The following is a 144,179-nucleotide window of genomic DNA, read 5'->3' on the forward strand; positions in this document are numbered from 1 at the left end:
GTAAATACTTCAGCTGGTAATTCTCTTAATACTTTACAATTTTTGTTCTTTTCCTTGTGATGTGAAACATGGCAAGAGTGTGGGAGGAAAAGTTCTACATGCTGCTGAAGGTATGATGTACAATACTTTTTTTATTGGTGTTGTTATACAAAAGAAAACAGAAGAGATGAAATTTGTAAAATATATTCAGATTAACTCCATGCAAATTGAAGGGAATCAAGAGATGATGGTGGAAAAAATAGCTACTGCTGTGACTGTTTGCAGGAAAATATTTGCAGGAACAACTTTGCACAAGGAGCAGAAAAGAAGCACAAGGAAACATGCAGATCAAGCCAGCTGGTGGAAAAGCAATTCTCCATGAACTCCCTATAAGCCAAGAGTCTTTGATGGTACTATTCTGGTTAAGTCACAAGTTTGGGTTAGTTTGAGTTGGTGCACATCATGGAAAATCGAATTTGTTCAGTTTGAGTTTCATTCGGATTCGGCCAGATAGACTCCGATTAAAAATCTCACAGCAATCGCATATGGGATTCGTTTTGGCTGTGTGAGTAGCCGTTGGAAAGCTCACTCCGAGATGTTTCCAAAGGATCCAACCCCATAGGAAGATTCCTTGTGTGCATGTCACAATGATCAAAACAAATATTGGTTTGTATGGAGTCCGAGTCAGCTTAAGGTATTTTTGGTCGAGTCAAAATTGTTAGGTATGTGGAGTCCGAGTTGGAGTCTTTGAGGGAGGCCTGCGTGCCCTATATCCCAGGGCTAATGCCCTTGCACGTGATCAGATCAGAGGGTTGTTTTGTCGAGAGTTTTCCTCCCTAGTAAAGAAGAGGGCGAACCCCTCTAGGTTATGTTGGTAATATGCGCAAAAATCTAATTCCAGATTCTAAACAAAGGCATATTTTACAATCTATAACAGATGAACATACTTCTAACCCTAGCAGCAAGCAACAGTACCAAAAATCCATCAGTTTCATCAAGAACTCACAGTCGGGTTGATGAAGGGATGAAGTTGACGATGTGTCGATTCGCTGCTGTGCAGATCGTAGATGAAGCAGTGTAGAGCGGTCGCGCAGGTGCGCTGCCCAGAAACCTTATTGCCGTCCCTCGTGCGGGCTTCACGACGGCAGAGGCTCGGAGATACCGCTCACCCTCCAACCTTGTGCACGGCAAGGAGAAGGGCCGGCGAGATCCAGCAGCACAGAACACAAGACAGTGATCTGGATGGGTGGTGAAAAAAATGTGGAGCAGAGAGATGTCTCCCCAAAAGCCTGGACGTCTCCAGGATTTATAGGGAAATGGCTGCCCTCTTGGAGCCATTTTCTCTCATAAAATTCCCACAATTGCAGCCTCCATAACTGACCAATAACCCTCAGAGTTAAGGCATTGATCGCGATTAAATCAGCTGATTATGGCATTGATCACAATTAAAAAGGGAGAGCAGCAAAAGGGCTTGCAATTTTGTACTGCCACGCCACGCCACGGCCGCGCGTCGCAAGTCACAAGTCACGCGGATATTCACGCAAAAAATACGCGAATACGCGCGCGCGTGTGCGTGTGAATATAGCAAAGTATACTCTCTCTTTCTCATTTTCTCTATTTCAAAGAGGCCAGAGAACTCAACTATTTAAGTTGGTCTGCATCCTCTTGCCTGACAATACGGGACTAAACCTTCTTGCTTTGCATTCTCATGAATGGGCTTTAAATGGGCCACATTCCAACAATCCCCCACCAATGCCAAAGCAAGAAAAAGAAGGAAGAAAGATCACTGTATTATAGTGCTGTTAATATACCAGTCTTTTAGTATAAGTCCCGTACGGGTTGAACTTACACCTAGAATATCAAGATTCACCTTTCCACAACTGATGAATGGACTATGCCTTGAATTCACAGTTTTGTGTGGGCAGATTTCACTTGAAATCGCAACTGATACTAGGCTGCTAAAACAACCTCGCCTAAACAGAGCGTTTATGGTCTGCTCCCATATGTTCTCATGAGCTTTCTAAGAGAATGCCCTATTCTCATGAACTGCGACCAAACAGTTAGGCTCAAGTAGGTGTTTTCCTTCAAGATATCCTGCAGGCTAATATCTTCTACAACGAAAAACATTAAGGCTTTACGCCAACCTTCCATGCAGTCAAGAGTACTTCTATTTTGAACATGTGAAATGTACTCTTTGGTTACATCATCAATTTGTTTTTCCTATTACCTAATTCACGGGATCTCCGCTCAGAAGGATAGGTTACCATTGTGATGCACTAACTTAAATGAGCCTCATTCCCATGTCCTTGGACATCACTGAAATCGCATTTCATGGTAATCCCTTTGTAAAAGGGTCTGCCAGATTTTTCTCAGTACGCACGTAGCTCACAGCTATTACTCCGGAGTTTCTCATTTTCCTGACAGATTTAAGTCTACGCTTCACATGTTTGGAGGACTTAGTATTATCCTTAGTACTCATAACCTTGGCTAGCACAGTTTGGTTATCGCAGTACATAAGGATTGGTGGTATTGGTTTCTCAACCAATGGTAAGTCCAATAGAAGCTCTCTTAGCCATTCAGCTTCAACAGTGGCTGTCTCTAGTGCAACAAGTTCTGCTTCCATGGTTGACCTCGTCAAAATGGTCTGTTTACAAGACCCTCCATGAAACTGCACCACCTCCAAGTGTGAATACATAGCCACTGGTGGCTTTGATCTCATCTGCATCTGAGATCCAATTGGAATCACTATATCCTTCTAACACAGATGGATATCCTGTGTAGTGAATCCCAAATGCTGTTGTGCCTCTCAAAAAGCGCAACACTCGCTCAAGTGCCTTCCAATGATCATCTCCTAGATTTGACGAGAACCGACTTAATTTGCTCACAGCAAAGGAAATATCAGGTCTCGTTGCACCAGCCAAATACATAAGGGATCCAATTATTTGTGAATATCTCAATTGATCTATTCCTTGTCCTTCGTTCTTTCGAAGTTTCACACTCGCATCATATGGAGTCGGAGAAACTTTACAGTCTTCAAAGCCAAATCGGCTAAGAATCTTCTCCGCATAGTGGGATTGATTTAAAGTGATCCCATCTTCACTCTTGATCAATTTAATATTCAAAATAACATCTGCCGGACCCAAATCTTTCATCTCAAAACAACGAGACAAGAAGGATTTGATTTCATCAATCACGGCAGTATTTGTTCCAAAAATTAGTATGTCATCAACATACAAGCACAAAATTACTCCTTGACCCCCACCAAAGCGATAGTATACACACTTGTCTGCCTCATTGACACTGAATCCAGCAGATGTTAATGTGTTATCAAATTTTTCATGCCATTGTTTAGGTGCTTGTTTAAGGCCATACAGGGATTTTAACAATTTGCACACCTTATTTTCCTGCCCAGAAATCTGAAAACCATCTAGTTGCTCCATATAAATTTCTTCCTCCAACTCTCCATAAAGGAAAGCTATTTTTTACATCCATTTGATGAACATGAAAACCATAGGAAGCTGCTAAAGCAAGAAGCACTCTGATGGTAGTAATTCTTGTGACAGGAGAATAAGTATCAAAGAAATCATCTCCCTCCTTTTGGGTATAACCCTTGGCCACAAGCCTAGCCTTGTACTTTTCAACAGTACCATCGGGCCTTAATTTCTTTTTAAAGATCCACTTACACCCAACTGGTTTACACCCGCTTGGAATATCAGTAATCTCCCAAGTCCCATTAGACATGATAGAGTCCATCTCGCTATGGACCGCCTCTTTCCAATACTCTGCATCAGGAGATGCAAAAGCCTCCGAAAGAGTTTTTGGCACATCATCGACAAGATATACAATAAAATCATCACCAAAGGATTTTGCAATCCTTGGTCTTTTGCTCATCCTAGGGACCTCACCAACTCTATTGTCATCCTTGTCAGATATCTCATTATTTGATTCAGGTGGTATTACGGTTTCAAGAGTATCTACATGAGTTTTATTATACTCATTATAGTTAGAACTGCATACTGCTCTCATGGGATAAATATTCTCAAAGAATGAAGCATCTCTAGACTCCATGATTGTATTAACACAAATTTCTGGAGTGTCAGATCTCACTACTAAAAATCTATAGGCCGTGCTATTTTGAGCATAACCCAAAAAAACGCAATCAACTGTTTTGGGTCCCAGCTTTCTATTTTTCGGCGTAGGTATATTGACTTTTGCTGAACAACCCCAAGAACGCAGAAAATTGACATTGGGTTTTCTCCCTTTCCATCCCTCATACGGAGTGACATCTCTATTCTTTGTCACAACTATGTTTAGGACGAAAGTGGCTGTTAAAATAGCTTCCCCCCACCATTTGTAAGGCATACCAGCACTCTCTAACATGGCGTTCACCAAGTCTGTAAGTGTCCGGTTTTTCCTCTCAGCTATCCCATTCAACTGGGGTGAATATGGTGGTGTAACTTCATGGATAATTTCATGATCAGCACAAAATTGAGAGAATTCATTTGAGATATACTCTCCTCCGCGATCATCACGTAATCGCTTAATTTTCCTCTCAAGTTGGTTCTCAACCTCGGCCTTATAAATTTTAAAGTAGTTTAGAGCTTCGTCTTTTGTTTTTAGTAAATAAACATAGCAATAGCGTGTTGCATCATCTATTAAGGTCATGAAATATCTCTTGCCTCCTTTAGTCAACAATCCATTCATCTCACACAAATCAGAATGGATAAGATCTAGAGGTGCCAAATTCCTCTTTTCCTCTAATCCTTTAAAAGGTTTTCGAGGTTGTTTAGCTTGAACACACGATTGGCACTTTGATCCTTTGACAAAATCAAATTTCGGAATTAACTCTAATCTGGACATTCGAGCAATGGTGTCAAAACCAATATGACAAAAATGAGAGTGCCAAGAGCTGGTCTCGCAAATATTATTCATGGATGCAACATTCAAATTATAATTAGACTCAATAGTACTTAGGCGGAACAAGCCTCCGCTCTCATAGCCTTTACCAACAAAGTTCCTGAATTTAGACATGACAACTTTATTGGACTCGAATACTAACTTATAACCATCCCGACGAAGCAAAGAACCACTAATAAGGTTCCTGTTTATTGTTGGAGCATGCTGCACGTTCTTCAAATGGACAATCTTCCCTGAAGTGAGCTTCAGTTTGACCGTTTCCCATCAGGACAGAGGAGGACCGCGCTCCCTGGTAAGAGGAAAATAAGGAAATATCAGAACACACATGTATATTGGCACCAGTATCAACCCACCAATCTGTTGATTGTAATACTGAAAATACAACTGGTAGATTACCATACCTAGAAGATCCGACCTCATTGCCGTTGTTGCCAATAGTAACATTCACAGCCTTCTTGTTTGGCTGTCCATCTTCTCTAGTTTTGCGGTAGCGGCAGTTCTTTGCAAAGTGCCCATCTTTGCCACACACAAAACATGCTTTGTCCTTCAATTTCTTCTCATTGTTCTTCTTTTTGAAGTTAGTGGTTTTCTTTGGCTTTCCACCATCCTGCAACTTGCCCTTGTTCTTGTTGTACAAATTTTTCTCTATGATGTTTGCATTAGCACCATTTTCTGCTGCCGCGGATGTAATCGGCATGTCCTTTGCTCTTGCCTTTTCCTCCACATCAAGGGCTATAATAAGATCCTCGGTGGAGATCTCTTCCCTCTTGTGTTTCAGGCTAGTGGCAAAATCCCTCCATGATGCAGGAAGTTTGGCAATAATACCCGCTGCCACAAACCTATCAGGCAGGACCCAAACTTGTGATCTCCCCAACTAGAAGCTGTAACTCATGCGCCTGTGCAACTATCGACTTCGCAGCATCCATGCTGTAGTCATAGAATTGCTCACAAGTATAAAGCAAGCGACCAGATTCGAAGACCGCAAATTTGCGCTCAAGTGCATCCCACAACTCTGTGGGGTTTGTGTAATTCATATACACATCGTACAACTAATCTGATAACAAGGTCAAGATGCAACCAAGTGCAGTGTCTCTTGCACTCCCAAAGTTGGTATTCTGATCAACCGTGAATGGCATCTGTGGATGGATTACCCACAACAGTCCCAACGACATGATCCAAAACTTGACTCTAGTCTGCCATCTACGGAAGTTCATGCCACCAGTAAACCTCTCAGGTTTCATTGCATCCGAAGCACCAGCCATTGCTGAATAAGAATTAGCGCAATAAGGTTTCTGGAATGTTGGTAATATGCGCAAAAATCTAATTCCAGATTCTAAACAAAGGCATATTTTACAATCTATAACAGATGAACATACTTCTAACCCTAGCAGCAAGCAACAGTACCAAAAATCCATCAGTTTCATCAAGAACTCACAGTCGAGTTGATGAAGGGATGAAGTTGACGATGTGTCGATTCGCTGCCATGCAGATCGTAGATGAAGCAGTGCAGAGCGGTCGCGCAGGTGCGCTGCCCAGAAACCTTATTGCCATCCCTCGTGCGGGCTTCACGACGGCAGAGGCTCGGAGATACCGCTCACCCTCCAACCTTGTGCACGGCAAGGAGAAGGGCCGGCGAGATCCGGCAGCACAGCACATAAGACACTGATCTGGATGGGTGGTGAAGAAAATGTGGAGCAGAGAGATGTCTCCCCAAAAGCCTGGACGTCTCCAGGATTTGTAGGGAAATGGCTGCCCTCTTGGAGCCGTTTTCTCTCATAAAATTCCCACAATTGCAGCCTCTATAACTGACCAATAACCCTCAGAGTTAAGGCATTGATCGCGATTAAATCAGCTGATTATGGCATTGATCACAATTAAAAAGGGAGAGCAGCAAAAGGGCTTGTAATTTTGTGCTGCCACGTCACAAGTCACGCGGATATTGACGCGAAAAATACGCGAATATGCGCGCGCGCGTGCGTGTGAATATAGCAAAGTATACTCTCTCTTTCTCATTTTCTCTATTTCAAAGAGGCCAGAGAACTCAAGTATTTAACTTGGTCTGCATCCCCTTGCTTGGCAATACGGGACTAAACCTTCTTGCTTTGCATTCTCATGAATGGGCTTTAAATGGGCCACATTCCAACAGGTTATCCCTGCTGAATCCATTAGGGTTTGTGGTGAGCTGTGTTGATCAGGAGACTCTTGGGTTCCTTGCTCAGTTCCGGCAGGAACTACATATTCTGATCGTGAACATTGTTCACAGGTGGAAAGGAACTAGGGTTGGGCATGTACCTATTCAGGTGCAAGTTGATCCAATCTACTGCTTCTACTTTGATCTTTGGAGGATAAAAATTGGTTTGATATATCTTGCTGGTTCCTTTGTCGAATTATCTTAGTTTGCTGCTGTCTCGAGTTACCAATCTGAGAGTTGTTTGTTTGTTTCTCAGTTCTTTTGAACTAACCGCGACCTTTATATTAATTATCTTACTGCAATTGCGGGAAGAAATTTCTAGTTGCTGCTGCTGTGTGTGTTTGCTATTTGACCGAGAGGTGGAATTAAGGTTCAGATTCTTTAACCCTGTTTTCAGTTAAATTACATGTTGCTGGACTATCCAAAATTTGACAGTAGCACCTACTGTTAGCGTCGTTATTTGTGTCTTTGCTCTCTGTGTTGATTCCTACACCTCGCAATCATAATCGAGTTTAAGAGTTGAGCATAAGTTCAGAGCTGCTACTATTTTATCTGTGTAAAAAAATCAAAAGACATATCCTCGCAGTTTAGTACCATGAAAGATCAGCAAAATTTCGGGCATTCATAAGCATGTGCTCATCAGGCGCTGTGGTGGATACGAAATAGGAACTCGTGCTTATCACCTTCCATTGAGCCAACACGGACGTATTTGCATGTTAGCCGTCCGATATTCCTGGAATCCCTAGGGTGGTGATCGTGCAAAGGCTAGTTATTCAAGCCTGATACAAAACCCATTTGGCAAAAGATCCACCGTTCGCTAATTATTGTGAAGAAGCTACCCATGAAGAATAAGCAAGCTCCTCAAGGCAGGCTTTATATGAGAGGTTAAGTTTCTCGAGTGGTTGGCCAACCCATTTATGGAGCGAAAGGCCTATAGTAAGTGGAGAATACGCGTCAACTTCTCTATCCTCAACAAGGCTGTTCCCTAAGGATCCTTTTCCACTCCCAAGGATCAAGCAGTTGGTTGACTCGATTTCTGGGTGAAAGTTGCTTAGTTTCTTAGATGAGTACTCGAGATATCACCGGATTAGCATGTGTAAGGATGTTAAGGAGAAGACCTCCTTTATCACTCTGTTCAGCTACTGCTATGTAAAGATGCCCTTTGGCTTAAAAGGTACTAGTGTTACTTTCCAACATGGTGTTCAAATTACTCTCCATGACCTAATCAGAAGAATTTTGAAGCATACATTGATGATGTGTTGGTAAAAAGTAAGCTAAGGAAGATCTTCTCCTTATCCTACATGAAACCATCAATATTCTTAGGAAGCATCGAATAATGTTGAACCCTAAGAAGTAGTATGTAAGAAACCATCAAAGGAGACACGTTATTAGTGTCAGCTCCTTAGTACGCGTTACTAGTGCACTATTAGTGACAGGTCCAATGCCAACCCGTCACTAATGTGTGGCTAAGGCTATGACCCAGCCAAGACTCGTCACTAATGAGGGTTTATTAGTAACAGTGAGCGAACGACCCGTCACTAAAGATATTAGTAACGGGTTACATTAAAGTCCATCACTAATGATTCAGTCATTAGTGACAAGTATATAGGGCACACATAACTAAATGTAGCATACCCATTAGTGACTGGTTGTTATGAGACCCGTCACTAATATTAAAATAATTAGTGATGAGTCGTAGTTGTTACCATCACTAATGACAGATCATTAGTGATGGGTGCCCTAATCACCTATCACTAATTTTTGCCACGACCACTCCTATCTGCTCGACCACTCTTATTCGCACATTTCTCTCTCTCTCTCTCTCTCTCTCTCTCTCTCTCTCTCTTGACCACTCTCATCTCTACTCACGTCCACTCGCCTCGTCCTCCCGCCGCCACCGTTCGCACCTCGCTGCTAGCACTGCCGCCACCATATCCTGAATACGCCGTCGCCCCCCACTTCCCGCTAGGGTTAGGGTGATGGATCAAGGTAGTGGTGGGGGCCATTGTCGTTTCCGTGGTGGACTTGGATGGATTTCGACATCTCCTCCATTGGCTCACGCACCAGGCGTACACTACCTTCGAGGCGTTCCCCCACCGTTGTTCCCCGACTGGCTACGATCGAGATCGGTCATAGTAACCTCTTTTCTTTTTCTCCATATTTGTTTGGCTCACAGTAACACTCATAGGACACAACTATTTAATTGAGTTTATAGTACATTAGGCTCAATTCATATCATCCTATCATATAGGTGTTGAAACCAATCCTATGGCTCAAAAAGGTAATCCCTGTGATATGTGGTATTGTACCTTTGCTGCAATCCACTCTAGATGGAAGGAATTTTGTGAATCTATCTATCTCTTTTGACATACGTTCAAGGGGAGAAGGTAGTGAGGATATCACTATTAGGGCCTGTGCAATGCATCACCGATTTCATTATGCATTCAATAAAACTGTCGTTGAAGGGTGCCTGAAAATGCTTGAGGACCATGGGTTTATTTTTGCCTGACTACAACTATTTTTCAACAAAAGTGCTTGAGGAGGGCGAAGAGGATTTGGTTTTGATCAGTGATAGGCTTGCTCAATTCGATGAATATGATATGGTATAGTAATATGTAATCCGGTTGTTTTGATATACATGATTGTTAATGTGTATTATTTTCATAATTTTATTTTCTTTGCTTGTAGGATATTTTTGGTGACACCTTTGAGGCAATTAACTTTTATGCTATCTTAGATCAAGCCATGGAGCATCTTGGGTTAAGTTTTTGTGGCCCCGGAGTGGACTTCACTCCTGAAGACAACTTCCAGGCTGATATAAGGTTTCATTTAAATGGAAAAGAATCGGCTAATAAGACATTGTTTACTATCTATGGTAAAGCATCGGGTCGTCCATGTCAAGTGAGAGTGCACTAGTTCATGCGCTAATGTATATCGATGAATTACTAGGATACATTACTGTAGATTTTAACTATGTTAAATATCAGAGGTTACGTGCTCCGACAAATGCTCAAGTGTAATGATGTATGGATATTTGGATAAGTATGTAAAGTATACATAACTATATTATATGACAGGCTTGAGTGAAATTCAAGTTTCTAGATGTATATCTGTATTCTTGGCTGTGAAGACGGCTGCCAAATCCTAACATTGCTTTACGATGTCGTCCATCAAAGTTCAGTTTTGTTCTGTTGAATGGGATCTGTTGAAGTACTCTCATTTTGCATGCACGCCTCTGTTCTAAAAGTCGATCTCTTCTTGTAAAAGTCATTAGTGATGGATCTTAGTGTTTACCCGTCGCTAATGTGTCATTAGTGACGGGTATCCTTATCATCCGTCATTAATGTTAAATAATTAGTGGGGGTGTCTTTATAACCCGTTACTAATGTTAAATCATTAGTGACTGGTGTCCTTATAACCCATCACTAAATGCAGTCTTGTTAACTCCCTGGCGGGGCCATTTATTAGTGATGGGTTGTTATAAGAGCAGTCACTAATGGCTCACTCAAAAGTGACAGTTGTCCTTATAACCCGTCACTATTGAATGATGTTTACTGTTATTCTATTCACTGAGCAGCACGACCAGACAGTGTCTATCCATCGTGGCTGTTCGACAAAGGGGTGATTTTTTTAGCAATTCTGTTGAGGCTAAATCAAATCTCGGTGATTGAAGTTGGTGTCTATTCCTGCCCTTTGAAGGTTTGCCTCCTCCCTCTCCTCCTCCTATTGCTCATATTTGCATGGTGGATTCTAGGGTTTTTAGTTGGAATCAACAAGTTTGCTCCTTCTCTCAGATCTTGATATATATGGATTGTCCCCCTTAGTGTACATGCGTAACCTACGTCTAATGTTTGGGAGTGTTTGATTATAAATATGACTTGACAACTCGTCATATTTATAAGTAGATGCTCCCGAATTGTCCATGTACTTTGGACAGTTCGAAGATATGTGGCCCAAGTAGTAGGTTTATGTGCTCTTGTATGGTTCTAGAGAGAATTTTGGTGGCATCTTCATGTTGTTGTCTAGATACATACCCTCTCAGCTCGTTGTCGAGACGTGTATTTGGAGAACAGCGGAGAGGTGCTGCCAAAATTTTCTCCAGCGTACAAGAGTATGGAAACCTACTCGGGCACACATCCTCGAATGGGATTAGGACCTATCTTTGCCTATTAGAAATTAGTTAGGATCATTCGCCATAGATAATATGTATCATATTTGAATGTTAATTGTTGTCTTAATATCACTAGAACACACATACACACTTAATTTAGTTAAATCGAGTTAGAATTTTTATACTTATTCTACCTTCTCTGTCGTTTCTATTTAGAATTAATATTTTTTCAATTGGTAGATGGTGGACTGAAGTTTTATGTACCTTGATTGCCGTACTTGTAACGAGTACATAAACGGGGTGAAGTCTTTCTTGATTGTCGCGGTGGCGGATATGGAAGGTCAGGGTAAAACGGCAATTTGGTATCCATATTGTGATTGCAAGAATGAGAAGAAGTTCCCGAAACCTGATAATGTGTACAATCACTTGTTAAGGCGTGGATTCAAAGAGAGATATCATGTTTGGAACAAACACGGTGAGAAAGGCCTTAATGAAGGGGAAATGGATCAAGTCCTTCCGAACGGTAGTACAGATCAAGGACTCCCTCTAGCCAGTGATATGGATGATTATCTCAGGAACGTAGACATATTAGGATTCAATGATGACTACGTGGATTTTGTGGAGAATGTGGGCCAAATGGTGCATGATGCTGAGGGGCACGATGAGTATAGTGATGGTGACTTTGCCAAATTCCAGGAACTGGTGCGAGACTCGAAGACACTATTTTATTCTGGCTGTAAGGAGAAATACACGTTGTTGTTTGCAGTGCTTACTTCTGCAATTGAAGCCAACCCATCATTGGTCTGATAGGAGTTTCAAAGCATTGTTTCATCTACTGTCTATGATGCGAAGAAGATAGTTTGTCCTCTGGGATTGGAGGTAGAAAAAATACATGCATGTGAGGAGGATTGTGTCCTGTTTCGTGGAGGTTATGCAAACCTGGATCAATGCTCTATTTCTGAAACCCATCGATACAAGCATAAAATGACGGTAGCAACAAGGAGGAAGGCAGTAAGAGGAAAGGGCCTTATAGAAAGGTGATATGGTATTTCTCTATAATTCCCTGTTTTAAGCATTTGTTCCAAAATAAAAAGGAATCCCAATTGTTGCGGTGGCACAAAGAGGGTCATATGTATGACGCAATGATACGGCACCCCGCAGATTCAGCTCAATGATGAATCATTGATTCCACATATGGGTGGTTCGCTGAAGAATTAAGAAATATTAGGTTTGCTATGTGCATAGATGGCATGAATCTATTTGGTAACATGAGTACCTCACATAGCACCTAGCCTATTGTACTATCTATCTACAACCTTCCACCTTGGTTTTGTAAAAAGAGAAAATACATTATGTTGTCGATCTTAATTTCTGGTCCGAAGCAACCTGGCAATGACATCGATATGTACCTCAGGCCTTTGGTGGATGAGCTTAAAGCACTCTAGTCTGAATGCGTTGAGGTTTAGGATCAGTGCAAGTGAGAATACTTTACCCTACATGCCATGTTGTTCATCACCATCATTGATCTGCCAGCACTTTGTAACTTGTCAAGACAGAGTAAAAGAAAAGGTGAAGCTTGCCCCTAATGCTTAGATGATACTGAGAGTATGTACTTGAATGAGTCAAAGAAAATAGTGTACATGCGGCATCGATGTTTCTTTCCAAGGAACCCCTAGTACCAAAAAAGAAGTCTCAGTTTGACGGCACAAGTGAGAAAGTGTCACCAAGGTACCCCTGTTTTCGCTTGCCAAGGCATTTCAGCGGGCAAGATGTCTATGATAAGGTTAAGGATATCAATGTTGTCCTTAGCAAGCGAAAACAATCCTCCACGAGTGATGAAAATGGGATGTGGAACAAGAAATCAATTCTTTGGGAGCTTGATTATTGGAAATACTTAGACGTTCCTCACTGTATTGACCTCATACATGTAGAGAACAATATCTGCGATAATCTCCTCGATACAATGCTCAATATGAAGGGGAGAATAAAAGATCATGAAAACCCATAAACTGACCTTGAAAAAATGGGCTTAAGGCTGAGCTTCATGTCAAGGATACAGATAAAGGGAAATTCCTACCCCCATCTTGCATCACCCTATTGAAGAAGGAAAAAAAAGAATTTTGTGAGTTCTTGCACAGTGTGAAAGTTCCCTTCAGTTACTCATCCAACATTAGAAGACTTGTTTCGGTGAAAGAGCTAAAAATGGTTGTCGGCATGAAAACTCATGATTGACATGTGATGTTGACGTAGAAAATTACAGTTGGAATTAGAAACATGTTGCCAATTAGTGTTCGAGAGGCTATCATGAGCCTTTGCCTTTTTTCAATGCAATTGTTCAGAAGGTACTCGATCTGAAAGTGCTAGACGAGCTAGAAAAAAGACACTTCGAGACTCTATGTCTTCTCAAGATGTATTTCATTCCATCCTTTTTTTATATTATGGTCCATCTCACTGCTCATCTTGTGAAGGAGATTTATTTTCTTGATCCTATGTTCCTGCATGAGATGTATCCATATGAGCAATTCATGGGCGTTCTCAAGTCGTACGTTAGGAATCGAGCTTTTCCTGAGGAGTGCATCGCGTCGGGTTACTATACAGAGGAGATAGTTGAGTGGTGCGTTAATTACATGGACCCAGATAACCCAATTGGTGTGCCTCAGTCTCACCACGAGGGTAGGCTCGCAGGGCAAGAAATTCTAGAGAAACATGCAATTACTCCTGAGTCGAAGTCATACGACCAAGCTCATTTTCTCATGTTGCAACAAATGAGCGAAGTGTCCCCATATATTGATGAGCACAGGCAGTTTCTTCTTTAGGACAATCCGTGGCGGACCGAAGCTTGGCTTGCGAAACAACATATGCAAAGGTTCAACACTTGGTTTTCAGATCAAATCAATCAATCAAGTACTCCTACAAGTGATTTGGTCAGGAAACTAGCAGCATGCCTTATATACACAATTACAACATATAAATGGTACAATATAAATGGTTACACATTTACACGATTGCCCAAGATCAGAAAAGCACATACCAGAATAGTGGTATCCGTATAGATGCTTATGATAACAACATGCATAGGAGCACAAACTACGGTCAGATAGAGGACATCTAGGAACTATATTACTTGGGATTCAAGGTACCCCTGCTTCAGTGCCGTTAGGTCTGTGGGACAAAGGGTATTACGAAGACAAGTATGGATTCACTAGCGTTAATCTCAAACTTACTGGATATAAGGACAAACCTTTTATACTCGCTAAACAAGTTGCACAAGTGTTTTATGTGACTAATACGGCAAATAAGAAACTTGATATGGTTCTCACTGGGAAAAGTCTAATTGTCGGAGTTGAAAACATGGTTGATGATGACGAGTACAATCAATTTGATGAAATCCCACCTTTTACTACAGCAATCATGCCATAGGTTGCATAGAATGAGAAGACTCCATACCTATGTTCCGACCATAACGAAGGGATCTATGTCAAGAAAGTATGAAAATGGTTGCCACATGCCAAATAAATTTCAATGTAACCTCAAATTTGTAATATTCAGTTAAGTCTGAATTTGAACGTAACCACAAATTTATAACATTTTTAATATTTAGTTAAGTTTGAATTTCAATGTAACCTCAAATTTGTGATATGTTTGCAGGAGAAGACGGCTGCGAAATCCTGACTTTGCTTCAGGATGCAACCAGTATACAGGTAAATCCCTTAGAGGGATGAGCACATTAGTGATAGGTGAGAACTTCACGCATCAGTAAGGATATAGATAGTGACGGGTTAATTTACCACCCATTACTAATGATCGAATCCTAGGACGGAGAGACCCGGTCATTAGTGACGGGTCGTATCTATAACCTTTGTCACTAATTATATGTTTATAAATAACGGGCCCATGAACCTTAGCCTCCGATTTACACATCCTAAGCTTCATCCTTGCTGCTGCACCCACCACCCTGCTCCTCTAATCCAGCATTGTCTATGGCCGCCCAATGATAGGGACCTGACATCGATCATCCTTGGTGCCAGCACTCGACGATGACTACATCGATTGGGACCTCTTGATGGTGGAGGCGAAGGAGGAGGATGAGAAGGAGAAAGCAATTGACAACGATGAGGCGATCGCTAGCACCCTCAATGAGGCGGAACTCATCAGCGAAGCCAAGGGAATGACGGAGGCCATTGTCAGTGATGAGGCCATCACACACCTCTTCGCGGAGGAGGTGGAGATGGGTGGCGACTCCTACACCGACGACGGCGAAGAGGAGGAGTAGGAGGGGGTTGAGGAGATGGGCGGTGACTCCGACACCGACGAGGTGGAGGAGGAGAAGGAGATGGGCAGCAACTTTGACATGACCGACGACGATGAGGAGGAGGAGGAGGATGAGGAGATGTGTGACTCCAACATGACCGATGAGGAGGAGGAGGAGGAAGATGAGGAGATGGCCAGTGTCGGTGGCTACTATGATGATGACACTATTGAATTGTAATCCATTACTTACCTAGGTTTATGGTGGTAATCCGAATTTAGCAATTTGGATTTAGCACTCTTCTTTTGTAGTCTGAATGGGTATTTTTTTTGTGTAATTCAGACCTTCTTTTGTAGCGATGAACCTACTTATCCTAAATTAGTGAAAAGGTCAGTTAATTGGAAAAGTGTGTTAAATTGAGAATGCAAGTGAGATAGCTAATTGCGGACATTTTTCTCATCATCAGATTATCTTGCTGCCAAATCTTGACTTTACTTCAGGATGCAGCCAGTATACATTTAAATAGAGGGATGATCATATCTGTGATGGGTGATAACGCCATGCGCCACTAAAGAGGTCATTAGTGATGGGTTAATTTACCATCTGTTACTAATTACCAAGTCTCAGTGACTGGGTGGTAAATCCACTCGCCACTATGGCCCGATCATTAGTGACGGGTGGTAAATTCACCCGTCATTGTGACCCAATCATTAGTGACAGGTGGTAAATTCACCGTCACTAATGATGTGTTTATAAATAACGGGCCCACAAACCCTAGCCTCTGATTTTTCCTAAGTCCCACCACGCCCGCTGCCCATTCCTCCTCGCTTCCTTCTCTTGGTCGTCCCTGAGGCTGCTGTCGTCTCCTTGTTGTCCCCATCGCCCTCCCCGACGCTATCTTCCCCTGCACCCTTGTCCCCAACTACCCTGACGACGAGGAGCCTACACCGTTTTTGCCTCCTCCCCAACGAGCACCCCGATGCTGAGGATCCCACCACTGTGCTCTGCGCAACCATCGTCCTCATCCGCCGAGATAGGCCTCCCGTCGTCCCCTCCTCACTGACGCCTGCCGCCATCGTTCTCATCTGCCATTGTGAGTAACTTTTGTGCATTTTTCCACACTATGTGTGCCAGGGGTGAATGCAAATGGTACGTTGGATTATATTACTCAATGATAACAATGGCTAGGTGAGGTTGTGTGTGACAGCATAGTCTACTTAGGTGCGACAATATGAATTTAGTAGTTTAGCACAGATGAACTAGGCGCGCTGTTATCTTACCCATTTAACGCTTACTATTGAATACTTAAACTCTATGTGTTCCTAATTTTGACCCTTGAGTTGCGATTTCTATGTAGTATTTACGGTAATATAGGAGATAGAGGGTATGTGAATCAATTGTTAGCAGTTTAGTACAACCATTAGAATTTTTGCTTTTGAATATGCATAAATATGGAGGCTGCAGTGCATGCTATTCTTGGGAATGAATTAAGAGTGCGCTGTCACACATACCAATGATATGAGATAGCCAATTTGGCGTTTGGATGGCGACATCAGTCGTAACTCACTTTCTGAGTGTAAAACCTGATAAAATAAACATGTTCTTGATGTCAATGTTTACCTATTTTTATTCTTGCTTATGTTCAGTCATGACAGCACACAATAATTCTTATTCTTTTTTATCTGCTGTTGTATATTCTTGTCACTAATGTATGCATATTGCACAACAAGTTCATGATGGTTGAAATTAAATTTGTAAGAAAATCCCAAAAATGAATTTAGGCTGTGTAACCTATTACGTCGTCTCCCGTTTGGGAGTGTTTGTTATAAATATGACTTGGCAACTCATCATATTTATAAGAAGATGCTCCCAAATTATCCATGTACTTTGGACAGTTCGAGGATATGTGGCACGAGTAGTAGATTTTTGTGCTTTTGTATGATTTTAGAGAGAATTTTGGTCGCATCTCCCTGTTGTTCTCTGGATACACACCCTCTCAGCTCGTTGTCTAGATGTGTATTTGGAGAACAGCGGTGAGGTGTTGCCAAAATTTTCTCCGGAACCGTACAAGAGCATGGAAACCTACTCGGGCCATATATCCTCTAATAGAATTAAGAACTATCTTTGCCTATTAGAAATTAGTTTGGATCATTTTCTTTAGATAAGAAATACATCATATTTTCATAAATTCGTATAGAAGTGAATATAATTACTAAGACTTATACAATTGTATCTGCATATTCGTATCTACTAGATGTCTGTCAACGAGTCATCGAGATCCTCTAATGAAATACAAGATCCCAGTTAGATGTCTGAGCAACCAGGTCCTAGTGGAGCAACAGTATGAAAGCTAATGGCACAAGAAAAGTGGCCGACTGAAAAGATCATTATCACAGAAATCGATGATGACGGCATGCCTATGGAGAAGAAGGCCCTGCAGATGTTGCAGAAGCTCGCATGCCTTAATGCTCGGGAGAGGGTGTCATTGACCCTTCCGAAGTTCATTGACCTCATGTTGGATCAAAAGAACGCCTTGTTCAAAGATGGTGTCAATACGTTTCTAGAGTTTCCGAAGATCATAAAGGCCAAGGCTTGCAGGGCTGCTATGAAAATGATCGCCAAACTTTGGACAAGCCACAAGAGCAAGCTTGTGAACGAGTATATGGCAAAAGAGTTGGAGCCCTTCAGCATGTACCCATATATTAAAAGAGAGGATTGGGAAGCTTTTGTGGCGTTGAAGAGCTCTAAGATGTTCCAAACGGAGAGTTTAGCAAAGAAGCAGCTTTGGGCAAAGAACAACATGGGGAAAAGGGATAAATGGCAGGCGGTGGATGCAAAGTTAGACAACAAAGGCCACGAGAATCCTTGGTTGCAATTCTTGGGGCAATCACAATCGTATTTGTGCACGAGGGGTACCCTGCCAGAGAGTGGAGAAATCACCTTCAAATCCAGCAAAATTGAGACAGTCGCTCAAAAGGTGAAAGAAATAGCAACCCATTTCTCCAAAGGTTCATTCACCGGGGTTAGGGAACATGACATGCTCTCCACTGTGCTGGGAAACCATGAGCACCCAGGTCACGTTCGAGGTGTATCCAGTTCCCAGGGCTGGAAATTAGACTTCCCTGAACACGTTGGAATGTATAAAAAGAGAAAGAGGTCGGTCCCAATAGCTGTGGAAGCATTGACTGAAGGTGATATGCCCTGGAGACAATCACAGAGATGATTGTATCACACATCTATGTTCATGTACTACCAAATAATGTGTCATTCCAAAAATGACTATCATTTACATTGATTGGCAAGTATGTGACTTATTTATGAAACTCTTTGTTTATATCATGATGTTATTCTTAGTCGATCCCTAGTCACGTATCATTGTGATGATACATAATACCAGCACATGTATTGATCGATGATCACATTTCATGGATCATAGGTATAGAGATACTAAGTCAATAATGTGAACATTTTTGTTAGAAAATATGATGTTGGATAGATCCACCTTGAGATACTATTGGGATTGTTATTTATGATGTACCAATAGCTGTTATCTTAAATGGTGTACCTGGAGGATCCTTAGACCTGAGATCATCGTTGGTTCCCAGAATGTGTAGCGGCATACTTTGAGGCTGCCAAACGCAATTCTGTAACTGGTAGTCATAAAGGTAGTTTTTGGGTTTGTCATAAAATATGTCGTGGGGTGTGAGCAGTCAAGATAGAATTTATCCCTCCTTGATAACAGGAAAGATGGAATTTGCCCCTCCTTGATAACTGGAGAGATATCTCTGGGCCCCTCGAGGTTGTTGGATCGAGAAAGTGCATGGCCATGCAAATATGATTAAACAGTTAGTCATGATGAATCCATTACTTGATCGAGTGAATGGTCGGCTATCACAAGGGTGGTACATATCTCACCTTCAGCTTGACTGGTATCGTGAGGCGAAGGGATCAGTGCATGTGTATATCAAGGTTCAGCCGATATGATCTTTTGTGGATACTCGGGAGTCAACATGTCCAGCTAGGGACCACTATTAATTTCGGTTTGGAAAGGGTTTCTAAGTTGTAGCTGTTTGTACATGAAATTAATGAGTCACAAACTTAATGGGTTGGAACAAAACATGCAAATTTGATTCGTATGTGAGTTTTGATTGGATTGTGATCCATGAGATGTTAGAGTCCTAAAAGGCTTCAACGTGGGAGCCCATTGGCGAGCTCTATATAAGGAGAGGCGTGGGTAGGGTGTGCTGGGGTTAAGCCACTTTGAAACCCTAGCTGTAGCCTTCCACACGATCTCCCAAAACCCTAGTCAGGCATGCGATGCTAGTGCATCGGCACTCGGCATTTGTGCCCAGTATGTGTGGATACCGTAGAGGCACTGCTACTATTGCGGTGCTGATCTTCTCAGTGAGTTGAATGTGACGTGTTCGGGACTGATCACTACCTGCTCGGAGTTCGTCGAGGAGCACGACCACCTGCTCGGAGTTGGTCGAGGAGCATGACCACCTGTGCGGGGATGGTCGTGGATCTAATCGAGAAGCTGCTCGACAAGTTTGATGCGCACGACGTTGGATCGATCTACTCCAACTCTTCTTTTGTTGCACTACGTGTAGAGCGGTAACGATCTATGATCTCCTACTAGCAAATTTTCTAGGTGAATGCGGTAGAAAATTTTTATTTTAGGCTAACGTAGTCTACCTGTTCCCCAACATTGACCCAGTCAATTAGAGAGATCATTTATCAAGACATCCTACAAAGGTTTGCGGCACAGGGAGTCGTAATTTCTTGTGCACTAGCGGGTGGTAGCTCCATTGCTTGACACAAGAGTAGTCAAGCCTACAGAGAGGTTGAACAACCTGTCTTCTCTTCATCTGTGGAGCCCAATACCATAGACCATCTCGATGGACCCACGGCATGCTCGCTGGTCATAAGACCTGGAGGCTACTATATTGAGGTTGCAAAGGGCCAGGTGCATCCAAATGTCCAGATGTTACATACGGTCTCGATATGTCATGGCCATGATGTGGTCTTCATGGATTTTGCACATGCCAATGTCATGGACACAAATTTGCCCGTCCCCCCTAATGATGAGATCCAAAAACTGAGTCAAGCTCATCTTCAAAGGATCCAATGGAAGAGGGGTACATCATGGTGCACACGGTATCTAGGAGCAATCCGCCTGGACGTTCAAGTTTCCTACCCCAACCTCAGCCTCGAGATAGTTGTGTCGCCTTTGCCCACTCTTCCATCTACAGTTAAGCAACCTGAGGGCAGACTAGAGAAGAAGAAGAAGCCTTTGCCCACTCCGCCATCTACAAGTAAGGAACCTGAGGGCAGCTCAGAGAAGAAGAAGAAGTCCAGGCTAGGGTCCAAGAAGTAGTTTCCAAAGAAATCCCCTCTGGTAAGGACTCAATCGCCGAGAAGCATTGGATAGGGGAAGCTTGGACTAAGGCAAACCCAAAATTCAAGCTTGAGAAGTCCTTGCTGTCGATAGATCCACTTCAGCGAACAGGATCACCTTGTTTTGAGTTGTATAATTACTACCTGCAAGGTTGTAGAGAAAAGATGACTTCCACTGTCTTATATTACTAAAATAGTCACTTCTTGACTGGGGACAGCTACTTCCTCGTGGGCTTCAATGACTTATATGACCTCTTCAACCTCAATGGTCTGTACATGGGGTTATTGCGATACTTTACATTGTAAGCCCTTTCAAATTAGACGTTCATTAATTATTACACTAAATTCTCCAATCTAACTAATTTCTTATCTGTAGACACTTGATACAAGAATTAAGGAAGAATGAGCCCTTTAGATTCCTTGACCCCTAAAATATGATGATTTCTTTGATGATACAACAAAGGGAATTCGTTACGAAATATGTGGCTAGGGCAATGAGACACTTTTCGAAGAGGGACTACCTGATTGCCGCCCGCAACATAGGTGACCATTGAATCTTACTTGTCATTGCCCCCAAGTGGAACATGGTCTGGCACCTTGATTCATCAAGACCAGTGGTGAGACCTAACGGCTATCGGGGACAACGTGACTATACTTTCGTCAAACAAATCCTCAACGAGTAAGCTTTTCATAACTTAGGTTACATATTGAACTTTTCACCCTCTTCGCATGTAGGGCTTTTGACATGTATATGCGTTGTGATCCAAAGTACGATCCGAACGAACCCTACACACTAACACATAAGACCGTGTTCACGGTAAATGCCAGTAGAAATATTTGCAAATACTCTACAATTACTTTTTTTTCCCTTCGAACTAATGGTTTTTTCCCTCTCCAGTGCCACCAACAACCATCAGGCAACTCCTGCAGATTTTACGTTGCTTGTCACATGCTGCTATTCATGGCAACAAAGGATATAAAATCCCTAGATGTAAGATAATTGCATAGTCTTTTTATAGCTACTTTTATTTATTAGAAATATTCGATGATAAAATGATTTTGCTCACGCTAATTGCATATTTTTTCCATAACTACTTTCATTTAGCAGGAATTTAGCTTACCAGACGACAAGATCGAGGAGTGTGCACTCTCCAACATTCGAGCACGGAATGCCGCATTCTTAATGACCGAAGTTGTCTTTCGAAAGGCGATTTCTATTGTAAAGAGGTAGGGCTCTGACTTATGTACTTTGTGGTTGCACTTTGGACTTATGTAATTTACAACTATTTTGATGTGGACTTGAACCGTTGTACGTTTCGAGGACTTCTGATTATGTAATTTGTGGTTGCATATCTTGTGACTTGGTCCCTACAATGTGGGTATATATCTTGAAATGAATGGTGATTATGGCATGAATGTATCTGGATGTGTCTTCTTTGTAGGAGAAGACGGCTGCCAAATCCAGACATTACTTCAAGATGCAGCAAGAAAACATGTAAATCCCTTTCGGGGGATGAGAATATTAGTGACCAGTGGTAAATTCACGTGTCACTGATGACCGAGTCCCAGTGACAGGTAGCTTTCCAACCCATCTCTGTAACTCAGACATTAGAGACCGGTTGGAAAGATACCTGTCACTAATGACTCATAACACCCTATCGTTGATGACTCGGTCACTAGTGACGTGTTGTAGCTACCCGTCACTGGTTCTAGATAATTAGTGACAGGTGATAAATACACCCGTCACTAATGACTTGGTCACTAGTGAAGGGTTAATGTTAGCACCCATCGCTAGTGATAGAGTCCCAGAGATGGGTTGAAAATCTAGCCGTCACTAATAACTCAGTAACCAGTGATGGGTGGTATCAACCTGTCACAGATGACTTGGACAATAGTGATGGTTTGTGGTTAACACCCATCACTAATGATCGAGTACCAGAGACGGGATGGAAAGCTACTCGTCACTAGGGATTGATAATTAGTGACGGGTGGTACATACACCCATTACTAATGACAGCTACAGTGACGGGCAACAAGCCTGTTCAGGCCATAGGAGACGCATTTTAGTGACAGGTCTCAATTATGACCCGTCACTGGTGATTGCTATTAGTGACAAGTCCCAACCCATCACTAATGTTTTATCGTTAGTGATGAAATAAGAGTGATGGGTGCAATAACCGTCACTAATAACAGTTATCACCCATGACTAATATGTTGTTCTGGCATGGTGCATCTTCAGAGTCTCTTAGGGAAAACTACTCGAGTTCTTAGTGTCTAGTTGGGACATTGAGCAAAACCCTGAGAAGACAAAGGCTATCGAGGAAATGTAATCTCAAAGAAATAAGAAGGATATCCAACACCTGACCGGATGCATGGCCATGCTTAGCCAGTTTATGTGACATCCCAAATTTCGTTAAGTAGGTTTAGTAAGTTCATGAGATCTCTATCTTGAAATTTGGGAGAAATTAAAACTTTTGAGCAATAATTAAATACCTTGTACATGGTAGTGATTTAAGATGTTAGGAGAATAACCACTCGGGTTTCTCCCTAAGAATTTAACTAGTGACATCCTCAAACTCTTTGATGCCTAGTTTAGGTAAATTATATAGGAGGTCTTGGCAATTTGTGAAATGTGTTTGAATTTGGTTAAAGTTAAATGAGTTAACATCAAGTTGAGTATTCACTAGAAACTTGAATAGTCGTTACATATCATATGACATTAACACATGCATGTACATCATGAGTAGTAGCATCTCTGAATTTTTTTTGTGATAAATTGTTTGAATGCAATAGAGTTCTTTTGAATTTAATTAGCAATTGATCAAATTAATGAGAAGAAACTTCAAAATTCACGATACAACTTACGGATGGAACTATGTTTAGAAACTAGTCCATGAGTTAAGATGAATATTAGTGATTTGTCCCAGAGTTGAGGGAACTAATTTGAAGCCATAAAAATTCATGCAAGTTTTAAAAGCTGCAAAACCAATTCAAACGGATTTCTTATGAATTATGGTAGACATAAAAAATTCTTAGAATTTTTGGAGGCCCATATCACCACTGTTTGAATAGGGAAGGAGAAATTGAGTTTTTGTGTACTGTTCATCTGTCTGCACTGGTAGTCCTCTTCATGTTCATCGTCGTCTCCCTCGCGATATTGAAACAGAAAAGGAGCGCCATGCGACTAAGCTTGTCTGCTGCCGTAGGGACACCGTCTAGCGCTGTGAGCTTGACCTCGTCAGCTCCTCTACACCCTGCCTCTCCATACTGACACCATCGACCACGTTGTCAACCTACTACCTTTATCCTCTCATCTAGTCTGCTCTCTAGCTCTTTGCTCTATCTTCCTATGGCATTTATCTCTCAGTCAAGCGCCATAGCAGCCGCAACTCTCTCTCTCTCTCTCTCTCTGTATCTCTCTCTGAGCTCTCTCCCTTGCCAAGATCCACATAGCTCTCTTGCCCAATGGTGGTGGTGAACATGTTGAGGTGGTTGGAACCTTGGTTAAGTCAACATGGTGAGAATCTTGAGGTTGTTGTTAATTTATTTATTATTCATTTAAATTAATTACTCATTGTTGAGTTACTGATCTTACATAAATTATGTCATTCTATAAATAAGTCCCCTATGTATGCATTTTTACCACAACTTGAGGAGTACAAGAAGCTCACACATGCTATACCCAAACCATTCTCAGTCAAAGAAGATTCTAAGGACATCGCAGAAGATGGTGTATTTTAGGGTGTGTTCTCCAACGGCTGCCTGTGGAGTTGCCTAGAAGATATAAAGGCTACACTTAATTAGCTTCCATTGCTGCTTTAATCATTTCTTACCCTTGGTGCTCCTCTTTGTAAGAACAAATGTACATTTTAAGTTAATATTGCCTTTGTTATCATCATATATTCATATCGATTCCTCACTCAATGTACAGCAAGAGGTCGAACTATTTCTTAGTCCGGCCTCAACAATTAAGTTGTTAATTTAGTGTTTTTTGTTAATCTTCGGTGGAGATATCGATCAAAACACAGTTGTAATGGATGATAATAGGCCCCCAAAATATTAAATTAGGAAAATAAGATATGTTTGATTTGGAATCTTTTTGGAAGTTTCTAGGGTCTTCTGGGATTTTTTTAGGATTTTCTTGGAGTTATTGAGAATTTATTAGGAGTTACCATGATTTATAAGGAATTACTTAGAATTATTAGGAATTATAATAATTTAATACAAATTATTTTGAATTAATGAGAGTACGAATTATCAGAAGTTAGCTATGAATTAATAAGAATTAATGAAAATTAACAGGAATTGACAAAAATTGTTTTGCTGAGGAAAACTCCATTTATGGCCTTAGCCAATTATTTAACTATTTTCAGGTTTTAACAGAATTATTTTCCTAATAAAAATTATATTTACTGTGCCATCCTACCCACTTATGACATCGATAGCCAGATTAAAAAAAGAAGAAAGGAAACTGCCGACTGGGTGTGCAGACTATCCGATAACTTGGCTAACATGAAAGACAAAGTGGTGACATGGTTGGCTATGGTGGCATGCTGACTGGCCTATGGCTCATTGAATTGAGGCCATGAATAGGTGATCGGACGGTTAGGGCTTACAAAGTTGAAAGGGTAAGTTGCATTGTAATCTTGACCATTGGTAACAGATTGGATGGTGAGGACTTACCTGTCTTGCTTCCTGCATACAAGTGATGGCGGCGGGCACTTTGCCACTATGACAAATGGCCGGCGTTGATCGAGTTCACGCCTTGGTGCACGAGGAGCTCCAGTGAGTGGCGGAAGACGATGAAGGGATGTAGGTGAGCTCATTTGATGGGGATTTGGACATCGGAATGGCTTGTAGAAGTGTGGCGACAGTGTAGATGACAAGCGGCTCAAAGCTTCAGTGCAGGAGCGTCTCCGCCGATCAATTTTCCTCAAGGATGTCTTGGGGAGCCTTCCTGCATCCTTGTGATTATGTCGAGATCCATGGTGGCATTGGGGTTACCTTTGTAGCAGAGATCGGGCTTGGTTGAGCTCCTTGCTGGAGATGTGGAGGTTATGCTCTCAAGTGGCACTAAGGAGGCGGTCTTGTGGCATTTCTTTGGTGCAAGCACGCCAATGGCACTTGAGAAATTAAATCTAAGCCAAATTAATTAATTTATTTAATTTATTAATTTCCGTGCAATTATATTCTAGAAAATTGGAATTTTGGGCTGTTACAAAATTATATTTAGCTTATGGTAATTTCCCCAATTTATTTCTTAGCCTATTTTAATTAATTTTGTTATTTAATTCTTTGCATAATTAAATCAAGAAATTGGAAATGATGGGCTGTTACATTGAGTAATTGTCTTGTACATCTTCTCTTGCTAGATTCAACTTCTTCTACCAACATTGTCTACTTGCCACTCGGATCTTTGAACTGAGATATATATTCATGAGTGGTCATCATTTTTGCTCTTGGTGTTGGTGAAGAAAGGCGAAACGAGCGGGAATAAATGTCACGGATGGATTTAGACCCTAGAAAATCTTCAATGTATGTTATGGGTCTTGTAAACGCCGCTTCATTGATTTGGATGTAATCTTTTCCTTGTGGTACAGCAAGAGTTCCTCCATTGTTCATCTTGGCAATCTTGTTCAGGGTTCAAAAATGCATCGGTTACTGCTCAAAATTCGTAGTAACCAACCTTACTAGTCCGACTTGGTTTCATAATGTGCTCGGTAACCGAATTTGAATTCAAAAAATTCAAATCGATTTTGAAATAACTCAAAAAATTTAGAAAAAATTCCATAAAAAACTAAAGGTAATTCTAAGACTATCTGCAAAAAGAATTTTCAAAAAAATGTTGTTTGCATCACTAAATAGCTGCTCAAAGATTGGGAGTTCGTTAAAAGGCCGAAAATGAATAAAAGGCCGAAACGGGCCGAATGCACAGTGCAATCGGCCCGTTTCGGCCCAGCTTAAATGGATAAGGGAAGTCGGCGTTCAGCTCATGTTAGTGCACAACTCACTTTCCCCTCGTGTTTGTCCATAGAAAAAATCGAAGATTCGTCGCTCGGCCGGCTAGATCCGCGATAGTGCTGCGGAAATCTGGCATTGAAGCTTCGGTTATCGAGCGATTAGTGTCGGTAACCGATCGCATTTGAGAGGTTACCTTCTGCCTTCGAAGAGCAGCATAGAACACCTGACGAGCAATTTTCGAAGCTCTTCATTCGGTAACCACCCATATATTAGCGATTTTTCATGTAATTCATTCGGCAATCATTTTTAGGAGGTTGGCAGTTCATTGTGTGGTTGATTAGGATGATTTAGTGGTTGATTCGCTCGGTTATTGACCCTATTGCATCGGTTTTTAGCCCGATGTGAACGGTTCTTACCTTGTACTGGCAAGGGTTGTTAATATTGGTCAAGTTAATTGTTTCTTGAGACATTTATACATGACTAGCAACATGACAACACATCTTTATCAATTTAACATGAATAGACATAATTATTAGTAGGTTAACCATTGAGCTTTCTTCTTCCAACAGAGACAATACAAACTAGTTAGTGTCGGTTATACCGTTAGGGTCCGTGTTTAGGTTGTTACTTGTTAGGGTTAGTTAGTGTCCGAAAGCGTTGGTTTGCGCCTAGTAGTTGGTTTTGTTCAATGTTGTCTCATTGTTGGAATTTGTGGAGTGCTAATAGGATGATATATGTTGTTTTGGAGTAATCGATGGCAGATAGAGAAGTGGTGTGGCAGCACGAGGATGATAATTTGGCCCCGAGGTTTAGGTGTAATTACTGCAATAAGGAAAAGAAAGGCGGTGGTGCCACAAGGTTAAAAGAACATTTGGCAGGGCACGGATCGAATGTTATACATTGTAATATGGTGCCTCCAGATGTGCGTGATTATTTCAGACGTGAGCTGGATAGGGAAAGAGATAAGATGAAGGGAAAGTCTGAGGAGAGGTTTCGGAGGAAAAAGTTAGCAAGAGTTCAGGTAGATTTGACAAGCGATAATGAGAAGATGGAAGAGGAACAGGTGTATCGTGTCATGGCTCAGTCTAGGGAGGAGGAAGAGGTCAGGAGGAGGGCAGGTAAGTCCTACGAGCATGGAGGTGGCAGTGAAAGTGACAGAGGAGGCAATGTGTTAAAGAGGATACTTAAGAGGGCATCTTCAAATAGGGAGCCACCACCAAGTGTCAGAGATTACAATGTATTCTATTTTTCAGACTTTTTGTGATTTTTTTTATGTTTTTTTGTTATTTTCCTAGAAATTCATAGAAATGCAACTAAACCGGTCGGTTACCGCTTCAAATCACTTGGTTTTCGATCAAAACCGCTCGGTTTTTTAGCTTACGGTTATCGAAAAACTATTCAGTTTATCGCAAAAGCGCTCGGTAACCGGTCCAATTCGACCGGTTACCGAATGACGAATTTAGCGATTTTTTGTCCGAATTTCATATTTGACTGAGTGAATTTTGAGCGAATTCTTGTCAAATTTCGAGCGGTTATCGGGATAACGAGATTTTTCAGTAACCACCCGGGTCCGATTTTTATGTCTCAAACGATATTGTGAACCTTGATCTTGTTACAGCAACTACAATCTTGACCATCAGATCGGCAGGTCGTCCTGGCAACTACGATCTTGTAAACGCTGCTTCATTGGTTTGGATGTTATCTTCTCCTTTTCTTCGCTAATTTATTCCAAAGTGCAGCATTGGACATCTTTCTTGGGATCAACAGAATATTGGGGGGGGGGGGGAGCATCAGCAAAGCAATCATCCACAAGAGGTGGTTGCGTCATGTGGTGATCGGCACCTGAGGTGGAGAATGACACACAGCCCTGGTTCAATTTCAAACCTCCTCCGAACAACTACATAAGCGGCACAGGCATCAAGAAGCTCCGTGTTGCCAGGCAAAATTCATTGAATTGGCATCAACAAGGCTTGATTTTTTTGGAAGTCCTATATCAAGAGGTTGCTTAGCAAAAACATCTACTCATCCCCTAAGGATCCAGCAGAACCCTGAAGAGGTTCTGATGCAAAAACGCCAGCCCTTACCCTAGTATGACATGGTGCCAATCAGCACTAGAGGTAGAGGCAACGGCGGTGTCGGTATTCATGTCCATCATCTTTCCTTGCCCTCTTCTTATGTGTGTTGGATCTGAAATCATGAAACCTGTTTGTTTCGTGATAAATAGTAAGGGTCCAAGGTCATACCTTTATAGTCGGGGATACAATGACAAAGACATGTCAAATTTGGAGTCCATATGGCTGAATATTGTCGATTCAAACTAAAAAATGAGTTATCCAGATCGAGGGGACTATGCATGCAAAAATTAGGCCCGAACAGAAGCCTCCAGAGCATTTGTCGATTGGTACAGTGTCAGTGCCAGTCGGCACACATCAGCACATGTCATCATCATCATTTTTTTGACCATGATAAATGAATACAACACATGCTACTTTATTGTCATAATCTAGACATGCTTATGACTAAGTCAATTGATAGGATGATCTGAATAAACTTTAGCATTGCGATGGACAAAATGTTTCATCATAATCAATACCTTGAATTTGCTTCAAACATTTCGTCACCAATCACGTCTTATATATGCGAACATTTCCATCCATATCTATCTTTTTTATAAAAAAAATAATTTGCACTCGTTTTTACACCATAAGGTATTGCATGTCTCCAAGCCATTTCTCAGAGTCTGGTCCTACCATCGCTTCTATATAAGTCTTAGGCTCATTATTTCCCAAAAATAATATATCATGTTGCTACATGGTTAGGAGCATAAACTTTCACATGTATGTCATGCCCTTTCAGACCTACATGGGGATGGTGCCTCAACAATGGGTTCTACAACATCTTATATATCCTGTTGATATTCAGTAGGGCCTGAAACACTTTTGGATGTTTCCTGAATTCTTTTGATGTAAACACTAACTCTATTTGAGAAAACACTTTCTCTAGAAAAACATCATTCCAGACGACAAACACTTTGCCTTCTTCCTATTTATAGAAATAATATTCTTTGGTTTCCCTAGGAAACACCACAAAGTAGCATTTTACCAGACTTGGGAGTGAGATTATCGAATGCTAAACATTTTACATAAGCCAAACTGCCCTGTATTTTAAGAAAAGACAGCCCTAGATGCTTCCTGGTCCATATCTCATATGATGTCTTCTTTATAGCTTTTGATGGAACCTTGTTTAATGTGAACACAATATTTTCTAGAGTGTGTCCCCATAAGGACAATGGAAGATCAGATTAGCTATATATCGTACCATGTCTAACAATGTATGGTTCCTTTATCCGGATAGCCCATTGCATTGAGAAATTCCTAGCAGAGTTAACTGTGGAACAATTCTACATTGACTTAGATGATCACCAAACTCATGGATCAAATGTTCACCTCCATGATCTAATCATAGAAATTTAGTTGTCTTGCCCATTTGATTTTGTACCTCATTCCAAAACTTCTTAAACTTTTCAAACGATTCACACTTGTGCCTCATTCAATACATGTAGTCCTATCTACTAAAGTTATCGGTAAAAGTAATAAAGTATTGAAAACCACCTCTAGTCGAAGAAATCATTGGCCCACATACATCTGTATGTATAAAGGCAAACAAATCAGTTGCTCTCGCACCTTGACCGGTGAGAGGTGCCTTAGTCATCTTGCCAACTAAACAAGATTCGTGCGTACCAAATAATTCAAGATCAAAGGAATCTAGAAGACCATCTCTATGGAGCTTCTACATGTGCTTCTCCTTTATATGACCCAATCGACAATGTCAAACATAAGCGAGATTCAAATTATTAGGCCAAAACCTCTTTGCATCAATGTTATAGATAGGCTTATTCTCAACATCCATACAATATAATCCATCACTGATGGACAATGACCATAAAAAATATCATTCATATAAATTGAACAACACTTATTCCTTATTATGACATCATAAACTTATTCCAAACATAAAGAAGAAATAATATTTTTTTGGTAACGCAAGAATGTAATAACAATTATTCAATTCCAAAACTTAGCCAGAAGGTAATGATAATGGATAAGTGCTAATGGCCAATGCAGAAACCTTTGCACCATTGCCAATATGAGCATCGACCTCACCTCTTGCACACTTCCTAGTGCCTCTTAGCACCTGCAATGATTTGCATGTATGAATCATTTATCTGGTATGAAATACTCATGAATCATTAGGACCGGTACCAAGATCTATTTCTATAACATTTAAACTTGAAGCGAAAGTCTCACTTTCCTTCATTTTTAATGAATTCTTCTAAGTACAGCTTGCAATTCCTCCACCAATGGCTCGGCTTATGGAAATGCATCAAAATTAGTGGGGCTAGCGTTATACTTTCCAAAAGGCTTAGACTTTGAGCTAAAGATCTCATCTAAAGCATTAGCCTTGGCCTTGCGCTTTCCTCTTCTTATGATCCTTCTCAATCATTATCATATGTCTAGATCTTTTCACTACAACAAATATGCTAATCTATGACAAATTTTCAGTGACAATGGAACATTTCCTCACTATTTGAGACATCTTTATGATGATGTTTCAACAATTCGTCACAAAGGACCCCAAGACTAGTTGCCGCCGGTTGACTTGTTGTTTAGTGACTAGAGGGATCAAGTCTGTCACTAACATAATCATCATAAACACTAACAAAATCATCATAAAGCTATTTCATCCTTGCTAGCAAACACGACCAACATGGAAGATAAGCCCACATGTCTTCTTAGGCTATTAGGCTTTGTGGGCTGCTATTTGCTTCAAGGGCTTTTGGGTGAAAAGGCTTCATGGGCTTTCAGGATATTTCAGAACACTCTTTAAGGGAGGTGAAAAGGCTTTCGGGTGGGCCGTGCATTGCTTCGTCACAAAGGACCCTAAGGCCAGTTGACGCCAATTGACTTGTTGTTAGTGGCAAAAAGGGATCAAGTCCGTCACTAACATAATCATCATAAACACTAACAAAATCATCATAAAGCTATTTCATCCTTGCTAGCAAACACAACCAACATGGAAGTTAAGCCCACATGTCTTCTTAGGATGTTAGGCTTTGTGGGCTGCTATTTGCTTCATGGGCTTTTGGGTGAAAAGGCTTCATGGGCTTTAGGGCTATTTCAAAACACTCTTTAAGGGAGGTGAAAAAGCTTTTGGGTGGGCCGCGCATTGCCATCAGGCCAAAAACCTGTGAAACATAGAAAACCAGTGAAGATCAGTTTATTCTTTTCTCTAATTGACCAACCATTGACCAAGCCAGTTAACCATATTTTATACTGGTCCTTGAAGTTTCTCTTCCCCCAAATTTGTTTATAAATCCCCTAGAACATTCTAGAAGATTCTAAACCCTTCCAATTTTGAAGAATCAGGACCATGGGCCAGTTTGTGAGTTAGTGTCCTGATCACAAAGGTAGGTCTTGGATTGAATCCACAATGGACCAGCTATCATTTTTAAAGAATCAGGTCCATGGATCGAGCCCCACATGTCAGCCACTCCAAGTTCTCAGTAAATTATAGTGTCTTTTTCCTTGTTTCTAAATTTCTAAAATTCATATATAATCCATCTCCACTTAGAAAAATATGAACCCACTTCCCTTGGACTTCTAACATCAACACCTATCTATATAAAATTCTTTCAATAGTATTTATGTTTCTTTTGAATTTGAATTTGAATTTTGAACTTGAAATTCACCCAGTGAACCTTCCAATTGACCCTTCATCATCTCTAATGCTATGACTAGTCAAAGCCAAAATCCAAAGCATCCTTATCATCCCTATCTTGGTACTTCTACCACACTATGAAAATTACTCAAAAAATCAGAAACACATACTTTTGTAAATATTTGAATTTATTTTATTTTATTTTAATTTAAATGAGTCCTCTTTGAATTTGGTTTTTATTTTAATTCACATATTTTATTTGATATACTACGACGATATTGAAGGCGTAGATTGCAACCAACAAGCTAAACTCTATGAGGAAAAGGACAAGTTGAACTTTGATCATATTGTTGCTAGATTGCCAGATGTAAATGGGTCCCGCATGTAAATGGCCCCAACTATTTGTGTTGACTTTTTATGGGTCCCACATTTAAGAAAATTATTTTTTGGAACTTGGGACTTTTTTGGATGCTTAACTAATTTAACATAATTTTTGGAGTTTAAAATTTGATATTTAATATTAACTTCCACTGACCAGAGAAGTAGAGAGACAAAGGAGGTTAGAGATCCAAAATCTGGCAGGCTAAAATTTTGGTAGCCAAACTCCCGCTCGTGAAAACTGAAAAGCCAAAGCTCCCTTGCGTGGGCGCGTGGTTAGTTTAATTGGGTTACATTCACTTAACAATTGCTTAATGCTTTTAAGTTTCAATTGCCTTTCATTACTCAAATTTATGCAAATATATCATGTGTCAGCTTGTCCTTGTTATAAACCTGCGTATCATTATTCTCTTGTACATCTGTTGAGCATGGCTTGTGCTCACACTTGCTATTTTCCTTATGCCATGCGACATGTTCGGTGCTGCTCAGTGAGTAAAGTTTTTGAAGATTATCAAGACAAGGATTTGACATTTTAGGCGTGTGTCTCCTGATCGGTTGCTTACGGTGTTGTTTGGCACCAGTGCTTTTGTTCCGCTACAGATATCTACTTAGAAGATAATATATGTCAATTGATGTAAGAGTTAAGCGTTTATTTTATTTGTAGTATTGCTTCTGTTACTTCACCTAAGATCAAGCTCTAAAATAACAAAACACAATGCTAGATGATTATATTGAAAGCCAAGTATATGATTTCACAACTAAACATCTATGTATAGTGGAAAAGTAAATAAAACAACAAAAAATCAATGGCACCATTTCCATAAGGCACCACCGGGGTTAGCTCGAGTAGAATGGCGGTGCTCATGCCCATTGCCAGAGTTAGCAGGCCCAAAGTAGCTTGTACACAAGCTCATCCTCACCTACAAAAGCTCAAACATAACACAGTGAGTATAAAGGTATATATTCTCGACTCGAAGGATTATGCATTTAGATTAATGTAGAAAGGATAGGCCACAAGTTAAATTGATTTATGTGAAAAGCAATTTCATCGACACATTATATGAGTAACTATCATTAATCAACCATATAAGCTATCCTTACAAGACACGATGTACATAATCATATCCAACAAGTAAACATGCCCTTCGCAACATAAAAAAAAAAACCATCTTCCACCAAATACCAATCAGGAACCCTACGATTGATGTGGATGGATATCAAACATGCTCATGGCTGAGATCATGTTTATTCAAAAGTTTCACACCCTCCAGGGGTACTTCTTTATCCACACGACACAAGTCCATTCTATTGGCACCCGTGGCAACCTTTTTCTCACCTATCCCCGGCCGGTTGACCATTCCTCATGATGCCGAGGACTACCTAGCTCCTCCCCGAGGAACATACTAGGCTCCACGTCACACCCATAATCCACACCCACACATCATACACACACACACACACCATTAGGTCATGGGCCAAATGACATGTATAGCGTGAGATAATTGACTCATTCGCACATATGTTGAATATGTGGAAGTACAGAAAAGTGCTTAATCAATGCAAACGATCTATGGCACCTGAGTTGATGGGAGTGTTGCCCGATCTTCCAAAAGGTAATTGTGATAAGTCAATTTGATAGAGTTTCTACGTTGATTATCCAAAGGCTCCAACCTGAACAAATCCAGAACACTTGCATCCACTACACCACTACTTCCTGGTTATCAACTATGCCAAAGCGCGGTTGACCTCACCAAGAAGGCTTTTCCAGCAACCAAATCAAGAACATAAGCAAGAACACGGTAGATACAATCTGAATAATGCTAATTACCAATGAACAACTCGAAGTTGGGGTTTCACAGATTGATATACAATAAACTATCTAAAATTGAATAATCTAAGAAAAATCTAAGCCTAAATTATAACGGCTACTGTATATATAAGGGGGACGTGAGGGTGTTAACCTAGGATTGTGCGGCCATTGGAAGAGGCGTACACAACCTGGACTTCAACATTGGCACGCTTACAAGACCTAACAAGGCCCCACAATGGTGACACAACACCTTATTTCATCGAATTTGATTAATCTATAAGGAATCTTCTATACAAATGAATTTGCATCTTCTATACAAAGGAAGGTGAATATGACATCCCAAACTTCTCAATTATTCCAATAAGAATTCATGAGCATCATTAGCATCATAATTGAAGTTTTGAGCAAGTATTAAATGCATTTAAAATTAATCAGGAATTGTTAAATTCAATAATAAGTGATTCATTGTGAAGAAATTTACTATGCAATATGCTGGAAATAATTTTAGAAATTAGTCCATAGCTTTTTAAGAATATTAATGAATTTTCCTAGATTTTAGGGATTTATTTTGAGACCTTAAAAATTTAAGCAATTAAGAAAATGTTGCAAATTTGAAGAATTTTGAAGACCTACATTTCATACAGAGAAGGAGGGAGATCTTTTAGCTTGTGTCAGTCACTATACACTTTGGATGAACACATCATCTTCTCCACCTATCCTCCCTTTCTCTGTCTCTGTGTCAGCCACCGCCGTTGTTGACAAATGCAGCCAGCCACCGAGCCACACCACCGCCTTTATCTCTTCCCTCTACCGCCCTTATCTCTGTCTATGCTCACTTCCCTCTCTCTACCACCTGCAAGCAACAGCGCAAAGTAGCACAGCACAGCACCATCGAGCCAAATCCACCGTGCCCCAATGAGGTCACTTGAGCCCAAGCCTGGTTAAGCAGTCAAGGAGGCGCCCACAACCCCGTCGTCAAATCCCACGTGAGCCCCCTTGGTTTCCAGGTTGGATTTCGCACGTTGGCGCCCTTCTTTCCCAACTCCAGCATCGTCCACTACCTCACCATTGTTCTGTTGCTCCACCACTCCATACTCCGATCTCAGCCCTCGGTAAGCTACCCCACGACCCATAGAAGCTTTTGTGCATGCTCTTTTTGTCTTAACCTATTGTCGGAACTTGTTTCCACGTGATCCACCTGCCACCATCCCTCTGTGCTTTGCTGCTGACCATGGTCCAGCTGAGCTCATCAACCAGCACCTGCCCAGGTAGCTTCCCTTAGTGCACCGCCACTTCCTAGGCCTTCGGCCAGCCATTAGCCTCATTCCTTTTTCTAGACCCCATGCACGTGCTGTCATACATCGTCACTGGCCGCTTTCTGGTGATTCTCGTTGTCCACGTGTGCTTCGAACGGGTTCCCCATGTCGTGCTTGAAAGGATCGAATGGCCCAGGACGGGAAGTGAATTGGGCTCTAATTAAAAAATTTCTACCGAATAATAAAACAAGTAACAACCTTATCCTATCTGAAATATAATGAAACTACGCGAACAAGCTAGAGCAAGGCAACAAAACAAGCAAGTAAAGACACTAAGCAAATTGCAAAATTAAAAGCTTGAAGAATGTAAATGCTTAAAGGGGGAAGTAGATAGATGGACAAGAGAAACCCCCTAGTCCTCGTTGAAGTAAGGATATCGCACTCCCTTAAGTCACTAAGACTCAAGTGCTCCCTCATGATTATCATTTCTCCATATCTGGATTGGAGGGCATCAAACCAAGTACATCGCACTTCTCGGGGCTCCCACAAGAAATCCAGGAGCTCACCGTGACAACTCCAATCACCTAAGACCAGCTAGGTGTTGCCGACCATAAAAAGTAACAAACCAATAGCTTCACTTGACCAAGATAAAGCCTAAACTATAGCTATATGCACGCTTGCTACTCTCTAAGCACTAATGATGTTCTTAATCTTCCAATTAGCAACTTTGCAAATCACTTAAGTGCTCTCTCTTGTTCCTTGATGACACACACAATGTATAGGCTCCGGTCGATCTAAGTGAGACTGAGTGAGGGGGTATTTATAGGCTAGAGGTTCCAATATAGCCGTTGCCCAACCACCCACTTTTTCTGTGAACGTCGGAAGGTACTGAGTGCACCGGCTCACGCACGTCGGACCATCCAGCATGTACCTTTTTCAAACACTACCAGTGCCAGCTATTTGTCACACCCAGCTTTAACAAACAAAACCAGATACGGCTTATGTGTGCTCTTGATGTTCAACACATATAAAGACGTCACAAGTGAAGTAACAAAAGTAATACTTTTATAAAATAAACGTTAAACTCTTACAGCAATTGACATATATTGTCTTCTATTAAAATATCTGCAACAGACAGAAGCACTGGTGCCCAACAACACAGCAGGTAACCAACCAGGGGACACACTCCTAGAACGTCACGTCTTGATAGTCTTCAACATCTTCACTCATTGAGCAGCACCACACATGTTGCATGATATAGGGAAAATAGCAAGTGTGAGCACATGACGTGCTCAGCAAGTGTGGGAAAGATAATGATATGTAGGCCTACAACAAGAATAGACCAAAAAATGGTATATTTGCGTAAATACGAGTAAAGAAAATGGTAATGTAGTTCAAAAGCATTAAGCAGTTATTAAGTGAATATAACCCAACAACTAGACATTACCTAAGGCTAACTACCTTACAAACCATGACCAACTAATCTTGTGAGGATTCATGTCTCCCATAACCCTGGACACGGCTGTTATAACAATTTTACACTCTGCAGAGGTTGTCCAACTTTGAGCCATGAGTCGTGATATCCATGTTATCGTGTTCGTGAAACACTTAACACACGCCAGTGAGGTGCCACTATAAGGTCACTACGAAGAATGGTGACCAACCAATCATGTGAGGATTCATATCTCCCATAACCCTGGGCACGGCTGTTATAACAATTTTACACTCTGCAGAGATTGTCCAACTTTTAGCCACGAGTCGTGATATCCATGTTCTCGTGTTCGTGAAACACTTAACACACGCCAGTGAGGTGCCACCAGAAGATCACTAGGAAGCATGGTCCATCAATTAGGTTTTGGTACTCCAACGAATGTCAGCCAGGTGTCTAATGCTAATCCTTACCCATATCGGCCTCGTGTTTGAACGGTATTTCTTGGATTGTCGCTCCATGAACCGTCCTTATATTTATCACTTGGGCAAAGATCCAACGGGAAAATAACTAACAAAACCTAATACATTTTCTTGGAACATATCAACAAGCCCATCACATGAACCACCATTATCAAACCAACTCCGTGCTCAAGTCCTAAGGTTCCATGTTACTAAAACAAGTTCATCATTACCATTGCATATGTCCACTAAACATGTATATGACACTTCTCCAACATCCCAAAAGCAATTCTACCCAAGAGACTCATATTAACTACCACCTAGGCTTCAACGAATGTAAAGGAAGAACTAGGTAAACTCTAACATAGGTGACTACCCATAAAGTTGATAGACATTGCATACAATTTTGTAAAATAAAACATTTAAAACATAGGTTCAAGATTATCAAGGACACTTGCTTTTTACACAACTTTGCTCATTGTTGATGAAACATTGGTCTTGAAGTCCCTTGAACAATTCCAGAACGCTATCGACTAATCGTAGGAACTACTGACAAACAACACAAAGCAAACAGTAAGAATAACATACCAAATATCATTAGAACACTTTAAAAACACTATGGTTGGATAGGTATGATTTTATGAACATTTAGATGCAAGAATCGTCTAAATCAGAGTTAAAGTGAAAGAGAATGAACTTTCGGAAGATTGATTAGGATGAAAAGGAAAGACTAGTTTACTTGAGTTATCTTCCTATGAGAAAAAAGTTTATTGTGCAATCATTGCACCAGGCTTGGCAACGTCATTATGCATGGTTCAAGAACTATAGGACCGACTAGACTAATGAGGATGATGTGGTGCTAACTTGGCATGTTATGCAAGCATCGACTTGGATTAAAGAAGAGGTACGCTAAGGTCTTGTCTTGACCACCCATGATCAAATGGCCAAGGTTATACTTCTAGGTTAAGGATACTAACGATAAGTCTACATGGCGGTAGCGGCACGCATTTCAATGAAGACAGCGATTGGGCGCGTGGCCAATGACATTGACATTGGGTTTCGGTGGCATTTCAGCGAAACGAGGGATACATCGTGTAAAATGCAGAAAGGCTCACTCAAAGGTATGGTCGGTTTTGGAAGGGGTCATCCAAGGTAGCAGCTAAACAGAGATGACTGCTACTAGGTTTGGTGGTGACAGTGAACAGATGCAGCAACAAAGACGCTCACGTTCCTATAGATTGGCTATGAGTTTTGAGTAACCATCTGAATAGAGACGTTTATATTAACCGAAAACACAATGCTATAGCACTGGTTTGGGCAGATCATCCCCTGAGAGAAGAACGATCAGCAGAGATGAGACGGGTGATGGCACTGATATGCTGCGGTGGGCAACCACGTTCCGGTCATGTCGCTCCTCAAACGGTGAAGGAATCTTAGGGTCAAGTAGAAGAATCTATGGGACACACCTTGGCGCTGATGGCACATCCATACAACTTATGGATTGACAAGGAACGCAAATGCAAATCTGGTGCGCATGCAGAACACGTCCAAACTAGGGTAGTGGGCACGGTTATCGCATTCCCAGGGGCGTCGGTGCTCTAATAGCCGATCTGGTTGGTGAGGGCATGGGACATGTCCTGGGGCACAAGCTCGACAAAGGGTATGGTGATTAGACCTATGGTCGGCAGGGAACGTCGATGTCAATCGGCAATGGCACGACTGTCCACGACGGAGACGACCATGACTGTGTAGATCAGGCTTTGGCCAGGGTTAGGGCTTGGCTAAGGACTTAGTATAATGGTAAAACCATATTAAGAGAGGAGAAGAAGCGGTCATCACCTTTCTTCGATGCTCAAGGAAGGAGGATTCGCGGAGACGACGACGTAGTGCATCACGAGCGACGGCAGCAGCGGCTCTGGTGGACGGCGAACAGCGGTGCACGGACAGGGCAGCAACAGTGTCTAGGGCTTGGAGGCATTGAATAGGGGTATGAGAGGGTATGCAACTCCTATTTATTGGGCTAGCGTTGGCTGGTTGAGGTGGAGTCCAAGCCGGATACGACTCGAGTCCGAGTTCAAGTCAGTTACGGTTTTCTTTTTTCGGAACTCTCTATTCCAAGGATGACATCTCCACCGTCCTAAATCCAAATTTGACATTTTTGGAATTTAAATTATAGTACTTGAAACACAACTTTGGTATTTATTGGAACTTTTGAAAATGCCTTCTTGATTTTAAAAAATACACCACAAGAGAAACTGTTTGAACTCAGACTTATCTGCGTAACACTAATTTCGGGGGCCATAACTCCTAGCTTCATTTTCCAAAAAGGGACTTCCATAGGTTCAAATCGAAGCCCTCGACCAGATCTACAACTTTGGTATAGTCAAGAATTGAGCCCAAATATACTTTAGGTATATCTAGGGTTTAGAAAAGAAACTTTTGCAGAAAAATTTAAATTAAACTAGAGAAGGATTATATATGATTAACGATTGAATAGATGATGAATTCAAGAATTTTGAATTCCAACCAATAAGAACCTTAACTTATTCACTATTGATTTTTACAAAACCTTTTTGAAACCATTTTCACTCAAAACACCAAAGAGAAAGAAAGAGAAAAGAACTCTAATGCATTTACCTGGCTTCTAACAAAACTCAGCATGCAATGTATAAAAAATAATAACCTATATTGATTGATTGATTAAAAAAATAGGTTTTAAACCTATTCTACTAGTGAAGCTATTCAATAATCTTTGAATATTTTAAAAAGTTATAAATTCTGAAAATCAGGGTGTTACACTATTACTAGCTATTGCTGTTCTGAAATGCTCCAGTGAAGCCTCCGTTATACACGCCGGACCATCCGACGAGTATAATCACAAAAATCCATCTAAGAAACCTTCTCTGGAACAAATGCTCTGGCGAAGTCATTCAGTGAACGCCAGACTATCCGACGTGCACACTCACTTTCAGTAGAAATTCCAATTCTGTATAAAAAGCTCTGGCGTGTTTCATCCTCAGCGCCAAACCATCCAGCGCGTTTGATAGGGTCGAGCGTCCCGATCTTTCGGTGAGAGGATAATTTCGATCCGGTGGAGGTGACTCTTGCGATCCGACTATGAACGAATGAGTCGTGGGCACCTTAGCAATTGCTGAACCAACTCCAAAAGGTTATTGACCTTGCTGGACAGCGTCATCAACCTTAACACGAGGTTCAATTCCTGCAAGCAATCAAAGAACAAGCAAGAACAAGATGAAGGCAAACTGAATTCACTCGAATATGAGGTTCACAAATGCTGTCTCTCAGGTGGTCGTTGGACACAACTGTAGATCAATGTTTGCATAATGGCGAAACTTGAACAAATGAAAACCCCCCTCATAAGGGAGGCTTGTCCTGGATTTCGGCCAGCAGCAAAAGGTAGGGCAAAATCTCCTCCTAACCTTTCCTAAACTTCCTAAAACATGACTTTGTTACATGGGCCCAACCCAAAGGATTGGTGGCGCAGCACCCCTTTATTTGTTGCCATCTTCTGGACCTTCATTCCTTAGGAGAATTACGTAGTTCAATTCATGTGCACGAGCTCGAGTCATCAGTCCTTGTATCATTTCTGGAGTTGTGGCAGCAACAGATGATGTGGCTGGAACTAAAGAAGTGGTGTCCTCATCATCCTCCCTTTCTTGAATCGAAGTGGTCCTCGACGGAAGCTGCTCTTCCTCACCTACTTGTGGCATCAAATCTGCAAGATTGAAACTAGAAGAAACACCATAGTCTGCAGGAAGGTCAAGTTTATAAAGATGATGTCCCTTCCCTTCTTGGTATGAGGTAATCCTAAGACAAAATCCATCAAAATATCCTCCTAAGGAATAGAAGGAACTGGGAGAGGCATGTATAAACCATGGGGATTGAGTCGTGACTTAGCTCGTTGGCATGTCGAGCAGCGAGCAACAAACCTCTCCACATCACATCGCATATTTGGCCAAAAGAAATGATCAACAAGAATGTCCTCGGTCTTCGTGACGCCAAAATGTCCCATGAGTCCACCTCCATGCGCTTCCTGTAACAACAAAAGATGAAACAAACTTGCTGGAATGCACAGCTTGTTAGTACGAAACAAAAATCCATCATTCATGAAGAACTTGCCCCACGATCTCCCATCCATGCAATTCAGTAACACATCACAGAAATCAGGATCGAGTGCATATTGCTCCTTCAGAGTATCTAGCCAAAAAATCTTAAAATCAAGCTGAGAGAGGATAGTGTATCGGCGAGACAAAGCATCAGCAATGACATTTTCTTTCCCTTTCTTGTGTTTGATGGCATAAGGAAAAGATACAATGAATTCCACCCATTTACCATGCCTACGATTAAGATTTGATTGGTTTTTAATATGCTTCAAAGATTCATGATTGGAATGAATAATGAATTCTCTATGCCATAAGTAATGCTGCCAAGTCTCAGGTGTTCGAACTAATGCATACAATTCTTGTCATAAGTGGAATAGTTCAAACTAGGAGCACTCAATTTCTCGCTGAAATAAGCTACTAGTTTGCCCTCTTGCAGCAGGACACCACCCAACCCAATTCCATTAGCATCACATTCTAGCTCAAACATTTTAATGAAATTTGGAAGCTGAAGCAAAGGTGCATGAGTCAACTTATCTTTCAAAATCGTGAAAGTCTCACCTTGCGTTGGACCACAAGAGAAGGGAATACCCTTCTTCATGAGCTCATTCAATGAGGCAACGATGATGTTGAAATCGCGAACAAATCTATGATTGAATCCAGCAGGCCCAAGGAAGCTCCTGACCTGTGTGACCGTGGCAGGAATCGGCCAACTCTGAATTGCTTCGATCTTGGCGTGGTCCACTTCGATACCCTATGCTATAACAACATAGCCAAGAAATGATACTCGGTCTGTGCAAAAGCTACACTTCTCCAGATTACCAAATAAATAGGCATTACGCAAAGCATCAAAAAACAGCACGTAAATGAGCAAGATGTTCCTCCAAAGATTTGTTGGAAATCAATATGTCATCAAAATATACCACCACAAATTTGCTAATGAAAGCACGCAAAACTTCGTTCATTAGTCTTATGAAAGTGCTAGGTGCGTTAGTTAACCCAAAAGGCATGACTAACCTCTCATATAATCCGAACTTAGTTTTGAAAGCTGTTTTCCGTTCATCCCCCAATTTCATACGAATCTGATGGTAGCCACTATGCAAATCAACTTTAGAGAACACAATAGCGCCACTTAGCTCATCAAGCATATCATCTAACCTGGGGATAGGATGATGATATCGAATTGTAATGTTGTTAATGGCGCAACAATCAACACACATACGCCATGACCCATCTTTCTTGGGAACTAGAAGGACAGGCACAGAACAAGGACTAAGAGATTCATGAATGTACTCTTTATCAAGTAGCTCTTGCACTTGGCGCCGAATTTCTTTTGTCTCATCTGGATTGGTGCGATATGGTGCACGGTTGGGTAAAGAGGCTCCTAGAATCAGGTCAATCTGATGTTCAATGCCACGGAGAGGTGGGTGACCTGATGGTACATCCTTTGGAAAAACATCGAAGTAGTCCTGCAAAAGGTTAGTGACCGCAGGAGGTAACAAAGAGGGAACATCATCAAAGGAAAATAGGACTTGTGTGCACATGAGAGCATATCAAGCTAAAGAACGAGCAGCGCACTCATCCAAATCAACTTTAGTGGCTAGCAAAACAGACCTTTCAGTGTTATGGCATTGTGTGACGTGCGAGATTGTCCTTTCTGTTGTGCAAAATCTTTAGCTACAAGCTGATTTTCACTTGGAGCATGCTCTTGATTTTTCTCTCTACTGGCCCTAGCAAGTTCATCTTTAACAATTTGTTCTGGAGTCACTGGATGCAACACAATTTTCTTGCCGATTAACTCGCCCATGATGTTCACAATTAGTATTATATTGCCAAGGTCGACCTAATAACATGGAACATACTTGCATAGGAATAGCATCACAATCAACATAATCATGGTACGAACCCATAGTAAAGTGTACTCGCACTGATCGTGTTACCTTCAACTTACCACTTTGGTTGAGCCATTGGATGTGGTAGGGGTGGGGATGTGGTCAAATAGGAAGATTAAGCTTTTCCACCATTTCTGTACTTGCCAAGTTGTTGCAGCTCCCACCATCTATGATGATGCGAATTGACGCTCCTTAACGACACCTTTGGATTGAAAAAAGTTATGGAGCTGATTTTGTTCTGTTTTGCAATCTGAGTACTGAATACACATTGGACTACAATGCTCAAATACTTATCAGCATCAGAGGTAGCAACATGTTCTTTGTGATCAAATGTATCTTCTTGTCCTGCAATGTTAGTGGCAAGCATGGCATATGTTTCATCATCCAGATCACTAGCTGAAGAATACTCACCATCCTCACGGATGATAAGAACTTGCTTGTTTGGACAGTCACGTATGACGTGTCCATAGCCCTTGTAGCGATGGCACTGGACATCTTTGGTACGTTTGGTAGAAGCAACTGAAGCACTTTGTGTCAAATCGCTGTGTGCAGCTTTGGGTGCTGCAGGAACTTGTGGAAGTGGTGCTAAAGTCACGGTGTGTGGTTTGTTGTTTGATGGAGATGGTGCAGCCGAATGGGAGGACGATGCAGCTGTAGTGCCTGTTTTCCAAGAGTTAGTGCGACTTGTAGAAAAGTTAGCTCGTGTCCTCGTTTGACATCCCTGCACTTTACATTCAGCTTTGCAAGGAAGATGGAACAAATGAGTAATAGGTCTATACTCTTTGTAATCAAGGACATCCTGAATTTCACGATTCAGCCCCCCAAAAACCATGCCATAGCAGCATCCTCATTCTCAACTAAGCCACAACGCAACATACCAATTTGCAGCTGTTGATAGCCACAACGCAACATACCAATTTGCAGCTGTTGATAGTACTCTTCAACAGAATTTGTACCTTGACGTAAGCCTTGTAGTTTACTAAGCATGTCACGAGCATAGTATGAAGGAACAAATATGTGTTGCATGAGCAATTTTAAAGCATCCCAAGTTGTGGGAATGTTATTGGGATGCTTGCTACAATGTTCTCGCCACCAAATAGATGCAAAATCTATAAACTCACTAGTTACAGCCCTAACTTGGTTATTTGTTGGAAAAGCATGGTATGCAAACTTTTGATCAACAGCTAGCTCCCAGTTAAGATAAGCATCAGGGTCATATTTACCATTGAACGTAGGGATAGTGAATTTAACTTTTGCAAAAGAATTGTCTTCATTATGTACCTCACGGCGCTGATGGTGCCTGTGCATACCTTGCTGATTTGCACGCCGATGATGAAGATCCCGAGCATTGATGTTATTGGGAAACTCTTCATGCTCAGTGTCATCGGTGTAACCAACATTGCCCTATTCGTCAATCTCACTATGAGCAGCTTGGTTCTGTATAACATTAGCAAACTGTTGGAAAGATCCTGAAGTTGTGTTATGATATTGGCCAAATTATTGTTGGTGGTGGTCTGAGCGGTCTTCATCTCATTGAGCGTTGCACCTGTTGCAATCTGGGTGCTCTCAAGCTATCCCAGGCACTCATTTATTGTTTGGATGTCGTTGTCAAGTCCTTGTACTTGTATCCTCATTTGTTGCTCAAAATACCGTATAATGCCCTTTGTTCGAGGAGAGTGCACCATGCTGTTTGCTGAATCATCTGAAGGGCCTATCATTTTTAGCACAAAGAAACAAGAGAACAAGGGACACAAGTGTATGTCCTACAACTAATAGGGCGTGGTTCTATTTAGATCACACACTCTAAAGCCATTATCACATTCTTACCAATTCTTACAAAGCTAACAGGGGTGAACTGCAACCAGCGGTGCAGCCGCTGAAGATTGGATGGAGCAATTGCCAGGTGACACAAACTCGTTCGTTGTAGAAATCTATGTAGCTATAGGAAGGTTTCACTTTGCAGCAAGGATTAGCACAAACAAGTCAGTAAATGCAAGTTGAATAAGTGCTCAAAGCACGCCCACAAGTTGCTGATCTAATCAAGGTGAGAAAGTTTTAGTAGGTTTGCGCGCAAAGAATAATGTGACCTAATGCAAGCAAGGAGAAATCTCACACCAAGTACTAGGAGAGACGCTAGCTGACTACTTAAAGCCGATATTAGGCCACAGATTGTTCGCACGATGTGGAGCACACGTAAAGAGAAATGAAGTGCAATGGAAACAGCCCCTAACTTGAGTAGTATGCAACAGCTATTCTCAAACGATGAAAGGATTTTTTTTGCACGAAAAGGTATCTGAAAATTCGTGTCTAGCCTTCGTTATGTCCGGGGAAGGTACTGGTCACAATAAATTTTTGGATGTTTTTGGTGACCAGGGGTAAAAAGGTAATAAAAAGATTCTCTCTTCCTCTCTAAACAAGGAAATTCTGAGCACGGGACAAACTGGGATCTTTCCTTCCTATTTTGTGGATTGGCAAAAAAAAATGGAATTGGGCTCTTTCCTTGTTTGGGTGCGACACAAAAGGAAAATCACAGACGACGCAACAGCGATTTGGAACTTTCCTTATTTAACTAGGTGCGGCTTTTATTTTCTTTCCTCTTTTTTTTTCACGTTGCTTTTTTCTTTTGTCATGCTAGTTTCCGCGAGGCACAACGGTTTTGGACAGGATGATCTAACCCAATTTTTTTGTGTGGCGTTTTTATGTGGACTATAGGAATGAAAAAGCTAACTACAAAAAAACAGTAAAATCTCACCGAGCAACCTGAAATCGGATACCACTTGATAGGGTCGAGTGTCCTGATCTTTCGGTGAGAGGATAATTTCGATTTTATGGAGGTGACTCTCACGATCCGACTATGAATGAACGAGTCATGGGCACCATAGCAATTGCTGAACCAACTCCAAAAGGTTATTTACCTTGCTGGATAGCGAGATCAACCTGAACACGAGGTTCAATTCCTGCAAGCAATCGAATAACAAGCAAGAACAAGATGAAGGCAAACTGAATTCACTCGAATGTGAGGTTCACAATTGTTGTCTCTCAGGTGGTCGTTGGACACAACTGTAGATCAGTGTTTGCACAATGGCTAAACTTGAACAAATGAAAACCCCCCCTCATTAGGGAGGCTCGTCCTGGACTAAATAGAAGGGGGGCGGGGGATTTCGACCAGCAGCAAAAGGTAGGGCGAAATCTCCTCCTAACCTTTCCTAAACTGCCAAAAACATGACTTTATTACATGGGCCCAACCCAAAGGATTGGTGGCCCAGCACCCTTTTATTTGTTGCCATCTTCTGGACCTTCATTCCTTAGGAGAATCACGTAGATCAGTTCATGTGCACGAGCACGAGTTATCGGTCCTTGTATCATTTTTTTTGGAGTTGTGGCAGCAACAGATGATGTGCCTGGAACTAAAGAAGTGGTGTCCTCATCATCGACTAAAGGACTGAGTTATACATCGATATCATTGCCAGGTTGTTTCAGTCCTGATATCAAGATCGATAATATAATGTATTTTCGCTTGTTACAATGCTAGGGTGGAAGGTTGTAGATCGACAATACAACACAGGTCATGTGCTATGTGAGATACTCATGTTACCGAATGGATTCATGCCATCTGTGCTCATAGCAAACCTGGTATTTCTCAATTCTTTAGCGAATCAACCAAATGTTGAATCAGTGATTTGCCACTGAGCGGAATCCATCGGGTGCCATATCATTGTGTCATTCTTACGACCCTCCTTATGTCAACGCACCAATTGGGCCTCATTTTTGTTAGCAAACAAACACTTCAGACATGGAATTACAGGAAAGTACCATGCCACCTTCCTAGAAGCCCTTTACTTTTCTTGCCTTCATCCCCGTTGCCATCATCATTTCTACGCTTATATCGATGGATTCCACACACAGGGAATTGATCTAGCTCTGCATACTCTCCACAAAATAAGATACAATCTTGCTTACATTAATGTATTTTTCTATTTCCAGTTCTAAAGGACAAATTATCGTCTTCACAACGTAGACGCCCACGGGCACAAAGTTTCCCTCCTGTAGCATATCCTTTAGTAGATCCATCAATACTTCAAAACTCTTGCTAGTCCAACCATGTGCCGCCTTCAGCTGTAGAAGCTTTAGGTTCCCAAATATTGGTGGGTACTTCTCCTTACAGTTGGGATAAAGTGGCACCTTGGAATCCCGCATAAATTCCAAAAATTTAGCAAACTCACCATTATTATACTCGTTGTGCCGCTCAACATCGCACCATCTGGTCCACATTATCCAATAAATCCTCGAGATCATTATCATTGAAACCTAATATGTCTTCGTCCCTAAGATCATGATCCATACCACAGGGTGTAAGTTCTTGAGCCACACTATCGGTATTGAGGGCCCGATCCATCTCTCCCTTGTTAAGGCATTCCTTGCCATGTTTGTTCTAATATGTATAATTCTCTCTAAATCCACGTATGATCAAGTGTGCATGGACATTGTCTGGTTTTGGGAATTTCTTTTTATTCCTTCAATCACTACATGGACAATAATACATTGCTATTTTACCATGATCTTTCATATCCGCCAAAGCAGCATTCATTAAATACTTCACCCCACTTAGGTACTCCAAACAAGTTCGGGTTTCAAGGTACATCCAACTTCTATCCGTACAATGTAAAAACATTCATTCTTCATTAACAATTATCTGAATGGTGATTAAGCATGCGATTAAAATTCTATACAATTACACTAGATTTGTGGCATTTAGCGGTAGATCGGGCAAACCTAATATCAAATCTAATATAAATATAACTCACTTGCACTAAGATTTTGGATAAAGATGCAAAATGGTTGATTAGAACTCAAAGTACAAAAAATCAAGATTAAATAGGGGTTAGAGGAGGAGGGAATGGGGAGATGCAAACCTTCAAAGTCCTGGCAACAATTCAAACTTCAAACCAACAATATATTAGAGACTCTCTAGTGAAACCGAACAAAATCTTAAGATCTACCATGCGCATAGTACTATTGAGTTTGTTCTACCCACAGTAGCTGGCTAGCTTTTATAACAGAGCTCAGTCATCTAAGTCATCTATGATGGGTCAGAATATAAACCGTCACCTATACCATTCATAAGTGATGGGTTGTAACATGACCCGTCACTTATGACCGGTGCAGGGAGACCCGTCACTTATGAGCAGGTCATAAGTGAATGGTGTAGTTATGACCCATCACCAATGTGATAAGTGATGAGTAATATTATGATCCGTCACTGATGACCTGTTATAAGTGACGGATCAATGTCTAGTCTTGACCTAAGGCTACATAAGTGATGGGTCATCTAATGATCTATCACTAAATTGTGTCTCCTTTATCTGTTTTTCATGTAGTGTATTGCACTAGATAATGAAAAAATCTTTGAATTCACTAGTGGCTTGCCTAACTCTATGCACTTAGGAACTAAGTGGGAATAAAATTTATGTTCTACCACCATCTCCGAATCTAAATACATTTCAGCATCATAAACACCCACAAAATATGGTATGATAAACTTAACTTTAGCAAATGAATCATCATTAACATGTGCGTTATGTTGCTGAAAATTATTACCTCTCATAGCTTGACAGTTGAAGTTCAATCAATTCCATCATCGTGCATCAAAGGCGCGCGTTCTTGCCTCAAATTTTTGTCATCCATGATAGACTCCTCATGGTCATGGGCTTTACCATAAGGATCCACACACCCATTGTTCGGTGGCTGATTGCCCATCCTATCAAAGTGTGCATTAAGGATTGCAATACTATTGTTGAGTCATTGGAATGTAGTATTTGTTTCCACAAGCTTCTTATCGATGTCATCATTAATAACATGGCCGTGCTCATCCAACATCATCGCGAGTTCTTTCCTCAAAACACACTCTTATGCATCCGATGCTCCTCCTACCATGGTTAGTAGCAAACAATAGACAACAAAATTTATTATCCCTATTAACTACTAGGTGATGATGGTGGAATCACACACTCTCAAGTGTCTTACCACGCTCTTGCAAATGTTCTTACCAATTACAACAGGTGGCACAACCAGTGGCTGGTTTGTGATACTTTATCAGGTGCGAGTGAGGCATTTGCAAGGGGAGAACCTGTTCTGATCAAGAGAAGGTGGAGCTCGGATGGACAATATTTAGTAGCAAGAAATAACAATTCATGAATTCAGATTAGCAAAGCTGAATAAAAGTTCATTGTACTCATCACTGTTGTTGGCCCGAATGCATTCCTAGAACTAGCTTAGGCAAGCCAAAAAATAAGATAGATATAAGCACAATGGAACAAAATTCGCAAAGTAAACTGAATTTTCCTTTTTCTTCCTTTTTTTTTCTTTCTGAATTCTTCTTTTTTTTTTGCACTCTTTGCTTCTTGCTTCCTTTTTTTTTCCCTTTTTCCTTATTTTGTGAATGTGACATAAACTCCAAATTCTTCTACTACCTTCTCTAGGTCTAATGAGGTGAGCGGGACACAAACTTTCTAGAGAGTAGGGGTATAATGGTAATAAAAAATACTCTCTCTCTCTCTCTCTCTCTCTCTCTCTCTCTCTCTCTGAACTTTGGCTAGCTCCGTTTCGGAATGTGACTAGCAGAGCACGATATGGTGATTGCGTGGGGTGTCCGACAATAACCAGAAACAAATATACTCCGATTAGGTTGTGGGGCAAAAGTGAGATGTTGTCCAAAGGGTCAATTAATTAACATAATGCAAAATGTTAATGAGACACTTGACATGTCAACCATTATTTTTTCTTGGGTAGATCTTAGCTAAATATTATCTTTAGAAGTGTATTCACACCTAAAGCATTTATATTTATTTTTTGTGAAATTTTTTAAATTTAACAATGCTTAAACATCCTTATGCTAGAACAACATATTAAACATTAATTGCATGTGACAAATTGATTTTCCAGCATAGTACTCATTATTACAATATTAAAAAAATTAGTTTCAACAATTTTGGTCATTTCCTGAATTTATGGTTAATTAAACAATATTAAGCACATTTAAATCATAGCATGAAGTAATTTACACATTTAATGAGTGCTAGCATTTTTACACTATAGTAAATTGCCTGAAAGTAAATTACTTAACGAATGACACACGAAATTTATCCCGTGATATCGGTAATTTGCAGATCAACCCTAATCCATGTTGAGATGAGTTCAAGTTTCAAACCGCTTCTCTATCAAGTATCGAATTCCTACATGAGAAAGGGCTCACACCGAGCAACTTGATCTTAAGCTGGTATAGAACAAGAATTACTCAATACATCGATTCCACTAGTATAGCACTTAACCGCTCCGACAAGGCGTGCTCTAGCCTCTCACAATCACTATCGTGGCTCCTTCACAATCTTCTTTGAAGAGCTCAACAGCGCAACAACCTCCAAGTTGTCTAAGAGGTGGCAACCTTCAAGAGTAACAAATCGAGGATGCTTGTTTGAAGGATCACTAGTGTCTCAGTGCTCAAACTCTTCAAAGTCATGCACTAGAAGCTCTAACACTCTCAAAAATGCAATCACTAAGCCCGCTTCCTTGAACCAGCCAAGCACTTATTTATAGCCTACACTCCATAACGTGCCTGTTGCTGTTGAAGAGATAGCTCTGCGACTCTGGCGGTCTGACCGCAGGTCACTTGGCTGTCCGACCACCGCCTTTACAATGGCTACATAAAATGTCATGATGACCTTGACACACGGCCGGCAGTCAAACCACGACCCCTCACAGTCAGACTATGAACAGGCAACAGAGTGCCAAAACTCTCTGTTCCCAGGGCGGTCAGACTGCCAGCCAGACCAGAGGGTTCAAATCCCTCTGTTTGTTTGGAAGTCAGACCAGCACAACCTTCGGTCAGACCGGGACTAGGTACTACTCAGAATTGATGAGGTTTTATACATCGGTCAGACCGGCCTCTTCGGCAGTCAGACCTCTATGACTCTGAAACATCCCAAAGATGAGTTTTTTACTTGATTTTTCTCAAACTAAATTTTCCACTCTATATGAAATGCAAGTTTGAGCAATTTTGGGACTATAGATACTTCAAGTAGATGCACATCAACCCCTCTTTATAGTATGACACTTATCCTATCAATCCAGTCAATTTCTCTTCTCTAATCTCCTTTGACCGGTAAAAGAAAATGACCTACAATTATACCTTTGCCTAGATGCTTCAATGTCCCCCTTTTTGGTAATTGATGAAAATAACACTAAGAAGTGATGTGATTTAAGTTTTGAGCCCACTTTTAGCCATTAGCAAAAAGAAGACTCGAAGGTGAGCTTCTATAGCAAGAATATCAAGGATATGAAGTTAAAAAACAATAACTTGCTATAAAAACTCATATCAAGGTAAGTTCCCCTACACATGTGCCCATAAGATTAAAGAGAAAATAAATGACACATGTTATAGATTTAAAAAGGAATTTTGACGGAGTTTACCTTGTACGTATGGATCCGAGGAAAGAGATATGATCAATATAATCAACAAGATCACCAAAATCCAATATATCACTTAAGAACATTTTCCTCGAGACATCCAACAAAGTTAGAACATATAGCTAAGAAACTAAACATAGTTCATCATATTACAATATATTGTTCATCATATAGTTCTCGACCAAAATATGTAAAGATGAAAACATAGTTCATTACATGCTTAAAGAAACAAAGATGCAATGTAAGATAACTTCTTCACTTCTTCCAACTTCTCCCCCTTTGGCATCAAATACCAAAAGGCCTAGTCATCCTGAGGAGGAGGAGAAGGACGAGGATAGATGTTGTAGAAATGATCGGAGAAAGCAGTGAATTGATCATCAAGCCGCTGATGTCCAAGAGATAGGTTGTGAAACATTTCATTCAATTCTTGGTGCTGAGCACTGAGAGCGGCCATGTCCTCACGAACCAAGGACATGGACAGACGAGTAGATTGGATTTTTGACATCATAGACTGATAAAAGTTCTGCCGAAAACTAGCCTGAAAAGAATCCAAACTCTGTTGAAAGCCCTGCTGAGTGGATGCTATGTAGGGATCAAAGAAACCAGCTGGAGGTGCCCACTGAGGCGGAACTGGCTGAGCTTGAGGTTCCTCATCCTGACCTCATTGACCTCTATTTAGAATGCGAGGATTAACTTTGAACGGCTTGTATCTCACATGTTTAATATCACAAGATGCATATCAAAAGTTTGTCTTCATGAGAATAAGAGACATTATAAATGGAGCAAAATAAAGGTTTGGAGTTACGTTCACTGTGATATCATCAATGGCCTTTAGAATGTACTTGATCTCATTGATTTTCCTCCTGTTCATGATATGATTAATAATATTCCGGTAATGATCCCGAATAGCATCAGTGTTTCCATTTTATAGAGCAAAAGTGGCTCTTATAATCTTATTAATTGTAGCGGGCAATACCTTCAATCCAGTTACTGTCCCAAATATGACTCTATGAACAACCCTTTGTTGCTCATAGAAGGCACTCCACACATTTTCAGCTAAACATTCTTTATTATTTATATCAATGGTTCCATAAACAATATCATAAGGGGTTCTTATAGAATTTGCAAAATCCCTAAATGAAGCTTCAAATTTCTGGTTCTTGTCATCCATTCAATTTTCTGAGACTCGTGAGAAATCTCAACTGTTGCATACAATTGTCTGATGACAATGGCATTCCAATTATATTTTAAACTCACTAGCTCATAAAGACCTAGCTCATGAAATATATCAGCTAAACCATCCATACTAGGCTGACTTCTCACATAATCTATCCATTTTTGTTCAAAAACTTTCTTATTCAGAAGATGACCATAGAAGGCATCTTGTTGCACCATGGTATAAAAATGTGGTTGAGAAGCATCATTATCTAGAGCATATTGATAAGTATTCCTAGCTCTAGTGTACTCAGTTGAATTCCAGGATTTTTTATATCCAACATATGGTTGATGGTTAATCTCAAGATCCTCATCACTTGCATCTTCCATACCATGACGTCTTGGACGGTGTAGTCGGATCGTCAATGTCTATTCCACCTAAATCAACATCTACCCCTCTCATCGAAAGTTCGGGACCAGTGCATCTATCACCTCCTCTATATCTTCATCCGGATCAAGCACCGTCGACATAGCCATTAGTGTCGTCAAGGGTTTCATGTCGCTCATGTTGAACTTCTTCAGCAAATCCTTGGTCTACTTCATCTGGTGGACGAACGTACCTTGCTTGCATTACTTGATTTGTAGTCCAAGAAAGAAGTTGAGCTTACCCATCATCGACATCTCAAATTCTCTGCTCATAGTTTCCGCAAACTTGGCTACAAGAGCTCAAGAGGAATCACCAAAGATGATATCATCCACGTAAATCTGAACAAGTAGGAAATCATTGCCATGTCAGAGAGTGAACAAAGTTTTATCCACGGATCCCATCTCATACCCATGCTCTATCAAGAATGACTTAAGCCTATCATGCCAAGCTCGAGGAGATTGCTTAAGCCCATACAAAGACTTCCTAAGCTTATACACTCATTTGGGTATTTGGGGTGTTCAAAGTCCGAGGGTTGTTTGATATAGACCTCTTCTTCTATGAAACCATTAAGGAAAGCACTTTTGACATTCATTTGGTACAACTTGAAACTTCGGGATGCTGCAAATACCAGAAGAATCCTAATAGCTTCTAGACTAGCTACGAGTGTAAAAGTCTCTCCAAAATCTATCCCCTCTATTTAGGTGAAACCTTAAGCCACAAATCTAGCCTTATTTCTCACTACAGACCCATCCTCCCCTTGTTTATTTTTGAAAACCAGAAGGGTAAATCTTTTGGCAAATCTTCTAGATCCAAGTCTAAAGAGCATGATGAGGAGGACGACGACTTGCCTTTCTAGGATGTCCAGCAAGGTGAGTCATATCTTTGATGGATCATCCAGCTATGAGTCCCGATCACCATTAAACAGTCGACTGCCCGAACATTGTTAGCCACCCTGGCCGCTATCCAATAGTGGTTGAGTCCACCATCAACAGCTGCAAGATAAACCGAGTACGTGTTGATGGTGAAATTCTTATAATATCTTGTTCCTTGGTGCTTTAGATGCTATGCAGGTACTGAGATTCAATATCAATCTAGTAAAATATGCCATCCATGGCATCAAACCTAGGAACGCAGAGAATTTCTGAATAGAGAAGATTTTGTTCAGCATGGCCTACTTTGTATGGCATACAATGCCATTCTTGGTCGGCCAACCATAGCCAAATTCATGTTTGGTGTGGACTATGCATACCAGACTATGAATATCCTAGGCCATAAGGGAGTCATCTCAATACGAGGTGACAAATGCATGGCCCTAAAATGCGGCACAAGGAGCCTCAAGTTGGTTGAGAAGATACCCTCCTATGAAGTTAATCTTGTGGAGGGAGAACCAAAGCACTCTGAACCCAAGGTTGCTCCAAAGCCAGGTGATGATGTCAAAACAGTTCGGTTGGACCAAGCAAGCCATCTAACTACGTTCAGATCGTGCTGATAAGAACATACATTCTCCAACTATTTCTTCTCAAAATGCTTGCAACGATCACAAAATTGCAACTAGTAATTCTATGAAACCTCTTGCTAGTGAAGTTGGTTCCCTCATTATTGATGTGAAGAAGGATGAGGAAATCATGGTAGCTGTTATACCATATCAGACTATAATTGAAGGAGTTGAAACGCTTGTTGATCTGCTTAAGAACAAAGATGTCGAAAATATGTTAAAGCTAAGGATCGGATGGCTTTGTTTAAAGAAGGGGAGGATGATAAACCCATCACTCATCGATGTATTTCTTCTAGTGTTTCTGACAATATCTGCAAACTGGTAAATACTTCAGCTGGTAATTCTCTTAATACTTTACAATTTTGTTCTTTTCCTTGTGATGTGAAACATGGCAAGAGTGTGGGAGGAAAAGTTCTACATGCTGCTGAAGGTATGATGTACAATACTTTTTTTATTGGTGTTGTTATACAAAAGAAAACAGAAGAGATGAAATTTGTAAAATATATTCAGATTAACTCCATGCAAATTGAAGGGAATCAAGAGATGATGGTGGAAAAAATAGCTACTGCTGTGACTGTTTGCAGGAAAATATTTGCAGGAACAACTTTGCACAAGGAGCAGAAAAGAAGCACAAGGAGCCATGCAGATCAAGCCAGCTGGTGGAAAAGCAATTCTCCATGAACTCCCTATAAGCCAAGAGTCTTTGATGGTACTATTCTGGTTAAGTCACAAGTTTGGGTTAGTTTGAGTTGGTGCACATCATGGAAAATCGAATTTGTTCAGTTTGAGTTTCATTCGGATTCAGCCAGATAGACTCCGATTAAAAATCTCACAGCAATCGCATATGGGATTCGTTTTGGCTGTGTGAGTAGCCGTTGGAAAGCTCACTCCGAGATGTTTCCAAGGGATCCAACCCCATAGGAAGATTCCTTGTGTGCATGTCACAATGATCAAAACAAATATTGGTTTGTTTGGAGTCCGAGTCAGCTTAAGGTATTTTTGGTCGAGTCAAAATTGTTAGGTATGTGGAGTCCGAGTTGGAGTCTTTGAGGGAGGCCTGCGTGCCCTATATCCCAGGGCTAATGCCCTTGCACGTGATCAGATCAGAGGGTTGTTTTGTCGAGAGTTTTCCTCCCTAGTAAAGAAGAGGGCGAACCCCTCTAGGTTATGTTGGTAATATGCGCAAAAATCTAATTCCAGATTCTAAACAAAGGCATATTTTACAATCTATAACAGATGAACATACTTCTAACCCTAGCGGCAAGCAACAGTACCAAAAATCCATCAGTTTCATCAAGAACTCACAGTCGGGTTGATGTAGGGATGAAGTTGACGATGTGTCGATTCGCTGCCGTGCAGATCGTAGATGAAGCAGTGCAGAGCGGTCGCGCAGGTGCGCTGCCCAGAAACCTTATTGCCGTCCCTCGTGCGGGCTTCACGACGGCAGAGGCTCGGAGATACCGTTCACCCTCCAACCTTGTGCACGGCAAGGAGAAGGGCCGGCGAGATCCGGCAGCACAGCACATAAGACACTGATGTGGATGGGTGGTGAAGAAAATGTGGAGCAGAGAGATGTCTCCCCAAAAGCCTGGACGTCTCCAGGATTTATAGGGAAATGGCTGCCCTCTTGGAGCCGTTTTCCCTCATAAAATTCCCACAATTGCAGCCTCCATAACTGACCAATAACCCTCAGAGTTAAGGCATTGATCGCGATTAAATCAGCTGATTATGGCATTGATCACAATTAAAAAGGGAGAGCAGCAAAAGGGCTTGTAATTTTGTGCTGCCACGTCACAAGTCACGCGGATATTCATGCGAAAAATACGCGAATACGCGCGCGCGCGTGCGTGTGAATATAGCAAAGTATACTCTCTCTTTCTCATTTTCTCTATTTCAAAGATGCTAGAGAACTCAAGTATTTAAGTTGGTCTGCATCCCCTTGCCTGGCAATACGGGACTAAACCTTCTTGCTTTGCATTCTCATGAATGGGCTTTAAATGGGCCACATTCCAACAGGTTATCCCTGCTGAATCCATCTAGGGTTTGTGGTGAGCTGTGTTGATCAGGAGACTCTTGGGTTCCTTGCTCAGTTCCGGCAGGAACTACATATTCTGATCGTGAACATTGTTCACAGGTGGAAAGGAACTAGGGTTGGGCATGTACCTATTCAGGTGCAAGCTGATCCAATCTACTGCTTCTACTTTGATCTTTGGAGGATAAAAATTGGTTTGATATATCTTGCTGGTTCCTTTGTCGAATTATCTTAGTTTGCTGCTGTCTCGAGTTACCAATCTGAGAGTTGTTGGTTTGTTTCTCAGTTCTTTTGAACTAACCGCGACCTTTATATTAATTATCTTACTGCAATTGCGGGAAGAAATTTCTAGTTGCTGCTGCTGTGTGTGTTTGCTATTTGACCGAGAGGTGGAATTAAGGTTCAGATTCTTTGACCCTGTTTTCAGTTAAATTACATGTTGCTGGACTATCCAAATTTTGACAGTAGCACCTACTGTTAGCGTCGTTATTTGTGTCTTTGCTCTCTGTGTTGATTCCTACACCTCGCAATCATAATCGAGTTTAAGAGTTGAGCATAAGTTCAGAGCTGCTGCTATTTTATCTGTGTAAAAAAATCAAAAGACATATCCTCGCAGTTTAGTACCATGAAAGATCAGCAAAATTTCGGGCATTCATAAGCATGTGCTCATCAGGCGCTGTGGTGGATACGAAATAGGAACTCGTGCTTATCACCTTCCATTGAGCCAACACGGATGTATTTGCATGTTAGCCGTCCGATATTCCTAGAATCCCTAGGGTGGTGATCGTGCAAAGGCTAGTTATTCAAGCCTGATACAAAACCCATTTGGCAAAAGATCCACCGTTCGCTAATTATTGTGAAGAAGCTACCCATGAAGAATAAGCAAGCTCCTCAAGGCAGGCTTTATATGAGAGGTTAAGTTTCTCGAGTGGTTGGCCAACCCATTTATGGAGCGAAAGGCCTATAGTAAGTGGAGAATACGCGTCAACTTCTCTATCCTCAACAAGGCTGTTCCCTAAGGATCCTTTTCCACTCCCAAGGATCAAGCAGTTGGTTGACTCGATTTCTGGGTGAAAGTTGCTTAGTTTCTTAGATGAGTACTCGAGATATCACCGGATTAGCATGTGTAAGGATGTTAAGGAGAAGACCTCCTTTATCAGTCTGTTCAGCTACTGCTATGTAAAGATGCCCTTTGGCTTAAAAGGTACTAGTGTTACTTTCCAACATGGTGTTCAAATTACTCTCCATGACCTAATCAGAAGAATTTTGAAGCATACATTGATGATGTGTTGGTAAAAAGTAAGCTAAGGAAGATCTTCTCCTTATCCTACATGAAACCATCAATATTCTTAGGAAGCATCGAATAATGTTGAACCCTAAGAAGTAGTATGTAAGAAACCATCAAAGGAGACACGTTATTAGTGTCGGCTCCTTAGTACGCGTCACTAGTGCACTATTAGTGACAGGTCCAATGCCGACCCGTCACTAATGTGTGGCCAAGGCTATGACCCAGCCAAGACCCGTCACTAATGAAGGTTTATTAGTAACAGTGAGCGAACGACCCGTCACTCAAGATATTAGTAACGGGTTACATTAAAGTCCATCACTAATGATTCAGTCATTAGTGACAAGTATATAGGGCACACATCACTAAATGTAGCATACCCATTAGTGATTGGTTGTTATGAGACCCGTCACTAATATTAAAATAATTAGTGATGAGTCATAGTTGTTACCATCACTAATAACTGATCATTAGTGATGGGTGCCCTAATCACCTATCACTAATTTTTGCCATGACCACTCCTATCTGCTCGACGACTCTTATTCGCACATTTCTCTCTCTCTCTCTCTCTCTCGACCACTCTCATCTCTACTCACGTCCACTCGCCTCGTCCTCCCGCCGCCACCGTTCGCACCTCGCTGCTAGCACTGCCGCCACCATATCCTGAATACGCCGTCGCCCCCCACTACCCGCTAGGTTAGGGTGATGGATCAAGGTAGTGGCGGGGGCCATTGTCGTTTCCGTGGTGGACTTGGATGGATTTCGATAACTCCTCCATTGGCTCACGCACCAGGCGTACACTACCTTCGAGGCGTTCCCCCACCGTTGTTCCCCGATTGGCCACGATCGAGATCGGTCATAGTAACCTCTTTTCTTTTTCTCCATATTTGTTAGGCTCACAGTAACACTCATTAGGACACAACTATTTAATTGAGTTTATAGTACATTAGGCTCAATTCATATCATCCTATCATATAGGTGTTGAAACCAATCCTATGGCTCAAAAAGGTAATCCCTGTGATAGGTGGTATTGTACCTTTGCTGCAATCCACTCTAGATGGAAGGAATTTTGTGAATCTATCTATCTCTTTTGACATACGTTCAAGGGGAGAAGGTAGTGAGGATATCACTATTAGGGCCTGTGGCAATGCATCACCGATTTCATTGCATTCAATAAAACTGTCGTTGAAGGGTGCCTGAAAATGCTTGAGGACCATGGGTTTATTTTTGCCTGACTACAACTATTTTTCAACAAAAGTGCTTGAGGAGGGCGAAGAGGATTTGGTTTTGATCAGTGATAGGCTTGCTCAATTCGATGAATATGATATGGTACAGTAATATGTAATCCGGTTGTTTTGATATACATGATTGTTAACGTGTATTATTTTCATAATTTTATTTTCTTTGCTTGTAGGATATTTTTGGTGACACCTTTGAGGCAATTAACTTTTATGCTATCTTAGATCAAGCCATGGAGCATCTTGGGTTAAGTTTTTGTGGCCCCGGAGTGGACTTCACTCCTGAAGACAACTTCCAGGCTGATATAAGGTTTCATTTAAATGGAAATGAATCGGCTAATAAGACATTGTTTACTATCTATGGTAAAGCATCGGGTCGTCCATGTCAAGTGAGAGTGCACTAGTTCATGCGCTAATGTATATCGATGAAGTACTAGGATATATTACTGTAGATTTTAACTATGTTAAATATCAGAGGTTACGTGCTCCGACAAATGCTCAAGTGTAATGATGTATGGATATTTGGATAAGTATGTAAAGTATACATAACTATATTATATGACAGGCTTGAGTGAAATTCAAGTTTCTGGATGTATATCTGTATTCTTGGCTGTGAAGACGGCTGCCAAATCCTAACATTGCTTTACGATGTCGTCCATCAAAGTTTAGTTTTGTTCTGTTGAATGGGATCTGTTGAAGTACTCTCATTTTGCATGCACGCCTCTATTCTGAAAGTCGATCTCTTCTTGTAAAAGTCATTAGTGATGGGTCTTAGTGTTTACCCGTCGCTAATGTGTCATTAGTGACGGGTATCCTTATCATCCATCATTAATGTTAAATAATTAGTGGGGGTGTCCTTATAACCCGTTACTAATGTTAAATCATTAGTGACTGGTGTCCTTATAACCCATCACTAAATGCAGTCTTGGCAACTCCCTGCCGGGGCCATTTATTAGTGATGGGTTGTTATAAGATCAGTCACTAATGGCTCACTCAAAAGTGACAGTTGTCCTTATAACCCGTCAGTATTGAATGATGTTTACTGTTATTTTATTCACTGAGCAGCACGACCAGACAGTGTCTATCCACCGTGGCTGTTCGACAAAGGGGTGATTTTTTTTAGCAATTCTGTTGAGACTAAATCAAATCTCGGTGATTTGAAGTTGGTGTCTATTCCTGCCCTTTGAAGGTTTGCCTCCTCCCTCTCCTCCTTCTATTGCTCATATTTGCATGGTGGATTCTAGGGTTTTTAGTTGGAATCAACAAGTTTGCTCCTTCTCTCAGATCTTGATATATATGGATTGTCCCCCTTAGTGTACATGCGTAACCTACGTCTCATGTTTGGGAGTGTTTGATTATAAATATGACTTGACAACTCGTCATATTTATAAGTAGATGCTCCCGAATTGTCCATGTACTTTGGACAGTTCGAAGATATGTGGCCCAAGTAGTAGGTTTATGTGCTCTTGTATGGTTCTAGAGAGAATTTTGGTGGCATCTTCATGTTGTTGTCTAGATACACACCCTCTCAGCTCGTTGTCGAGACGTGTATTTGGAGAACAGCGGAGAGGTGCTGCCAAAATTTTCTCCAGCGTACAAGAGTATGGAAACCTACTCGGGCACATATCCTCGAATGGGATTATGACCTATCTTTGCCTATTATAAATTAGTTAGGATCATTCGTCATAGATAATATGTATCATATTTGAATGTTAATTATTGTCTTAATATCACTAGAACACACATACACACTTAATTTAGTTAAATCGAGTTAGAATTTTTATACTTATTCTACCTTCTCTGTCGTTTCTATTTAGAATTAATATTTTTTCAATTGGTAGATGGTGGACTGAAGTTTTATGTACCTTGATTGCTGTACTTGTAACGAGTACATAAACGGGGTGAAGTCTTTCTTGATTGTCGCGGTGGCGGATATGGAAGGTCAGGGTAAAACGGCAATTTGGTGTCCATATTGTGATTGCAAGAATGAGAAGAAGTTCCCGAAACCTGATAATGTGTACAATCACTTGTTAAGGCGTGGATTCAAAGAGAGATATCATGTTTGGAACAAACACGGTGAGAAAGGCCTTAATGAAGGGGAAATGGATCAAGTCCTTCCGAACGGTAGTACAGATCAAGGACTCCCACTAGCCAGTGATATGGATGATTATCTCAGGAACGTAGACATATTAGGATTCAATGATGACTACGTGGATTTTGTGGAGAATGTGGGCCAAATGGTGCATGGTGCTGAGGGGCACGATGAGTATAGTGATGGTGACTTTGCTAAATTCCAGGAACTGGTGCGAGACTCGAAGACACTATTTTATCCTGGCTGTAAGGAGAAATAGACGTTGTTGTTTGCAGTGCTTACTTCTGCAATTGAAGCCAACCCATCATTGGTCTGATAGGAGTTTCAAAGAATTGTTTCATCTACTATCTATGATGCGAAGAAGATACTTTGTCCTCTGGGATTGGAGGTAGAAAAAATACATGCATGTGAGGAGGATTGTGTCCTGTTTCGTGGAGGTTATGCAAACCTGGATCAATGCTCTATTTGTGAAACCCATCGATACAAGCATAAAATGACGGTAGCAACAAGGAGGAAGGCAGTAAGAGGAAAGGGCCTTATAGAAAGGTGATATGGTATTTCTCTATAATTCCCTGTTTGAAGCATTTGTTCCAAAATAAAAAGGATTCCCAATTGTTGCGGTAGCACAAAGAGGGTCATATGTATGACGCAATGATACGGCACCCCGCAGATTCAGCTCAATGATGAACCATTGATTCCACATATGGGTGGTTCGCTGAAGAATTAAGAAATATTAGGTTTGCTATGTGCATAGATGGCATGAATCTATTTGGTAACATGAGTACCTCACATAGCATGTAGCCTATTGTACTATCTATCTACAACCTTCCACCTTGGTTTTGTAAAAAGAGAAAATACATTATGTTGTCGATCTTAATTCCTGGTCCGAAGCAACCTGGCAACGACATCGATATGTACCTCAGGCCTTTTGTGGATGAGCTTAAAGCACTCTAGTCTGAAGGCGTTGAGGTTTAGGATCCGTGCAAGTGAGAATACTTTACCCTACATGCCATGTTGTTCATCACCATCATTGATCTGCCAGCACTTTGTAACTTGTCAAGACAGAGTAAAAGAAAAGGTGAAGCTTGCCCCTAATGCTTAGATGATACTGAGAGTATGTACTTGAACGAGTCAAAGAAAATAGTGTACATGCGACATCGATGTTTCTTTCCAAGGAACCCCTAGTACCAAAAAAGAAGTCTCAGTTTGACGGCACAAGTGAGAAAGTGTCACCAAGGTACCCCTGTTTTCGCTTGCCAAGGCATTTCAGCGGGCAAGATGTCTATGATAAGGTTAAGGATATCAATGTTGTCCTTGGCAAGCGAAAACAATCCTCCACGAGTGATGAAAATGGAATGTGGAACAAGAAATCAATTCTTTGGGAGCTTGATTATTGGAAATACTTAGACGTTCCTCACTGTATTGACCTCATACATGTAGAGAACAATATCTGCGATAATCTCCTCGATACAATGCTCAATATGAAGGGGAGAAGAAAAGATCATGAACACGTTCCAAACGGAGTGTTTAGCAAAGAAGCAGCTTTGGGCAAAGAACAACATGGGGAAAAGGGATAAATGGCAGGCGGTGGATGCAAAGTTAGACAACGAAGGCCACGAGAATCCTTGGTTGCAATTCTTGGGGCAATCACAATCGTATTTGTGCACGAGGGGTACCCTGCCAGAGAGTGGAGAAATCACCTTCAAATCCAGCGAAATTGAGACAGTCACTTAAAAGGTGAAAGAAATAGCAACCCATTTCTCCAAAGGTTCATTCACCGGGGTTAGGGAACATGACATGCTCTCCACTGTGCTGGGAAACCATGAGCACCCAGGTCACGTTCGAGGTGTATCCAGTTCCCAGGGCTGGAAATTAGACTTCCCTGAACACGTCGGAATGTATAAAAAGAGAAAGAGGTCGGTCCCAATAGCTGTGGAAGCATTGACTGAAGGTGATATGCCCTGGAGACAATCACAGATATGATTGTATCACACATCTATGTTCATGTACTACCAAACAATGTGTCATTCCAAAAATGACTATCATTTACATTGATTGGCAAGTATGTGACTTATTTATGAAACTCTTTGTTTATATCATGATGTTTATTCTTAGTCGATCCCTAGTCACGTATCATTGTGATGATACATAATACCAGCACATGTATTGATCAATGATCACATTTCATGGATCATAGGTATAGAGATACTAAGTCAATAATGTGGACATTTTTTTAGAAAACATGATGTTGGATAGATCCACCTTGAGATACTATTGGGATTGTTATTTATGATGTGCCAACAGCTGTTATCTTAAATGGTGTACCTGGAGGATCCTTAGACCTGAGATCGTCGTTGGTTCCCAGAATGTGTAGTGGCATACTTTGAGGCTGCCAAACGCAATTCTGTAACTGGTAGTCATAAAGGTAGTTTTTGGGTTTGTCATAAAACATGTCGTGGGGTGTGAGCAGTCAAGATAGAATTTGTCCCTCCTTAATAACAGGAAAGATGGAATTTGCCCCTCCTTGATAACTGGAGAGATATCTCTGGGCCCCTTGAGGTTGTTGGATCGAGAAAGTGCATGGCCATGCAAATATGATTAAAGAGTTAGTCATGATGAATCCACTACTTGATCGAGTGAATGGTCGGCTATCACAAGGGTGGTACATATCTCGCCTTCAGCTTGACTGGTATCGTGAGGCGAAGGGATCAGTGCATGTGTATATCAAGGTTCAGCCGATATGATCTTCTGTGGATACTCGGGAGTCAACATGTCCAGCTAGGGACCACTATTAATTTCGGTTTGGAAAGGGTTTCTGAGTTGTAGCTGTTTGTACATGAACCTAATGAGTCACAAACTTAATGGGTTGGAACAAAACATGCAAATTTGATTCGTATGTGAGTTTTGATTGGATTGTGATTCATGAGATGTTAGAGTCCTAAAAGGCTTCAACGTGGGAGCCCATTGGCGAGCTCTATATAAGGAGAGGTGTGGGTAGGGTGTGCTGAGGTTAAGCCATTTTGAAACCCTAGCTGTAGCCTTCCACACGATCTCCCAAAACCCTAGTCAGGCATGCGGTGCTAGCGCATCGGCACTCGGCATTTGTGCCCAGTACGTGTGGATACCGTAGAGGCGCTGCTACTATTGCGGTGCTGATCTTCTCAGTGAGTTGAATGTGACGTGTTCGGGACTGATCACTACCTGCTCGGAGTTCGTCGAGGAGCACGACCACCTGCTCGGAGTTGGTCGAGGAGCATGACCACCTGTGCGGGGCTGGTCGTGGATCTGATCGAGAAGCTGCTCGACAAGTTTGATGCGCACGATGTTGGATCGATCTACTCCAACTCTTCTTTTGTTGCACTATGCGTAGAGCGGTAACGATCTATGATCTCCTACTAGCAAATTTCCTAGGTGAATGCGGTAGAAAATTTTTATTTTAGGCTAGCGTAGTCTACCTGTTCCCCAACATTGACCCAGTCAATTAGAGAGATCATTTATCAAGACATCCTACAAAGGTTTACGGCACAGGGAGTGGTAATTTCTTGTGCACTAATAGAAGAGGGGTACATCATGGTGCACACGGTATCTAGGAGCAATCCGCCTGGACGTTCAAGTTTCCTACCCCAACCTCAGCCTCGAGATAGTTGTGTCGCCTTTGCCCACTCTTCCATCTACAGTTAAGCAACCTGAGGGTAGACTAGAGAAGAAGAAGAAGCCTTTGCCCACTCCGCCATCTACAAGTAAGCAACCTGAGGGCAGCCCAGAGAAGAAGAAGAAGTCCAGGCTAGGGTCCAAGAAGTAGTTGCCAAAGAAATCCCCTCTGGTAAGGACTCAATTGCCGAGAAGCATTGGATAGGGGAAGCTTGGACTAAGGCAAACCCAAAATTTAAGCTTGAGAAGTCCTTGCTGTCGACAGATCCACTTCAGCGAACAGGATCACCTTGTTTTGAGTTGTATAATTACTACCTGCAAGGTTGTAGAGAAAAGATGACTTCCACTGTCTTATATTACTAAAATAGTCACTTCTTGACTGGGGACAGCTACTTCCTTGTGGGCTTCAATGACTTATATGACCTCTTCAACCTCAATGGTCTGTACGTGGGGTTATTGCGATACTTTACATTGTAAGCCCTTTCAAATTAGACGTTCATTAATTATTACACTAAATTCTCCAATCTAACTAATTTCTTATCTGTAGACACTTGATACAAGAAATAAGGAAGAATGAGCCCTTTAGATTCCTTGACCCCTAAAATATGATAATTTCTTTGATGATACAACAAAGGGAATTCGTTACGAAATATGTGGCTAGGGCAATGAGACACTTTTCGAAGAGGGAATACCTGATTGCCGCCCGCAACATAGGTGGCCATTGAATCTTACTGGTCATTGCCCCCAAGTGGAACTTGGTCTGGCACCTTGATTCATCAAGACCAGTGGTGAGACCTAACGGCAATCGGGGACAATGTGACTATACTTTCGTCAAACAAATCCTCAACGAGTAAGCTTTATAACTTAGGTTACATATTGAACTTTTCACCCTCTTCGCATGTAGGGCTTTTGACATGTATATGCGTTGTGATCCAAAGTACGATCCGAACGAACCCTACACACTAACACATAAGACCATGTTCACGGTAAATGCCAGTAGAAATATTTGCAAATACTCTACAATTACTTTTTTTCCCTTCGAACTAACGGTTTTTTCCCTCTCCAGTGCCACCAACAACCATCAGGCAACTCCTGCAGATTCTACGTTGCGTGTCACATGCTGCTATTCATGGCAACAAAGGATATAAAATCCCTAGATGTAAGATAATTGCATAGTCTTTTTATAGCTACTTTTATTTATTAGAAATATTTGATGATAAAATGATTTTGCTCACGCTAATTGCATATTTTTTCCATAACTACTTTCATTTAGCAGGAATTTAGCTTACCAGACGACAAGAGCGAGGAGTGTGCACTCTCCAACATTCGAGCACGGAATGCCGCATTCTTAATGACCGAAGTTGTCTTTCGAAAGGCGAGTTCTATTGTAAGGAGGTAGGGCTCTGACTTATGTACTTTGTGGTTGCACTTTGGACTTATGTAATTTACAACTATTTTGATGTGGACTTGAACCGTTGTACGTTTCGAGGACTTCTGATTATGTAATTTGTGGTTGCATATCTTGTGACTTGGTCCCTACAATGTGGGTATATATCTTGAAATGAATGGTGATTATGGCATGAATGTATCTGGATGTGTCTTCTTTGTAGGAGAAGACGACTGCCAAATCCAGACATTACTTCAAGATGCAGCAAGAAAACAGTTAAATCCCTTTTGGGGGATGAGAATATTAGTGACCAGTGGTAAATTCACCTGTCACTGATGACCGAGTCCCAGTGACAGGTAGCTTTCCAACCCATCTCTGTAACTCAGACATTAGAGACCGGTTGGAAAGATACCCGTTACTAATGACTCATAACACCCTATCGTTGATGACTCGGTCACTAGTGACGTGTTGTAGCTACCCGTCACTGGTTCTAGATAATTAGTGATAGGTGATAAATACACCCGTCACTAATGACTTGGTCACTAGTGAAGGGTTAATGTTAGCACCCATCGCTAGTGATAGAGTCCCAGAGACGGGTTGAAAATCTAGCCGTCACTAATAACTCAGTAACCAGTGATGGGTGGTATCAACCTGTCACGGATGACTTGGACAATAGTGACGGTTTGTGGTTAACACCCATCACTAATGATCGAGTACCAAAGATGGGATGGAAAGCTACTCGTCACTAGGGATTGATAATTAGTGACGGGTGGTACATACATCCATTACTAATGACAGCTACAGTGACGGGCAACAAGCCTGTTCAGGCCATAGGAGACGCATTTTAGTGACAGGTCTCAATTATGACCCGTCACTAGTGATTGCTATTAGTGACAGGTCCCAACCCATCACTAATGTTTTATCGTTAGTGATGAAATAAGAGTGATGGGTGCAATAACCGTCACTAATAACAGTTATCACCCATGACTAATGTGTTGTTCTGGCATAGTGCATCTTCAGAGTCTCTTAGGGAAAACTACTCGAGTTCTTAGTGTCTAGTTGGGACATTGAGCCAAACCTTGAGAAGACAAAGGCTATCGAGGAAATGTAATCTCAAAGAAATAAGAAGGATATCCAACACCTGACCGGATGCATGGCCATGCTTAGCCAGTTTATGTGACATCCCAAATTTCGTTAAGTAGGTTTAGTAAGTTCATGAGATCTCTATCTTGAAATTTGGGAGAAATTAAAACTTTTGAGCAATAATTAAATACCTTGTACATGGTAGTGATTTAAGATGTTAGGAGAATAACCACTAGGGTTTCTCCCTAAGAATTTAACTAGTGACATCCTCAAACTCTTTGATGCCTAGTTTAGGTAAATTATATAGGAGGTCTTGGCAATTTGTGAAATGTGTTTGAATTTGGTTAAAGTTAAATGAGTTAACATCAAGTTGAGTATTCACTAGAAACTTGAATAGTCGTTACATATCATATGACATTAACACATGCATGTACATCATGAGTAGTAGCATCTCTGAATTTTTTTGTGATAAATTGTTTGAATGCAATAGAGTTCTTTTGAATTTAATTAGCAATTGATCAAATTAATGAGAAGAAACTTCAAAATTCACGATACAACTTACGGATGGAACTATGTTCAGAAACTAGTCCATGAGTTAAGATGAATATTAGTGATTTGTCCCAGAGTTGAGGGAACTAATTTGAAGCCATAAAAATTCATGCAAGTTTTAAAAGCTGCGAAACCAATTCAAACGGATTTCTTATGAATTATGGTAGACATAAAAAATTCTTAGAATTTTTTGGAGGCCCATATCACCACTGTTTGAATAGGGAAGGAGAAATTGAGTTTTTGTGTACTGTTCATCTGTCTGCACTGGTAGTCCTCTTCATGTTCATCGTCGTCTCCCTCGCGATATTGAAACAGAAAAGGAGCGCCATGCGACTAAGCTCGTCTGCTGCCGTAGGGACGCCGTCTAGCGCTGTGAGCTTGACCTCGTCAACTCCTCTACACCCTGCCTCTCCATACTGACGCCATCGACCACGTTGTCAAACTGCTACCTTTATCCTCTCATCTAGTCTGCTCTCTAGCTCTTTGCTCTATCTTCCTATGGCATTTATCTCTCAGTCAAGCGCCATAGCAGCCGCAACTCTCTCTCTCTCTCTCTCTCTCTCTCTCTCTCTGAGCTCTCTCCCTTGCCAAGATCCACATAGCTCTCTTGCCCAATGGTGGTGGTGAACATGATTGAGGTGGTTGGAACCTTGGTTAAGTCAACATGGTGAGAATCTTGAGGTTGTTGTTAATTTATTTATTATTCATTTAAATTAATTACTCATTGTTGAGTTACTGATCTTACATAAATTATGTCATTCTATAAATAAGTCCCCTACGTATGCATTTTTACCACAACTTGAGGAGTACAAGAAGTACTCACACATGCTATACCCAAACCATTCTCAATCAAAGAAGATTCTAAGGACATCGCAGAAGATGGTGTATTTTAGGGTGTGTTCTCCAACGGCTGCCTGTGGAGTTGCCTAGAAGATATAAAGGCTACACTTAATTAGCTTCCATTGCTGCTTTAATCATTTCTTACCCTTGGTGCTCCTCTTTGTAAGAACAAATGTACATTTAAGTTAATATTGCCTTTGTTATCATCATATATTCATATCGATTCCTCACTCAATGTACAGCAAGAGGTCGAACTATTTCTTAGTCCGGCCTCAACAATTAAGTTGTTAATTTAGTGTTTTTTGTTAATCTTCGGTGGAGATATCGATCAAAACAGAGTTGTAATGGATGATAATAGGCCCCCAAAATATTAAATTAGGAAAATAAGATATGTTTGATTTGGAATCTTTTTGGAAGTTTCTAGGGTCTTCTGGGATTTTTTAGGATTTTCTTGGAGTTATTGAGAATTTATTAGGATTTATTAGGAGTTACCATGATTTATAAGGAATTACTTAGAATTATTAGGAATTATAATAATTTAATACAAATTATTTTGAATTAATGAGAGTACGAATTATCAGAAGTTAGTTATGAATTAATAAGAATTAATGAAAATTAACAGGAATTGACAAAAATTGTTTTGCTGAGGAAAACTCCATTTATGGCCTTAGCAAATTATTTAACTATTTTCAGGTTTTAACAAAAAAAATTTCCTAATAAAAATTATATTTACTGTGTCATCCTACCCACTTATGACATCGATAGCCAGATTAAAAAAAGAAGAAAGGAAACTGCCGACTGGGTGTGCAGACTATCCGATGACTTGGCTGACATGAAAGACAAAGTGGTGACATGGTTGGCTATGGTGGCATGCTGACTGGCCTATGGCTCATTGAATTGAGGCCATGAATAGGTGATCGGACGGTTAGGGCTTACAAAGTTGAAAGGGTAAGTTGCATTGTAATCTTGACCATTGGTAACAGATTGGATGGTGAGGACTTACCTGTCTTGCTTCCTGCATACAAGTGATGGCGGCGGGCACTTTGCCACTATGACACATGGCCGGCGTTGATCGAGTTCACGCCTTGGCACGAGGAGCTCCAGTGAGTGGCGGAAGACGATGAAGGGATGTAGGTGAGCTCATTTGATGGGGATTTGGACATCGGAATGGCTTGTAGAAGTGTGGCGACAGTGTAGATGACAAGCGGCTCAAAGCTTCAGTGCAGGAGCGTCTCCGTCGATCAATTTTCCTCAAGGATGTCCTGGGGAGCCTTCCTGCATCCTTGTGATTATGTCGAGATCCATGGTGGCATTGGAGTGACCTTTGTAGTAGAGATCGGGCTCGGTTGAGCTCCTCGCCGGAGATGTGGAGGTTATGCTCTCAGGTGGCACTAAGGAGGCGGTCTTGTGGCATTTCTTTGGTGCAAGCACGCCAATGGCACTTGAGAAATTAAATCTAAGACAAATTAATTAATTTATTAAATTTATTAATTTCCGTGCAATTATATTCTAGAAAATTGGAATTTTGGGCTGTTACAAAATTATATTTAGCTTATGGTAATTTCCCCAATTTATTTCTTAGCCTATTTTAATTAATTTTGTTATTTAATTCTTTGCATAATTAAATCAGGAAATTGGAAATGATGGGCTGTTACATTGAGTAATTGTCTTGTACATCTTCTCTTGCTAGATTCAACTTCTTCTACCAACATTGTCTACTTGCCACTCGGATCTTTGAACTGAGATATATATTCATGAGTGGTCATCATTTTCGCCCTTGGTGTTGGTGAAGAAAGGCGAAACGAGCGGGAATAAATGTCACGGATGGATTTAGACCCTAGAAAATCTTTAATGTATGTTATAGGTCTTGTAAACGCCGCTTCATTGATTTGGATGTAATCTTTTCCTTGTGGTACAGCAAGAGTTCCTCCATTGTTCATCTTGGCAATCTTGTTCAGGGTTCAAAAATGCATCGGTTACCGCTCAAAATTCGTAGTAACCAACCTTACTAGTCCGACTTGGTTTCATAATGTGCTCGATAACCGAATTTGAATTCAAAAAATTCAAATCGATTTTGAAATAACTCAAAAAATTTAGAAAAAAATTTCATAAAAAACTAAAGGTAATTCTAAGACTACCTACAAAAAGAATTTTCAAAAAAAAATGTCGTTTGCATCACTAAATAGCTGCTCAAAAATTGGGAGTTCGTTAAAAGGCCGAAAATGAATAAAAGGCCGAAACGGGCTGAATGCACAGTGCAATCGGCCCGTTTCGGCCCAGCTCAAATGGATAAGGGAAGTCTGCGTTCAGCTCATGTTAGTGCACAACTCACTTTCCCCTCGTGTTTGTCCACAGCAAAAATCGATGATTCGTCGCTCGGCCGGCTAGATCCGCGATAGTGCTGCGGAAATCCGGCATTGAAGCTTCGGTTATCGAGCGATTAGTGTCGGTAACTGACCGCATTTGAGAGGTTACCTTCTGCCTTCGAAGAGCAGCGCAGAACACCTGACGAGCAATTTTCGAAGCTCTTCATTCGGTAACCACCCATATATTAGCGATTTTTCATGTAATTCATTCGGCAATCATTTTTAGGAGGTTGGAAGTTCATTGTGTGGTTGATTAGGATGATTTAGTGGTTGATTCGCTCGGTTATTGACCCTATTGCATTGGTTTTTAGCCCGATGTGAACGGTTGTTACCTTGTACTGGCAAGGGTTGTTAATATTGGTCAAGTTAATTGTTTCTTGAGACATTTATACATGACTAGCAATATGACAGCACATCTTTATCAATTTAACATGCATAGACATAATTATTAGTAGGTTAACCATTGAGCTTTCTTCTTCCAACAGAGACAATACAAACTAGTTAGTGTCGGTTATACCGTTATGGTCCGTGTTTAGGTTGTTACTTGTTAGGGTTAGTTAGTGTCCAAAAGCGTTGGTTAGCGCCTAGTAGTTGGTTTTGTTCAATGTTGTCTCATTGTTGGAATTTGTGGAGTGCTAATAGGATGATATTTGTTGTTTTGGAGTAATCGATGGCGGATAGAGAAGTGGTGTGGCAGCACGAGGATAATTTGGCCCTGGGGTTTAGGTGTAATTACTGCAATAAGGAAAAGAAAGGCGATGGTGCCACAAGGTTAAAAGAACATTTGGCAGGGCACGGATCGAATGTTATACATTGTAATAGGGTGCCTCCAGATGTGCATGATTATTTCAGACGTGAGCTGGATAGGGAAAGAGATAAGATGAAAGGAAAGTCTGAGGAGAGGTTTCGGAGGAAAAAGTTAGCAAGAGTTCAGGTAGATTTGACAAGCTATAATGAGAAGACGGAAGAGGAACAGGTGTATCGTGTCATGGCTCAGTCTAGGGAGGAGGAAGAGGTCAGGAGGAGGGCAGGTAAGTCCTACGAGTATGGAGGTGGCAGTGAAAGTGACAGAGGAGGCAATGTGTTAAAGAGGATACTTAAGAGGGCATCTTCAAATAGGGAGCCACCACCAAGTGTCAGAGATTACAATATATTCTATTTTTCTGACTTTTTGTGATTTTTTATGTTTTTTTGTTATTTTCCTAGAAATTCATAGAAATGCAACTAAACCGGTCGGTTACCGCTTCAAATCGCTTGGTTTTCGATCAAAACCGCTCGGTTTTTTAGCTTACGGTTATCGAAAATCTATTCAGTTTATCGCAAAAGCGCTCGGTAACCGGTCCAATTCGATCGGTTACCGAATGACGAATTTGGCGATTTTTTGTCCGAATTTCATATTTGACTGAGTGAATTTTGAGCGAATTCTTGTCGAATTTCGAGCGGTTATCGGGATAACGCGATTTTTCGGTAACCACCCGGGTCCGATTTTTATGTCTCAAACGATATTGTGAACCTTGATCTTGTTACAGCAACTACAATCTTGACCATCAGATCGGCAGGTCGTCCTGGCAACTACGATCTTGTAAACGCTGCTTCATTGGTTTGGATGTTATCTTCTCCTTTTCTTCGCTAATTTATTCGAAAGTGCAGCATTGGACATCTTTCTTGGGATCAACAGAATATTGGGGGGGGGGCATCAGCAAAGCAATCATCCACAAGAGGTGGTTGGGTCATGTGGTGATCGGCACCTGGGGTGGAGAATGACACACAGCCCTGGTTCAATTTCAAACCTCCTCCGAACAACTACATAAGCGGCACAGGCATCAAGAAGCTCCGTGTTGCCAGGCAAAATTCATTGAATTGGCATCAACAAGGCTTGATTTTTTTGGAAGTCTTATATCAAGAGGTTGCTTAGCAAAAACATCTACTCATCCCCTAAGGATCCAGCAGAACCCTGAAGAGGTTCTGATGCAAAAACGCCAGCCCTTACCCTAGTATGACATGGTGCCAATCAGCACTAGAGGTAGAGGCAACGGCGGTGTTGATATTCATGTCCATCATCTTTCCTTGCCCTCTTCTTATGTGTTTTGGATCTGAAATCATGAAACCTGTTTGTTTCGTGATAAATAGTAAGGGTCCAAGGTCATACCTTTATAGTCGGGGATACAATGACAAAGACATGTCAAATTTGGAGTCCATATGGCTGAATATTGTCGATTCAAACTAAAAAACGAGTTATCCAGATCGAGGGGACTATGCATGCAAAAATTAGGCCCGAACAGAAGCCTCCAGAGCATTTGTCGATTGGTACAGTGTCAGTACCAGTCGGCACACATCAGCACATGTCATCATCATCATTTTTTTGACCATGATAAATGAATACAACACATGCTACTTTATTGTCATAATCTAGACATGCTTATGACTAAGTCAATTGATAGGATGATCTGAATAAACTTTAGCATTGCGATGGACAAAATGTTTCATCATAATCAATACCTTGAATTTGCTTCAAACATTTCGTCACCAATCACGCCTTATATATGCGAACATTTCCATCCATATCTATCTTTTTTATAAAAAAAATAATTTGCACTCGTTTTTACACCATAAGGTATTGCATGTCTCCAAGCCATTTCTCAGAGTCTGGTCCTACCATCGCTTCTATATAAGTCTTAGGCTCATTATTACCCAAAAATAATATATCATGTTGCTACATGGTTAGGAGCATAAACTTTCACATGCATGTCATGCCCTTTCAGACCTACATGGGGATGGTGCCTCAACAATGGGTTCTACAACATCTTATATATCCTGTTGATATTCAGTAGGGCCTGAAACACTTTTGGATGTTTCCTGAATTCTTTTGATGTAAACACTAACTCTATTTGAGAAAACACTTTCTCTAGAAAAACATCATTCCAGACGACAAACACTTTGCCTTCTTCCTATTTATAGAAATAATATTCTTTGGTTTCCCTAGGAAACACCACAAAGTAGCATTTTACCAGACTTGGGAGTGAGATTATCGAATGCTAAACATTTTACATAAGCCAAACTGCCCTGTATTTTAAGAAAAGATAGCCCTAGATGCTTCCTGATCCATATCTCATATGATGTCTTCTTTATAGCTTTTGATGGAACCTTGTTTAATGTGAACACAATATTTTCTAGAGTGTGTCCCCATAAGGACAATGGAAGATCAGATTAGCTATATATCGTACCATGTCTAACAATGTATGGTTCCTTTATTCGGATAGCCCATTGCATTGAGAAATTCCTAGCAGAGTTAACTGTGGAACAATTCTACATTGACTTAGATGATCACCAAACTCATGGATCAAATGTTCACCTCCATGATCTAATCATAGAAATTTAGTTGTCTTGCCCATTTGATTTTGTACCTCATTCCAAAACTTCTTAAACTTTTCAAAGGATTCACACTTGTGCCTCATTCAATACATGTAGTCCTATCTACTAAAGTTATCGGTAAAAGTAATAAAGTATTGAAAACCACCTCTAGTCGAAGAAATCATTGGCCCACATACATCTGTATGTATAAAGGCAAACAAATCAGTTGCTCTCGCACCTTGACCGGTGAGAGGTGCCTTAGTCATCTTGCCAACTAAACAAGATTCGTGCGTACCAAATAATTCAAGATCAAAGGAATCTAGAAGACCATCTCTATGGAGCTTCTACATGTGCTTCTCCTTTATATGACCCAATCGACAATGTCAAACATAAGCGAGATTCAAATTATTAGGCCAAAACCTCTTTGCATCAATGTTATAGATAGGCTTATTCTCAACATCCATACAATATAATCCATCGCTGATGGACAATGACCATAAAAAATATCATTCATATAAATTGAACAACACTTATTCCTTATTATGACATCATAAACTTATTCCAAACATAAAGAAGAAATAATATTTTTTTGGTAACGCAAGAATGTAATAACAATTATTCAATTCCAAAACTTAGCCAGAAGGTAATGATAATGGATAAGTGCTAATGGCCAATGCAGAAACCTTTGCACCATTGCCAATATGAGCATCGACCTCACCTCTTGCACACTTCCTAATGCCTCTTAGCACCTGCAATGATTTGCATGTATGAATCATTTATCTGGTATGAAATACTCATGAATCATTAGGACCGGTACCAAGATCTATTTCTATAACATTTAAACTTGAAGCGAAAGTCTCATTTTCCTTCATTTTTAATGAATTCTTCTAAGTACAGCTTGCAATTCCTCCACCAATGGCTCGGCTTATGGAAATGCATCAAAATTAGTGGGGCTAGCCTTATACTTTCCAAAAGGCTTAGACTTTGAGCTAAAGATCTCATCTAAAGCATTAGCCTTGGCCTTGCGCTTTCCTCTTCTTATGATCCTTCTCAATCATTATCATATGTCTAGATCTTTTCACTACAACAAATCTGCTAATCTATGACAAATTTTCAGTGACAATGGAATATTTCCTCACTATTTGAGACATCTTTATGATGATGTTTCAACAATTCGTCACAAAGGACCCCAAGACTAGTTGCCACCGGTTGACTTGTTGTTTAGTGACTAGAGGGATCAAGTCCGTCACTAACATAATCATCATAAACACTAACAAAATCATCATAAAGCTATTTCATCCTTGCTAGCAAACACGACCAACATGGAAGTTAAGCCCACATGTCTTCTTAGGCTATTAGGCTTTGTGGGCTGCTATTTGCTTCAAGGGCTTTTGGGTGAAAAGGCTTCATGGGCTTTCAGGATATTTCAGAACACTCTTTAAGGGAGGTGAAAAGGCTTTCGGGTGGGCCGTGCATTGCCTTCGTCACAAAGGACCCTAAGGACAGTTGACGCCAGTTGACTTGTTGTTAGTGGCAAAAAGGGATCAAGTCCGTCACTAACATAATCATCATAAACACTAACAAAATCATCATAAAGCTATTTCATCCTTGCTAGCAAACACAACCAACATGTAAGTTAAGCCCACATGTCTTCTTAGGATGTTAGGCTTTGTGGGCTGCTATTTGCTTCATGGGCTTTCGGGTGAAAAGGCTTCATGGGCTTTCGGGTGAAAAGGCTTCATGGGCTTTAGGGCTATTTCAAAACACTCTTTAAGGGAGGTGAAAAGGCTTTTGGGTGGGCCGCGCATTGCCTTCAGGCCAAAAACCTGTGAAACATAGAAAACCAGTGAAGATCAGTTTATTCTTTTCTATAATTGACCAACCATTGACCAAGCCAGTTAACCATATTTTATACTGGTCCTTGAAGTTTCTCTTCCCCCAAATTTGTTTATAAATCCCCTAGAACATTCTAGAAGATTCTAAACCCTTCCAATTTTGAAGAATCAGGACCATGGGCCGGTTTGTGAGTTAGTGTCCTGATCACAAAGGTAGGTCTTGGATTGAATCCACAATGGACCAGCTATCATTTTTAAAGAATCAGGTCCATGGATCGAGCCCCACATGTCAGCCACTCCAAGTTCTCAGTAAATTATAGTGTCTTTTTCCTTGTTTCTAAATTTCTAAAATTCATATATAATCCATCTCCACTTAGAAAAATATGAACCCACTTCCCTTGGACTTCTAACATCAACACCTATCTATATAAAATTCTTTCAATAGTATTTATGTTTCTTTTGAATTTGAATTTGAATTTTGAACTTGAAATTCACCCAGTGAACCTTCCAATTGACCCTTCATCATCTCTAATGCTATGATTAGTCAAAGCCAAAATCCAAAGCATCCTTATCATCCCTATCTTGGTACTTCTACCACACTATGAAAATTACTCAAAAAATCAGAAACACATACTTTTGTAAATATTTGAATTTATTTTAATTTAAATGAGTCCTCTTTGAATTTGGTTTTTATTTTAATTCACATATTTTATTTGTACTACGACGATATTGAAGGCGTAGATTGCAACCAACAAGCTAAACTCTATGAGGAAAAGGACAAGTTGAACTTTGATCATATTGTTGCTAGATTGCCAGATGTAAATGGGTCCCGCATGTAAATGGCCCCAACTATTGGTGTTGACTTTTTATGGGTCCCACATTTAAGAAAATTATTTTTTGGAACTTGGGACTTTTTTTGGATGCTTAACTAATTTAACATAATTTTTGGAGTTTAAAATTTGATATTTAATATTAACTTCCACTGACCAGAGAAGTAGAGAGACAAAGGAGGTTAGAGATCCAAAATCTGGCAGGCTAAATTTTGGTAGCCAAACTCCCGCTCGTGAAAACTGAAAAGCCAAAGCTCCCTTGCGTGGGCGTGTGGTTAGTTTAATTGGGTTACATTCACTTAACAATTGCTTAATGCTTTTAAGTTTCAATTGCCTTTCATTACTCAAATTTATGCAAATATATCATGTGTCAGCCTGTCCTTGTTATAAACATGCGTATCATTATTCTCCTGTACATCTGTTGAGCATGGCTTGTGCTCACACTTGCTATTTTCCTTATGCCATGCGACATGTTCGGTGCTGCTCAGTGAGTAAAGTTTTTGAAGATTATCAAGACAAGGATTTGACATTTTAGGTGTGTGTCTCCTGATCGGTTGCTTACGGTGTTGTTTGGCACCAGTGCTTTTGTTCCGCTACAGATATCTACTTAGAAGATAATATATGTCAATTGATGTAAGAGTTAAGCGTTTATTTTATTTGTAGTATTGCTTCTGTTACTTCACCTAAGATCAAGCTCTAAAATAACAAAACACAATGCTAGATGATTATATTGAAAGCCAAGTATATGATTTCACAACTAAGCATCTATGTATAGTGGAAAAGTAAATAAAACAACAAAAAATCAATGGCACCATTTCCATAAGGCACCACCGGGGTTAGCTCGAGTAGAATGGCGGTGCTCATGCCCATTGCCAGAGTTAGCAGGCCCAAAGTAGCTTGTACACAAGCTCGTCCTCACCTACAAAAGCTCAAACATAACACAGTGAGTATGAAGGTATATATTCTCGACTCGAAGGATTATGCATTTAGATTAATGTAGAAAGGATAGGCCACAAGTTAAATTGATTTATGTGAAAAGCAATTTCATCGACACATTATATGAGTAACTATCATTAATCAACCATATAAGCTATCCTTACAAGACACGATGTACATAATCATATCCAACAAGTAAACATGCCCTTCGCAACATAAAAAAAAAACCATCTTCCACCAAATACCAATCAGGAACCCTACGATTGATGTGGATGGATATCAAACATGCTCATGACTGAGATCATGTTTATTCAAAAGTTTCACACCCTCCAGGGGTACTTCTTTATCCACACGACACAAGTCCATTCTATTGGCACCCGTGGCAACCTTTTTCTCACCTATCCCCGGCCGGTTGACCATTCCTCATGATGCCGAGGACTACCTAGCTCCTCCCCGAGGAACATACTAGGCTCCACGTCACACCCATAATCCACACCCACACATCATACACACACACACACCATTAGGTCATGGGCCAAATGACATGTATAGCGTGAGATAATTGACTCATTCGCACATATGTTGAATATGTGGAAGTACAGAAAAGTGCTGAAGCCAATGACAACAACGATCAGTGCTTAATCAATGCAAACGATCTATGGCACTTGAGTTGATGGGAGTGTTGCCCGATCTTCCAAAAGGTAATTGTGATAAGTCAATTTGATAGAGTTTCTACGTTGATTATCCAAAGGCTCCAACCTGAACAAATCCAGAACACTTGCATCCACTACACCACTACTTCGTGGTTATCAACTATGCCAAAGCGCGGTTGACCTCACCAAGAAGGCTTTTCCAGCAACCAAATCAAGAACATAAGCAAGAACACGGTAGATACAATCTGAATAATGCTAATTACCAATGAAGAACTCGAAGTTGGGGTTTCATAGATTGATATACAATAAACTATCTAAAATTGAATAATCTAAGCAAAATCTAAGCCAAAATTATAACGGCTACTGTATATATAAGGGGGACGTGAGGGTGTTAACCTAGGATTGTGCGGCCATTGGAAGAGGCGTACACAACCTGGACTCCAACACTGGCACGCTTACAAGACCTAACAAGGCCCCACAATGGTGACACAACACCTTATTTCATCGAATTTGATTAATCTATAAGGAATCTAAGGTTGATCCTAGATCCATTGAAGTCTAAGAACGCCTCAATTAGACTCTGTATGCAAAAGTTATGCTTGTTTTATTGTCATGATGTCCTAAGACTCTAAACTGAATTTGGAGTCTGACTAGAGCTCGACTTTGAGTCCGAGTAGACTTGGCCTACGAGGGGTAACATATAGGTGATGTTGGGGCACTTCTCCCATGTTCTTAAGCAACAAAATACAGAAGAATTTAGTAGCATACCATCCTTTATCAAGAAAGTATGGACAACGAGGAACAAGTTCACCTTGTGTGTATCTGAAGGAGTGTTGTCCTCATCATCCTTCCCTTCTTTACAACAAACTGTACTTGATTTGCATATAGTATTATCTTGCCCAGAAACTTCTACACAAAGCAAAATGCGTAAGGAACTCTCGTTATGTAATATCATAAGTTCTTTATCAAATGATTGCAATCCTCTTTAAAACGATTAGCTGATCATAGTTTGTCAAGATATCCAACAATTGTACAATGTATGCATGTGTCACTTCTTGCTCCCTTTCTTTAAAAGAAGTTATTTTGCATGGCAACCTGGTATGAATTTGCATCTTCTATACAAAGGAAGGTGAATATGACATCCCAAACTTCTCAATTATTCCAATAAGAATTCATGAGCATCATTAGCATCATAATTGAAGTTTTGAGCAAGTATTAAATGCATTTAAAATTAATCAGGAATTGTTAAATTCAATAATAAGTGATTCATTGTGAAGAAATTTACTATGCAATATGCTGGAAATAATTTTAGAAATTAGTCCATAGCTTTTTAAGAATATTAATGAATTTTCCTAGATTTTAAGGATATATTTTGAGACCTTAAAAATTTAAGCAATTAAGAAAATGTTGCAAATTTGAAGAATTTTGAAGACCTACATTTGATACAGAGAAGGAGGGAGATCTTTTAGCTTGTGTCAGTCACTATACACTTTGGATGAACACATCATCTTCTCCACCTATCCTCCCTTTCTCTGTCTCTGTGTCAGCCACCGCCGTTGTTGACAAATGCAGCCAGCCACCGAGCCACACCACCGCCTTTATCTCTTCCCTCTGCCGCCCTTATCTCTGTCTATGCTCACTTCCCTCTCTCTACCACCTGCAAGCAATAGCGCAAAGTAGCACAGCACAACACCATCGAGCCAAATCCACCGTGCCCCAATGAGGTCACTTGAGCCCAAGCCTGGTTAAGCAGTCAAGGAGGCGCCCACCACCCTGTCGTCAAATCCCACGTGAGCCCCCTTGGTTTCCAGGTTGGATTTCGCACGTTGGCGCCCTTCTTTCCCAACTCCAGCATCGTCCACTACCTCACCATTGTTCTGTTGCTCCACCACTCCATACTCCGATCTCAGCCCTCGGTAAGCTAACCCACGACCCATAGAAGCTTTTGTGCATGCTCTTTTTGTCTTAACCTATTGTCGGCACTTGTTTCCACGTGATCCACCTGCCACCGTCCCTCTGTGCTTTGCTGCTGGCCATGGTCTTGCTGAGCTCATCAACCAGCACCTGCCCAGGTAGCTTCCCTTAGTGCACAGCCACTTTCTAGGCCTTCGGCCAGCCATTAGCCTCATTCCTTTTTCTAGACCCCATGCACGTGCTGTCATACATCGTCATTGGCTGCTTTCTGGTGATTCTCGTTGTCCGCGTGTGCTTCGAACGGGTTCCCCACGTCGTGCTTGAAAGGATCGAATGGCCCAGGACGGGAAGTGAATTGGGCTCTAATTAAAAAATTTCTACCGAATAATAAAACAAGTAACAACCTTATCCTATATGAAATATAATGAAACTACGCGAACAAGCTAGAGCAAGGCAACAAAACAAGCAAGCAAAGACATTGAGCAAATTGCAAAATTAAAAGCTTGAAGAATGTAAATGCTTAAAGGGGGAAGTAGAAAGATGGACAAGAGAACTCCCCCTAGTCCTCGTTGAAGTAAGGATATCGCACTCCCTTGAGTCACTAAGACTCAAGTGCTCCCTCATGATTATCATTTCTCCATATCTGGATTGGAGGGCATCAAACCAAGTACATCGCACTTCTCGGGGCTCCCACAAGAAATCCAGGAGCTCACCGTGACAACTCCAATCACCTAAGACCAGCTAGGTGTTGCCGACCATAAAAAGTAACAAACCAATAGCTTCACTTGACCAAGATAAAGCCTAAACTATAGCTACATGCACGCTTGCTACTCTCTAAGCACTAATGATGTTCTTAATCTTCCAATTAGCAACTGTGCAAATCACTTAAGTGCTCTCTCTTGTTCCTTGATGACACACACAATGTATAGGCTCCGGTCGATCTAAGTCAGACTGAGTGAGGGGGTATTTATAGGCTAGAGGTTCTAATATAGCCGTTGCCCAACCACCCACTTTTTCTGTGAACGTCGGAAGGTACTGCGTGCACCGGCTCACGCACGTCGGACCATCCAGCATGTACCTTTTTCAAACACTACCAGTGCCAGCTATTTGTCACACCCAGCTTTAACAAACAAAACCAGATACGACTTATGTGTGTTCTTGATGTTCAACACATATAAAGACGTCACAAGTGAAGTAACAAAAGTAATACTTTTATAAAATAAACGTTTAACTCTTATAGCAATTGACATATATTGTCTTCTATTAAAATATCTGCGACAGACAGAAGCACTGGTGCCCAACAACACAGCAGGTAACCAACCGGGGGACACACTCCTAGAACGTCACATCCTTGTCTTGATAGTCTTCAACATCTTCACTCACTGAGCAGCACCACACATGTTGCATGATATAGGGAAAATAGCAAGTGTGAGCACATGACGTGCTCAGCAAGTGTGGGAAGGATAATGATATGTAGGCTCATGACACGCTCAGCAAGTGTGGGAAAGATAATGATAAGGCTTACAACAAGAATAGACTAATACATAGTATATTTGCGTAAATGCGAGTAAAGAAAATGGTAATGTAGTTCAAAAGCATTAAGCAGTTATTAAGTGAATATAACCCAACAACTAGACATTACCTAAGGCTAACTACCTTATAAACCATGACCAACTAATCATGTGAGGATTCATGTCTCCCATAACCCTGGACACGGCTGTTATAACAATTTTACACTCTGCAGAGGTTGTCCAACTTTTAGCCATGAGTCGTGATATCCATGTTATCGTGTTCGTGAAACACTTAACACACGCCAGGGAGGTGCCACTATAAGGTCACTACGAAGAATGGTGACCAACCAATCACGTGAGGATTCATATCTCCCATAACCCTGGGCACGGCTGTTATAACAATTTTACACTCTGCAGAGGTTGTCCAACTTTTAGCCACGAGTCGTGATATCCATGTTGTCGTGTTCGTGAAACACTTAACACACGCCAGTGAGGTGCCACCAGAAGATCACTAGGAAGCATGGTCCATCAATTAGGTCTTGGTACTCCAACGAATGTCAGCCAGGTGTCTAATGCTAAGCCTTACCCATATCGGCCTCGTGTTTGAACGGTATTTCTTGGATTGTCGCTCCATGAACCGTCCTTATATTTATCACTTGGGCAAAGATCCAACGGGAAAATAACTAACAAAACCTAATACATTTTCTTGGAACGTATCAACAAGCCCACCACATGAACCACCATTATCAAACCAACTCCGTGCTCAAGTCCTAAGGTTCCATGTTACTAAAACATGTTCATCATTACCATTGCATATGTCCACTAAACATGTATATGACACTTCTCCAACATCCCAAAAGCAATTCTACCCAAGGGACCCATATTAACTACCACCTAGGCTTCAACGAATGTAAAGGAAGAACTAGGTAAACTCTAACATAGGTGACTACCCATAAAGTTGATAGACATTGCATACAATTTTGTAAAATAAAACATTTAAAACATAGGTTCAAGATTATCAAGGATACTTGCTTTTTACCCAACTTTGCTCATTGTTGATGAAACATTGGTCTTGAAGTCCCTTGAACAATTCCAGAACGCTATCGACTAATCGTAGGAACTACCAACAAACAACACAAAGCAAACAGTAAGAACAACATACCAAATATCATTAGAACACTTTAAAAACACTATGGTTGGATAGGTATGATTTTATGAACATTTAGATGCAAGAATCGTCTAAATCAGAGTTAAAGTGAAAGAGAATGGGCTTTTGGAAGATTGATTAGGATGAAAAGGAAAGACTAGTTTACTTGAGTTATCTTCCTATGGGAAAAAAGTTTATTGTGCAATCATTGCACCAGGCTTGGCAACGTCATTATGCATGGTTCAAGAACTATAGGACCGACTAGACTAATGAGGATGATGTGGTGCTAACTTGGCATGTTATGCAAGCATCGACGGATTAAAGAAGAGGTACGCTAAGGTCTTGTCTTGACCACCCATGATCAAATGGCTAGGGTTATACTTCTAGGTTAAGGATACTACCGATAAGTCTACATGGCGGTAGCGGCACGCATTTCAATGAAGACAGCGATTGGGCGCGTGGCCAATGACATTGACATTGGGTTTCGGTGGCATTTCAGCGAAACGAGGGATACATCGTGTAAAATGCAGAAAGGCTCACTCAAAGGTATGGTCGGTTTTGGAAGGGGTCGTCCAAGGTAGCAGCTAAACAGAGATGACTGCTACTAGGTTTGGTGGTGACAGCGAACAGATGCAACAACAAAGACGCTCGCGTTTCTATAGATTGGCTATGAGTTTTGAGTAACCATCTGAATAGAGACATTTATATTAACCAAAAACACAATGCTATAGCACTGGTTTGGGCAGATCATCCCCTGAGAGAAGAACGATCAGCAGAGATGAGACGGGTGATGGCACTAATATGCTGCGGTGGGCAACCACGTTCCGGTCATGTCGCTCCTCAAACGGTGAAGGAATCTTAGGGTCAAGTAGAAGAATCTATGGGACACACCTTGGCGCTGATGGCATATCCATACAACTTATGGATTGACAAGGAACGCAAATGCAAATCTGGTGCACATGCAGAACACGTCCAAACTAGGGCAGCGGGCACGGTTATCGCATTCCCAGGGGCGTCGGTACTCTAATAGCCGATCTGGTTGGTGAGGGCATGGGACATGTCCTGGGGCACAAGCTCGACAAAGGGTATGGTGATTAGACCTATGGTCGGCAGGGAACATCGATGTCAATCGGCAATGGCACGACTATCCACGACGGAGACGACCATGACTGTGTAGATCAGGCTTTGGCCAGGGCTAGGGCTTGGCTAAGGACTTAGCATAATGGTAAAACCATATTAAGAGAGGAGAAGAAGCGGTCCTCACCTTTCTTCGATGCTCAAGGAAGGAGGATTCACGGAGACGACGACGTAGTGCATCACGAGCGACGGCAGCAGCGGCTCTGGTGGACGGCGAATAGCGGTGCACGGACAGGGTAGTAACAGTGTCTAGGGCTTGGAGGCATTGAATAGGAGTATGAGAGGGTATGCAACTCCTATTTATTGGGCTAGCGTTGGCTGGTTGAGGTGGAGTCCAAGCCAGATACGACTCAAGTCCGAGTTCAAGTCAGTTACGGTTTTCTTTTTTCAGAACTCTCTATTCCAAGGATGACATCTCCACCGTCCTAACTCCAAATTTGACATTTTTGGAATTTAAATTATAGTACTCGAAACACAACTTTGGTATTTATTGGAACTTTTGAAAATGCCTTCTTAATTTTCAAAAATGCACCACAAGAGAAACTGTTTGAACTCAGACTTATCTACGTAACACTGATTTCGGGGGCCATAACTCCTAGCTTCATTTTCCAAAAAGGGACTTCCATAGGTTCAAATCGAAGCCCTCGACCAGATCTACAACTTTGGTATATTCAAGAATTGGGCCCAAATATACTTTAGGTATATCTAGGGTTTAGAAAAGAAACTTTTGCAGAAAAATTTAAATTAAACTAGAGAAGGATTATATATGATTAACGATTGAATAGATGATGAATTCAAGAATTTTGAATTCCAACCAATAAGAACCTTAACTTATTCACTATTGAGTTTTACAAAAACCTTTTTGAAACCATTTTCACTCAAAACACCAAAGAGAAAGAAAGAGAAAAGAACTCTAATGCATTTACCTGGCTTCTAACAAAACTCAGCATGCAATGTACACAAAATAATAACCTATATTGATTGATTGATTAAAAAAATAGGTTTTAAACCTATTCTACTAGTGAATCTATTCGATAATCTTTGAATATTTTAAAAAGTTATAAATTCTGAAAATCAGGGTGTTACACTATTACTAGCTATTGCTGTTCTGAAATGCTCCAGCGAAGCCACCGTTATACACGCCGGACCATCCGATGAGTATAATCACAAAAATCCAGCTAAGAAACCTTCTCTGGAACAAATGCTCTGGCGAGAAGTCATTCAGTGAACGCCAGACTATCCGACGTCCACACTCACTTTCAGTAGAAATTCCAATTATGTGTAAAAAGCTCTGGCGTGTTTCATCCTCAGCGCCAAACCATCCAGCGCGTTTGATAGGGTCGAGCGTCCCGATCTTTCGGTGAGAGGATAATTTCGATCCGGTGGAGGTGACTCTTGCGATCCGACTATGAACGAACTAGTCGTGGGCACCTTAGCAATTGCCAAACCAACTCCAAAAGGTTATTGACCTTGCTGGACAGTGACATCAACCTTAACACGAGGTTCAATTCCTGCAAGCAATCGAAGAACAAGCAAGAACAAGATGAAGGCAAACTGAATTCACTCGAATGTGGGGTTCACAAATGCTATCTCTCAGGTGGTCGTTGGACACAACTGTAGATCAATGTTTGCATAATGGCTAAACTTGAACAAATGAAAACCCCCCTCATAAGGGAGGCTTGTCCTGGATTTCGTCCAGCAGCAAAAGGTAGGGCAAAATCTCCTCCTAACCTTTCCTAAACTGCCTAAAACATGACTTTGTTACATGGGCCCAACCCAAAGGATTGGTGGCGCAGCACCCCTTTATTTGTTGCTATCTTCTGGACCTTCATTCCTTAGGAGAATCACGTAGTTCAATTCATGTGCACGAGCTCGAGTCATCAGTCCTTGTATCATTTTTGGAGTTGTGGCAGCAACAGATGATGTGGCTGGAACTAAAGAAGTGGTGTCCTCATCATCCTCCCCTTTCTTGAATCGAAGTCGTCCTCGACGGAAGCTGCTCTTCCTCACCTACATGTGGCATCAAATCTGCAAGATTGAAACTAGAAGAAACACCATAGTCTGCAGGAAGGTCAAGTTTATATGCATTATCATTTATTTTTTTCAAGTATCTTGAATGGCACATCAGCACGTGGCATCAATTTGGACTTGCGCAAAGCAGGGAAACGATCCTTCCTCATGTGTAACCAAACCAAGTCACTAGGTTGAAAGGTAACATGTTGTTGTCCTTTACTACCTGTAATTTTGTTCTTTGCATTCATACACTCAATATTCTCCTTGGTTTGCTCATGTATTTTCAATATCAGATCTGCATGTTGGTTAGCTTTAAAAATCATGTCCTCGGAGGACGAAACAGAGATCAAATCAATTGGTACACGAGGAATAAAACCATAGACAATTTGGAAAGGGCACATCTTTGTGGAGGAATGGACAGAACGATTGTAAGAAAACTCAATATGAGGCAAACATTCCTCCCACATTTTTAGATTCTTCTTTAGAGTAGCCCTAAGCATGATAGACAAAGTTCGATTAACAACCTCAGTTTGACCATCAGTTTGTGGATGACATGTAGTGCTGAACAGCAACTTAGTCCCCAATTTGTTCCACAAAGTTCTCCAAAAATGACTAAGAAATTTTGTATCACGATCTGAAACTATTGTATTAGGCACACCATGCAAGCGAACAATTTCACGAAAAAATAAATCAGCAATGTGAGTAGCATCATCGCTCTTGTGACATGGTATGAAGTGAGCCATTTTAGAAAATATGTCAACAACTACAAAGATGATGTCCCTTCCCTTCTTGGTATGAGGTAATCCTAAGACAAAATCCATCAAAATATCCTCCTAAGGAATAGAAGGAACTGGGAGAGGCATGTATAAACCATGGGGATTGAGTCGTGACTTAGCTCGTTGGCATGTCAAGCAGCGAGCAACAAACCTCTCCACATCACGTCGCATCTTTGGCCAAAAGAAATGATCAACAAGAATGTCCTCGATCTTCGTGACGCCAAAATATCCCATGAGTCCACCTCCATGCGCTTCCTGTAACAACAAAAGATGAAACAAACTTGCTGGAATGCACAGCTTGTTAGTACGAAACAAAAATCCATCGTTCATGAAGAACTTGCCCCACGATCTCCCATCCATGCAATTCAGTAACACATCACAGAAATCAGGATCGAGTGCATATTGCTCCTTCAGAGTATCCAGCCAAAAAATCTTAAAATCAAGCTGAGAGAGGATAGTGTATCGGTGAGACAAAGCATCAGCAATGACATTTTCTTTCCCTTTCTTGTGTTTGATGGCATAAGGAAAAGATACAATGAATTCCACCCATTTACCATGCCTATGATTAAGATTTGATTGGTTTTTAATATGCTTCAAAGATTCATGATTGGAATGAATAATGAATTCTCTATGCCATAAGTAATGCTGCCAAGTCTCAGGTGTTCGAACTAATGCATACAATTCTTGTCATAAGTGGAATAGTTCAAACTAGAAGCACTCAATTTCTCGCTGAAATAAGCTACTAGTTCGCCCTCTTGCAGCAGGACACCACCCAACCCAATTCCATTAGCATCACATTCTAGCTCAAACATTTTAATGAAATTTGGAAGCTGAAGCAAAGGTGCATGAATCAACTTATCTTTCAAAATCATGAAAGTCTCACCTTGCGTTGGACCACAAGAGAAGGGAATACCTTTCTTCATGAGCTCATTCAATGAGGCAACGATGATGTTGAAATCGCGAACAAATCTATGGTTGAATCCAGCAGGCCCAAGGAAGCTCCTGACCTGTGTGACTGTGGCAGGAATCGGCCAACTTTGAATTGCTTCGATCTTGGCGTGGTCCACTTCGATACCCTATGCTATAACAACATAGCCAAGAAATGATACTCGGTCTGTGCAAAAGCTACACTTCTCCAGATTACCAAATAAATAGGCATTACGCAAAGCATAAAAAAACAGCACGTAAATGAGCAAGATGTTCCTCTTGCACTTGGCGTCGAATTTCTTTTGTCTCATCAGGATTGGTGCGATATGGTGCACGGTTGGGTAAAGAGGCTCCCAGAATCAGGTCAATCTGATGTTCAATGCCACAGAGAGGTGGGTGACCTGATGGTACATCCTTTGGAAAAACATCGGAGTAGTCCTGCAAAAGGTTAGTGACCGCAGGAGGCAACAAAGAGGGAACATCATCAAAGGAAAATAGGACTTGTGTGCACATGAGAGCATATCAAGCTAAAGAACGAGCAGCGCACTCATCCAAATCAACTTTAGTGGCTAGCAAAATAGACCTTTCAGTGTTATGGCATTGTGTGACGTGCGAGATTGTCCTTTCTGTTGTGCAAAATCTTTAGCTACAAGCTGATTTTCACTTGGAGCATGCTCTTGATTTTTCTCTCTACTGGCCCTAGCAAGTTCATCTTTAACAATTTGTTCTGGAGTCATTGGATGCAACACAATTTTCTTGCCGATTTGCTCGACCATGATGTTCACAATTAGTATTATATTGCCAAGGTCGACCTAATAACATGGAACATACTTGCATAGGAACAGCATCACAATCAACATAATCATGGTACGAACCCATAGTAAAGTGTACTCGCACTGATCGTGTTACCTTCAACTTACCACTTTGGTTGAGCCATTGGATGTGGTAGGGGTGGGGATGTGGTCGAGTAGGAAGATTAAGCTTTTCCACCATTTCTATACTTGCCAAGTTGTTGCAGCTCCCACCATCTATGATGATGCGAATTGACGCTCCTTAACGACACCTTTGGATTGAAAAAAGTTATGGAGCTGATTTTGTTCTGCTTTGCAATCTGAGTACTGAGTACACATTGGACTACAATGCTCAAATACTTATCAGCATCAGAGGTAGCAACATGTTCTTTGTGATCAAATGTATCTTCTTGTCCTGCAATGTTAGTGGCAAGCATGGCATATGTTTCATCATCCAAATCACTAGCTGAAGAATACTCACCATCCTCACGGATGATAAGAACTTGCTTGTTTGGACAGTCACGTATGACGTGTCCATAGCCCTTGTAGCGATGGCACTGTACATCTTTGGTATGTTTGGTAGAAGCAACTGAAGCACTTTGTGTCGAATCGCTGTGTGCAGCTTTGGGTGTTGCAGGAACTTGTGGAAGTGGTGCTGAAGTCACGGTGTGTGGTTTGTTGTTTGATGGAGATGGTGCAGCCGAATGGGAGGACGATGCAGCTGTAGTGCCTGTTTTCCAAGAGTTAGTGCGACTTGTAGAAAAGTTAGCTCGTGTCCTCGTTTGACATCCCTGCACTTTACATTCAGCTTTGCAAGCAAGATGGAACAAATGAGTAATAGGTCTGTATTCTTTGTAATCAAGGACATCCTGAATTTCACGATTCAGCCCCCCAAAAACCATGCCATAGCAGCATCCTCATTCTCAACTAAGCCACAACGCAACATACCAATTTGCAGCTGTTGATAGTACTCTTCAACAGAATTTGTACCTTGACGTAAGCCTTGTAGTTTACTAAGCATGTCACGAGCATAGTATGAAGGAACAAATATGTGTTGCATGAGCAATTTTAAAGCGTCCCAAGTTGTGGGAATGTTATTGGGATGCTTGCTACAATGTTTTCGCCACCAAATAGATGCAAAATCTGTAAACTCACTAGTTATAGCCCTAACTTGGTTATTTGTAGGAAAAGCATGGTATGCAAACTTTTGATCAACAGCTAGCTCCCAGTTAAGATAAGCATCAGGGTCATATTTACCATTGAACGTAGGGATAGTGAATTTAACTTTTGCAAAAGAATTGTCTTCATTACGTACCTCACGGCGCGGATGGTGCCTGTGCATACCTTGCTGATTTGCACGCCGATGATGAAGATCCCGAGCATTGATGTTATTGGGAAACTCTTCATGCTCAGTGTCATCAGTGTAATCAACATTACTCTATTCGTCAATCTCACTATGAGCAGCTTGGTTCTGTATAACATTAGCAAACTGTTGGGAAAGATCCTGAAGTTGTGTCATGATATTGGCCAAATTATTGTTGGTGGTGGTCTGAGCGGTCTTCATCTCATTGAGCGTTGCACCTGTTGCAATCTGGGTGCTCTCAAGCTATCCCAGGCACTCATTTATTGTTTGGATGTCGTTGTCAAGTCCTTCTACTTGTATCCTCATTTGTCGCTCAAAATACCGTATAATGCCCTTTGTTCGAGGAGAGTGCACCATGCTGTTTGCTGAATCATCTGAAGGGCCTATCATTTTTAGCACAAAGAAACAAGAGAACAAGGGACACAAGTGTATGTCCTACAACTAATAGGGCGTGGTTCTATTTAGATCACACACTCTAAAGCCATTATCACATTCTTACCAATTCTTACAAAGCTAACAGGGGTGAACTGCAACCAGCGGTGCAGCCGCTGAAGATTGGATGGAGCAATTGCCAGGTGACACAAACTCGTTCGTTGTAGAAATCTATGTAGCTATAGGAAGGTTTCACTTTGTAGCAAGGATTAGCACAAACAAGTCAGTAAATGCAAGTTGAATAAGTGCTCAAAGCACGCCCACAAGTTGCTGATCTAATCAAGGTGAGAAAGTTTTAGTAGGTTTGCGCGCAAAGAATAATGTGACCTAATGCAAGCAAGGAGAAATCTCACACCAAGTACTAGGAGAGACGCTAGCTGACTACTTAAAGCCGATATTAGGCCACAGATTGTTCGCACGATGTGGAGCACACGTAAAGAGAAATGAAGTGCAATGGAAACAGCCCCTAGCTTGAGTAGTATGTAACAGCTATTCTCAAACGATGAAAGGATTTTTTTTGCACGAAAAGGTATCTGAAAACTCGTGTCTAGCCTTCGTTATGTCCAGGGAAGGTACTGGTCACAATAAATTTTTGGATGTTTTTGTTGACCAGGGGTAAAAAGGTAATAAAAAGATTCTCTCTTCCTCTCTAAACAAGGAAATTCTGAGCACGGGACAAACTGGGATCTTTCCTTCCTATTTTGTGGATTGGCAAAAAAAATGGAATTGGGCTCTTGCCTTGCTTGGGTGCGACACAAAAGTAAAATCACAGACGACGCAACAACGATTTGGTACTTTCCTTATTTAACTAGGTGCGGCTTTTATTTTCTTTCCTCTTTTTTTTTATGCACGTTGCTTTTTTCTTTTGTCATGCTAGTTTCCGTGAGGCACAACGGTTTTGGACAGGATGATCTAACCCAATTTTTGTGTGTGGCGTTTTTATGTGGACTATAGGAATGAAAAAGCTAACTACAAAAAAACAGTAAAATCTCACCGAGCAACTTGAAATCGGATACCACTTGATAGGGTCGAGTGTCCTGATCTTTCGGTGAGAGGATAATTTCGATTTTATGGAGGTGACTCTCACGATCCGACTATGAACGAACGAGTCACGGGCACAATAGCAATCGGTGAACCAACTCCAAAAGGTTATTTACCTTGCTGGACAGCGAGATCAACCTGAACACGAGGTTCAATTCCTGCAAGCAATCGAATAACAAGCAAGAACAAGATGAAGGCAAACTGAATTCACTCGAATGTGAGGTTCACAAATGTTGTCTCTCAGGTGGTCGTTGGACACAACTGTAGATCAGTGTTTGCACAATGCCTAAACTTGAACAAATGAAAACCCCCCCTCATAAGGGAGGCTCGTCCTGGACTAAATAGAAGGGGGGGGGGGATTTCGACCAGCAGCAAAAGGTAGGGCGAAATCTCCTCCTAACCTTTCCTAAACTGCCAAAAACATGACTTTATTACATGGACCCAACCCAAAGGATTGGTGGCCCAGCACCCCTTTATTTGTTGCCATCTTCTGGACCTTCATTCCTTAGGAGAATCATGTAGATCAGTTCATGTGCACGAGCACGAGTTATCGGTCCTTGTATCATTTTTTTTGGAGTTGTGGCAGCAGCAGATGATGTGCCTGGAACTAAAGAAGTGGTGTCCTCATCATCGACTAAAGGACTGAGTTATACATCGATATCATTGCCAGGTTGTTTCAGTCCTGATATAAAGATCGATAATATAATGTATTTTCGCTTGTTACAATGCTAGGGTGGAAGGTTGTAGATCGATAATACAACACAGGTCAGGTGCTATGTGAGATACTCATGTTACCGAATGGATTCATGCTATCTGTGCTCATAGCAAACCTGGTATTTCTCAATTCTTTAGCGAATCAACCAAATATTGAATCAATGATTTGCCACTGAGCGGAATCCATCGGGTGCCATATCATTGTGTCATTCTTACGACCCTCCTTATGTCAACGCACCAATTGGGCCTCATTTTTGTTAGCAAACAAACACTTCAGACATGGAATTACAGGAAAGTACCATGCCACCTTCCTAGAAGCCCTTTACTTTTCTTGCCTTCATCCCCGTTGCCATCATCATTTCTACGCTTATATCGATGGATTCCACACACAGGGAATTGATCTAGCTCTGCATACTCTCCACAAAATAAGATACAATCTTGCTTACATTAATGTATTTTTCTATTTCCAGTTCTAAAGGACAAATTATCTTCTTCACAACGTAGACGCCCACGGGCACAAAGTTTCCCTCCTGTAGCATATCCTTTAGTAGATCCATCAATACTTCAAAACTCTTGCTAGTCCAACCATGTGCCGCCTTCAGCTGTAGAAGCTTTAGGTTCCCAAATATTGGTGGGTACTTCCCCTTACAGTTGGGATAAAGTGGCACCTTGGAATCCCGCATAAATTCCAAAAATTTAGCAAACTCACCATTATTATACTCGTTGTGCCGCTCAACATCGCACCATCTGGTCCACATTATCCAATAAATCCTCGAGACCATTATCATTGAAACCTAATATGTCTTCGTCCCTAAGATCATGATCCATACCACAGGGTGTAAGTTCTTGAGCCACACTATCGGTATTGAGGGCCCGATCCATCTCTCCCTTGTTAAGGCATTCCTTGCCATGTTTGTTCTAATATGTATAATTCTCTCTAAATCCACGTATGATCAAGTGTGCATGGACATTGTCTGGTTTTGGGAATTTCTTTTTATTCCTTCAATCACTACATGGACAATAATACATTGCCATTTTACCATGATCTTTCATATCCACCAAAGCAGCATTCATTAAATACTTCACCCCACTTAGGTACTCCAAACAAGTTCGGGTTTCAAGGTACATCCAACTTCTATCCGCCATCTACAATGTAAAAACATTCATTCTTCATTAACAATTATCTGAATGGTGATTAAGCATGCGATTAAAATTCTATACAATTACACTAGATTTGTGGCATTTAGCGGTAGATCGGGCAAACCTAATATCAAATCTAATATAAATATAACTCACTTGCACTAAGATTTTGGATAAAGATGCAAAATGGTTGATTAGAACTCAAAGTACAAAAAATCAAGATTAAATAGGGGTTAGAGGAGGAGGGAAGGGGGAGATGCAAACCTTCAAAGTCCTGGCAACAATTCAAACTTCAAACCAACAATATATTAGAGACTCTCTAGTGAAACCGAACAAAATCTTAAGATCTACTATGCGCATAGTACTATTGAGTATGTTCTACCCACAGTAGCTGGCCAGCTTTTATAACAAAGCTCAGTCATCTGTGATGGGTCGGAACATAAACCGTTACCTATATCATTCATAAGTGATGGGTCGTAACATGACCCGTCACTTATGACCGGTGCAGGGAGACCCGTCACTTATGAGCAGGTCATAAGTGAATGGTGTAATTATGACCCATCACCAATGTGATAAGTGATGAGTAATATTATGATCCGTCACTGATGACCTGTTATAAGTGACGGATCAATGTCTAGTCTTGACCTAAGGCTACATAAGTGATGGGTCATCTAATGATCTATCACTAAATTGTGTCTCCTTTGTCTGTTTTTCATGTAGTGTATTGCATTAGATAATGGAAAAATCTTTGAATTCACTAGTGGCTTGCCTAACTCTATGCACTTAGGAACTAAGTGGGAATAAAAATTTTGTTCTACCACCATCTCCGAATCTAAATACATTTCAGCATCATAAACACCCACAAAATATGGTATGATAAACTTAACTTTAGCAAATAGATCATCATTAAATGTGCGTTATGTAGCTGAAAATTATTACCTCTCATAGCTTGACAGTTGAAGTTCAATCAATTCCATCGTTGTGCATCAAAGGCGCGCGTTCTTGCCTCAAATTTTTATCATCCATGATAGACTCCTCATGGTCATGGGCTTTACCATAAGGATCCACACACCCATTGTTCGGTGGCTGATTGCCCATCCTATCAAAGTGTGCATTAAGGATTGCAATACTATTGTTGAGTCATTGGAATGTAGTATTTGTTTCCACAAGCTTCTTATCGATGTCATCATTAATAACATGGTTGTGCTCATCCAATATCATCGCGAGTTCTTTCCTCAAAACACACTCTTATGCATCCGATGCTCCTCCTACCATGGTTGGTAGCAAACAATAGACAACAAAATTTATTATCCATATTAACTACTAGGTGATGATGGTGGAATCACACACTCTCAAGTGTCTTACCACGCTCTTGCAAATGTTCTTACCAATTACAACAGGTGGCACAACCAGTGGCTGGTTTGTGATACTTTATCGGGTGCGAGTGAGGCATTTGCAAGGGGAGAACCTGTTCTGATCAAGAGAAGGTGGAGCTCGGATGGACAATATTTAGTAGCAAGAAATAACAATTCATGAATTCAGATTAGCAAAGCTGAGTAAAAGTTCATTGTACTCATCACTGTTGTTGGCCCGAATGCATTCCTAGAACTACCTTAGGCAAGCCAAAAAATAAGATAGATATAAGCACAATGGAATAAAATTCGCAAAGTAAACTGAATTTTCCTTTTTCTTCCTTTTTTTTCTTTCTGAATTCTTCTTTTTTTTTGGCACTCTTTGCTTCTTGCTTCCTTTTTTTTCCCTTTTTCCTTATTTTGTGAATGTGACATAAACTCCAAATTCCTCTACTACCTTCTCTAGGTCTAATGAGGTGAGCGGGACACAAACTTTTCTAGAGAGTAGGGGTATAATGGTAATAAAAAATACTCTCTCTCTCTCTCTCTCTCTCTCTCTCTCTCTCTCTCTCTCTCTCTCTCTCTCTCTCTCTCTGAACCTTGGCTAGCTCCGTTTCAGAATGTGACTAGCAGAGCATGATATGGTGATTGCGTGGGGTGTCCGACAATAACCAGAAACAAATATACTCTGATTAGGTTGTGGGGCAAAAGTGAGATGTTGTCCAAAGGGTCAATTAATTAACATAATGCAAAATGTTAATGAGACACTTGACAAGTCAACCATTATTTTTTCTTGGGTAGATCTTAGCTAAATATTATCTTTAGAAGTGTATTCACACCTAAAGCATTTATATTTATTTTTTGTGAAATTTTTTAAATTTAACAATGCTTAAACATCCTTATGCTAGAACAACATATTAAACATTAATTGCATGTGACAAATTGATTTTCCAGCATAGTACTCATTATTACAATATTAACAAAATTAGTTTCAACAATTTTGGTCATTTCCTGAATTTATGGTGAATTAAACAATATTAAGCACATTTAAATCATAGCATGAAGTAATTTACACATTTAATGAGTGCTAGCATTTTTACACTATAGTAAATTGCCTGAAAGTAAATTACTTAACGGATGACACACGAAATTTATCCCGTGATATCGGTAATTTGCCGATCAACCCTAATCCATGTTGAGATGAGTTCAAGTTTCAAACCGCTTCTCTATCAAGTATCCAATTCCTACATGAGAAAGGGCTCACACCGAGCAACTTGATCTTAAACTGGTATAGAACAAGAATTACTCAATACATCGATTCCACTAGTATAGCACTTAACCGCTCCGACAAGGCGTGCTCTAGCCTCTCACAATCACTATCGTGGCTCCTTCACAATCTTCTGTGAAGAGCTCAACAGCGCAACAACCTCCAAGTTGTCTAAGAGGTGGCAACCTTCAAGAGTAACAAATCGAGGACGCTTGTTTGAAGGATCACTAGTGTCTCAGTGCTCAAACTCTTCAAAGTCATGCACTAGAAGCTCTGACACTCTAAAAAATGCAATCACTAAGCAAAGAGATGGAGATGAGGAAGGCAAGAGCTCAAAAGTGTTGTAATGAAATGCTAGCCCGCTTCCTTGAACCAGCCAAGCACTTATTTATAGCCTACACTCCATAACGTGCCTGTTGCTGTTGAAGAGACAGCTCTGCGACTCTGGCGGTCTGACCGCAGGTCACTTGGCTGTCCAACCACCGCCTTTACAATGGCTACATAAAATGTCATGATGACCTTGACACACGGCCGGCAGTCAAACCACGACCCCTCACAGTCAGATTGTGAACAGGCAACAGAGTGCCAAAACTCTCTGTCCCCAGGGCGGTCAAACTGCCAGCCAGACCAGAGGGTTCAAATCCCTCTGTTTGTTTGGAAGTCAGACCGGCACAACCTTCGGTCAGACCGGGACTAAGTACTACTCAGAATTGATGAGGTTTTATACATCGGTCAGACCGGCCTCTTCGGCGGTCAGACCTCTATGACTCTGAAACATCTCAAAGATGAGTTTTTTACTTGATTTTTCTCAAACTAAATTTTCCACTCTATATGAAATGCAAGTTTGAGCAATTTTGGGACTATAGATACTTCATGTAGATGCACATAAACCCCTCTTTATAGTATGACACTTATCCTATCAATCCAGTCAATTTCTCTTCTCTAATCTCCTTTGACCGGTAAAAGAAAATGACCTACAATTATACCTTTGCCTTGAGCTAGCCATTCTTCACATTTTCCACTCATGCATTTTCTAGCTCCGCAATATCTTTTGTGACTAACCTTTTCATAACTCATTCAAACATGTTAGTCCATAAAAGACATATTATTATTAATTACCAAAACACAAATTATAGGCCTAGATGCTTCAATGTCCCCCTTTTTGGTAATTGATGAAAATAACACTAAGAAGTGATGTGATTTAAGTTTTGAGCCCACTTTTAGCCATTAGCAAAAAGAAGACTCGAAGGTGAGCTTCTATAGCAAGAATATCAAGGATATGAAGTTAAAAAACAATAACTTGCTATAAAAACTCATATCAAGGTAAGTTCCCCTACACATGTGCCCATAAGATTAAAGAGAAAATAAATGACACATGTTATAGATTTAAAAAGGAATTTTGACGGAGTTTACCTTGTACGTATGGATCCGAGGAAAGAGATATGATCAATATAATCAACAAGATCACCAAAATCCAATATATCACTTAAGAACATTTTCCTCGAGACATCCAACAAAGTTAGAACATATAGCTAAGAAACTAAACATAGTTCATCATATTACAATATATTGTTCATCATATAGTTCTCGACCAAAATATGTAAAGATGCAAACATAGTTCATTACATGCTTAAAGAAACAAAGATGCAATGTAAGATAACTTCTTCACTTCTTCCAACTTCTCCCCCTTTGGCATCAAATACCAAAAGGCCTAGTCATCCTGAGGAGGAGGAGAAGGACGAGGATAGATGTTGTAGAAATGATCGGAGAAAGCAGTGAATTGATCATCAAGCCGCTGATGTCCAAGAGATAGGTTGTGAAAAATTTCATTCAATTCTTGGTGCTGAGCACTGAGAGCGGCCATGTCCTCACGAACCAAGGACATGGGCAGACGAGTAGATTGGATTTCTGACATCATAGACTGATAAAAGTTCGGCTGAAAACTAGCCTGAAAAGAATCCAAACTCTGCTGAAAGCCCTGCTGAGTGGATGCTATGTAGGGATCAAATAAACCAGCTGGAGGTGCCCACTGAGGAGGAACTGGCTGAGCTTGAGGTTCCTCATCCTGACCTCATTGACCTCTATTTAGAATGCGAGGATTAACTTTGAACGGCTTGTATCTCACATGTTTAATATCACAAGATGCATATCAAAAGTTTGTCTTCATGAGAATAAGAGACATTATAAATGGAGCAAAATAAAGGTTTGGAGTTACGCTCACTGTGATATCATCAATGGCCTTTAGAATGTACTTGATCTCATTGATTTTCCTCCTGTTCAGGATATGATTAATAATATTCCGGTAATGATCCCGAATAGCATCAGTGTTTCCTTTTTATAGAGCAAAAGTGGCTCTTATAATCTTATTAATTGTAGCGGGCAATACCTTCAATCCAGTTACTGTCCCAAATATGACTCTATGAACAACCCTTTGTTGCTCATAGAAGGCACTCCACACATTTTCAGCTAAACATTCTTTATTATTTATATCAATGGTTCCATAAACAATATCATAAGGGGTTCTTATAGAATTTGCAAAATCCCTAAATGAAGCTTCAAATTTTCTGGTTCCTGTCATCCATTCAATTTTCTGAGACTCGTGAGAAATCTCAACTGACGACAATGGCATTCCAATTACATTTTAAACTCACTAACTCATAAAGACCTAGCTCATGAAATATATCAGCTAAACCATCCATACTAGGCTGACTTCTCACATAATCTATCCATTTTTGTTCAAAAACTTTCTTATTCAGAAGATGACCATAGAAGGCATCTTGTTGCACCATGGTATAAAAATGTGGTTGAGAAGCATCATTATCTAGAGCATATTGATAAGTATTCCTAGCTCCAGTGTACTCAGTTGAATTCCAGGATTTTTTATATCCAACATATGGTTGATGGTTAATCTCAAGATCCTCATCACTTGCATCTTCCATACCATGACGTCTTCTTGGACGGTGTAGTCGGATCGTCAATATCTATTCCACCTAAATCTGAATAGAGAAGATTTTGTTCAGCATGGCCTACTTTGTATGGCATACAATGCCATTCTTGGTCGGCCAACCATAGCCAAATTCATGTTTGGTGTGGACTATGCATACCAGACTATGAATATCCTAGGCCATAAGGGAGTCATCTCAATACGAGGTGACAAATGCATGGCCCTAAAATGCGGCACAAGGAGCCTCAAGTTGGTTGAGAAGATACCCTCCTATGAAGTTAATCTTGTGGAGGGAGAACCAAAGCACTCTGAACCCAAGGTTGCTCCAAAGCCAGGTGATGATGTCAAAACAGTTCGGTTGGACCAAGCAAGCCATCTAACTACGTTCAGATCGTGCTGATAAGAACATACATTCTCCAACTATTTCTTCTCAAAATGCTTGCAACGATCACAAAATTGCAACTAGTAATTCTATGAAACCTCTTGCTAGTGAAGTTGGTTCCCTCATTATTGATGTGAAGAAGGATGAGGAAATCATGGTAGCTGTTATACCATATCAGACTATAATTGAAGGAGTTGAAACGCTTGTTGATCTGCTTAAGAACAAAGATGTCGAAAATATGTTAAAGCTAAGGATCGGATGGCTTTGTTTAAAGAAGGGGAGGATGATAAACCCATCACTCATCGATGTATTTCTTCTAGTGTTTCTGACAATATCTGCAAACTGGTAAATACTTCAGCTGGTAATTCTCTTAATACTTTACAATTTTGTTCTTTTCCTTGTGATGTGAAACATGGCAAGAGTGTGGGAGGAAAAGTTCTACATGCTGCTGAAGGTATGATGTACAATACTTTTTTTATTGGTGTTGTTATACAAAAGAAAACAGAAGAGATGAAATTTGTAAAATATATTCAGATTAACTCCATGCAAATTGAAGGGAATCAAGAGATGATGGTGGAAAAAATAGCTACTGCTGTGACTGTTTGCAGGAAAATATTTGCAGGAACAACTTTGCACAAGGAGCAGAAAAGAAGCACAAGGAGCCATGCAGATCAAGCCAGCTGGTGGAAAAGCAATTCTCCATGAACTCCCTATAAGCCAAGAGTCTTTGATGGTACTATTCTGGTTAAGTCACAAGTTTGGGTTAGTTTGAGTTGGTGCACATCATGGAAAATCGAATTTGTTCAGTTTGAGTTTCATTCGGATTCAGCCAGATAGACTCCGATTAAAAATCTCACAGCAATCGCATATGGGATTCGTTTTGGCTGTGTGAGTAGCCGTTGGAAAGCTCACTCCGAGATGTTTCCAAGGGATCCAACCCCATAGGAAGATTCCTTGTGTGCATGTCACAATGATCAAAACAAATATTGGTTTGTTTGGAGTCCGAGTCAGCTTAAGGTATTTTTGGTCGAGTCAAAATTGTTAGGTATGTGGAGTCCGAGTTGGAGTCTTTGAGGAAGGCCTGCGTGCCCTATATCCCAGGGCTAATGCCCTTGCACGTGATCAGATCAGAGGGTTGTTTTGTCGAGAGTTTTCCTCCCTAGTAAAGAAGAGGGCGAACCCCTCTAGTTATGTTGGTAATATGCGTAAAAATCTAATTCCAGATTCTAAACAAAGGCATATTTTACAATCTATAACAGATGAACATACTTCTAACCCTAGCAACAAACAACAGTACCAAAAATCCATCAGTTTCATCAAGAACTCACAGTCAGGTTGATGAAGGGATGAAGTTGACGATGTGTCGATTCGCTGCCGTGCAGATCGTAGATAAAGCAGTGCAGAGCGGTCGCGCAGGTGCGCTGCCCAGAAACCTTATTGCCGTCCCTCGTGCGGGCTTCACGACGGCAGAGGCTCGGAGATACCGCTCACCCTCCAACCTTGTGCACGGCAAGGAGAAGGGCCAGTGAGATCCGGCAGCACAGCACACAAGACAGTGATCTGGATGGGTGGTGAAGAAAATGTGAAGCAGAGAGATGTCTCCCCAAAAGCCTGGACGTCACAAGAATTTATAGGGAAATGGCTGCCCTCTTGGAGCCGTTTTCTCTCATAAAATTCCCACAATTGCAGCCTCCATAACTGACCAATAACCCTCAGAGTTAAGGCATTGATCGCGATTAAATCAGCTGATTATGGCATTGATCACAATTAAAAAGGGAGAGCAGCAAAAGGGCTTGCAATTTTGTGCTGCCACGCCACCCCACGGCCGCGCGTAGCAAGTCACAAGTCACACGGATATTCACGCGAAAAATACGCGAATACGCGCGCGCGCGTGCGTGTGAATATAGCAAAGTATACTCTCTCTTTCTCATTTTCTCTATTTCAAAAAGGCTAGAGAACTCAAGTATTTAAGTTGGTCTGCATCCTCTTGCCTGGCAATACAGGACTAAACCTTCTTGCTTTGCATTCTCATGAATGGGCTTTAAATGGGCCACATTCCAACAATCCCCCACCAATGCCAAAGCGAGAAAAAGAAGAAAGAAAGATCACTGTATTATAGTGCTGTTAATATACCAGTCTTTTAGTATAAGTCCCGTACGGGTTGAACTTACACCTAGAATATCAAGATTCACCTTTCCACAACTGATGAATGGACTATGCCTTGAATTCACAGTTTTGTGTGGGCAGATTTCACTTGAAATCGCAACTGATACTAGGCTGCTAAAACAACCTCGCCTAAACAGAGCGTTTATGGTCTGCTCCCATATCTTCTCATGAGCTTTCTAAGAGAATGCCCTGTTCTCATGAACTGCGACCAAACAGTTAGGCTCAAGTATGTGTTTTCCTTCAAGATATCCTGCAGGCTAATATCTTCTACAACGAAAAACATTAAGGCTTTACGCCAACCTTCCATGCAGTCAAGAATACTTCTATTTTGAACATGTGAAATGTACTCTTTGGTTACATCATCAATTTGTTTTTCCTATTACCTAATTCACGGGATCTCCGCTTAGAAGGATAGGTTACCATTGTGATGCACTAACTTAAATGGGCCTCATTCCCATGTCCTTGGACATCACTGAAATCGCATTTCGTGGTAATCCCTTTGTAAAAGGGTCTGCTAGATTTTTCTCAGTACGCACGTAGCTCACAACTATTACTCTGGAGTTTCTCATTTTCCTGATAGATTTAAGTCTACGCTTCACATGTTTGGAGGACTTAGTATTATCCTTAGTACTCATAACCTTGGCTAGCACAGTTTGGTTATCGTAGTACATAAGGATTGGTGGTATTGGTTTCTCAACCAATGGTAAGTCCAATAGAAGCTCTCTTAGCCATTCAGCTTCAATAGTGGCTGTCTCTAGTGCAACAAGTTCTGCTTCCATGGTTGACCTCGTCAAAATGGTCTGTTTACAAGACCTCCATGAAACTGCACCACCTCCAAGTGTGAATACATAGCCACTGGTGGCTTTGATCTCATCTGCATCTGAGATCCAATTGGAATCACTATATCCTTCTAACACAGATGGATATCCTGTGTAGTGAATCCCAAATGCTGTTGTGCCTCTCAAAAAGCGCAACACTCGCTCAAGTGCCTTCCAATGATCATCTCCTAGATTTGACGAGAACCGACTTAATTTGCTCACAGCAAAGGAAATGTCAGGTCTCGTTGCACCAGCCAAATACATAAGGGATCCAATTATTTGTGAATATCTTAATTGATCTATTCCTTGTCCTTCGTACTTTCGAAGTTTCACACTCGCATCATATGGAGTCGGAGAAACTTTACAGTCTTCAAAGCCAAATCGGCTAAGAATCTTCTCCGCATAGTGGGATTGATTTAAAGTGATCCCATCTTCACTCTTGATCAATTTAATATTCAAAATAACATCTGCCGGACCCAAATCTTTCATCTCAAAATAACGAGACAAGAAGGATTTGATTTCATCAATCACGGCAGTATTTGTTCCAAAAATTAGTATGTCATCAACATACAAGTACAAAATTACTCCTTGACCCCCACCAAAGCGATAGTATACACACTTGTCTGCCTCATTGACACTGAATCCAGCAGATGTTAATGTGTTATCAAATTTTTCATGCCATTGTTTAGGTGCTTGTTTAAGGCCATACAGGGATTTTAACAATTCGCACACCTTATTTTCCTGCCCAGAAATCTGAAAACCATCTGGTTGCTCCATATAAATTTCTTCCTCCAACTCTCCATAAAGGAAAGCTTTTTTTTTACATCCATTTGATGAACATGAAAACCATAGGAAGCTGCTAAAGCAAGAAGCACTCTGATGGTAGTAATTCTTGCGACAGGAGAATAAGTATCAAAGAAATCCTCTCCCTCTTTTTGGGTATAACCCTTGGCCACAAGCCTAGCCTTGTACTTTTCAACAGTACCATCGGGCCTTAATTTCTTTTTAAAGATCCACTTACACCCAACTGGTTTACACCCGCTTGGAATATCAGTAATCTCCCAAGTCCCATTAGACATGATATAGTCCATCTCGCTATGGACCACCTCTTTCCAATACTCTGCATCAGGAAATGCAAAAGCCTCCGAAAGAGTTTTTGGCACATCATCGACAAGATATACAATAAAATCATCACCAAAGGATTTTGCAATCCTTGGCCTTTTGCTCATCCTAGGGGCCTCACCAACTCTATTGTCATCATTGTCAGATATCTCATTATTTGATTCAGGTGGTATTACGGTTTCAAGAGTATCTACATGAGTTTCATTATACTCATTATAGTTAGAACTGCATGCTGCTCTCATGGGATAAATATTCTCAAAGAATGAAGCATCTCTAGACTCCATGATTGTATTAACACAAATTTCTGGAGTGTCAGATCTCACTACTAAAAATCTATAGTCCGTGCTATTTTGAGCATAACCCAAAAACACGCAATCAACTGTTTTGGGTCCCAGCTTTCTCTTTTTCGGCGTAGGTATATTGACTTTTGCCAAACACCCCCAAGAACGCAGAAAATTGATATTGGGTTTTCTCCCTTTCCATCCCTCATACGGAGTGACATCTCTATTCTTTGTCACAACTCTGTTTAGGACGAAAGTGGTTGTTAAAATAGCTTTCCCCCACCATTCGTAAGGCATACCAGCACTCTCTAACATGGCGTTCACCAAGTCTGTAAGTGTCCGGTTTTTCCTCTCAGCTATCCCATTCGACTGGGGTGAATATGGTGGTGTAACTTCATGGATAATTCCATGATCAGCACAAAATTGAGAGAATTCATTTGAGATATACTCTCCTCCGCGATCATCACGTAATCGCTTAATTTTCCTCTCAAGTTGGTTCTCAACCTCGGCCTTATAAATTTTAAAGTAGTTTAGAGCTTCGTCTTTTGTTTTTAGTAAATAAACATAGCAATAGCGTGTTGCATCATCTATTAAGGTCATGAAATATCTCTTGCCTCCTTAGTCAACAATCCATTCATCTCACACAAATCAGAATGGATAAGATCTAGAGGTGCCAAATTCCTCTTTTCCTCTAATCCTTTAAAAGGTTTTCGAGGTTGTTTAGCTTGAACACACGATTGGCACTTTGATCCTTTGACAAAATCAAATTTCGGAATTAACTCTAATCTGGACATTCGAGCAATGGTGTCAAAACCAATATGACAAAAATGAGAGTGCCAAGAGCTGGTCTCGCAAATATTATTCATGGATGCAACATTCAAATTATAATTAGACTCAATAGTACTTAGGCGGAACAAGCCTCCACTCTCATAGCCTTTACCAACAAAGTTCCCGAATTTAGACATGACAACTTTATTGGACTCGAACACTAACTTATAACCATCCCGACAAAGCAAAGAACCACTAATAAGGTTCCTGTTTATTGTTGGAGCATGCTGCACGTTCTTCAAATGGACAATCTTCCCTGAAGTGAGCTTCAGTTCGACCGTACCAACACCAAGAACAGAAGCAGCAGATCTATTTCCCATCAGGACGGAGGAAGACCGCGCTCCCTGGTAAGAGGAAAATAAGGAAATATCAGAACACACATGTATATTGGCACCAGTATCAACCCACTAATCTGTTGATTGTAATACTGAAAATACAACTGGTAGATTACCATACCCAGAAGATCCGGCCTCATTGCCGTTGTTGCCAATAGTAACATTCACAGCCTTCTTGTTTGGCTGTCCATCTTCTCTAGTTTTGCGGTAGCAGCAGTTCTTTGCAAAGTGCCCATCTTTGCCACACACAAAACATGCTTTGTCCTTCAATTTCTTCTCATTGTTCTTCTTTTTTAAGTTAGTGGTTTTCTTTGGCTTTCCACCATCCTGCATCTTGCCCTTGTTCTTGTTGTACAATTTTTTCTCTATGATGTTTGCATTAGCACCATTTTCTGCTGCCGCGGATGTAATCGGCATGTCCTTTGCTCTTGCCTTTTCCTCCACATCAAGGGCTATAATAAGATCCTCGGTGGAGATCTCTTTCCTCTTGTGTTTCAGGCTAGTGGCAAAATCCCTCCATGATGCAGGAAGTTTGGCAATAATACCCGCTGCCACAAACCTATCAGGCAGGACACAACCCGAACTTGCGATCTCCCCAACTAGAAGCTGTAACTCATGCGCCTGTGCAACTATCGACTTCGCAGCATCCATGCTGTAGTCATAGAATTGCTCACAGGTATAAAGCAAGCAACCAGATTTGAAGACCGCAAATTTGCGCTCAAGTGCATCCCACAACTCTGTGGGGTTTGTGTAATTCATATACACATCGTACAACTGATCTGATAACAAGGTCAAGATGCAACCGAGTGCAGTGTCTCTTGCACTCCCAAAGTTGGTATTCTGATCAACCGTGAATGGCATCTGTGGATGGATTACCCACCACAGTCCCAACGACATGAGCCAAAACTTGACTCTAGTCTGCCATCTACGGAAGTTCATGCCACCAGTAAACCTCTCAGGTTTCATTGCATCCGAAGCACCAGCCATTGCTGAATAAGAATTAGCGCAATAAGGTTTCTGGAATGTTGGTAATATGCGCAAAAATCTAATTCCAGATTCTAAACAAAAGCATATTTCACAATCTATAACAGATGAACATACTTCTAACCCTAGCAGCAAGCAACAGTACCAAAAATCCATCAGTTTCATCAAGAACTCACAGTCAGGTTGATGAAGGGATGAAGTTGACGATGTGTCGATTCGCTGCCGTGCAGATCGTAGATAAAGCAGTGCAGAGCGGTCGCGCAGGTGCGCTACCCAGAAACCTTATTGCCATCCCTCGTGCGGGCTTCACGACGGCAGAGGCTCGGAGATACCGCTCACCCTCCAACCTTGTGCACGACAAGGAGAAGGGCCGGCAAGATCCGGCAGCACAGCACATAAGACAGTGATCTGGATGGGTGGTGAAGAAAATGTGGTGCAGAGAGATGTCTCCCCAAAAGCCTGGACGTCTCCAGGATTTATAGGGAAATGGGTGCCCTCTTGGAGCCGTTTTCTCTCATAAAATTCCCACAATTGCAGCCTCCATAACTGACCAATAACCCTAAGAGTTAAGGCACTGATCGCGATTAAATCAGCTGATTATGGCATTGATCACAATTAAAAAGGGAGAGCAGCAAAAGGGCTTGCAATTTTGTGCTGCCACGTCACAAGTCACACGGATATTCATGCGAAAAATACGCGAATACACGCGCGCGTGCGTGTGAATATAGCAAAGTATACTCTCTCTTTCTCATTTTCTCTATTTCAAAGATGCCAGAGAACTCAAGTATTTAAGTTGGTCTGCATCCCCTTGCCTGGCAATACAGGACTAAACCTTCTTGCTTTGCATTCTCATGAATGGGCTTTAAATGGGCCACATTCCAACAGGTTATCCCTGCTGAATCCATCTAGGGTTTGTGGTGAGCTGTGTTGATCAGGAGACTCTTGGGTTCCTTGCTCAGTTCCGGCAGGAACTACATATTCTGATCGTGAACATTGTTCACAGGTGGAAAGGAACTAGGGTTGGGCATGTACCTATTCAGGTGCAAGCTGATCCAATCTACTGCTTCTACTTTGATCTTTGGAGGATAAAAATTGGTTTGATATATTAAGGATATTAAGGAGAAGACCTCCTTTATCACTCTGTTCAGCTACTGCTATGTAAAGATGCCCTTTGGCTTAAAAGGTACTAGTGTTACTTTCCAACATGGTGTTCAAATTACTCTCCATGACCTAATCAGAAGAATTTTGAAGCATACATTGATGATGTGTTGGTAAAAAGTAAGCTAAGGAAGATCTTCTCCTTATCCTACATGAAACCATCAATATTCTTAGGAAGCATCGAATAATGTTGAACCCTAAAAAGTAGTATGTAAGAAACCATCAAAGGAGACACGTTATTAGTGTCGGCTCCTTAGTACGCATCACTAGTGCACTATTAGTGACAGGTCCAATGCCGACCCGTCACTAATGTGTGGTCAAGGCTATGACCCAGTCAAGACCCGTCACTAATGAGGGTTTATTAGTAACAGTGAGCGAACGATCCGTCACTAAAGATATTAGTAACGGGTTACATTAAAGTCCATCACTAATGATTCAGTCATTAGTGACAAGTATATAGGGCACACATCACTAAATGTAGAATACCCATTAGTGACTGGTTGTTATGAGACCCGTCACTAATATTAAAATAATTAGTAATGAGTCGTAGTTGTTACCATCACTAATGATCAGTCATTAGTGATGGGTGCCCTAATCACCTATCACTAATTTTTGCCACGACCACTCCTATCTGCTCGACCACTCTTATTCGCACATTTCTCTCTCTCTCTCTCTCTCTCTCTCTCTCTCTCTCTCTCTCTCTACCACTCTCATCTCTACTCACGTCCACTTGCCTCGTCCTCCCGCCGCCACCGTTCGCACCTCGCTGCTAGCACTGCCGCCACCATATCCTGAATACGCCGTCGCCCCCCACTACCCGCTAGGGTTAGGGTGATGGATCAAGGTAGTGGCGGGGGCCATTGTCGTTTCCGTGATGGACTTGGATGGATTTCGACAACTCCTCCATTGGCTCACGCACCAGGCGTACACTACCTTCGAGGCGTTCCCCCACCGTTGTTCCCCGATTGGCCACGATCGAGATCGATCATAGTAACCTCTTTTCTTTTTCTCCATATTTGTTAGGCTCACAGTAACACTCATTAGGACACAACTATTTAATTGAGTTTATAGTACATTAGGCTCAATTCATATCATCCTATCATATAGGTGTTGAAACCAATCCTATGGCTCAAAAAGGTAATCCCTGTGATAGGTGGTATTGTACCTTTGCTGCAATCCACTCTAGATGGAAGGAATTTTGTGAATCTATCTATCTCTTTTGACATACGTTCAAGGGGAGAAGGTAGTGAGGATATCACTATTAGGGCCTGTGGCAATGCATCACCGATTTCATTGCATTCACTAAAACTGTCGTTGAAGGGTGCCTGAAAATGCTTGAGGACCATGGGTTTATTTTTGCCTGACTACAACTATTTTTCAACAAAAGTGCTTGAGGAGGGCGAAGAGGATTTGGTTTTGATCAGTGATAGGCTTGCTCAATTCGATGAATATGATATGGTACAGTAATATGTAATCCGGTTGTTTTGATATACATGATTGTTAACGTGTATTATTTTCATAATTTTATTTTCTTTGCTTGTAGGATATTTTTGGTGACACCTTTGAGGCAATTAACTTTTATGCTATCTTAGATCAAGCCATGGAGCATCTTGGGTTAAGTTTTTGTGGCCCCGGAGTGGACTTCACTCCTGAAGACAACTTCCAGGCTGATATAAGGTTTCATTTAAATGGAAATGAATCGGCTAATAAGACATTGTTTACTATCTATGGTAAAGCATCGGGTCATCCATGTCAAGTGAGAGTGCACTAGTTCATGCGCTAATGTATATCGATGAAGTACTAGGATACATTACTGTAGATTTTAACTATGTTAAATATCAGAGGTTACGTGCTCCGACAAATGCTCAAGTGTAATGATGTATGGATATTTGGATAAGTATGTAAAGTATACATAACTATATTATATGATAGGCTTGAGTGAAATTCAAGTTTCTGGATGTATATCTGTGTTCTTGGATGTGAAGATGGCTGCCAAATCCTAACATTGCTTTACGATGTCGTCCATCAAAGTTCACTTTTGTTCTGTTGAATGGGATCTGTTGAAGTACTCTCATTTTGCATGCACGCCTCTGTTCTGAAAGTCGATCTCTTCTTGTAGAAGTCATTAGTGATGGGTCTTAGTGTTTACCCGTCGCAAATGTGTCATTAGTGACGGGTATCCTTATCATCCGTCATTAATGTTAAATAATTAGTGGGGGTGTCCTTATAACCCGTTACTAATGTTAAATCATTAGTGACTGGTGTCCTTATAACCCATCACTAAATGCAGTCTTGGCAACTCCCTGCCGGGGCCATTTATTAGTGATGGGTTGTTATGAGATCAGTCACTAATGGCTCACTCAAAAGTGACAGTTGTCCTTATAACCCGTCAGTATTGAATGATGTTTACTGTTATTTTATTCACTGAGCAGCACAACCAGACAGTGTCTATCCACCGTGGCTGTTCGACAAAGGGGTGATTTTTTTAGCAATTCTGTTGAGGCTAAATCAAATCTCGGTGATTTGAAGTTGGTGTCTATTCCTGCCCTTTGAAGGTTTGCCTCCTCCCTCTCCTCCTCCTATTGCTCATATTTGCATGGTGGATTCTAGGGTTTTTAGTTGGAATCAACAAGTTTGCTCCTTCTCTCAGATTTTGATATATATGGATTGTCCCCCTTAGTGTACATGCGTAACCTACGTCTCATGTTTGGGAGTGTTTGATTATAAATATGACTTGACAACTCGTCATATTTATAAGCAGATGCTCCCGAATTGTCCATGTACTTTGGACAGTTCGAAGATATGTGGCCCAAGTAGTAGGTTTATGTGCTCTTGTATGGTTCTAGAGAGAATTTTGGTGGCATCTTCATGTTGTTGTCTAGATACACACCCTCTCAGCTCATTGTCGAGACATGTATTTGGAGAACAGCGGAGAGGTGCTGCCAAAATTTTCTCCAGCGTACAATAGTATGGAAACCTACTCGGGCACATATCCTCGAATGGGATTAGGACCTATCTTTGCCTATTAGAAATTAGTTAGGATCATTCGCCATAGATAATATGTATCATATTTAAATGTTAATTGTTGTCTTAATATCACTAGAACACACATACACACTTAATTTAGTTAAATCGAGTTAGAATTTTTATACTTATTCTACCTTCTCTGTCGTTTCTATTTAGAATTAATATTTTTTCAATTGGTAGATGGTGGACTGAAGTTTTATATACCTTGATTGCCGTACTTGTAACGAGTACATAAACGGGGTGAAGTCTTTCTTGATTGTCGCGGTGGCGGATATGGAAGGTCAGGGTAAAACGGCAATTTGGTGTCCATATTGTGATTGCAAGAATGAGAAGAAATTCCCGAAACCTGATAATGTGTACAATCACTTGTTAAGGCGTGGATTCAAAGAGAGATATCATGTTTGGAACAAACACGGTGAGAAAGGCCTTAATGAAGGGGAAATGGATCAAGTCCTTCCGAACGGTAGTACAGATCAAGGACTCCCACTAGCCAGTGATATGGATGATTATCTCAGGAACGTAGACATATTAGGATTCAATGATGACTACGTGGATTTTGTGGAGAATGTGGGCCAAATGGTGCATGGTGCTGAGGGGCACGATGAGTATAGTGATGGTGACTTTGCCAAATTTCAGGAACTGGTGCGAGACTCGAAGACACTATTTTATCCTGGCTGTAAGGAGAAATACACGTTGTTGTTTGCAGTGCTTACTTCTGCAATTGAAGCCAACCCATCATTGGTCTGATAGGAGTTTCAAAGCATTTTTCATCTACTGTCTATGATGCGAAAAGATAGTTTGTCCTCTGGGATTGGAGGTAGAAAAATACATGCATGTGAGGAGGATTGTGTCCTGTTTCGTGGAGGTTATGCAAACCTGGATCAATGCTCTATTTGTGAAACCCATCGATACAAGCATAAAATGACGGTAGCAACAAGGAGGAAGGCAGTAAGAGGAAAGGGCCTTATAGAAAGGTGATATGGTATTTCTCTATAATTCCCTGTTTGAAGCATTTGTTCCAAAATAAAAAGGAATCCCAATTGTTGCGGTGGCACAAAGAGGGTCATATGTATGACACAATGATACGGCACCCCGCAGATTCAGCTCAATGGTGAACCATTGATTCCACATATGGGTGGTTCGCTGAAGAATTAAGAAATATTAGGTTTTCTATGTGCATAAATGGCATGAATCTATTTGGTAACATGAGTACCTCACATAGCACCTAGCCTATTGTACTATCTATCTACAACCTTCCACCTTGGTTTTGTAAAAAGAGAAAATACTTTATGTTGTCGATCTTAATTCCTGGTCCGAAGCAACCTGGCGACGACATCGATATGTACCTCAGGCCTTTGGTGGATGAGCTTAAAGCACTCTATTATGAAGGCGTTGAGGTTTAGGATCAGTGCAAGTGAGAATACTTTACCCTACATGCCATGTTGTTCATCACCATCATTGATCTGCCAGCACTTTGTAACTTGTCAAGACAGAGTAAAAGAAAAGGTGAAGCTTGCCCCTAATGCTTAGATGATACTGAGAGTATGTACTTGAACGAGTCAAAGAAAATAGTGTACATGCGGCATCGATGTTTCTTTCCAAGGAACCCCTAGTACCAAAAAAGAAGTCTCAGTTTGACGACACAAGTGAGAAAGTGTCACCAAGGTACCCCTGTTTTCGCTTGCCAAGGCATTTCAGCAGGCAAGATGTCTATGATAAGGTTAAGGATATCAATGTTGTCCTTGGCAAGCGAAAACAATCCTCCACGAGTGATGAAAATGGAATGTGGAACAAGAAATCAATTCTTTGGGAGCTTGATTATTGGAAATACTTAGATGTTCCTCACTGTATTGACCTCATACATGTAGAGAACAATATCTGCGATAATCTCCTCGATACAATGCTCAATATGAAGGGGAGAAGAAAAGATCATGAAAACGCATAAACTGACCTTGAAGAAATGGGCTTAAGGCCGAGCTTCATGTCAAGGATACAGATAAAGGGAAATTCCTACCCCCATCTTGCATCACCCTATCGAAGAAGGAAAAAAAAGAATTTTGTGAGTTCTTGCACAGTGTAAAAGTTCCCTCCGGTTACTCATCCAACATTAGAAGACTTGTTTCGATGAAAGGGCTAAAAATGGTTGTCGGTATGAAAACTCATGATTGACATGTGATGTTGACGTAGAAAATTACAGTTGGAATTAGAAACATGTTGCCAATTAGTGTTCGAGAGGCTATCATGAGTATTTGCTTTTTTTCAATGCAATTGTTCAGAAGGTACTCGATCTGAAAGTGCTAGACGAGCTAGAAAAAAGACACTTCGAGACTCTATGTCTTCTCGAGATGTATTTCATTCCATCCTTTTTTAATATTATGGTCCATCTCACTGCTCATCTTGTGAAGGAGATTTATGTTCTTGATCCTATGTTCCTGCATGAGATGTATCCATATGAGCAATTCATGGGCGTTCTCAAGTCGTACGTTAGGAATCGAGCTTTTCCTGAGGAGTGCATCGCATAGGGTTACTCTACAGAGGAGATATTTGAGTGGTGCGTTAATTACATGGACCCAGATAACCCAATTGGTGTGCCTCAGTCTCACCACGAGGGTAGGCTCGCAGGGCAAGGAATTCTAGAGAAACATGCAATTACTCCTGAGTCGAAGTCATACGACCAAGCTCATTTTCTCATGTTGCAACAAATGAGCGAAGTGTCCCCATATATTGATGAGCACAGGCAGTTTCTTCTTTAGGACAATCCGGGGCGGACCGAAGCTTGACTTGCGAAACAACATATGCAAAGGTTCAACACTTGGTTTTCAGATCAAATCAATCAATCGAGTACTCCTACAAGTGATTTGGTCAGGAAACTAGCAGCATGCCTTATATACATAATTACAACATATGAATGGTACAATATAAATGGTTACACATTTACACGATTGCCCAATATCAGAAAAGCACATACCAGAATAGCGGTGTCCGTATAGATGCTTATGATAACAACATGCATAGGAGCACAAACTACGGTCAGATAGAGGACATCTAGGAACTATATTACTTGGGATTCAAGGTACCCCTGCTTCGGTGCCGTTAGGTCTGTGCGACAAAGGGTATTACGAAGACAAGTATGGATTCACTAGCGTTAATCTCAAACTTACTGGTTATAAGGACAAACCTTTTGTACTCGCTAAACAAGTTGCACAAGTGTTTTATGTGACTGATACGGCAAATAAGAAACTTGATATGGTTCTCACTGGGAAAAGTCTAATTGTCGGAGTTGAAAACATGGTTGATGATGATGAGTATAATCAATTTGATGAAATCCCACCTTTTACTACAGCAATCATGCCATAGGTTGCATAGAATGAGAAGACTCCATACCTATGTTCCGACCATAACAAAGGGATCTATGTCAAGAAAGTAGGAAAACGGTTGCCACATGCCAAATAAATTTCAATGTAACCTCAAATTTGTAATATTCAGTTAAGTCTGAATTTGAACGTAACCTCAAATTTATAACATTTTTAATATTTAGTTAAGTTTGAATTTCAATGTAACCTCAAATTTGTGATATGTTTGCAGGAGAAGACGGCTGCCAAATCCTGACTTTGCTTCAGGATGCAACCAGTATACAGGTAAATCCCTTAGAGGGATGAGCACATTAGTGATAGGTGAGAACTTCACGCATCAGTAAGGATATAGATAGTGACGGGTTAATTTACCACCCATTACTAATGATCGAATCCTAGGACGGAGAGACCCGGTCATTAGTGACGGGTCGTATCTATAACCTTTGTCACTAATTATATGTTTATAAATAACGGGCCCATGAACCTTAGCCTCCGATTTACACATCCTAAGCTTCATCCTTGCTGCCGCACCCACCACCCTGCTCCTCTAATCCAGCATTGTCTATGGTCGCCCAATGATAGGGACCTGACATCGATCATCCTTGGTGCCAGCACTCGACGATGACTACATCGATTGGGACCTCTTGATGGTGGAGGCGAAGGAGGAGGATGAGAAGGAGAAAGCAATTGACAACGACGAGGCGATCGCTAGCACCCTCAATGAGGCGGAACTCATCAGCAAAGCCAAGGGAATGACGGAGGCCATTGTCAGTGATGAGGCCATCACACACCTCTTCGCGGAGGAGGTGGAGATGGGTGGTGACTCCTACACCAATGACGGCGAAGAGGAGGAGTAGGAGGGGGTCGAGGAGATGGGCGGTGACTCCGACCCTGACGAGGTGGACGAGGAGAAGGAGATGGGCAGCAACTCTGACATGAACGACGACGATGAGGAGGAGGAGGAGGATGAGGATATGTGTGACTCCGACATGACCGATGAGGAGGAGGAGGAGGAAGATGAGGAGACGGCCAGTGTCGGTGGCTACTATGATGACGACACTATTGAATTGTAATCCATTACTTACCTAGGTTTATGGTGGTAATCCGAATTTAGCAATTTGGATTTAGCACTCTTCTTTTGTAGTCTGAATGGGTATTTTTTGTGTAATTCGGACCTTCTTTTGTAGCGATGAACCTACTTATCCTAAATTAATGAAAAGGTCAGTTAATTGGAAAAGTGTGTTAAATTGAGAATGCAAGTGAGATAGCTAATTGCGGACATTTTTCTCATCATCAGATTATCTTGCTGCCAAATCTTGACTTTACTTCAGGATGCAGCCAGTATACATTTAAATAGAGGGATGATCATATCTGTGATGGGTGATAACGCCATGCGCCACTAAAGAAGTCATTAGTGATGGGTTAATTTACCATCTGTTACTAATTACCAAGTCCCAGTGACTGGGTGGTAAATCCACTCACCACTATGGCCCGATCATTAGTGACGGGTGGTAAATTCACCCGTCACTGTGACCCAATCATTAGTGACAGGTGGTAAATTCACCCGTCACTAATGATATGTTTATAAATAACGGGCCAATGAACCCTAGCCTCTGATTTTTCCTAAGTCCCACCACGCCCGCTGCCCATTCCTCCTCACTTCCTTCTCTTGGTCGTCCTTGTGGCCGCTGTCGTCTCCTTGTTATCCCCATCACCCTCCCCGACGCTATCTTCCCCTGCACCCTTGTCCCCAACTACCCTGACGACGAGGAGCCTACACTGTTTTCGCCTCCTCCCCAACGAGCACCCCGATGCTAAGGATCCCACCACTGTGCTCTGCGCAACCATCGTCCTCATCCGCCGAGATAGGCCTCCCGTCGTCCCCTCCTCATTGACGCCTGCCGCCATTGTTCTCATCTGCCATTGTGAGTAACTTCTGTGCATTTTTCCACACTATGTGTGCCAGGGGTGAATGCATATGGTATGTCGGATTATATTACTCAATGATAACAATGGCTAGGTGAGGTTGTGTGTGACAGCATAGTCTACTTAGGTGCGACAATATGAATTTAGTAGTTTAGCACAGATGAACTAGGCGCGTTGTTATCTTACCCATTTAACGCTTACTATTGAATACTTAAACTCTATGTGTTCTTAATTTTGACCCTTGAGTTGCGATTTCTATGTAGTATTTACGGTAATATAGGAGATAGAGGGTATGTGAATCAATTGTTAGCAGTTTAGTACAACCATTAGAATTTTTGCTTTTGAATATGCATAAATATGGAGGCTGCAGTGCATGCTATTCTTGGGAATGAATTAAGAGTGCGCTGTCACACATACCAATGATATGAGATAGCCAATTTGGCGTTTGGATGGCGACATCAATCGTAACTCACTTTCTGAGAGTAAAACCTGATAAAATAAACATGTTCTTGATGTCAATGTTTACCTATTTTTATTCTTGCTTATGTTCAGTCATGACAGCACACAATAATTCTTATTCTTTTTTATCTGCTGTTGTATATTCTTATCACTATGTATGCATATTGCACAACAAGTTCATGATGGTTGAAATTAAATTTGTAAGAAAATCCCAAAAATGAATTTAGGCTGTGTAACCTATTACGTCGTCTCCCGTTTGGGAGTGTTTGTCATAAATATGACTTGGCAACTCATCATATTTATAAGAAGATGCTCCCAAATTGTCCATGTACTTTGGACAGTTCGAGGATATGTGGCCCGAGTAGTAGATTTTTGTGCTTTTGTATGATTTTAGAGAGAATTTTGGTCGCATCTCCCTGTTGTTCTCTGGATACACACCCTCTCAGCTCGTTGTCTAGATGTGTATTTGGAGAACAGCGGTGAGGTGTTGCCAAAATTTTCTCTGGAACCGTACAAGAGCATGGAAACCTACTCGGGCCATATATCCTCTAATAGAATTAAGACCTATCTTTGCCTATTAGAAATTTGTTTGGATCATTTGCTTTAGATAAGAAATACATCATATTTTCATAAATTCATATAGAAGTGAATATAATTACTAAGACTTATACAATTGTATCTGCATATTCGTATCTACTAGATGTCTGTCAACGAGTCATCGAGATCCTCTAATGAAATACAAGATCCCAGTTAGATGTCTGAGCAACCAGGTCCTAGTGGAGCAACAGTATGAAAGCTAATGGCACAAGAAAAGTGGCCGACTGAAAAGATCATTATCACAGAAATCGATGATGACGGCATGCCTATGGAGAAGAAGGCCCTGCAGATGCTGCAGAAGCTCGCAGGCCTTAATGCTCGGGAGAGGGTGTCATTGACCCTTCCGAAGTTTGTTGACCTCATGTTGGATCAAAAGAACGCCTTGTTCAATGATGGTGTCAATACGTTTCTAGAGTTTCCGAAGATCATGAAGGCCAAGGCTTGCAGGGCTGCTATGAAAATGATCGCCAAACTTTGGACAAGCCACAAGAGCAAGCTTGTGAACGAGTATATGGCAAAAGAGTTGGAGCCCTTCAGCATGTACCCATATATTAAAAGAGATGATTGGGAAGCTTTTGTGGCATTGAAGAGCTCTAAGACGTTCCAAACGGAGAGTTTAGCAAAGAAGTAGCTTTGGGCAAAGAACAACATGGGGAAAAGGGATAAATGGCAGGCGGTGGATGCAAAGTTAGACAACGAAGGCCACGAGAATCCTTGGTTGCAATTCTTGGGGCAATCACAATCGTATTTGTGCACGAGGGGTACCCTGCCAGAGAGTGGAGAAATCACCTTCAAATCCAGCGAAATTGAGACAGTCGCTCAAAAGGTGAAAGAAATAGCAACCCATTTCTCCAAAGGTTCATTCACCGGGGTTAGGGAACATGACATGCTCTCCACTGTGCTGGGAAACCATGAGCACCCAGGTCACATTCGAGGTGTATCCAGTTCCCAGGGTTGGAAATTAGACTTCCCTGAACACGTCGGAATGTATAAAAAGAGAAAGAGGTCGGTCCCAATAGCTGTGGAAGCATTGACTGAAGGTGATATGCCCTGGAGACAATCACAGAGATGATTGTATCACACATCTATGTTCATGTACTACCAAATAATGTGTCATTCCAAAAATGACTATCATTTACATTGATTGGCAAGTATGTGACTTATTTATGAAACTCTTTGTTTATATCATGATGTTATTCTTAGTCGATCCCTAGTCATGTATCATTGTGATGATACATAATACCAACACATGTATTGATCGATGATCACTACTAAGTCAATAATGTGGACATTTTTGTTAGAAAACATGATGTTGGATAGATCCACCTTGAGATACTATTGGGATTGTTATTTATGATGTGCCAATAGCTATTATCTTAAATGGTGTACCTAGAGGATCCTTAGACCTGAGATCGTCGTTAGTTCTCAGAATGTGTAGCGGCATACTTTGAGGCTGCCAAATGCAATTCTGTAACTGGTAGTCATAAAGGTAGTTTTTGGGTTTGTCATAAAACATGTCGTGGGGTGTGAGCGGTCAAGATAGAATTTATCCCTCCTTGATAACAGGAAAGATGGAATTTGCCCCTCCTTGATAACTGGAGAGATATCTCTGGGCCCCTCGAGGTTGTTGGATCGAGAAAGTGCATGGCCATGCAAATATGATTAAAGAGTTAGTCATGATGAATCCACTACTTGATCGAGTGAATGGTTGGCTATCACAAGGGTGGTACATATCTCGCCTTCAGCTTGACTGGTATCATGAGGCGAAGGGATCAGTGCATGTGTATATCAAGGTTCAGGCGATATGATCTTTTGTGGATACTCGGGAGTCAACATGTCCAGCTAGGGACCACTATTAATTTCGTTTTGGAAAGGGTTTCTGAGTTGTAACTGTTTGTACATGAACCTAATGAGTCACAAACTTAATGGGTTGGAACAAAACATGCAAATTTGATTCGTATGTGAGTTTTGATTGGATTGTGATCCATGATATGTTAGAGTCCTAAAAGGCTTCAACGTGGGAGCCCATTGGCGAGCTATATATAAGGAGAGGCGTGGGTAGGGTGTGCTGAGGTTAAGCCACTTTGAAACCCTAGCTGTAGCCTTCCACACGATCTCCCAAAACCCTAGTCAGGCATGCGGTGCTAGCGCATCGACACTCGGCATTTGTGCCTAGTACGTGTGGATACCGTAGAGGCGCTACTACTATTACAGTGCTGATCTTCTCAGTGAGTTGAATGTGACGTGTTCGGGACTGATCACTACCTGCTCGGAGTTCGTCGAGGAGCACGACCACCTGCTCGGAGTTGGTCGAGGAGCATGACCACCTGTGCGGGGCTGGTCGTGGATCTGATCGAGAAGCTGCTCGACAAGTTTGATGCGCACGACGTTGGATCTATCTACTCCAACTCTTCTTTTATTGCACTGCGCGTAGAGTGGTAACGATCTATGATCTCCTACTAGCAAATTTCCTAGGTGAATGCGGTAGAAATTTTTTATTTTAGGCTAGCGTAGTCTACCTGTTCCCCAACATTGACCCAGTCAATTAGAGAGATCATTTATCAAGACATCCTACAAAGGTTTGCGGCACAGGGAGTCGTAATTTCTTGTGCACTAGCGGGTGGTAGCCCCATTGCTTGACACAAGAGTAGTCAAGCCTACAGAGAGGTTGAACAACCTGTCTTCTCTTCATCTGTGGAGCCCAATACCATAGACCATCTCGATGGGCCCACGCCATGCTCGCTGGTCATAAGACCTGGAGGCTACTATATTGAGGTTGCAAAGGGCCAGGTGCATCCAAATGTCCAGATGTTACATACGGTCTCGATATGTCCTGGCCATGATGTGGTCTTCATGGATTTTGCACATGCCAATGCCATGGACACAAATTTGCCTGTCTCCCCTAATGATGAGATCCAAAAACTGAGTCAAGCTCATCTTCAAAGGATCCAATGGAAGAGGGGTACATCATGGTGCACACGGTATCTAGGAGCAATCCGCCTGGACATTCAAGTTTCCTACCCCAACCTTAGCCTCGAGATAGTTGTGTCGTCTTTGCCCACTCTTCCATCTACAGTTAAGCAACCTGAGGGCAGACTAGAGAAGAAGAAGAAGCCTTTGCCCACTCCGCCATCTACAAGTAAGCAACCTGAGGGCAGCCCAGAGAAGAAGAAGAAGTCCAGGCTATGGTCCAAGAAGTAGTTGCCAAAGAAATCCCCTCTGGTAAGGACTCAATCGCCGAGAAGCATTGGATAGGGGAAGCTTGGACTAAGGCAAACCCAAAATTCAAGCTTGAGAAGTCCTTGCTGTCGACAGATCCACTTCAGCGAACAGGATCACCTTGTTTTGAGTTGTATAATTACTACCTGCAAGGTTGTAGAGAGAAGATGACTTCCACTGTCTTATATTACTAAAATAGTCACTTCTTGACTGGGGACAGCTACTTCCTCATGGGCTTCAATGACTTATATGACCTCTTCAACCTCAATGGTCTGTACGTGGGGTTATTGCGATACTTTACATTGTAAGCCCTTTCAAATTAGACGTTCATTAATTATTACACTAAATTCTCCAATCTAACTAATTTCTTATCTGTAAACACTTGATACAAGAAATAAAGGAAGAATGAGCCCTTTAGATTCCTTGACCCCTAAAATATGATGATTTCTTTGATGATACAACAAAAGGAATTCGTTACGAAATATGTGGCTAGGGCAATGAGACACTTTTCAAAGAGGGACTACCTGATTGCCGCCCGCAACATAGGTGGCCATTGAATCTTACTGGTCATTGCCCCCAAGTGGAACTTGGTCTGGCACCTTGATTCATCAAGACCAGTGGTGAGACCTAACGGCAATCGGGTCCGTGTTTAGGTTGTTACTTGTTAGGGTTAGTTAGTGTCCGAAAGCGTTGGTTAGCGCCTAGTAGTTGGTTTTGTTCAATGTTGTCTCATTGTTGGAATTTGTGGAGTGCTAATAGGATGATATATGTTGTTTTGGAGTAATCGATGGCGGATAGAGAAGTGGTGTGGCAGCACGAGGATAATTTGGCCCCGGGGTTTAGGTGTAATTACTGCAATAAGGAAAAGAAAGGCGGTGGTGCCACAAGGTTAAAAGAATATTCGGCAGGGCACGGATCGAATGTTATACATTGTAATAGGGTGCCTCCAGATGTGCGTGATTATTTCAGACGTGAGCTGGATAGGGAAAGAGATAAGATGAAGGGAAAGTCTGAGGAGAGGTTTCGGAGGAAAAAGTTAGCAGGAGTTCAGGTAGATTTGACAAGCGATAATGAGAAGACGGAAGAGGAACAGGTGTATCATGTCATGGCTCTGTCTAGGGAGGAGGAAGAGGTCAGGAGGAGGGCAGGTAAGTCCTACGAGCATGGAGGTGGCAATGAAAGTGACAACGGAGGTAATGTGTTAAAGAGGATACTTAAGAGGGCATCTTCAAATAGGGAGCCACAACCAAGTGTCAGAGATTACAATGTATTCTATTTTTCTGACTTTTTGTGATTTTTTATGTTTTTTTGTTATTTTCCTAGAAATCCATAGAAATGCAACTAAACCGGTTGGTTACCGCTTCAAATCGCTTGGTTTTCAATCAAAACCGCTCGGATTTTTAGCGTACGGTTATCAAAAAACTATTCAGTTTATCGCAAAAGCGCTCGGTAACCGGTCCAATTCGACCGGTTACCGAATGACGAATTTGGCGATTTTTTGTCCGAATTTCATATTTGACTGAGTGAATTTTGAGCGAATTCTTGTCGAATTTCGAGCGGTTATCGGAATAACGCGATTTTTCGGTAACCACCCGGGTCCGATTTTTATGTCTCAAACGATATTGTGAACCTTGATCTTGTTACAGCAACTACAATCTTGACCATCAGATCGGCAGGTCGTCCTGGCAACTACGATCTTGTAAACGCTGCTTCATTGGTTTGGATGTTATCTTCTCCTTTTCTTCTCTAATTTATTCGAAAGTGCAGCATTGGACATCTTTCTTGGGATCAACAGAATATTGGGGGGGGGGGGGAGCATCAGCAAAGCAATCATCCACAAGAGGTGGTTGGGTCATGTGGTGATCGGCACCTGGGGTGGAGAATGACACACAGCCCTGGTTCAATTTCAAACCTCCTCCAAACAACTACATAAGCGGCACAAGCATCAAGAAGCTCCGTGTTGCCAGGCAAAATTCATTGAATTGGCATCAACAAGGCTTGATTTTTTTGGAAGTCTTATATCAAGAGGTTGCTTAGCAAAAACATCTACTCATCCCCTAAGGATCCAGCAGAACCCTGAAGAGGTTCTGATGCAAAAACGCCAGCCCTTACCCTAGTATGACATGGTGCCAATCAGCACTGGAGGTAGAGGCAACGGCGGTGTCGATATTCATGTCCATCATCTTTCCTTGCCCTCTTCTTATGTGTTTTGGATCTGAAATCATGAAACCTGTTTGTTTCGTGATAAATAGTAAGGGTCCAAGGTCATACCTTTATAGTCGGGGATACAATGACAAAGACATGTCAAATTTGGAGTCCATATGGCTGAATATTGTCGATTCAAACTAAAAAACGAGTTATCCAGATCGAGGGGACTATGAATGCAAAAATTAGGCCCGAACAGAAGCCTCCAGAGCATTTGTCGATTGGTACAGTGTCAGTGCCAGTCGGCACACATCAGCACATGTCATCATCATCATTTTTTTGACCATGATAAATGAATACAACACATGCTAGTTTATTGTCATAATCTAGACATGCTTATGACTAAGTCAATTGATAGGATGATCTGAATAAACTTTAGCATTGCGATGGACAAAATGTTTCATCATAATCAATACCTTGAATTTGCTTCAAACATTTCGTCACCAATCACGTCTTATATATGCGAACATTTCCATCCATATCTATCTTTTTTATTAAAAAAATAATTTGCACTCGTTTTTACACCATAAGGTATTGCATGTCTCCAAGCCATTTCTCAGAGTCTGGCCCTACCATCGCTTCTATATAAGTCTTAGGCTCATTATTTTCCAAAAATAATATATCATGTTGCTACATGGTTAGGAGCATAAACTTTCACATGCATGTCATGCCCTTTCAGACCTACATGGGGATGGTGCCTCAACAATGGGTTCTACAACATCTTATATATCCTGTTGATATTCAGTAGGGCCTGAAACACTTTTGGATGTTTCCTGAATTCTTTTGATGTAAACACTAACTCTATTTGAGAAAACACTTTCTCTAGAAAAACATCATTCCAGACGACAAATTCCTAGCAGAGTTAACTGTGGAACAATTCTACATTGACTTAGATGATCACCAAGCTCATGGATCAAATGTTCACCTTCATGATCTAATCATAGAAATTTAGTTGTCTTGCCCATTTGATTTTGTACCTCATTCCAAAACTTCTTAAACTTTTCAAAGGATTCACACTTGTGCCTCATTCAATAGATGTAGTCCTATCTACTAAAGTTATCGGTAAAAGTAATAAAGTATTGAAAACCACCTCTAGTCGAAGAAATCATTGGCCCACATACATCTGTATGTATAAAGGCAAACAAATCATTTGCTCTCGCACCTTGACCGGTGAGAGGTGCCTTAGTCATCTTGCCAACTAAACAAGATTCGTGCGTACCAAATAATTCAAGATCAAAGGAATCTAGAAGACCATCTCTATGGAGCTTCTACATGTGCTTCTCCTTTATATGACCCAATCGACAATGTCAAACATAAGCGAGATTCAAATTATTAGGCCAAAACCTCTTTGCATCAATGTTATAGATAGGCTTATTCTCAACATCCATACAATATAATCCATCGCTGATGGACAATGACCATAAAAAATATCATTCATATAAATTGAACAACACTTATTCCTTATTATGACATCATAAACTTATTCCAAACATAAAGAAGAAATAATATTTTTTTGGTAACGCAAGAATGTAATAACAATTATTCAATTCCAAAACTTAGCCAGAAGGTAATGATAATGGATAAGTGCTAATGGCCAATGCAGAAACCTTTGCACCATTGCCAATATGAGCATCGACCTCACCTCTTGCACACTTCCTAGTGCCTCTTAGCACCTGCAATGATTTGCATGTATGAATCATTTATCTGGTATGAAATACTCATGAATCATTAGGACCGGTACCAAGATCTATTTCTATAACATTTAAACTTGAAGCGAAAGTCTCACTTTCCTTCATTTTTAATGAATTCTTCTAAGTACAGCTTGCAATTCCTCCACCAATGGCTCGGCTTATGGAAATGCATCAAAATTAGTGGGGCTAGCCTTATACTTTCCAAAAGGCTTAGACTTTGAGCTAAAGATCTCATCTAAAGCATTAGCCTTGGTCTTGCGCTTTCCTCTTCTTATGATCCTTCTCAATCATTATCATATGTCTAGATCTTTTCACTACAACAAATCTGCTAATCTATGACAAATTTTCAGTGACAATGGAACATTTCCTCACTATTTGAGACATCTTTATGATGATGTTTCAACAATTCGTCACAAAGGACCCCAAGACTAGTTGCCGCCGGTTGACTTGTTGTTTAGTGACTAGAGGGATCAAGTCCGTCACTAACATAATCGTCATAAACACTAACAAAATCATCATAAAGCTATTTCATCCTTGCTAGCAAACACGACCAACATGGAAGTTAAGCCCACATGTCTTCTTAGGCTATTAGGCTTTGTGGGTTGCTATTTGCTTCAAGGGCTTTTGGGTGAAAAGGCTTCATGGGCTTTCAGGATGTTTCAGAACACTCTTTAAGGGTGGTGAAAAGGCTTTCGGGTGGGCCGTGCATTGCCTTCGTCACAAAGGACCCTAAGGCCAGTTGCCGCCAGTTGACTTGTTGTTAGTGGCAAAAAGGGATCAAGTCCGTCACTAACATAATCATCATAAACACTAACAAAATCATCATAAAGCTATTTCATCCTTGCTAGCAAACACAACCAACATGGAAGTTAAGCCCACATGTCTTCTTAGGATGTTAGGCTTTGTGGGCTGCTATTTGCTTCATGGGCTTTCGGGTGAAAAGGCTTCATGGGCTTTAGGGCTATTTCAAAACACTCTTTAAGGGAGGTGAAAAGGCTTTTGGGTGGGCCGCGCATTGCCTTCAGGCCAAAAACCTATGAAACATAGAAAACCAGTGAAGATCAGTTTATTCTTTTCTCTAATTGACCAACCATTGACCAAGCCAGTTAACCATATTTTATACTGGTCCTTGAAGTTTCTCTTCCCCCAAATTTGTTTATAAATCCCCTAGAAGATTCTAAACCCTTCCAATTTTGAAGAATCAGGACCATGGGCCGGTTTGTGAGTTAGTGTCCTAATCACAAAGGTAGGTCTTGGATTGAATCCACAATGGACCAGCTATCATTTTTAAAGAATCAGGACCATGGATCGAGCCCCACATGTCAGCCACTCCAAGTTCTCAGTAAATTATAGTGTCTTTTTCCTTGTTTCTAAATTTCTAAAATTCATATATAATCCATCTCCACTTAGAAAAATATGAACCCACTTCCCTTGGACTTCTAACATCAACACCTATCTATATAAAATTCTTTCAATAGTATTTATGTTTCTTTTGAATTTGAATTTGAATTTTGAACTTGAAATTCACCCAGTGAACCTTCCAATTGACCCTTCATCATCTCTAATGCTATGATTAGTCAAAGCCAAAATCCAAAGCATCCTTATCATCCCTATCTTGGTACTTCTACCACACTATGAAAATTACTCAAAAAATCAGAAACACATACTTTTGTAAATATTTGAATTTATTTGATTTTATTTTAATTTAAATGAGTCCTCTTTGAATTTGGTTTTTATTTTAATTCACATATTTTATTTGATATACTACGACGATATTGAAGGCGTAGATTGCAACCAACAAGCTAAACTCTATGAGGAAAAGGACAAGTTGAACTTTGATCATATTGTTGCTAGATTGCCAGATGTAAATGGGTCCCGCATGTAAATGGCCCCAACTATTGGTGTTGACTTTTTATGGGTCCCACATTTAAGAAAATTAGTTTTTGGAACTTGGGACTTTTTTGGATGCTTAACTAATTTAACATAATTTTTGGAGTTTAAAATTTGATATTTAATATTAACTTCCACTGACCAGAGAAGTAGAGAGACAAAGGAGGTTAGAGATCCAAAATCTGGCAGGCTAAAATTTTGGTAGCCAAACTCCCGCTCGTGAAAACTGAAAAGCCAAAGCTCCCTTGCGTGGGCGCGTGGTTAGTTTAATTGGGTTACATTCACTTAACAATTGCTTAATGCTTTTAAGTTTCAATTGCCTTTCATTACTCAAATTTATGCAAATATATCATGTGTCAGCCTGTCTTTGTTATAAACCTGCGTATCATTATTCTCCCGTACATTTATTGAGCGTGGCTTGTGCTCACACTTGCTATTTTCCTTATGCCATGCGACATGTTCGGTGCTGCTCAGTGAGTAAAGTTTTTGAAGATTATCGAGACAAGGATTTGACATTTTAGGCGTGTGTCTCCTGATCGGTTGCTTGCGGTGTTGTTTGGCACCAGTGCTTTTGTTCCGCTACAGATATCTACTTAGAAGATAATATATGTCAATTAATGTAAGAGTTAAGCGTTTATTTTATTTGCAGTATTGCTTCTGTTACTTCACCTAAGATCAAGCTCTAAAATAACAAAACACAATGCTAGATGATTATATTGAAAGCCAAGTATATGATCTCACAACTAAACATCTATGTATAGTGGAAAAGTAAATAAAACAACAAAAAATCAATGGCACCATTTCCATAAGGCACCACCGGGGTTAGCTCGAGTAGAATGGCGGTGCTCATGCCCATTGCCAGAGTTAGCAGGCCCAAAGTAGCTTGTACACAAGCTCGTCCTCACCTACAAAAGCTCAAACAGAACACAGTGAGTATGAAGGTATATATTCTCGACTCGAAGGATTATGCATTTAGATGAATGTAGAAAGGATAGGCCACAAGTTAAATTGATTTATGTGAAAAGCAATTTCATCGACACATTATATGAGTAACTATCATTAATCAACCATATAAGCTATCCTTACAAGACACGATGTACATAATCATATCCAACAAGTAAACATGCCCTTCTCAACATAAAAAAAGAACGATCTTCCACCAAATACCAATCAGGAACCCTACGATTGATGTGGATGGATATCAAACATGCTCATGACTGAGATCATGTTTATTCAAAAGTTTCACACCCTGCAGGGGTACTTCTTTATCCACATGACACAAGTCCATTCTATTGGCACCCGTGGCAACCTTTTTCTCACCTATCCCCGGCCGGTTGACCATTCCTCATGATGCCAAAGCGCGGTTGACCTCACCAAGAAGGATTTTCCAGCAACCAAATCAAAAACATAAGCAAGAACACGGTAGATACAATCTGAATAGTGCTAATTACCAATGAAGAACTCGAAGTTGGGGTTTCACAGATTGATATACAATAAACTATCTAAAATTGAATAATCTAAGAAAAATCTAAGCCTAAATTATAACGGCTACTGTATATATAAGGGGGACGTGAGGGTGTTAACCTAGGATTGTGCGGCCATTGGAAGAGGTGTATACAACCTGGACTCCAACACTGGCACGCTTACAAGACCTAACAAGGCCCCACAATGGTGACACAACACCTTATTTCATCAAATTTGATTAATCTATAAGGAATCTAAGGTTGATCCTAGATCCATTGAAAGGGCTAGTCAAAAGCTTTCCAGTAAGTCTAAGAACGCCTCAATTAGACTCTGTATGCAAAAGTTATGCTTGTTTTATTGTCATGATGTCCTGAGACTCTAAACTGAATTTGGAGTCTGACTAGAGCTCGACTTTGAGTCCGAGTAGACTTGGCCTACGAGGGGTAACATATAGGTGATGTTGGGGCACTTCTCCCATGTTCTTAAGCAACAAAATATCAGAAGAATTTAGTAGCATACCATCCTTTATCAAGAAAGTATGGACAACGAGGAACGAGTTCACCTTGTGTGTATCTGAAGGAGTGTTGTCATCATCATCCTTCCCTTCTTTACAACAAACTGTACTTGATTTGCATATAGTATTATCTTGCCCAGAAACTTCTACACAAAGCAAAATGCGTAAGGAACTCTCGTTATGTAATATCATAAGTTCTTTATCAAATGATTGCAATCCTCTTTAAAACGATTGTAGCTGATCATAGTTTGTCAAGATAGACAATAATTGTACAATGTATGCATGTGTCACTTCTTGCTCCCTTTCTTTAAAAGAAGTTATTTTGCATGGCAACCTGGTATGAATTTGCATCTTCTATACAAAGGAAGGTGAATATGACATCCCAAACTTCTCAATTACTCCAATAAGAATTCATGAGCATCATTAGCATCATAATTGAAGTTTTGAGCAAGTATTAAATGCATTTAAAATTAATCAGGAATTGTTAAATTCAATAAGAAGTGATTCATTGTGAAGAAATTTACTATGCAATATGCTGGAAATAATTTTAGAAATTAGTCCATAGCTTTTTAAGAATATTAATGAATTTTCCTAGATTTTAGGGATTTATTTTGAGACCTTAAAAATTTAAGCAATTAAGAAAATGTTGCAAATTTGAAGAATTTTGAAGACCTACATTTGATACAGAGAAGGAGGGAGATCTTTTAGCTTGTGTCAGTCACTATACACTTTGGATGAACTCATCATCTTCTCCACCTATCCTCCCTTTCTCTGTCTCTGTGTCAGCCACCGCCGTTGTGGACAAATGCAACCAGCCATCGAGCCACACCACCGCCTTTATCTCTTCCCTCTGCCGCCCTTATCTCTGTCTATGCTCACTTCCCTCTCTCTACCACCTGCAAGCAACAGCGCAAAGTAGCACAGCACAACACCATCGAGCCAAATCCACCGTGCCCAATGAGGTCACTTGAGCCCAAGCCTAGTTAAGCAGTCAAGGAGGCGCCCACCACCCCGTCGTCAAATCCCACGTGAGCCCCCTTGGTTTCCAGGTTGGATTTCGCACGTTGGCGCCCTTCTTTCCCAACTCCAGCATCGTCCACTACCTCACCATTGTTCTGTTGCTCCACCACTCCATACTCCGATCTCAGCCCTCGGTAAGCTAACCCACGACCCATAGAAGCTTTTGTGCATGCTCTTTTTGTCTTAACCTATTGTCGGCACTTGTTTCCACGTGATCCACCTGCCACCGTCCCTCTGTGCTTTGCTGCTGGCCATGGTCCAGCTGAGCTCATCAACCAGCACCTGCCTAGGTAGCTTCCCTTAGTGCACCGCCACTTCCTAGGCCTTCGGCCAGCCATTAGCCTCATTCCTTTTTCTAGACCCCATGCACGAGCTGTCATACATCGTCACTGGCCGCTTTCTGGTGATTCTCGTTGTCCACGTGTGCTTCGAACGGGTTCCCCACGTCGTGCTTGAAAGGATCGAATGGCCCAGGACGGGAAGTGAATTGGGCTCTAATTAAAAAATTTCTACCGAATAATAAAACAAGTAACAACCTTATCCTATATGAAATATAATGAAACTACGCGAACAAGCTAGAGCAAGGCAACAAAACAAGCAAGCAAAGACACTAAGCAAATTGCAAAATTAAAAGCTTGAAGAATGTAAATGCTTAAAGGGGGAAGTAGATAGATGGACAAGAGAACTCCCCCTAGTCCTCGTTGAAATAAGGATATCGCACTCCCTTGAGTCACTAAGACTCAAGTGCTCCCTCATGATTATCATTTCTCCATATCTGGATTGGAGGGCATCAAACCAAGTACATCGCACTTCTCGGGGCTCCCACAAGAAATCCAGGAGCTCACCGTGACAACTCCAATCACCTAAGACCAGCTAGGTGTTGCCGATCATAAAAAGTAACAAACCAATAGCTTCACTTGACCAAGATAAAGCCTAAACTATAGCTACATGCACGCTTGCTACTCTCTAAGCACTAATGATGTTCTTAATCTTCCAATTAGCAACTTTGCAAATCACTTAAGTGCTCTCTCTTGTTCCTTGATGACACACACAATGTATAGGCTCCGGTCGATCTAAGTGAGACTGAGTGAGGGGATATTTATAGGCTAGAGGTTCCAATATAGCCGTTACTCAACCACCCACTTTTTCTGTGAACGTCGGAAGGTACTGCGTGCACCGACTCACGCATGTCGGACCATCCAGCATGTACCTTTTTCAAACACTACCAGTGCCAGCTATTTGTCACACCCAGCTTTAACAAACAAAACCAGATATGGCTTATGTGTGCTCTTGATGTTCAACACATATAAAGATGTCACAAGTGAAGTAACAAAAGTAATACTTTTAAATAAACGTTAAACTCTTACAGCAATTGACATATATTGTCTTCTATTAAAATATCTACAACAGACAGAAGCACTGGTGCCCAACAACACAGCAGGTAACCAACCGGGGGACACACTCCTAGAACGTCACATCCTCGTCTTGATAGTCTTCAACATCAACACATATTGCATGATATAGGGAAAATAGCAAGTGTGAGCACATGACCTGCTCAGCAAGTGTGGGAAAGATAATGATATGTAGGCTCATGACACGCTCAGCAAGTGTGGGAAAGATAATGATATGTAAGCTTACAACAAGAATAGACTAATACATGGTATATTTGCATAAATACGAGTAAAGAAAATGGTAATGTAGTTCAAAAGCATTAAGTAATTATTAAGTGAATATAACCCAACAACTAGACATTACCTAAGGCTAACTACCTTACAAACCATGACCAACTAATCATGTGAGGATTCATGTCTCCCATAACCCTGGACACGGCTGTTATAACAATTTTACACTCTGCAGAGGTTGTCCAACTTTTAGCCATGAGTCGTGATATCCATGTTATCGTGTTCGTGAAACACTTAACACACGCCAGTGAGGTTCCACTATAAGGTCACTACGAAGAATGGTGACCAACCAATCATGTGAGGATTCATATCTCCCATAACCCTGGGCACGGCTGTTATAACAATTTTACACTCTGCAGAGGTTGTCCAACTTTTAGCCACGAGTCGTGATATCCATGTTGTCGTGTTCGTGAAACACTTAACACACGCTAGTGAGGTGCCACCAGAAGATCACTAGGAAGCATGGTCCATCAATTAGGTCTTGGTACTCCAACGAATGTCAGCCAGGTGTCTAATGCTAAGTCTTACCCATATCGGCCTCGTGTTTGAACGGTATTTCTTGGATTGTCACTCCATGAACCGTCCTTATATTTATCACTTGGGCAAAGATCCAACGGGAAAATAACTAACAAAACCTAATACATTTTCTTGGAACGTATCAACAAGCCCACCACATGAACCACCATTATCAAACCAACTCCGTGCTCAAGTCCTAAGGTTCCATGTTACTAAAACAAGTTCATCATTACCATTGCATATGTCCACTAAACATGTATATGACACTTCTCCAACATCCCAAAAGCAATTCTACCCAAGGGACTCATATTAACTACCACCTAGGCTTCAACGAATGTAAAGGAAGAACTAGGTAAACTCTAACATAGGTGACTACCCATAAAGTTGATAGACATTGCATACAATTTTGTAAAATAAAACATTTAAAACATAGGTTCAAGATTATCAAGGACACTTTCTTTTTACCCAACTTTGCTCATTGTTGATGATACATTGGTCTTGAAGTCCCTTGAACAATTCCAGAACGCTATCGACTAATCTTATGAACTACCGACAAACAACACAAAGCAAACAGTAAGAACAACATACCAAATATCATTAGAACACTTTAAAAACACTATGGTTGGATAGGTATGATTTTATGAACATTTAGATGCAAGAATCGTCTAAATCAGAGTTAAAGTGAAAGAGAATGGGCTTTTGGAAGATTGATTAGGATGAAAAGGAAAGACTAGTTTACTTGAGTTATCTTCCTATGAGAAAAAAGTTTATTGTGCAATCATTGCACCACGCTTGGCAACGTCATTATGCATGGTTCAAGAACTATAGGACCGACTAGACTAATGAGGATGATGTGGTGCTAACTTGGCATGTTATGCAAGCATCGACTTGGATTAAAGAAGAGGTACGCTAAGGTCTTGTCTTGACCACCCATGATCAAATGGCCGGGGTTATACTTCTAGGTTAAGGATACTACCGATAAGTCTACATGGCGGTAGCGGCACGCATTTCAATGAAGACAGCGATTGGGCGCGTGGCCAATGACATTGACATTGGGTTTCGGTGGCATTTCAGCGAAACGAGGGATACATCGTGTAAAATGCAGAAAGGCTCACTCAAAGGTATGGTCGGTTTTGGAAGGGGTCGTCCAAGGTAGCAGCTAAACAGAGATGACTGCTACTAGATTTGGTGGTGACAGTGAACAGATGCAGCAACAAAGACGCTCGTGTTCCTATAGATTGGCTATGAGTTTTGAGTAACCATCTGAATAGAGACATTTATATTAACCAAAAACACAATGCTATAGCACTGGTTTGGGCAGATCATCCCCTGAGAGAAGAATGATCAGCAGAGATGAGACGGGTGATGGCACTAATATGCTGCGGTGGGCAAGCACGTTCCGGTCATATCGCTCGTCAAACGGTGAAGGAATCTTAGGGTCAAGTAGAAGAATCTATGGGACACACCTTGGCGCTGATGGCACATCCATACAACTTATGGATTGACAAGGAACGCAAATGCAAATCTGGTGCGCATGCAGAACACGTCCAAACTAGGGCAGCGGGCACGGTTATCGCATTCCCAGGGGCGTCGGTGCTCTAATAGCCGATCTGGTTGGTGAGGAAATGGGACATGTCCTGGGGCACAAGCTCGACAAAGGGTATGGTGATTAGACCTATGGTCGGCAGGGAACGTCGATGTCAATCGGCAATGGCACGACTGTCCACGACGGAGACGACCATGACTGTGTAGATCAGGCTTTGGCCAGGGCTAGGGCTTGGCTAAGGACTTAGTATAATGGTAAAACCATATTAAGAGAGGAGAAGAAGCGGTCCTCACCTTTCTTCGATGCTCAAGGAAGGAGGATTCGCGGAGACGACGACGTAGTGCATCACGAGCGACGGCAGCAGCGGCTCTGGTGGATGGCGAACAGCGGTGCACGGACAGGGCAGCAACAGTGTCTAGGGCTTGGAGGCATTGAATTGGGGTATGAGAGGGCATGCAACTCCTATTTATTGGGCTAGCGTTGGCTAGTTGAGGTGGAGTCCAAGCCGGATACGACTCGAGTCCGAGTTCAAGTCAGTTACGGTTTTCTTTTTTCGGAACTCTCTATTCCAAGGATGACATCTCCACCGTCCTAACTCCAGATTTGACATTTTTGGAATTTAAATTATAGTACTCGAAACACAACTTTGGTATTTATTGGAACTTTTGAAAATGCCTTCTTGATTTTCAAAAATGCACCACAAGAGAAACTGTTTGAACTCAGACTTATCTGCGTAACACTGATTTCGGGGGCCATAACTCCTAGCTTCATTTTCCAAAAAGGGACTTCCATAGGTTCAAATCGAAGCCCTCGACCAGATCTACAACTTTGGTATAGTCAAGAATTGAGCCCAAATATACTTTAGGTATATCTAGGGTTTAGAAAAGAAACTTTTGCAGAAAAATTTAAATTAAACTAGAGAAGGATTATATATGATTAACGATTGAATAGATGATGAATTCAAGATTTTTGAATTCCAACCAATAAGAACCTTAACTTATTCACTATTGAGTTTTACAAAAACCTTTTTGAAACCATTTTCACTCAAAACACCAAAGAGAAAGAAAGAGAAAAGAACTCTAATGCATTTACCTGGCTTCTAACAAAACTCAGCATGCAATGTACACAAAATAATAACCTATATTGATTAATTGATTAAAAAAATAAGTTTTAAACCTATTCTACTAGTGAAGCTATTCAATAATCTTTGAATATTTTAAAAAGTTATAAATTCTGAAAATCAGGGTGTTACACTATTACTAGCTATTGCTGTTCTGAAATGCTCCAGCGAAGCCTCCGTTATACACGCCGGACCATCCGATGAGTATAATCACAAAAATCCATCTAAGAAACCTTCTCGGGAACAAATGCTCTGGCGAAGTCATTTAGTGAACGCCAGACTATCCGACGTGCACACTCACTTTCAGTAGAAATTCCAATTCTGTGTAAAAAGCTCTGGCGTGTTTCATCCTCAGCGACAAACCATCCAACGCATTTGATAGGGTCGAGCGTCCCGATCTTTCGGTGAGAGGATAATTTTGATCCGGTGGAGGTGACTCTTGCGATCCGACTATGAACGAACGAGTCATGGGCACCTTAGCAATTGCTGAACCAACTCCAAAAGGTTATTGACCTTGCTGGACAGCGACATCAACCTTAACACGAGGTTCAATTCCTGCAAGCAATCGAAGAACAAGCAAGAACAAGATGAAGGCAAATTGAATTCACTCGAATGTGGGGTTCACAAATGCTGTCTCTCAGGTGGTCGTTGGACACAACTGTAGATCAATGTTTGCATAATGGCTAAACTTGAACAAATGAAAACCCCCCTCATAAGGGAGGCTTGTCCTGGATTTCGGCCAGCAGCAAAAGGTAGGGCAAAATCTCCTCCTAACCTTTCCTAAACTGCCTAAAGGATTGGTGGCGCCGGACCCCTTTATTTGTTGCCATCTTCTGGACCTTCATTCCTTAGGAGAATCACGTAGTTCAATTCATGTGCACGAGCTCGAGTCATCAGTCCTTGTATCATTTCTGGAGTTGTGGCAGCAACAGATGATGTGGCTGGAACTAAAGAAGTGGTGTCCTCATCATCCTCCCCTTCTTGAATCGAAGTCGTCCTTGACGGAAGCTGCTCTTCCTCACCTACATGTGGCATCAAATCTGCAAGATTGAAACTAGAAGAAACACCATAGTTTGCAGGAAGGTCAAGTTTATATGCATTATCATTTATTTTTTTCAAGTATCTTGAATGGCCCATCAGCACGTGGCATCAATTTGGACTTGCGCAAAGCAGGGAAACGATCCTTCCTCATGTGTAACCAAACCAAGTCACTAGGTTGAAAGGTAACATGTTGTTGTCCTTTACTACCTGTAATTTGTTTCTTTGCATTCATACACTCAATATTCTCCTTGGTTTGCTCATGTATTTTCAATATCAGATCTGCATGTTGGTTAGCTTTAAAAATCATGTCCTTAGAGGACGAAACAGAGATCAAATCAATTGGTACGCGAGGAATAAAACCATAGACAATTTGGAAAGGGCACATCTTTGTGGAGGAATGGACAGAACGATTGTAAGAAAACTCAATATGAGGCAAACATTCCTCCCACATTTTTAGATTCTTCTTTAGAGTAGCCCTAAGCATGATAGACAAAGTTCGATTAACAACCTCAGTTTGACCATCAGTTTGTGGATGACATGTAGTGCTGAACAGCAACTTAGTCCCCAATTTGTTCCACAAAGTTCTCCAAAAATGACTAAGAAATTTTGTATCACGATCTGAAACTATTGTATTGGGCACACCATGCAAGCGAACAATTTCACGGAAAAATAAATCAGCAATGTGAGTAGCATCATCGCTCTTGTGACATGGTATGAAGTGAGCCATTTTAGAAAATATGTCAACAACTACAAAGATGATGTCCCTTCCCTTCTTGGTATGAGGTAATCCTAAGACAAAATCCATCAAAATATCCTCCTAAGGAATAGAAGGAACAGGGAGAGGCATGTACAAACCATGGGGATTGAGTCGTGACTTAGCTCATGGGGATCAAGCAGCGAGCAACAAACCTCTCCACATCACGTCGCATCTTTGGCCAAATGAAATGATCAGCAAGAATATCCTCGGTCTTTGTGACGCCAAAATGTCCCATGAGTCCACCTCCATGCGCTTCCTGTAACAACAAAAGATGAAACAAACTTGCTGGAATGCACAACTTGTTAGTACGAAACAAAAATCCATCGTTCATGAAGAACTTGCCCCACGATCTCCCATCCATGCAATTCAGTAACACATCACAGAAATCAGGATCGAGTGCATATTGCTCCTTCAGAGTATCCAGCCAAAAAATCTTAAAATCAAGCTGAGAGAGCATAGTGTATCGGCGAGACAAAGCATCAGCAATGATATTTTCTTTCCCTTTCTTGTGTTTGATGGCATAAGGAAAAGATACAATGAATTCCACCCATTTACCATGCCTACGATTAAGATTTGATTGGATTTTAATATGCTTCAAAGATTCATGATCGGAATGAATAATGAATTCTCTATGCCATAAGTAATGCTGCCAAGTCTCAGGTGTTCGAACTAATGCATACAATTCTTGTCATAAGTGGAATAGTTCAAACTAGGAGCACTCAATTTCTCGCTGAAATAAGCTACTGGTTTGCCCTCTTGCAGCAGGACACCACCCAACCCAATTCCATTAGCATCACATTCTAGCTCAAACATTTTAGTGAAATTTGAAAGCTGAAGCAAAGGTGCATGAGTCAACTTATCTTTCAAAATCGTGAAAGTCTCACCTTGCGTTGGACCACAAGAGAAGGGAATACCTTTCTTGATGAGCTCATTCAATGAGGCAACGATGATGTTGAAATCGCGAACAAATCTATGATTGAATCCAGCAGGCCCAAGGAAGCTCCTGACCTGTGTGACCGTGGCAGGAATCGGCCAACTCTGAATTGCTTCGATCTTGGCATGGTCCACTTCGATACCCTATGCTATAACAACATAGCCAAGAAATGATACTCGGTCTGTGCAAAAGCTACACTTCTCCAGATTACCAAATAAATAGGCATTACGCAAAGCATAAAAAAACAGCACGTAAATGAGCAAGATGTTCCTCCAAAGATTTGTTGTAAATCAATATGTCATCAAAATATACCACCACAAATTTGCTAATGAAAGCACGCAAAACTTCGTTCATTAGTCTTATGAAAGTGCTAGGTGTGTTAGTTAACCCAAAAGGCATGACTAACCACTCATATAATCCGAACTTAGTTTTGAAAGCTGTTTTCCGTTCATCCCCCAATTTCATACGAATTTGATGGTAGCCACTATGCAAATCAACTTTAGAGAACACAATAGCGCCACTTAGCTCATCAAGCATATCATCTAACCTGGGGATATGATGACAATATCGAATTGTAATGTTGTTAATGGCGCGACAATCAACACACATACGCCATGACCCATCTTTCTTGGGAACTAGAAGGATAGGCACAGAACAAGGACTAAGAGATTCATGAATGTACTCTTTATCAAGTAGCTCTTGCACTTGGCGCCGAATTTCTTTTGTCTCATCTGGATTGGTGCGATATGGTGCACGGTTGGGTAAAGAGGCTCCCAGAATCAGGTCAATCTGATGTTCAATGCCACGGAGAGGTGGGTGACCTGATGGTACATCCTTTGGAAAAACATCGGAGTAGTCCTGCAAAAGGTTAGTGACCGCAGGAGGCAACAAAGAGGGAACATCATCAAAGGAAAATAGGACTTGTGTGCACATGAGAGCATATCAAGCTAAAGAACGAGCAACGCACTCATCCAAATCAACTTTAGTGGCTAGCAAAACAGACCTTTCAGTGTTATGGCATTGTGTGACGTGCGAGATTGTCCTTTCTATTGTGCAAAATCTTTAGCTACAAGCTGATTTTCACTTGGAGCATGCTCTTGATTTTTCTCTCTACTGGCCCTAGCAAGTTCATCTTTAACAATTTGTTCTGGAGTCATTGGATGCAACACAATTTTCTTATCGATTAGCTCGACCATGATGTTCACAATTAGTATTATATTGCTAAGGTCGACCTAATAACATGGAACATACTTGCATAGGAACAGCATCACAATCAACATAATCATGGTACGAACCCATAGTAAAGTGTACTCGCACTGATCGTGTTACCTTCAACTTACCACTTTGGTTGAGCCATTGGATGTGGTAGGGGTGGGGATGTGGTCGAGTAGGAAGATTAAGCTTTTCCACCATTTCTGTACTTGCCAAGTTGTTGCAGCTCCCACCATCTATGATGATGCGAATTGACGCTCCTTAACGACACCTTTGGATTGAAAAAAAGTTATGGAGCTGATTTTGTTCTGCTTTGCAATCTGAGTACTGAGTACACATTGGACTACAATGCTCAAATACTTATCAGCATCAGAGGTAGCAACATGTTCTTTGTGATCAAATGTATCTTCTTGTCCTGCAATGTTAGTGGCAAGCATGGCATATGTTTCATCATCCAAATCACTAGCTGAAGAATACTCACCATCCTCACGGATGATAAGAACTTGCTTGTTTGGACAGTCACGTATGACGTGTCCATAGCCCTTGTAGCGATGGCACTGTACATCTTTGGTATGTTTGGTAGAAGCAACTGAAGCACTTTGTGTCGAATCGCTGTGTGCAGCTTTGGGTGCTGCAGGAACTTGTGGAAGTGGTGCTGAAGTCACGGTGTGTGGTTTGTTGTTTGATGGAGATGGTGCAGCCGAATGGGAGGATGATGCAGCTGTAGTGCCTGTTTTCCAAGAGTTAGTGCGATTTGTAGAAAAGTTAGCTCGTGTCCTCGTTTGACATCCCTGCACTTTACATTCAGCTTTGCAAGCAAGATGGAACAAATGAGTAATAGGTCTGTACTCTTTGTAATCAAGGACATCCTGAATTTCACGATTCAGCCCCCCAAAAACCATGCCATAGCAGCATCCTCATTCTCAACTAAGCCACAACGCAACATACCAATTTGCAGCTGTTGATAGTACTCTTCAACAGAATTTGTACCTTGACGTAAGCCTTGTAGTTTACTAAGCATGTCATGAGCATAGTATGAAGGAACAAATATGTGTTGCATGAGCAATTTTAAAGCATCCCAAGTTGTGGGAATGTTATTGGGATGCTTGCTACAATGTTCTCGCCACCAAATAGATGCAAAATCTGTAAACTCACTAGTTACAGCCCTAACTTGGTTATTTGTAGGAAAAGCATGGTATGCAAACTTTTGATCAACAGCTAGCTCCCAGTTAAGATAAGCATCAGGGTCATATTTACCATTGAACGTAGGGATAGTGAATTTAACTTTTGCAAAAGAATTGTCTTCATTACGTACCTCACGGCGCTGATGGTGCCTGTGCATACCTTGCTGATTTGCACGCCGATGATGAAGATCCCGAGCATTGATGTTATTGGGAAACTCTTCATGCTCAGTGTCATCGGTGTAATCAACATTGCCCTATTCGTCAATCTCACTATGAGCAGCTTGGTTCTGTATAACATTAGCAAACTGTTGGGAAAGATCCTGAAGTTGTGTCATGATATTGGCCAAATTATTGTTGGTGGTGGTCTGAGCGGTCTTCATCTCATTGAGCGTTGCACCTGTTGCAATCTGGGTGCTCTCAAGCTATCCCAGGCACTCATTTATTGTTTGGATGTCGTTGTCAAGTCCTTCTACTTGTATCCTCATTTGTCGCTCAAAATACCGTATAATGCCCTTTGTTCGAGGAGAGTGCACCATGCTATTTGCTGAATCATCTAAAGGGCCTATCATTTTTAGCACAAAGAAACAAGAGAACAAGGGACACAAGTGTATGTCCTACAACTAATAGGGCGTGGTTCTATTTAGATCACACACTCTAAAGCCATTATCACATTCTTACCAATTCTTACAAAGCTAACAGGGGTGAACTGCAACCAGCGGTGCAGCCGCTGAAGATTGGATGGAGCAATTGCCAGGTGACACAAACTCGTTCATTGTAGAAATCTATGTAGCTATAGGAAGGTTTCACTTTGTAGCAAGGATTAGCACAAACAAGTCAGTAAATGCAAGTTGAATAAGTGCTCAAAGCACGCCCACAAGTTGCTGATCTAATCAAGGTGAGAAAGTTTTAGTAGGTTTGCGCGCAAAGAATAATGTGACCTAATGCAAGCAAGGAGAAATCTCACACCAAGTACTAGGAGAGACGCTAGCTGACTACTTAAAGCCGATATTAGGCCACAGATTGTTCGCACGATGTGGAGCACACGTAAAGAGAAATGAAGTGCAATGGAAACAGCCCCTAGCTTGAGTAGTATGCAACAGCTATTCTCAAACGATGAAAGGATTTTTTTTTGCACGAAAAGGTATCTGAAAATTCATGTCTAGCCTTCGTTATGTCCGGGGAAGGTACTGGTCACAATAAATTTTTGGATGTTTTTGGTGACCAGGGGTAAAAAGGTAATAAAAAGATTCTCTCTTCCTCTCTAAACAAGGAAATTCTGAGCACGGGACAAACTGGGATCTTTCCTTCCTATTTTGTGGATTGGCAAAAAAATGGAATTGGGCTCTTGCCTTGTTTGGGTGCGACACAAAAGGAAAATCACAGACGACGCAACAGCGATTTGGTACTTTCCTTATTTAACTAGGTGCAGCTTTTATTTTCTTTCCTCTTTTTTATGCACGTTGCTTTTTTCTTTTGTCATGCTAGTTTCCGTGAGGCACAACGGTTTTGGACAGGATGATCTAACCCAATTTTTTTGTGTGGCGTTTTTATGTGGACAATAGGAATGAAAAAGCTAACTACAAAAAAACAGTAAAATCTCACCGAGCAACCTGAAATCGGATACCACTTGATAGGGTCGAGTGTCCTGATCTTTCGGTGAGAGGATAATTTCGATTTTATGGAGGTGACTCTCACGATCCGACTATGAACGAACGAGTCATGGGCACCATAGCAATCGCTGAACCAACTCCAAAAGGTTATTTACCTTGCTGGACTGCGAGATCAACCTGAACACGAGGTTCAATTCCTGCAAGCAATCGAATAACAAGCAAGAACAAGATGAAGGCAAACTGAATTCACTCGAATGTGAGGTTCACAAATGTTGTCTCTCAGGTGGTCGTTGGACACAACTGTTGATCAGTGTTTGCACAATGGCTAAACTTGAACAAATGAAACCCCCCCCCCTCATAAGGGAGGCTCGTCCTGGACTAAATAGAAGGGGGGGGGGGATTTCGACCAGCAGCAAAAGGTAGGGCGAAATCTCCTCCTAACCTTTCCTAAACTGCCAAAAACATGACTTTATTACATGGGCCCAACCCAAAGGATTGGTGGCCCAGCACCCCTTTATTTGTTGCCATCTTCTGGACCTTCATTCCTTAGGAGAATCACGTAGATCAGTTCATGTGCACGAGCACGAGTTATCGGTCCTTGTATCATTTTTTTTGAAGTTGTGGCAGCAGCAGATGATGTGCCTGGAACTAAAGAAGTGGTGTCCTCATCATCGACTAAAGGACTGAGTTATACATCGATATCATTGCCAGGTTGTTTCAGTCCTGATATCAAGATCGATAATATAATGTATTTTCGCTTGTTACAATGCTAGGGTGGAAGGTTGTAGATCGACAATACAACACAGGTCAGGTGCTATGTGAGATACTCATGTTACCGAATGGATTCATGCCATCTGTGCTCATAGCAAACCTGGTATTTCTCAATTCTTTAGCGAATCAACCAAATGTTGAATCAATGATTTGCCACTGAGCAGAATCCATCGGGTGCCATATCATTGTGTCATTCTTACGACCCTTCTTATGTCAACGCACCAATTGGGCCTCATTTTTGTTAGCAAACAAACACTTCAGGCATGGAATTACAGGAAAGTACCATGCCACCTTCCTAGAAGCCCTTTACTTTTCTTGCCTTCATCCCCGTTGTCATCATCATTTCTACGCTTATATCGATGGATTCCACACACAGGGAATTGATCTAGCTCTGCATACTCTCCACAAAATAAGATACAATCTTGCTTACATTAATGTATTTTTCTATTTCCAGTTCTAAAGGACAAATTATCTTCTTCACAACATAGATGCCCACGGGCACAAAGTTTCCCTCCTGTAGCATGTCCTTTAGTAGATCCATCAATACTTCAAAACTCTTGCTAGTCCAACCATGTGCCGCCTTCAGCTGTAGAAGCTTTAGGTTCTCAAATATTGGTGGGTACTTCTCCTTACAGTTGGGATAAAGTGGCACCTTGGAATCCCGCATAAATTCCTAAAATTTAGCAAACTCACCATTATTATACTCATTGTGCCGCTCAACATCGCACCATCTGGTCCACATTATCCAATAAATCCTCAAGATCATTATCATTGAAACCTAATATGTCTTCGTCCATAAGATCATGATCCATACCACAGGGTGTATGTTCTTGAGCCACACTATCGGTATTGAGGGCCCGATCCATCTCTCCCTTGTTAAGGCATTCCTTGCCATGTTTGTTCTAAAATGTATAATTCTCTCTAAATCCACGTATGATCAAGTGTGCATGGACATTGTCTGGTTTTGGGAATTTCTTTTTATTCCTTCAATCACTACATGGACAATAATACATTGCCATTTTACCATGATCTTTCATATCCGCCAAAGCAGCATTCATTAAATACTTCACCCCACTTAGGTACTCCAAACAAGTTCGGGTTTCAAGGTACATCCAACTTCTATCCGCCATCTACAATGTAAAAACATTCAATCTTCATTAACAATTATCTGAATGGTGATTAAGCATGCGATTAAAATTCTATACAATTACACTAGATTTGTGGCATTTAGTGGTAGATCAGGCAAACCTAATATCAAATCTAATATAAATATAACTCACTTGCACTAAGATTTTGGATAAGATGCAAAATGGTTGATTAGAACTCAAAGTACAAAAAATCAAGATTAAATAGGGGTTAGAGGAGGAGGGAAGGGGGAGATGCAAACCTTCAAAGTCCTGGCAACAATTCAAACTTCAAACCAATAATATATTAGAGACTCTCTAGTGAAACCGAACAAAATCTTAAGATCTACTATGCGCATAGTATTATTGTGTCTGTTCTACCCACAGTAGCTGGCCAGCTTTTATAACAGAGCTCAGTCATCTAAGTCATCTGTGATGGGTCGGAATATAAACCGTCACCTACACCATTCATAAGTGATGGGTTGTAACATGACCCGTCACTTATGACCGGTGCAGGGAGACCCATCACTTATGAGCAAAGTAAACTGAATTTTCCTTTTTCTTCCTTTTTTTTCTTTTTGAATTCTTTTTTTTTTGCACTCTTTGCTTCTTGCTTCCTTTTTTTTTCCTTTTTCCTTATTTTGTGAATGTGACATAAACTCCAAATTCTTCTACTACCTTCTCTAGGTCTAATGAGGTGAGCGGGACACAAACTTTTCTAGAGAGTAGGGGTATAATGGTAATAAAAAATACTCTCTCTCTCTCTCTCTCTCTCTCTCTCTCTCTCTCTCTCTCTCTCTCTCTCTCTCTCTCTCTCTGAACTTTGGCTAGCTCCATTTCGGAATGTGACTAGCAGAGCACGATATGGTGATTGCGTAGGGTGTCCGACAATAACCAGAAACAAATATACTCCGATTAGGTTGTGGGGCAAAAGTGAGATGTTGTCCAAAGGGTCAATTAATTAACATAATGCAAAATGTTAATGAGACACTTGACATGTCAACCATTATTTTTTCTTGGGTAGATCTTAGCTAAATATTATCTTTAGAAGTGTATTCACACCTAAAGCATTTATATTTATTTTTTGTGAAATTTTTTAAATTTAACAATGCTTAAACATCCTTATGCTAGAACAACATATTAAACATTAATTGCATGTGACAAATTGATTTTCCAGCATAGTACTCATTATTACAATATTAACAAAATTAGTTTCAACAATTTTGGTCATTTCCT

At 41.0% G+C, this 144,179-nt stretch overlaps 1 protein-coding gene across 1 annotated transcript; it reads left to right on the plus strand.

Annotated features, from left to right (window-relative positions):
- Window positions 1-15,486: 15,486 nt before the first annotated feature.
- Window positions 15,487-90,540, plus strand: LOC133914670 (uncharacterized). Its single transcript, XM_062357724.1, has 3 exons — window positions 15,487-15,683; window positions 72,786-72,964; window positions 90,377-90,540. The coding sequence occupies exons 1-3, from the start codon at window positions 15,487-15,489 to the stop codon at window positions 90,538-90,540; spliced, it is 540 nt and encodes a 179-aa protein (XP_062213708.1).
- Window positions 90,541-144,179: the final 53,639 nt, after the last annotated feature.

Source organism: Phragmites australis, chromosome 4 (genome assembly GCF_958298935.1).
Source record: "Phragmites australis chromosome 4, lpPhrAust1.1, whole genome shotgun sequence".
Lineage (NCBI taxonomy): Eukaryota > Viridiplantae > Streptophyta > Magnoliopsida > Poales > Poaceae > Phragmites > Phragmites australis.

Bases quoted from the DNA above. Each gene is read 5' to 3' on its own strand.
- LOC133914670 (XM_062357724.1), top strand. From the start codon at position 15,487: ATGGGCGGTGACTCCGACACCGACGAGGTGGAGGAGGAGAAGGAGATG. The intron at 15,684-72,785 runs GTAATCCATTAC...TGATTATTTCAG, and splicing joins GATGATGACACTATTGAATT to ACGTGAGCTGGATAGGGAAA. The intron at 72,965-90,376 runs GTAAGTCCTACG...CGCTGTGTGCAG, and splicing joins AGAGGTCAGGAGGAGGGCAG to CTTTGGGTGTTGCAGGAACT.